Raw genomic sequence first — 144,179 nt, 5'->3', positions numbered from 1 at the left:
ATAGGTGTGTTTGCGTCGAGTCTCTCGTAGCTCGTATGCCTGTTCTGTATGTGATCGAAAGAAGTTGATGAACTGAAAGCAAGGTTTATAGTGTTAAAAATCTGCTGAAATCTGCAACAAAATTGATCGTCATGTTGGGAAAGGTGTGTTTGCGTCGAGTCTCTCCTTTTGCAATTTTGAGTTTCTCATGTCCATGTTCAGACTTGCAGAGGTCGGGGTCTTCCCCCTTTTCAAAAAAAAATGTTTAGACTTGCAGTCCAAGTTGCAATTGGAATTCAACCAAAATTGAAAAAATTCACTTCTTGTTGTTTCTTGATATAAAACTACATATGTACGACATAACCATGATATACATTCAGAAAAAGATGAATCTTCTTTGAGGTTTGCAAGTTGGATTGTGCTCAACAACGATTGCATACAGTAGGTGTTTGTCGGTGTCAAAACCGGCGGATCTCGGGTAGGGGGTCCTGAACTGTGCGTCTAGGCGGATGGTAACAGGAGACGAGGGACACGATGTTTTTACCCAGGCTCGGGCCCTCTTGATGGAGGTAAAACCCTACGTCCTCCTTGATTAATATTGATGATGTGTGTTAGAAGAGTAGATCTACCACGAGATCAAGGAGGCTAAACCCTAGAAGCTAGCCTATGGTATGATTGTTGTTCGTCCTATGGACTAGGGCCATCCGGTTTATATAGACACCGGAGAGGGCTAGGGTTACACAGAGTCGGTTTCAAAGGTAGGAGATCTACATATCCGTATCGCCAAGCTTGCCTTCCACGCCAAGGAAAGTCCCATCCGGACACGGGACGAAGTCTTCAATCTTGTATCTTCATAGTCTTGGAGTCCGGCCAATGATGATAGTTCGGCTATCCGGACACCCCCTAGTCCGGAACTCCCTCAATAGCCCATGAACCAGGCTTCAATGACGACGAGTCCGGCGCGCATATTGTCTTCGGCATTGCAAGGCGGGTTCCTCCTCCGAATAATTTATAGAAGATTGTGAACACCAGGATAGTGTCCGGCTCTGCAAAAATAAATTCCACATACCATCGTAGAGAGAATAATATTACACAAGATCAATCTGCTGACGTATTCTGTGGCGTGACGTCACACCACTTCCAAGCCTTTACTCGAATTGTTTTTATTGTTCCACCTCAACGCGTTTAGCGAGGCGGTTTCCTTGGCACGTCTTGTCGAAGCAGAGATCGTGTTCCCCTTATTCCGGGATTCCCATTAATACGGACGTGGGTAACCCAACCGCGCCCATTGCCACGCCCCCTCCATCGAAGGCGGGTTCCAAACGGTCACGGGGACGGCTCTTGGTATTCTTCCTCTTTATAATGAGACCAAGGCCCGTTCTTTTTGTTCAATCCTCTATCGAATCCGCCCCTCTCCCTGAGTTCCAACACCCAGGTCTCCGAATTTAGGTACCTTCGATCTTCGACAATGTCCGGTCCTGATCTACGAGGCCGGTGGATGCCCTCCTCCGTCATGGAGGAGGACGTGCTAAAGCTGAGAGATGCCAGGTATTGAACCTACGAGATTTCGCATAGGCTGCCTGCCCGAGGGCAAGTTATCCCAACTCCCGAGCCTGGCGAGATTGTCGTGTTTGTGTCTCACTTCCGTCGGGGTTTAGGCTTCCCGACGGATCCCTTCATGAGGGGGCTCATGTTTTACTATGGGCTGGAATTCCATGACCTGGCTCCGGAGTCCATCCTCCATATCTCATCATTCATTGTCGTCTGTGAAGCCTTCCTCCGCACTACCCCTCACTTTGGCTTATGGCTCAAAACCTTCAACGTGGAGCCGAAGATGATTGAGGGGCGTCAGGCAGAGTGCGGCGGGGCGGTTATAAGCAAGAGGGCCGAAGCTCCATGGCCCAAGGGCTCTTTCCAAGAGGAGCTCGGCTTGTGGCAACAGGAGTGGTTTTATATCACCGCTCCCCAGGGCAGCAGGCAGAAGCCGCCGCCCGTCTTTCGCTCGGGCCCTCCACAGCAGCTGACGTCATGGGTCAACAAGGGGTGTGACTGGGGGCCGCCCAAAGCCGTCCCCCTGCTGCAGGACCGGATTTGAGGCCTCCAAGAAAGGGAGATCAATCTGGTCGCAGTGGTGCAGGTCATGTTGATCCGGCGCCTACTGCCCTACAAACGTCGCCCCCTCCGCCTGTGGGAATTTAATCCAGAGGGGCCACGAGCTCTTCAACACTTCATGGGTTTGTCTCCCATGGAGATGTATAAACTGTTCTTTGGATCGCAAGAGATGCATCCGGAATTGACCGAGGACGCTGGCCTAAGCTGCAATCGCCTGGATACTCAAGTAAGTAGCCCTGTGTCCGGACACACCGTCCATTTATTTTTCGTGAGCTTGCATTTTAACCAGCTATCCCTGGACAGGAGTGGATAGCGCAAGCAAAACTGATACGGTGTTCGGCCCCCCTCCCTGAGACCACGCAGGATCCGTGTTAATCAAAATGTTGGAGGTTGCACCTTCGAATGAGGGCGAAGGGGGGCACGGGGAAACTGTCACCTCTGCCAAGGAGGCATTTAGTAAGGGAGGAATCGAGAGTCCCTCCTTCCAGGGGGAGAAGAGGAACGCTTCCGAAGACCCGGAGGCCAAGGCCTCAAAACGGGGAAAGAAATCTGTACCGGAAGGTCCTGCGCCAGAAAGCGCCCCGGCCGTATTGTCTCCTCGGAGGAATCAGCCCTCAAACGAGCCGTAAGTGAAAAGGGGGATTTTATAATTATCAGTCACCCCTGCTTAATGTCTAAAGGTAACGAAGTTTTTACCTTGTAGTTCGTATCTCAGCCCATCTCAGCACAGCTCGTCTTCGGGAGACCTTCGTCTGGAGATGATGGAAAGCGAAACGCCTTCATCTACCGCCCCATCATGCGGGGCGGACGACCCTGAGGTGTCGTCGCCGAGGGTCTCCCCGAGTCCGACGGGACTGGAGAGTTTGACGCCCATTGGAGTACGGCCGGTGGAGCTGCAGGATTTGCTTAAGAGGGCGTCCATCTCAGAAGATCACCGCACATTAATGGGTTATGTGATTGAGAGGATTTCGTCCGCCGAAACCGGGTTGTATGAGGCCGTCAGAATTTTACTGACGGGATTTGAGGTACGCAAAAAATGACATACCTGTTGACAGTTTTGCACATGAAGTGCGCCCTGTATAGATAGTAGCCCCTGAGACTTGGTATGCTGTCGAAAGCGATAGCGTGCCAAGGATCATAATCTCAGTTATAGAATGCCTCCTTTCCTATGCAGGTGGCGGATTGTCCGGTGGCCAGCCGGACTGATGGATTTGCCGAGCTGAGAAGGCAACTCGACGTTGCAGATGCGGACATCTCGCTGGTCAATAAACGACTGGATGAGTCACAAGGTACGTGGTTGCTCCGTGGTCGCCTAGTAAGGAGGCTGACGCCCGTGCCTTACAATTTGTATGCTTGATGCAGATGGCGCTGCCACTATGGAAGGCCTTCGAGCCGAACTTGCTCGGGCCAAGGAGCAAGCCAGAAAAAGCGAGGCGGCTGCCTCGAAGGCAGCGGAAGAGCTAGAAGCCGAGAAGGCCGCGCACTGCCGAAGCAGGGAGGAGATGGCCGGAATGGCCGCGAAATTAAAAGTTGCTACCGACCGCCAGGAGGTTCTTGAAAGAGAACGTTGAGCGGAACAAGAGGACCTGAAGAAGGCCGACGCCGAAGCCAAAGATGCCCGTAGTGCGATGAGGGCTATGAAGGAGGAACTACGTCAAATCCGAGACATTGTGGCTGGAAAGCCATTTATGCTGCGCAGGAAGTTCACGGATCCGAAGTATGCTCAGCTCGGCCGATTGTATGGTGCGGAGGATCCTTATCTGGACTTGGCAGCGAGTGCGGCGGACGCAGTCATGCACTTCCGAAGCCAGAAGGGTCACGAAATGGAAGAGCTTTTCTGGTCTCAATTCCATAGTCCGGAGCGTCAACTGCCGCTGAGTGATCGGCTGGTTGAGTGGGCTGAGCTAAATAGATTGTCCGGACTTGCCATGACGGATGTGGTCACTCATCTGTGGCCGGGAAGATCCAAGCCGAAGAGTTATTTTGGCTTGTTGCAGCAATTCCTTGGGCAGTGCCGCATATTAAGGCGATGAAGCGGTCGACATGCATAGAAGGTGCACGGATGGCTCTCGCCCGTGGTAAAACATACTGGGCGGAGATGGATGCCACCGCTGTTGCATCCCGGGGTTCGGACAAAAGCCGATTCCCCACCGAGCATTACTTTGAGGAAGTCCTGCAGGGCGCTCGTATAATAGAGTCGCAGTGCTCGAAAGATGTTATGTTTGAATGACATGTATGATTTCTAAGATCATGTTTATAATGCAATGACTTTTTATACTTGTGTGTTCAAGTATTGAACTATCTCCTGTGCGGCCGTATATGTATGTATAATCTGAAAGATGGAAGTCTTTGGCTTCAGCCCCCACACACATGGTGTGAGGGTGTTTGCAAAAAGAAAAACGCTTTTTCACACTTAATCCAACGTCTTGGTTCTTTTAAGGAGGTGATAGCATAGCAAACTAGGCAACCGGACTATAATGCTTTATCACTTTCACTTAGCCATAGGAGCTCGAATGTGGGGCTACTATATAGCCCCTGATGGCACCGCGCTTCTCCGAACTCGGGGCGCGTATGTGCCTGACCGGGAAGCGGTCCTTCGTCAAAGCGGAGGAATTCTAAACATTCCCAATGGTCGATCGAGTGGTTGACCAGTCTCTCGCTATATCATGACAGTCAGTTTTTGGCTTTCTCTACTGAGGTGCTCTCCCGGCCGAACCGGGGCACAATCGCAGTAGTTCTCCTGGTGCCGCGTTAGCCGATGATACGGAATGTAACACAGCAAAACACAGGAGCCGGGCAAACCCAACATTTAACCAAAGACATGATTCGGAGCCGATGCATATAAGGCCTAACTCGAGACGCCGAACACTCCCTGAGGTGTTCGGTCTTTATGATATCGGGCAGAATAAAGCCCTAAGCCCCTAGTGTCCAAGTACAGGCGGGAACTTCTGACGCGGCCAATGCCAAAACGCCAGCCTCCTCCTCGGCTCTGGTAGGAAACCGGGGGATGTGTATCAACAAGAGACAGTGAGAAAGGTTTACGCAGGGTCTTAATCTGAAAAGAATCCTTGCAACGGGTCCCTACTGCACATCTGCGCCTGTGTCTCCGTTGTGCTGTATCCTGGACGGGTGTAGCATGTGCTTCATCTGTAAAAGAGAAGGACTTAGTTTCTAAGAAATATCGTGCAAAAAGTGTATCAAAATAAAGTATAATTTGGAAGATGAAGAAAGTTAAGCTTTATTGGCTTTCATCATTTATGCGCGCAGCCCCCTAAAAAAGGGTATGCGGCTGGGAAGCCCCTTGCTAAGTTACGCCAGACTCGTCTAACCATGTCCGAGGCCTAAATGACATGTTTTTAGGGGCTTTGACCTGCAAGGTCGGAATAATGTGTGGCTGTCAAGGCAGCCGCACATTCTCCATGGTCGAGAGACACCTAGAGTTTTAAGAATATTCCACGTGGACCGGGCATTTTTAAGCGTAAGAGATGCGTAATGTGGTATTGCATTAAAGCGGGCAAAAGCTGCACGCCCCAGTAGTGCTTAAGGGCTACTGCTAAATGGGGTGATGGAGGGTGAGCTTTTTCGCGACGGAGGTTGTCGGATGAACCGAACATGACCTCTAGTGGTACAGAGCCTGTAAAATTGGCTAAAAAACGCATGGCGTCACTCCTTTGAAGGAAGTGCTGCTATAGCGAATTTTGGTGGGTTCTATCCCCAGTATGCGGACGGTGTCCTGGTATAGCAGGGGCCGCGCTGCGTGTTATCACGTGAAGTGAGTTCACTGTTTTGACTTCTAATGGGAAAGTCTTTTGGTTTCCGGAGTGCTGCTTTTGGGTTTCGTCACTTTCACTTGGTGTGTCGAGCCCTTTGTGTTCGGCGTTAAGTCGGCCGGACTGCTTGAAGACCCAACAATCTCTATGGGTATGGTTTGCAGGCTTCCCGGAGGTACCGTGTATTTGACACAGTCTATCCAGAATCTTGTTTAGGTTGGATAGCTCATCACTGGTATCCTTTAGGGGCAGTGTTTTGTTGTTCGGCCGAGAGCTTTTGAATCCGGCGTTGACCGCCGTACTATTTGGGCCATTTTCCTTATTCCGGCGCTGATCTTTTTTGCGTCGTGATTTCCCATTTCCATCCCTGATTTCGGATGTACTCGGGTCGCTGGTGCTGCATCTAGCCAACTAGCTGTCTTCCCCCGCGCAAAAGCGGGTCATGAGACTTGTTAGTGCGGCCATTGTTCTTGGTTTTTCCTGGCCGAGGTGTCTGGCGAGCCATTCGTCTCGGACGTTGTGTTTAAAGGCTGCTAAGGCTTCAGCGTCCGGACAGTCGACTATTTGGTTCTTTTTAGTGAGGAACCTGTTCCAGAATTTGCGTGCTGATTCTCCGGGCTATTGAGTTATGTGACTTAAATCATCTGCATCCGGAGGCCGGACATAAGTCCCCTGAAAATTCGCTCGAAACGCATCCTCAAGCTCTTCCCAACTTCCAATCGTATTTTCTGGGAGGCTTTTAAGCCAATGCCGGGCCGTCCGTTTGAGCTTGAGGGGTAGGTATTTTATGGCATGGAGATCGTCTCCTCTTGCCATGTGTATGTGTAGGATATAATCCTCAATCCAGACTCCGGGGTCTGTTGTTCCATCGTATGCCTCTATGTTTATGGGTTTAAATCCCGCTAGAAATTCATGATCCAGTACCTCGTCGGTGAAACATAGTGGGTGTGCGGCGCCCCTGTATTTGGGTGTGCCGTTGTTTTCAAATGCTCGGCTGGTTGTGTTACTTCCTGGAGTCTTCTTTTTTGGCCCATAGATAGACCTGGCCGGGTTATCCTTTTTCTGAGGATCTTTATGCTGATCATGTGCCAGCTTGTGTGTGGCGCCCTGTGTTGCTCTTGGCCTGTCATCTGGTCGTCTATCCGGCCAGGCGGCCCCTTTCTTTTTTGACTGCGGGGGCTCGAAGGCCTCCTCGTCAAATTCGGGCAGCAGCTTGCGCTTCGGGTAGCTCTTTGTCTGGTGACTAGTGCCATATTTATCTGCGGTGTTGAGTACTTTGCTCCATCTCATTCTGAGTGCGTCTTCCGCTGTTTTGAGCTTCCGCTTTTGCTTCTTCAGACTTCTTGCAGTGGCGATGAGCCTTTTATGAAGATTCATATGCTTTGGTGATGTGAGATCATTTTCGCCAGGGATGAGTTGCTTGTCCGGTTCATGTCCGGATGGATGCTTGTTGACGTGTGCGTTGTCCACTGCTTCGCCCTGCTCTAGGGCCGGGTCCATATGGGTGTTGTTTTTGTCGATGCCGGTCTTCGGGCGGCGCTTGCGTCGCCGCTTTGTTTGTTTGTTGGGGGAGTTGTCCTTCGCCACGTCCCATTTTTCCTCATTGTCGCTTCCTTTTGGTGTGTCCACCATGTATATGTTGTGGGCTGGGGTGGCTTTCCTGCGCTCGTTAGGCGCTGGTTCTTAGTCGTCTCCGACATCGTCGTCCATACCATCGATGTCCTAGGAGTCGTAGTCTAGCATGTCGGTTAAATCATCGACATCGGCTACCAAGTGGGTGGTGGGTGGGCTTTGAATTTCTTCGTCGTCCTCGTCCCAACCGTCCTGACCGCAGTCCGGCTAGGGCTCTCCTGATAACGAGAGATATTTTAGCGAACTCAAGATGTCGCCGAAAGGTGAGTGTTTAAAGACGTCCACTGCGGTGAACTCCATGATCGGCACCCAATCGGATTCGATCAGGACGGGCGCGGGAGGTTCGGAGTCCGGCGAGGAGTCCGGCACCTTGGAGTCACGAGCTTTATGAGGGACAAAGTCAGTGTTCGGCTCTATCGCCATAGAGGTTGCAGCCCTCGAGGCGGTGTCTAGGCATCCATCCTCGATCTGCGCGGCCGGCTCCGAATTGAGGATCGGAGCGGGCTCGAGTGCGGCCTCCAGGGTACTGTCCGGCGGCAGAGCTAAATCATGCCCGACATGAAAGTGCGGCATGCTCGGCTGTGGCTCGAATCCATCGAAGATCAAGTCCCCGCGGATGTCAGCCGTGAAGTTCAAACTTCCAAATCTGACCTGACGGCCAGGGGCGTAGCTTTAGATCTGCTCCAGTTGGCCAAGCGAATTGGCCCGCAGTGCAAAGCCGCCGAATATGAAGATCTGTCCGGGGAGGAAGGTCTCCCCCTGGATTGTGTCGTTGATGATGATCGAAGAAGCCATCGCGCCTATCGGTGACGACACAGAGGAACTCTCAATGAAAGCACCAATGTCGGTGTCAAAACCGGCGGATCTCGGGTAGGGGGTCCCGAACTGTGCGTCTAGGCGGATGGTAACAGGAGATGAGGGACACGATGTTTTTACCCAGGTTCAGGCCCTCTTGATGGAGGTAAAACCCTACGTCCTACTTGATTAATATTGATGATGTGTGTTACAAGAGTAGATCTACCACGAGATCAAGGAGGCTAAACCCTAGAAGCTAGCCTATGGTATGATTGTTGTTCGTCCTATGGACTAGGGCCATCCGGTTTATATAGACACCGGAGAGGGCTAGGGTTACACAGAGTCGGTTTCAAAGGTAGGAGATCTACATATCCGTATCTCCAAGCTTGCCTTCCACGCCAAGGAAAGTCCCATCCGGACACGGGACGAAGTCTTCAATCTTGTATCTTCATAGTCTTGGAGTCTGGCCGATGATGATAGTTCGGCTATCTGGACACCCCCTAGTCCGGAACTCCCTCAGTGTTCTTGGACTCTTTTGCAATATAATTCTTGATAATTTTCAGTGTCATTTACTTTGTCAACACAGTGTGTAGGCTCTGAATGTTTTTATGCTATTAGGTGCACACATTCTTTTGTATTTTTCTGCATGCTTTCACTAATATTGAGTCTGAAGTGTAATTTTCAGCTACCTCAGGATTATAGTGTAGGTTCTATGATTTTTTGCCACTGTATTTCTTCATTCTAGACTTCAAAGTTTCTGTAATTTCAAGAGTATCCTGTTTGTTTCTAATTTAATATACTAATATTTCCCCAGATTTTATTACTATATAGTAAGTAGAAGTGTTTCTGACCTGGTGATCTTCCTGGGATTTCCCTCAATGTTTGGCTGTTTGGTGGGTCGCCATGGTCCAGGGTATTTGTGGTTCAGGTTTAGTTGAAACCGGGTGACAGTCTAGCCCGACCCATTTTTTAGAAATAGAAAGCATATAGTCGCCGGGGTGGGTTTCTTTGGACATACAAGTGTCCTCTATTTATTTGTCAGGAAATGTGAATGTTACCGAATTGGAAAACAATCAAGTACTAAATAGACACTCCCTAATTTTAAGAGGATTTTTAACCTAGCTTTTTCTGTTTAGTGCTGGTTTGGCTTGCCTTAGCTTTTATATTTGAACAATCAGGTTCACAAATAGATACCAACCTAGACACGAGCTGGATAAACCCTATCTGATTTTGTTTTCTCCACTTGAGATTTGCAGGGGAGGTTGCATTGCCTGGAGGAAAGGCAAAGGAGGGTGATGCTAATGATGTAGCAACATCATTAAGGGAGGCAAGAGGAGATTGGGCTTAATCCAGCCTTGGTCACTGTCGTTTCCTCGCTTGAGCACTTCTTGCCCAAGGTAAGATGTCTATGGGTTCTCGCTTATACCCCTACTGAAAAAAATCACGTTGTACAGCGGACAGACTATTTAAGTGCACACTGAAAGGCATGTTAGTTTTTTCTTCTTCTTAACTTCGAAAAAACACATGCATGCAACCAAGATTTAGGATATGCTTATAGATGTTTTGAGGATCATGTAGCAGGCTTTTCTTTACAGTCCACTTTTGCCGGATAGAATTTATCTTTGTCCGTTTGACACCACGACACCCAGACACGACACCCCCGACCCCCGACACCTCTTTGGCTTCCTGTTGACTAAAAAGGTGCTTTTCGGCCTTCTAGAGGCCGACGGGGTAGTAGATGTCCGGTGCTCAACTTTTGAAGTTGTGTATCCGCATGTGCCCGCGTAGCATGTTTCAGTGTTGCGGCCAGGCGAACACATAAAAATTGTAAACTATGGCAAGCAGTTTGTAATATATGCTTATTTGGATGAACAAACCGGTGTGTCCACGACACACAGACACGACACCCCCAACACCCGACACCTCTTCGGCCTCCTGTTGACCGAAAAGGTGCTCTTCGACCTTCCAGAGGCCGACGGGGTCATATATTTGTGAATTATGAGTTAGGTCATATATTTTCCAATTTTGTTATGAAAAACATCATATATATTTGCGTTGATCAGGTGGATTTAAATGTGCAGTTGTTTCATCGCTGTGAGGGTCTGGTGTTCAATGACCTCCCCGTGCGTTCGACGAGCTCCGCCCCTGCGTTCATGGGTGAGCACAAATGACATCTCCTCCTCTCCCCCTTCATTTGCTCTGTTCCGGTCTTCGTGCCGATGAAACTTGCTAGCTATAGGTGTATTCAATCATCAGTATGCGTGACCACTATGCGTCTCCCGTTCAAAAGGGTTACATCTATAAATATGCATTCATTTGCATATTTATAACTATAATTCTTTCGAATTGTCCAACGTTATCCATGGACAGCCCGAGTATGTGTAGATTGGGTTCGTTTTCCCATATGCTCTGCTCCGGATCCGATGCAGAATTTCGTCAGTGCCTCTCTGTTGTTCTCTGGGTACATATCCTCTTTGCTTATTATCGAGACGTGTATCAGGAGAACAGCGGGGAGGTGCTGCCGAAATTTTGTGTCGGATCCGGAGCAGAGCATGGGAAAACGAACCCAATCTACACATACTCGGGGTGGGATTAGGACCTATCTTTACCGATTAGCGTCTAGGTTGCATGGACGTAATAAAACTGAGAAACTCTATTAACTGATGAATATGGTTTGTTGAGTTATGTATGTATTTGTTTTGTGTCCAGTAGCTAGGCAAGATGAGTGATCGTGCGTGGATGTACACCGGCCACCCTAGTCAGAAAGACATGACCCCTGAATGGATGACAAAACCAAGGGGTTTATCAGAGCCGCATTTGCAAATGGACAGAAAAGAACCTGGTGCCCCTGTGTCGAGTGCGACAACTATTGTAAGATGTCAGAGTTTGAAATGATCAAACACCTGCAGAAGTGGGGTTTTACGCCTAGTTATACGACGTGGAAATTTCATGGTGAGTCTGCCCAACATTCCAGAGCTAAGGAGGGCCGTCGTCGCACCGACGAGCATGGTACTGGGATGGAAGACATGGTGCAAGACTTTGATGATGCTCGGGATTCGGACGATGAGATGGAGGAATCTGCAAAGGCCTTCAATGATATGTTGGAGTCTTCGAAGCGTCTCTCCATGAGCACACCGAGCTTTGTCAGCTGGATGCCATTGCACAAGTAATGGCTCTGAAGGCTCAATTCAACTTGGGCAGAGAATGCTATGACGCGATAGTGACACTATTTGGACGCTTTCTACCCAAAGGCCATATAATGCCTGCAAACCTGTACCAGTCGGACAAAATCCTCTGCGTACTTAAGATGCCCTATGAGAAGATAGATGCCTGTGAGAATGGATGTGCCTTATTTAGGCTCCAGTATGCGGACTTGAACTATTGTCCCATTTGCAAGTCTTCCAGGTATGTTGAGGTAGACAACGATATGGGTGAGAAGAGTCAGACCAAAATCCCCATTAACGTTCTTCGGTATATGCCAATCATACCAAGACTTCAACGTCTATTCATGGTCGAAGAGACGGCCAGACAGATGACATGGCACAAATTGGGCAAAAGAACCGAACGGGATGCAGATGGGAATCTGATGATGGTACACACATCGGATGGTGCTGCATGGAAAGACTTTGATGCATTGCATGATGAAAAAGCGGAAGATCCAAGGAATCCTCGAGTAGCCATCGGCACGGATGGGTTCAATGTGTTTGGTATGATGGCAGCCCAATACAGTTGTTGGCCTGTATTTGTCATTCCACTCAATCTCCCCCCCGGACAGATTATGCAAAGAAAGAACATTTTCCTGACGTTGATAATTCTGGGGCCCAACTATCCGGGGAAGAATATGAATGTGTACATGCAGCAACTTAAGGATGAACTGCAAGAAGCTTGGGATAATGGGATCAAGACATACGACGCCGCTACAAAAAAACTTCCTAATGCGTGTGTGGTACATGTACTCGATGCATGACTTGCCGGCCTATGCGCTATTCGTTGGCTGGTGTGTGCATGGAAGGTTCCCGTGCCCCACATGCAAGGCATCTCTTGAGTTTCGTCGGCTGCGGGCGGGTGGCAAGTTTTCTTGCTTCGACATGCATAGACAGTTCCTGGATCCTCACCATAAGTTCAGAAAAGACAAGAAGAACTTCTTCAAAGGTAGAGATGTCAAAAAATCTGCACCACCTGCATTGACAGGCCAATAGACCCTGAATGAGTTAAACGCTCTTGAGCCGGATCCAGAGCGTCCAGGGTATTTCAAGGGGTATAATACGGAACACGCCTGGACCTACAAGATATGCTTGTGGGTCTGCCATACTTCAAAGACCTTCTTTGCCCACACAACATCGATGTGATGCACACTGAAAAGAATTTCGGCGAGGCCCTCTTTGGTACGTTGTTCGGCATAGAGGGGAAAATGAAGGATAATCCTAAGGCCAGAGTCGATCAGGAGGCTCTATGTGATAGACCGCTACAAAACATGAAACAACCAAAAGGAAAGAAGAACTGGGCGAAGCCAAAGGCATGGTTCAATCTTGGAAGGCCGGTTATGAGGGAAATACTCCTGTGGGTGAAAAAGGAGTTGATGTTCCCTGATGGGTATGCATCAAATCTAAAGAGGGGAGCGAGCCTTGAAAAATTGAAAATATTTGGTCTCAAGAGTCATGATTGGCACATATGGCTTGAGCGGGTAATGTCGGTGATGTTGCGTGGCTTTATCCCTAAGGATGAATGGCTAGTACTGGCAGAGCTGAGCTATTTCTTCCGTGTTCTATGTGTGAAAGAATTATCGCCTGGCTTGCTAGAAGAAATGGAAGAGTTGGCGCCGGAGTTGATATGCAAGTTGGAGATGATCTTTCCACCTGGCTTCTTTAATCCGATGCATCATTTGATTTTGCATCTCCCGACCGAGGCACGATTGGGGGGGCCCGTGCAGAATCGTTGGTGCTACACAACTGAGAGGATGCAGAAGACGCTTCGAGCAAAATGTAAAAATAAACGTCGAATTGAAGCATCGATGGCCGATGCATTCATTACTGAGGAGGCGACAAACTTCATGACAGCACACTACAAAGCCAAAAATCGTCATTTGCATAATCCGAAGCCTCGGTACAATGTTGGCGACCCTAAAAAGGGTGGATCCAACCTCAGCCTATTCAAAGGGAAGCTCGCACCAGCCGGTGCTTATACTCCCTTATTGTTGGATAACGACGAATGGCGGACCATTACGTTGTATATCTTGAACAATCTAACATAAGTGCGGACGTACATCGAGTAAGTTCTCGGTACATTGTTTCGCAACCTCTACTTCATTTGAACTGCTCTTATTCCTGGATATTTGATACAGTCGATACGTCGCCAAATTCTCGTATGGAGCGGTTATCCAAAAGGATTCCGTCGAAGAGTATGAGCTTCTGGCAATGCATGGAGGCGGCTATCCCGGTTTCATCTCTTGGTTCAAACAAACGGTAATTTCCATTAGACCATTTCATTTCTTCTTCTAATTTGTGGCTAATGCAACAATCCTTTCATATTAAACTTGTAGGCTAGTTCAGAGTCTATGGACGCCGAATTGAGACAAGTCGCTAATGGTTTTGACTATAAGGTCCATTCATTGGACAAATACGACATCAACGGGTATCGCTTTCGTACCTATGGCAAAGAGCTATCTATGGCTGACCAAAAGTCTACAAATTGTTGTGTCTCTGCTATCGGCGAAGGAGATACCAAGTATTATGGAAGAGTTGAAGCAATTTATGAACTTCTATTCTATGGTGCAAACCCACAGAACGTCGTAGTCTTCAAATGTCATTGGTTCCAGCCGAAAGAGACTAGAAGGACTCATGAACATCTAGGGATAGTCGAAATCAAACAAAGCACCCATTTGGATGTTCCCGATGTCTATATTACGGCTCAACAGGCAACCCAAGTTTTCTATCTACCATGGGCCTGCCAAAGTGATCCAAATCTCGAAGGTTGGGATGTCGTTTATGAAGTGCCGCCACGTGTTAGACCACCTCCCCCCAATGAAGAGGATTATGAACCTCACGTTAATGCAGACACATATGAAGGAGAATTGTTCCAAGAAACACGTCTTTCCAAAAAACGTTTCAAGAACGGCTCACCTCATAACATTCAAGTAGATAGCGGCAGTGAATCCGAGCCTGAGCCGGAACAAGAAGAGGTTACTGCTGCGGATGACCTGTCAATGCTTGACCGATTACATGCAGGAGGCCTTCCAGATGTTGATGAATTTATTGATGATGATGATGATGAGCACGCCATTACTGATAGTGATGAGGATGATGCATTTATTGACCCCGAAGCATATATAGACGATGATGATGCATTTATTAATGATGACGATGAAGATTAATATTATAGTTCATGTCAGATATTCCATTATTATTATATACATATATATTATTAATTAGTCCAAGTTTTAACCTAGCTAGCTCTAAAATGAGCTATACTTAGCATTTATTCCTCCAAAATGAATTTGTATGCTTAGCTAGCTCAAAAATGACATACCAACCTTAATTAGCTCAAAATGACGTTAACCTAGGATAGCTCTAAAATGAGCTATACTTAGCATTTATTCCTCTAAAATGAATTTATATACATATTATTATTCATGTCAGGTATTCATTTTTTTATGTTGTACTAATTTAGTTTACTCTTTGTCATTCCAGGTGTTGACAGATGGTGGGTGCGGGTCGAGAGCGCTCCGGGGCTCCTACCTCGGCGCGTGGTGGGAGGGGTAGTTCCATTCCCCCCCATAGCCTCCGGAGAGCGCTAGATCTCAGTTTGCAGAGTCCAGCGATGGTCGCTTCTTCTTCGACCGGGAGAGGTCGGGGGGGGGGGGTAAGAAGAAGGAGAAGGCTGCTAGAGGTGGATGTGGCGTCGGGAGAGGTAGGAAGGCTGCTACGCCTTCCTCGCCGCCACCCGCAGCTGAGTCACCCGACCACAGGGCTGCTCCGTCTGAGATCGAGCCATCTGAGGTGGACCCGTCTCGGACTCCACACCACGAGCCTCGGGCCGACGACGAGCCTCGGGCCGCCGAGTCTTCGCCTCACGAGACTCCGGAGCTCAGACGGGGTCAGGCTGAGGACTGGACGGAGTCGAGTGCACATGGTTGTGTTCAGGGTGGAGACTATAGTCCTGATAGCTATAACAAGGGTGAGTGGGTTGAGGGGCGCAAAGTCTACCGGCGTGGTCATACAAAGCTCCCGCCCACCCCGGCGACCCCCGAACAGAGGTGGTTGATTGCGCCTAACGGGGAGAAGTAAGTGCATTTACTCTCTTTTTTAACCTTTTGCCTTGACGTTTCTTCGAATATCTAATGCGTTGGCCTTGTCATACTGCAGTTTTTGGACACACGAAGATGGTGTCCGCAGGCCCAACATTGTCCTTGGTGTGATTTGTCGCCAGTGCTTCCTGGGGTGGGTCATGTTGCCCGGTGAGGGCCGTGTTCTAGAGCTAGGAATGACCTGGGAGCACTACTTGGCTACCCCGGCCCCGCCGGAGCATAGGGTCGACGATGTCGAGTGCGACACGGTGGCCGACATTGTGATCGCCATGTTTTGGGTAATTTCTCCTTTGCCATTTACGTTGTGTTTTCTTCTTTGATTGCATACCTTCTACATGTGTTTTCTTGTTTGATTGTAGACATTCTAATCCGTGTTTTCTTGTTTCATTGCAGACCTTCTACAGGTGTGCCGAGGGACAGGAGGAGGCCGCGGCTCGGGTTATCGACGCCGAGTGCAGGCGCCTACTTGGAAACATTCGGCACGAGGCTCAGACGCAGGCTGTTCGAGACTACTTAGGACAGACTGGTATTAGGAGGAGAAAAGAGAAGTGCCGGGACAAGTATCTAAGTAAGGATAAGTACATGAAGGTATTACCTATTCTTAAGGCCTTGTACTTAGTTTCCTTGATTTGATTCGTAGGCGTAGCGCTCAAATTTCTCTTGCTTAACTTAGGTGCCCCCGAGATGGTGTGCGGACAAGATGGACTGCTGGGAGGTGTTGGTGGATGAGTGGTGCTCTCCCCAATGGCGCGTCGCCCACAACATTGCAAATGATAAGCATTTCAAAATGAAAGGTGTGCCACACCATCTAGGCAGCGTCAACCTACATGGGTACGGGAAAAACTGGGTATGTGTGGTTTGCTTCATGATTCATGCAAATTCATTCTTTGTGCTAGCTTGAGTCCTTAACTAATACTCTGTTCCTCTCTTTTAGTCAAAACACAACAAGGCTCCAGTGCCAGAGCTGTTCGACCTCTATGGCATGTCCAATATTGCACCATACAAGAAGGCCAAGGCATTCTCTGAGTCTGACCTCGAAAATGCAAAGAACTTCAGCAACAAGGCCTCCCACCACAAGATGGTGCAGTACGTTAAGCAGGGGAAGGCGAGGAAAGGGCCGGACTTTAACCCGAGCCGGCCTCTTGATCCTGAGCTGGTGATGATATCTCATGGCGGAAGGTCCCATGTCTCGTTAGCCATTGGTAATGGACTGATACGTTGTAGTAGCACTCTCCCGCAGATCAAGAAGCGCCAGACCAGCTCTGATCCTGAGATACTGCCTCATTTACGACCAGTGGAAATCGAATTCCAGGTTTGTTATACGGACTCAGTAGCCTTTCCTCCATTACATTGTGTTTGCGGCCGTCGATGATTACAATGCTAACGAGTGGTGTTGCAGGCTGCTATTGAGGCAGAGAGAGCGAAGACCCAGGCTGCTTTTGAGGAGAGGGACCGACAGTTGGCGGAGAGGGACCGGCAGGCGGCGAAGAGGGACAGGGAGAATGAGGAGAGGATGGCTAGGCTGTTGGAGGAGGAGAGGAACCAGAACGACTCGGCTAACCGGGCCATGTACGATCTCTTCGTGGTAAGTTTCTTCTGCATATTAGCTAAATCATGCATGCAATGTTCCTTTCATTAGTAACTAATATGACTGACTCGTCAAAACCAAATGTGCAGTCCATGTGTGAGAAGAACGGCCAGACCCCTCCGCCGATGCCAGTCATTGCTCGGCGGGCACGGTGAGTTTCATTTGAACGGTCATTAGTTACTAGTCTTCACATTTGAGTTGCATCATGCTAACGATACATTGGAAATAATCTTTGGTGCAGTGTAACTCCCGACAAGCATCGACCGATCCTTCTCCGTCTGCCACTGGCGCGACCGGTCCTACACCTACACCTACACCTACACCTCCGTGATGACGGTAAGTTTCCCAAGTGTTTTGCTTAATAGAGTTTTGTTGTGATGCCATGTTGTATCTACACATATCGTGCATAATGTGTGTATGTTTGAAATGCATTGTATGTGTGGGATTCGACACCTAGTCGTGTGCCTTTGGTAGCCTTCCATACAGGGAAATGCCTCCTAGTGCTTCCACTGAGCCATGGTAGTTCGCTACTGCTCCGGAACACATGGATTGACCGGCATGTGTCCTTCTTTGCTCCTGTGTCTGTCCCTACGGGGAAATGTCACGCGGTGTATCACCGAAGTCCTTGTAGCTTGCTACGACTTGGTTGCACTCGCTGATGACCGACACGTGCATTGCTGGGTCATGTATGCCTGTCCCTGTACGTTTGTGCCACCTTGGTTCTATGACTAGTCATGTCGGCCCGGGTTCTCTGCCATATGGATACTAGCGACATAATCATATACTTAGCATTTTTTCCTCCAAAATGACTCAATATGCTTAGCTAGCTCAAAAATGACATAATAAGCTTAATTAGCTCCAAAATGACATATTTAACCTAGGATAGCTCTAAAATGACCTATACTTAGCATTTTTCCTCCAAAATGACTTAATATGCTTAGCTAGCTTAAAAATGACATATTTAACCTAGGATAGCTCTAAAATGACCTATACTTAGCATCTTTTCCTCCAAAATGACTTAATATGCTTAGCTAGCTCTAAAATGATATAATATGCTTAAGAAATGACATATTTTAGGTCCTAAATGACTTCATATGCTTAGCTAGCTCCAAAATGACATAATAACCTTACTTAGCTCCAAAATGACCTATTTAACCTAGGCTAGCTCTAAAATGACCTATACTTAGCATTTTTTCCTCCAAAATGACTTAATATGCTTAGCTAGCTCAAAAATTACATAATAAGCTTAATTAGCTCCAAAATGACCTATTTAACCTAGGATAGCTCTAAAATGACCTATACTTAGCATTTTTTCCTCCAAAATGACTTAATATGCTTAGCTAGCTTCAAAATGACCTATTTAACCTAGGATAGCTCTAAAATGACCTATACTTAGCATCTTTTCCTCCAAAATTACTTAATATGCTTAACTAGCTCTAAAATGACATAATATGCTTAAGAAATGACATAGTTTAGCTCCTAAATGACTTCACATGCTTAGCTAGCTCCAAAATGACATAATAACCTTACTTAGCTCTAAAATGACCTATTTAACCTAGGATAGCTCTAAAATGACCTATACTTAGCATTTTTTCCTCCAAAATGACTCAATATGCTTAGCTAGCTCAAAAATTACATAATAAGCTTAATTAGCTCCAAAATGACCTATTTAACCTAGGATAGCTCTAAAATGACCTATACTTAGAATTGTTTCCTCCAAAATGACTTAATATGCTTAGCTAGCTTAAAAATGACCTATTTAACCTAGGATAGCTCTAAAATGACCTATACTTAGCATCTTTTCCTACAAAATGACTTAATATGCTTAGCTAACTCTAAAATGACATAATATGCTTAAGAAATGACATATTTTAGGTCCTAAATGACTTCATATGCTTAGCTAGCTCCAAAATGACATAATAACCTTACTTAGCTCCAAAATGACCTATTTAACCTAGGCTAGCTCTAAAATGACCTATACTTAGCATTTTTCCTCCTAAATGACTCAATATGCTTAGCTAGCTCAAAAATGACATAATAAGCTTAATTAGCTCCATAATGACCTATTTAACCTAGGATAGCTCTAAAATGACCTATACTTAGCATTTTTCCTCCAAAATGACTTAATATGCTTAGCTAGCTTAAAAATGACCTATTTAACCTAGGATAGCTCTAAAATGACCTATACTTAGCATCTTTTCCTCCAAAATGACTTAATATGCTTAACTAGCTGTAAAATGACATAATATGCTTAAGAAATGACATATTTTAGCTCCTAAATGACTTCATATGCTTAGCTAGCTCCAAAATGACATAATAACCTTACTTAGCTCCAAAATGACCTATTTAACCCAGGAATGCTCTAAAATGGCCTATACTTACCATTTTTCCACCAAAATGACTCAATATGCTTAGCTAGCTCAAAAATTACATAATAAGCTTAATTAGCTCCAAAATGACCTATTTAACCTAGGATAGCTCTAAAATGACCTACACTTAGCATTTTTTCCTCCAAAATGACTTAATATGCTTAGCTAGCTTAAAAATGACCTATTTAACCTAGGATAGCTCTAAAATGACCTATACTTAGCATCTTTTCCTCCAAAATGACTTAATATGCTTAGCTAACTCTAAAATGACATAATATGCTTAAGAAATGACATATTTTAGCTCCTAAATGACTTCACATGCTTAGCTAGCTCCAAAATGACATAATAACCTTACTTAGCTCTAGAATGACCTTAGCATGTTTTACACCAAAATTACTTAGTATGCTTAGCTAGCTCAAAAATGACATAATAACCATACTTAGCTCCAAAATGACATGTTTTACAGATATAAGTTGCATCATAATAATCTTCACATTTTAGTTGCATCATAATAATCTTCTTTCTTTCTAACTTTCTTCTTTCCCATTTTACAGATTTGCTTAAGATCACGGAAGCTTGGGTTGATGGAGTGCTTGTATTTAGTTTTTGTTTTGACCTTGTGAAACTTGCTACCTATGGATGAAACTGTGTAATATTGATGAAACTATGTATATGTATGGATGAAACTTGCTACTATTGGTAACATGTGTTGGATACATATGTGTTCATGATTATTGGTAATATGTGTTGAATATTCTATATTGGTCATATAAATATATTTGTGTTTGATTTCTGTGAAAATGAATTGATATAAGAAAAAACAAAATTAAATGGGGCAATATAGTCACTTTGCCATCTGCTGGCAGATGGCAAAGAGCTTTGCCATCAGCTGGCAGATGGCAAAGAGGCCACGTGTCATCTACATGTAAAATTTGGGCTGGCCTATTTGGGCTCTTTGCCATCTACCAGCAGATGGCAAAGCTCTTTGCCATCTGCTGGCAGACGGCAAAGCATGCAGCCTTTGCCATCTGCAGGCAGACGGCAAATAGCCTGCAGCCTTTGCCATCTGCTAGCAGACGGCAAACAGCCTGCAGCCTTTGCCATCTGCTGGCAGACGGCAAAGATCCTGCAGCCTTTGCCATCTGCTAGCAGATGGCAAAGTATGCTGTTAGCCTTCTAACGGGGCTAACCCTGTTAAGAGGCTTTGCCATCTGCCAGCTGATGGCAAAGCCACAGGCTCTTTGCCATCAGCCAGCAGACGACAAAGAAGCCTTGACCGGTAGGGTTTCAGAAAAATTGTTTGCCATCTGCTGGCAGATGGCAAAGCCTTTGCCATCCGCCGACCATGCCTTTGCCATCTGCCATGGCAGATGGCAAAGTGCCATATTAGTCGGGCCATTACCGATGCAAAGAGAAACTGCGCAAGTGAAAAGGAGAGGCTGAAGTTGCAGGGCACGTTAGAGGATCACAAGAACTTATTATACCCAATTTGTGAAGCTGACAAGAAAAAGCTGGGCACCACACTAGAATTGCTGCAATCGAAGGCAGAGAATGTTCTATCTGACAAGGGATTTTAAAAGTTGATGATAATATTAAAGAAGATACTTGCAAAGGACAACAAATTGTCTGACAATTTGTACGAAGAAAAGAAGGTTGTCTGTCCTTTGGATTAGAGGTGTAGAAGATACATGCATGCCCTAATGACTGCATCCTCTATCGCGGTGAGTACGAGGATTTGAATGCATTCCCGGTATGCGGTGCATTGCGTTATAAGATCATCTGCGATGACCTTGGTGATGTTGAGGGCGAGGGCCCCAGGAAGAAGATTTCTGCCAAGGTGATGTGGTATGCTACTATAATACCACGGTTGAAACATTTGTTCCAAAACAAATAGCATGCCGAGTTGATGCGATGGCACAAAGAAGACCGTAAGAAAGACAGGAAGTTGAGAGTACCCATTGATGGGTCGCAGTGGAGAAAAATCGAGAGAAAGTTGCGGGACTTTGCAGATGACGCAATGAATGCATGGTTTGGTCTAAGTGGAGATGGCATTAATCCTTTTGGGGAGCAGAGCAACAATCATAGCACCTGGCTTGTGACTCTATGTATGTATAACCTTCCTCCTTGGTTGTGCATGAAGCGGAAGTTCATTATGATGCCAGTGCTCATCCAAGGCCCTAAGCAACCCGACAACAACATTGATGTGTACCTAAGGCCATTAGTTGAAGAACTCTTACAGCTGTGGAATGAAAAAGGTGTACGTGCATGGGATGAGCACAATCAGGAGGAATTTGACCTACATGCGTTGCTGTTTGTGACCATAAATGATTGGCCTGCTCTCAATAACCTTTAAGGATAGACAAACAAGGGATACCACGCATGCACACACTGTTTACATGATACCGACAGTATATATTTGGATAATTGTAAGAAGAATGTGTACCTGGGACATCATCGATTTCTTCCGAGCAGACATCCTGTAAGAAAGTAAGGCAAGCATTTCAAAGGTGACGTAGATCACCGGAAGAAGCCTCGCCACCGTACTGGTGATGATGTACTTGATATGGTCAAGGATTTAAACTAATCTTTGGAAAGGGTCCTAGCAGACAATCTATTCTGAATGACAAGGACGGTCGCGCACCCATGTGGAAGAAGATCTATATTTTGGGACCTACCCTATTGGAAAGACCTAGAGTTCAGCTCTACAATCGACGTGATGCACGTGATGAAGAATCTTTGTGTGAACCTGCTAGGCTTCTTGGGCGTGTATGGGAAGACAAAAGATACACCGGAGGCACGGGAGGACCAGCAATGTATGCACGGAAAAGATAGCATATATGCATCATGGTCGTGCCAGCTACACTCTTACCAAAGAAGAGAAGGAGGTCTTCTTTGAATGCCTCCTCAGTATGAAGGTCCCGTGTGGCTTCTCGTCGAATATAAAGGGAATAATAAATATGGCAACGAAAAAATTACAGAACCTAAAGTCTCATGATTTCCACATGATTATGACGCATCTGCTTTCAGTTGCATTGAGGGGGCTTCTACCGGATAACGTTCGATTAGCCATTGTGGAGCTTTGTGCATTCCTCAATGCAATCTCTCAAAAGGTAATCGATCCATAAATCATACCAAGGTTAGAGAATGATTTGGTGCAATGTCTTGTCAGTTTCGAGTTGGTGTTCCCACCATCCTTCTTCAATATCATGACGCATGTCCGAGTTCACCTAGTCAAAGATATTGCCATTCTGGGTCTTGTATTTCTACACAATGTGTTCCCCTTTGAGAGGTTCATGGGAGTCTTAAAGAAATATGTTCATAACCGTGCTAGGCCAGAAGGAAGCATCTCCAAGGGCCGTGAAAATGAGGAGGGTCATTGAGTTTTGTGTTGACTTTATTCCTGACCTTAAGCCGATTGGTGTTCCTGAATCGTGGCATGAGGGCAAACTGGATGGAAAAGGCACGCTAGGACCGAAAGCAATAATATGTATGGATGGGCATTCTCTCACTAAAGCACACTACACAGTTCTACAAAATTCATCCTTGGTGGCTCCGTATATCGAGGAACACAAGAATATTCTACGCTCCAAACACCCAGAGCAGTCTAACGACTGGATTACACATGAACAAATGGGGACTTTCGCCGGTTGGTTCCAAACACATCTCATGCATGATGGCGATGTTGAAGATGAGTTGTTCTTGCTGTCCAAGTTACCATCTTCGAATATATTGACTTTCAAAGGGTACGAAATAAATGGGAATACATTTTACACGACTGCCCAAGATAAAAGGAGCATCAACCAAAGCAGTGGTGTCCTCTTTGATGCATCAACCAAGAGGGGAAAGGACACATATTATGGTTACATAGTGGACATATGGGAACTTGGCTATGGACTTGATTTGAAGGTCCCTTTGTTCAGTGCAAGTGGGTCAATCTGACTAGAGGCGGGGTCACGGAAGACCCGCAGTACGGAATGACAACAGTGGATCTCAACAATCTTGCGTACATTGACGAACCATTTGTCCTAGCCAATGATGTGGCGCAGGTTTTCTATGTGAAGGACATGTCTACCAAGCCGAGAAAAAGAAAAGATAAGAAAGCGAATACATCATACAATGAGCCAAAACTCCACATAGTTCTTTCAGGAGAAACAAACATCTTGGGAGTGGAGGACAAGACAGACATATTAGAAGATTGTGAAAAGTTTCATGAAATTGCTCCCTTCACAGTGAATATTGACCCGAGCATCCAATTAAATGATGAAGATTTTCCATGGTTACGACGCAAAGGGACACACGCGAAAGAAAAAGTTTTACACCCAAAGATCCCACTCTGGGATGTCACCGGCTTCACTGTCATCACTTTCTTCTCTAGTGAGTTTCCGGACTTATATATCTCGAAAGTCCCACTTATTTTAACTCTAGACTTTTTGTGCATTTAGTATGCACCATTCAAAGCCATGTCATCAATTTTCAACCCTTTTTGACATCATTTTCTATTTTCCATGCATTTACTGAATTTTTGAGCTAAATGACCCTGAAATTGAAATGCACTGCAAATGAACTCTGAAAAGGTTGAAAGTTGGCATGGTATCATCATTTCACCCACATAGAATGTGCAAAAAAGTTGAGAGGCTTACGACAAAAACAGGAGGCACTTCATGTGCAAAATGGACAATCTCTTTTGAAGTATTAGTATTTTGGGGCTAAAACTCATCTGTTACAAAGACATTTCCTTTTTTCAATCTTATTTCAACTCCAGACTTTTATGCATGAAGTATGCACCATTCAAAGCCACGTCATCAATTTTCAACCCTTTCTGACATCATTTGCTATTTTTCATGCATTTACTGACTTTTTGAGCTAAATGACCCTGAAATTGAAAAGGACTACAAATGAACTCTGAAATGGTTGAAACTTGGCATGGTATCATCATTTCACCCACATAGCATGTGCAAAAAAGTTGAGAGGGTTACGGCAAAAACTGGATGCATTTCGTGTAAAAAATGGACAATCTTTTTCGAAGTATCAAGGTTTCGGATGAAAACTCCTCTGTTACAAAGGAATTTCATTTTTGTAAATAACCTAAGAATTACCAAATTGAATATAATGATAAAACACACTAATATTAAACAGCAAAACAAAGAATCACTGAAAAATCTATTTTTAAAGTAAAGTTATTCACAAACTAGTGATTCACACAAATTTCAATTAATTCAAATTTAAACTATTCAAATTTGAAAACTACTGGCACTAACAGAAAGTTTATAATTTTTTTACCTAAAGCAAAAAAGATTCACAAAGAAACTCTAAATAAAGCAAAAAACAACTCAGAAACAAAAAATAAAGCAGAAAACAAAAAAAATGAAAAATAAATAAATTAAAACAAAGCCCGCCTACCAGGCCACCAAGGCCTGCATAGGACTAGAAACCCAACCTCTAGTTGGGCCAGGATGCAGGACCGCAAGGCCTAGTAAGCCCCACAGGGCAGCGTAGGTGCGGTAGGCCCAGAAGGCCTGCTTTAGAGAGGAGTTCGAAGGAGCAGCCGTGGCGGGGCTTATAAACCAGTGCGGCTGCCCTTCGTTGGGCGAGGTGGGACTAAACTTCCTGCACCGCGACTATGGCAGCACGAGACCTTTAGTCGCGGTTGGTGGCTCCAACCACGACTAAAGACCCCCCCACCCACTACAAAAAAAAGACACATCCGTGACATTTTGGGCCGAACATATTTTTTCTGTCATACTTATGACACTTCTATGACGATAATTGTGACAAAACCCGGTATCATCATAGATGTGGTGGGCTCCTACTTCTATGACAAAAATTCATGACAGAAAATGGGCTTTTTGTCCTGGGCGGGCCGGAGACGCAGCTGCATGACATTCTTTGGGCCGTCCATGACGGAAAAAACCGTGGTAGAAGCGAGGGCGAGGAAAATTTTGGGGAGTTCTCGGTTACGGTGGCCGGTGGGTGGTCGGGGGCTGAGCGAAGCGCGTTTCTCTCATACCGTACGTGCATGGGTGCGAGGCGTTGGGCTCTAACTGAACCCGAGCGAGGCATCGCCTAACTGAACCCGAGCGATTGCACTGCAGGCTACGCGTTACTCAACCCGAGCGATCGATCGATGGCTGTTAACTAAATCCGATCGAGCGATTCCTTCGCTACTGCTGCTAACTGAAGCCGATCGATGCTGCCTCTGGATGAACAGTGATTGTTGCTGGGGGGTTTGGATGAACAGTTCCCGGTGGGGTTGGATGAACAGGACCCCGTGGTGTTGCCTCCGGATGAGCAGGACCCCGATAGATCAAGACGGGGTTGGGGCTGGATGAATAGGACCCCGTGGGGGTCTGGATGAACAAGACGACCTCGTGGAGGGCTGGATGAACAGTAGATGGTGGAGGGGTGGATGAACAGTAGCCCGTGGAGGGGTGGTTGAACAGGAGCTCGTGGAGTGGGGTGGTTGAACAATAGACGGTGGAGTAGCGCGCGATGGAGGCTGGATGAACAGGAGCCCGTGGATGAACAGTCGCAGGTGGAGGCTGGAGGAGGTCGGCGGTGGATGAACAGTAGCCCGTGGAGGCTGGAGGAGGTCGACGGTGGAGATGAACAGTATCCCGTGGAGTCCCGTTTTGCGGTACGCCACACCCCTCCCGATGAATAGGACCCCCGTTTCAACCGTAGCGCTCCAACACAAGTCCCTTTCCTCTGTTTTGCGGTACACCACACCCCTCTTGATCAACAGGACCTCGTTTCGACCGTAGGAGGTCCAACACAAGTCTGATGCCTTTGTTTTACGGTATGCCAGACCCCTCCCGATGAACAGGATCCCGTTTCGAACGTGGCCGGTCGAACACAAGGCCGTTTCCTCCGTTCCGTGGTACGCCAGGCCTCATTTCCATCGGCTGTTTCGTCCAAGCCGGTTGGCTCCCACGCATTTCGTTGCCTCCCGATGAAAACGACGCATTCCGTTGCCTCCCCATGAACACGACGACACATTTTCTCTGTTCTGACCCAGCCATTTACACGAGCCATGGCCGTACATATGCACGAGTAGGCGTTCGAGACCCCGCCCGTATGTACGTACGTAGCCGTATTTTCTTTCTTGCACACTGGCCGTTGTACGTACGTGTACATGCTACGTGCGCGCCTCTACTATGACACGTGCGCGCCTCTACATCGACCAATATGTACGTACACATTCGCGACCGGAATGACAATGCTATGTACGCTTCGACTACGTGGGTCCCGACTGTCAGGCACTTCCTTGCGTGCGAAGATGTAGCTGGTGGGTCCCAGCAGTCAGGGGCGAATCATTTTTTTGCCCGGACGCACTTCCTTGCATGCGAAGATGTAGCTGGTGAGTCCCAACAGTCAAGGGGGAAACGTTTTTTTCATGAAATACGGCGGCCCGTTCAGTGGGTCCCTGCTGTCAGGTGGAGGAATAATTATTTTGCGCATAATAAGGAGGCACTTCCTTGTGGCTGCTGTGGACCCAGCTGTCAGCCTCTCCACGTACAACACTCTTCCGATGGAAGTCGTTCCTCGACCATGTTGACCACGCCGTGGCGAGAGCACCAGGGCGGTGGACGACGGCGAGGCCCAGGAAGGGGACGACGCGAAGCCAGGGAAGACGCGAGAGTGGAAGCCCGCGTGGAGAGGAGTACGAGGGTACATTGGTTCGGCTGCGGTGTGAGGCTGCCATCGCCGTAGGGCCTGGCCAGCGGTGGGAGTTGTAGGGGGCGGTGAGGCCTCTGCGGCAGCACAGCCAGCCACGAGAGGCAGGAGCAAGCGGCACGACCGGCACTGCTTTGGGCGGCTGGAGCAAGAAGACCAGAGGTTGAAGAAGCACTACGGCTGTTGGATGAACATCGTACGGTAACTAGAGCTAGAATCATTCATATTGACTAAGTTGACAAAGCCCTCCGTCCCCGTCAACTTAGTAGGACCACAAGTCAACATCCCACTATGTCGGGTCCCAGCTAGCAGGGGGAGTATTCACTTTTTTGAGCGTAATAACGAGGCACTTCCTTGCGTGTGAAGATATAGCTAGTGGGTCCGACCTGTTAGCGGGGGGGGGGGGCATTTTTTCGCGAAATACAAAAGGCCCTTCCGGTGGGTCCCAGATGTCAGCTAGAGGAATCATTATTTTGCGCGTAATAAGGAGGCATTTCCTTGTGTGCGGCCGTGGACCCAACTATCAGCCTCTCCACGTACAATCCACGTCCGATGAAAGTCGTTCCATGACCTCATTGACCACGCCACGCCAAGAGCACCAGGGTGGTGGACGACGGCGAGGCCTAGGAAGGGGACAACGTGGAGCCGGGGAAGACGCGGTAGTGGATGCCCATGCGGAGAGGAGTACGAGGGTTCACTGGTTCGGCTGCGGTGTGAGGCTGCCGTCGCCGCAGGGCCTGGCTAGCGGTGGGAGTAGTACGAGGCGGTGAGGCCTCAACGGCGGCACATCCGGCCACTGGAGGCAGTTGCAGGCGGTCTCGCCGGTGCTGGTTTGGGCAGCTAGTGCAAGAAGAGCAGCGATTGAAGAAGCAGCAGGACCGTTTGATTCAAATCCAACGGTTACTGCTGCTAGAATCGTTTGTTGACTAAGTTGACAAGCCCTGCGTACGCGTCAACTTAGTAGGCCCACAGTTCAGCCTCCCAACCGGTGCGCCCCAGATGTCAGTGGGAGGAATCATTTTTTTCGCGTAATCAGGAGGCAGTTTTTTTGAGAAAATAATGAGGCAGTTGATTGCGTGCGGCCAGGCCAGCGGAGAGAGTAGGGTGGGCCGGGGAAGCCTGCGTGGCATCACAAGGGCCACAAGAGGAGGGAGCAGGCAGTCCCACCGGCGCTAGTTTAGGCGGCTGGAGCAGGAAGATCAAAGATTGAAGAAGCACGTCAGCCATTGGATGGACATCCAACAGTCACTGCTGCTAGAATCGTGTGTTGACTGACAATGCTTTGCGTAAACAAGTCAATCTCGAAATCTGTGGCGTGTACAACCCATTTGCTATTATTTTTTTAAATTTTACTCATTTTCTAATTCATATGGAATTTGTTGCAACCCGTTTTCCATTTTTAGAATTGCTGCCCATTTAGTACCAGGGTTAAAAAATTAACTAAATATGTGCGAAATTTTGAAAATTTGCAAAGTTTTGCTAGGGAACAAAATATTCTTAATCCAAAAATTAGTAGCCATACTAAAAGAAATTTAAAAAAATTAGTACTATGTCATGTTAAATCCAATGAAATACAATATAAAATATCAGTGAAGAACAAAAACAAAAAAAAGAAACTAATATCCCGTTTGCTCTATGTTTTTGGTATTTTCAACCCCTTTGATATTACTTTTAACAGACACTGACCATACTCATTGGCCAGGCCAGAATGCATCCCTCCTCGTCTTGAAAGATTTGCAGCCCAGTAAGTCGGAGAAAACTAATAGGCCTAGCTTGGGTATTCTTCAAAAAGAAATACTTGGCTACCTATTTTCCCAAAGAAAAAACTGCTGGGTTGGTCATGTTGTTAGACGGGCCACAGAGACCGCACAACCCAGTTTATAGCCTGCTCCTCCGAATTACTACGCAAAAAAACATTTGTGCAATTCTGTATTTAAATGACTATACGTTGAAAATGATGTGGGTCCCAGATATCAGCAGGGTGGATTAGATTAAAATAACGAGGGGTGCATCTGAGTAGTAAAAGAGGCACTTGCTTGTGTTCAGGAGTGGACCTGGTGGGTCCGTACTGTCATACTCATAACTACAGTTCTCTCCCGATTCACTATGTTGACAGGGAGTGTTTTGCAGAAAAACTATGTTGACAGGGCTGGACGGCGGCGCCGCGGCGAGCGCACCAAGGCGGAGGATAAAGTGTTGTCGCCAATGTGCTGGGCTGGGTTGGACATTCTTATTGAAAAATAAAAATGGACTGGAACTATTTACGACGTTGACTACGATTTGCATGGGTCCGCTGGTTGCAAGAAGAAAATGCCGGGAGAAAGAAGACTAGTCGCTAGCTTTGCCTAAGAATAATATCGACTGAATGTAACGACAATATCATAGGAAATAATATCCTCCTGTTAAATCGTGAATTTAAATAACTAGTGCATGAGCATTTAGCTTTATTTATTTATTTACTTATTTATGTTTAGGGGACCATGAGCATGTACCTAGGCCGGATTCATGTGAGAGCCTCCCTTCCAGTTAATTATGGGCTCCTCTATTGGGCCTTCATCAGTGGGATGCATGTTATCAACAAGTGGAAAATGTGTTCCGTATGAAAAATAGTATGCGCTACGTACGGTACGGGGCACTAAGAATCGAACCGTGCAACGACTTCCAAAACATTGTGTTTGTCATTCTAACAACACATTTATTCAACCAACAGACGAAATATACTACTGATAGTACATTGAAAACAACAGTAGCAGCAACCAAGGCTGGGGGTGCAACAGAAGCAGTAAGCAGGCCAGAAGAGTGAAGACGCAACTCTCTCTTCCAAACCAAACATCAACCATTATTACAAAAGGGCTACCAAAAAATAACAAGTGTATGCATCAAACTAAATAAAGATCTTACTACACCGAGTGTACGCATCCAACTAACTGGCTCAGTTAGACGTTACTATTTATTAAGCTGTGGAGATTGGCTGGCGTCTTGAACCAGACGGGTGCCTGACGGGGGAAACTCCAGCCAGCAGGTCGAAGTTTGATACTTGTGACCCTCTCTCCTACTTTGGGCTGGAGAGCGTGGCGACACATATCAGGGTATGGTGCATGCAGAGATGCATGGTACGCTGTGTACACACAGTTTTGTCTGATGAACAAAACCGCGCTGCCATCATGATCCTTGCCATTGGTTATCTCTTGGTTAATCGGATAATTCAGTCTGACAAACAGAGAGCGTGTACTAAGGCTACTTACCAGCCTCCAGTCAAAATACCTGAAGGCTCAGAGAAGCTAGGATCTTGCTCAAAGACCTTGCAGTGACTGTGATTGTATTCCACGAAACAACACGTCCGGTACATGCGAACGATCATCAATCATTCACCGTCGTCTGATTGAGCCAGGAACCACCTACAACTGCCATGGCGCTTTTCTTTGAAAGGTTCTGAGATTAGGAAGGGTAGGGACACCAGGCGGCCTACAACATCATATCAAGTTGGAGTCAAATAAAAAAGGGCTCTTGATGTAGTCAATCTTAAGAACATCATGTTATGAGCATGAATATTTTTTCAGTAAATGTTGACAGTAATATAAGCAAGCCATCATGATATCATAGGAAAGTAACATACTGCTGTAACAACCGTTTGTAGCCATGACTGGAGTAGGCCAACAATACGTCCAACCATAGAAGGAGTCGACAGCGTAAATGAAGCCCTTGTGTTCAATGGCATCAGAGAACCATGGAGGATGTATGATCCTGTGATGGATGTGTAGATTTATCCACTTACGCAGTGACCTGTCAGATAAGCGAGACCACGGTTGAAGAACGCAATTAGCCCGAAGTCTTTATAATTGACAGATCTTGTGGTCACTTGGCAGATTACAACCTTGAGAAAATCAAACTTGGTATCATGTTGGCTACTGTAAGGTTCCGAGTATTATGGGTCGCGGTGCCAAAGCAGTGCAGTGTTAATCGAAGGAAGGGGGATCAATCGCCAGGTGTAGACCTCCACGAGCATCCTGCTGCCGCGACCGTCGACGAGCACCATCCAAGACGTGTTCATGCCAACCCAATACATACTGTTAATGTAGTTGAGGGTGACGGGGATCGGATCGCAGTCAAGGGGGTGATGCTTGCTACCTCTTGAGCATGCGTTGTTTTTTCCCTTGAAGAGGAAAGGGTGATGCAGCAAAGTAGTGTAAGTATTTCCCTCAGTTTTGAGAACCAAGGTATCAATCCAGTAGGAGGCTCCTCAAAAGTCCCACGCACCGACACAAACAAATAAGAACCTCGCAACCAACGCGATAAAGGGGTTGTCAATCCCTTCACGGAAACTTGCGAAAGTGAGATCTGATAGAGATAATATGATAAGAGAAATATTTTTGGTATTTTATCATATAGATTGGAAAGTAAAAGATGCAAATAAAAGTAAATGGAAAACTTATAGGATAAAAGATAGACCCGGGGGCCATAGGTTTCACTAGTGGCTTCTCTCATGATAGCATAAGTATTACGGTGGGTGAACAAATTACTGTCGAGCAATTGATAGAAAAGTGCATAGTTAGGAGAATATCTAGGCATGATCATGTATATAGGCATCACGTCCACAACAAGTAGATCGAAACAATTCTGCATCTACTACTATTACTCCACACATCGACCGACTCCTGCTTGCATCTAGAGTATTAAGTTCATAAGAACATAGTAAGGCATTAAGCAAGATGACATGATGTAGAGGGATAAACTCATGCAATATGATATAAGCCCCATCTTTTTATCCTCGATGGCAACAATACTATACGTGCCTTGCTGCCCTGCTGTCACTGGGAAAGGACACCGCAAGATTGAACCCAAAGCTAAGCACTTCTCCCATGGCAAGGAAGATCAATCTAGTAGGCCAAACCAAACTGATAATCCGAAGAGACTTGCAAAGATAACCAATCATACAGAAAATAATTCAGAGGAGATTCAAATATTTCTCATAGATAAACTTGATCACAAACCCACAATTCATCGGATCTCGACAAACACACCGCAAAAAGAGTTACATCGAATAGATCTCCAGGAAGAGGAAGGAGAACTTTGTGTTGAGATTCAAAGAGAGAGAATAAGCCATCTAGCTAATAACTATGGACCCGAAGGTCTATGGTAAACTACTCACAACTCATCGGAGAGGCCTTGGTGGTGATGGAGAGGCCCTCCATGGTCGATTCCCCCTCCGGAGGAGCACCGGCGATGGCTCCAAGATGGGATCTCGTGGATACAAAAGGTTGCGGCGGTGGAAATAGTTTTTCGTGGTGCTCCTGGATGTTTTCAGGGTATGTGGATATATATAGGCGAAGGAAGTCGGTCAGGGGAGCCACGAGGGGCCCACGAGGCAGGGGCACGCCCACCCTTATTGGGCGCACCGGCCACCCTCGTGTCCGCCTCGACTGCTTCTTGACGTCCACTCCAAGTCTCCTGGATTGGGTTTGTTCCAAAAAGATCGCTCCCAAAGGTTTCATTCTGTTTGGACTCCGTTTGATATTCCTTTCCCTCGATATATTGAAATAGGCAAGAAACAGCAATTCGGGCTGGGCCTCCGGTTAGTAGGTTAGTCCCAAAAATGATATAAAAGTGTAGAGTAAAGCCCATAAACATCCAAAATAGGTAATATAATAGCATGGAATAATAAAAAATTATAGATACTTTGGAAACGTATCAAGCATCCCCAAGCTTAATTCCTGCTCGTCCTCAAGTAGGTAAATGATAAAAATAGAATTCTTTGATGTGGAATGCTACCTAGCATAATTCTCAATGTAATTCTCTTTATTGTGGCATGATTGTTCAGATCCAAATGATTGAAGATAAAAGCTTATAAAACATAAAAATAGTAATACTTTGAAGCATACTAGCAAATAATCATGTCCTATCAAAATAGCATAGCCAAAGAAAGCTCATCCCTACAAAATCATATAGTTAGGCCATGCTTCTTCTTTATCACACGAAATACTCCCCTTATGCATAACCCCGATGACGAGCTGAGCAATTGGTTCATACTTTTTAACGCGCTTCAGCTTTTTCAGCTCTTACGCAATACTTGAGCGCAAGCCATGGACATAGCACTATAGGTGGTATATGGTGGTGGTTATGAAGACAAAGAGGGAGAAGATAGTCTCACATCAACTAGGCGTATCAACAGGCTATGGAGATGCCCATTAATAGATATCAATGTCAGTGAGTAGGGATTGCCATGCAACGGATGCACTAGAGCTATAAATATATGAAAGCTCAACAAAAGAAACTAAGTGGGTGTGCATCCAACTTGCTTGCTCATGAAGACCGAGGGCATTTTGAGGAAGCCCATCATTGGAATATACAAGCCAAGTTCTATAATGAAAAATTCCCACTAGTATATTAAAATGACAACATAGGAGACTCTCTATCATGAAGATCATGGTGCTACTTTGAAGCACAAGTGTGGTAAAAGGATAGTAGCATTGTGCCTTCTCTCTTTTTTCTCATTTTTTTATTTGGCCTTTTTTATATGGCCTTTCTCTTTTTTTATGAAGTCCAAAGTCTCATCCCGACTTGTGGGGGAATCATAGTCTCCATCATTCTTTCCTCACTTAGGGCAATGCTCTAATAATGAAGATCATCACACTTTTATTTACTTACAATTCAAGATTACAACTCAATACTTAGAACAAAACATGACTCTATGTGAATGCCTCCGGTGGTGTACCGGGATATGCAATGAATCAAGAGTGACATGTATGAAAAATTATGAAGGTGGTCTTGCCACAAATACGATGCGAACTACATGATCATGCAAAAAGCAATATGACAATGATGGAGCGTGTCATAATAAACGGAATGGTGGAAAGTTGCATGGCAATATATCTCGGAATGGCTATGGAATGCCATAATAGGTAGGTATGGTGGCTGTTTTGAGGAAGGTAAATAATGGGTTCATAATATCGGCAAAAATTGCGCGGCATAATAGAGGCTAGCAAAGTGGAAGGGTAAGTCTGCGTATATCCATGGACTCACATTAGTCATAAAGAACTCATATACTTATTGCAAAAATTTATTAGCCCTCGAAGCAAAGTACTACTACGCATGCCCCTAGAGGGATAGATTGGTAGTAAAATACCATTCTCTTCCCCGACTGCCACTCATAAGGAAAGCACTCAAAGAGCACCCCATGCAACAAATTTGTCACAAAACTTTTACCATATGTGCATGCTACGGGACTTGCCAACTTCAACACAAGTATTTCTCAATTTAATAATTACCCAACTAGCATGACTCTAACATTACTACCTTTATATCTCAAAACAATTAGCAAGCATCAAATTGATCATAGTTTTTAATGCACTTTCTATGATAGTTTTTATTATACCCAACTTGGATGCTCATCATTCTAGGACCAAATTTATAACCATAGCAAATACCATGCTATTCTAAAAGACTCTCAAAATAATATAAGTGAAGCATGATAGATCAACAATTTCTTCAAAATAAATCCACCGCCGTGCTCTAGAAAATATAAGTGAAGCACATAGAGCAAAACTATCTAGCTCAAAAGATATAAGTGAAGCACATAGAGTATTCTAATAATTTCTAAATCATGTAGGTCTCTCCCAAAAGGTGTGTACAGCTAGGATTATTGTGGTAAACTAACAAGAAAAGACTCATATCATACAATATGCTCCAAGTAAAACACATATCATGTGGTAAATAAAAATATAGCTCCAAGTAAATTTACCGATAGACGAAGACGAAATAGGGGGTGCCTTCCGGGGCATCCCCAAGCTTAGGCTTTTGGTTGTCCTTGAATATCTTGGGGTGCCATGGGCATCCCCAAGCTTAGGCTTTTGCCACTCCTTATTCCATAGTCCATCAAATCTTTACCCAAAACTTGAAAACTTCACAACACAAAACTCAACAGGAAATCTCATAAGCTCCGTTAGTGCAAGAAAGAAAAACCACCACATAAGGTACTGTAATGAACTCATTCTTTATTTATATTGGTGTTAAACCTACTTCATTTCAACTTTTCTATGGTTCATACCCCCCGATACTAGCCATAGATGCATCAAAATAAGCAAACAACACACGAAAAACAGAATCTGTCAAAAACTGAACAGTCTGTAGCAATCTATAACTTTCGAATACTTCTGTAACTCCAAAAATCCTACAAAAATAGGACGTCCTAGTAAATTTTTCTATTGATCTACAGCAACACTAATCAACGTAAAAGCACGTTTCTGTGATTTATTGAATTGTTTCTGGTGCACACAAAGTTTCTGTTTTTCAGCAGAATCAAATTAACTTTCACCCAAGGTTATCCTATAGGTTCTACTTGGTACAAACACTAATTAAAACATAAAAACACATCTAACCAGAGGCTAGATTGATTATATATTTAATAAAAGCAAGGGAAAAAAATTGGGTTGACTCCCAACAAGAGCTTTTCTTTAAAGACTTTTTAGCTAGGCATTGAGATTTCAATGATGCTCACACGAAAGACAAGAATTGAAGCATAAAAAGAGAGCATCATAAAACACGTGACAAACACACTTAAGTCTAACATACTTCCTATGCATATGATTTTTTATAAGTAAACAAATTATCAAGGCAAGCAAAAACTAGCATATGCAAGGAAGGAGACAATAGCAATCTCAACATGAAGAGAGGTAATTTAGTAACATGAAAATTTCTACAACCATATTTTCCTCTCTCATAATAACTACATGTAGGATCATAAGAAAATTCAACAAAATATCTATCACATAAAATATTTTCAACACGATCCACATGCATGCGAAGTTGACACTCTTCCAAAATAGTGGGATTAACATTAACAAAAGTCATGACCTCTTCAAGCCCACTTTTATCAAAAATTTCATGAGATTGATCAAAATCCAAATATGTGGGATCTAAAGTTGACACTCTTCCAAACCCACTTTCAATAATGTTGCAAACACTATTATCAATCTCATCTTCATCATGGGGGTTAAATAAATTTTCAAGAGCATAAGAAGTATCACCCCAATCATGATCATTGCAACACATAGCAAAACTAGCATCCCCAAGCTTAGGGTTTTCCATATTATTAGCACAATTGACATCAAGAGAATTTATAGTAAAATCATTGCAATCATGCTTTTTATTCAAGGAGTTATCGTGAATCACTTCATAAATATCTTCATCACAATTTTCAGATTCACGAATTTCAAGCAAAGCTTCATAAAGATAATCTAGTGCACAAAACTCACTAGCAATTGGTTCATCATAATTGGATCTCTTAAAAAGATTAGCAAGCGGATGAGGATCCATAGATCTTAGGTTCTCTGTTTAGCCATAAATAAACAACTATTCCAACTAAATGAGCAAATGATCCAGGTAAGACATCAAAGCAAATGAAAAGATGAACAGAAGAAGGGCGAATAAAACAGCAAGGGTGAAGTGGGGGAGAGGAAAACGAGAGGCAAATGGCAAATAATGTAATGCGAGGGAGATGAGTTTGTGATGGGTACTTGGTGTGTCTTGACTTGAGCGAAGACCTCCCCGGAAATGGCTCCAGAAATCCTTCTTGCTACCTCTTGAGCATGCGTTGGTTTTTCCCTTGAAGAGGAAAGGGTGATGCAGCAAAGTAGCGTAAGTATTTCCCTCAGTTTTGAGAACCAAGGTATCAATCCAGTAGGAGGCTCCTCAAAAGTCCCATGCACCTACACAAACAAACAAGAACCTTGCAACCAACGCGATAAAGGGGTTGTCAATCCCTTCACGAAAACTTACGAAACTGAGATCTGATAGAGATAATATGATAAGATAAATATTTTTGGTATTTTATGATATAGATTGGAAAGTATAAGATGCAAATAAAAGTAAATGGAAAACTTATATGACAAAAGATAGACCCGGGGGCCATAGGTTTCACTAGTGGCTTCTCTCATGATAGCATAAGTATTACGGTGGGTGAACAAATTACTATCGAGCAATTGATAGAAAAGTGCATATTATGAGAATATCTAGGCATGATCATGTATATAGGCATCACGTCCGCAACAAGTAGACTGACTCCTGCCTGCATCTACTACTATTACTCCACACATCAACCGACTTCTGCCTGCATCTAGAATATTAAGTTCATAAGAACATAGTAACGCATTAAGCAAGATGACATGATGTAGAGGGATAAAATCATGCAATATGATATAAACCCCATCTTTTTATCCTCGATGGCAACAATACAATACATGCCTTGCTGCCCCTGCTGTCACTAGGAAAGGACATCGCAAGATTGAACCCAAAGCTAAGCACTTCTCCCATGGCAAGAAAGATCAATCTGGTAGGTCAAACCAAACTGATAATTCGAAGAGACTTGCAAAGATAACCAATCATGCATAAAAGAATTCAGAGGAGATTCAAATATTTCTCATAGATAAACTTGATCATAAACCCACAATTCATCGGATCTTGACAAACACACCGCAAAAAGAGTTACACCGAATAGATCTCCAAGAATAGGAAGGAGAACTTTGTATTGAGATTCAAAGAGAGAGAAGAAGCCATCTAGCTAATAACTATGGACCCGAATGTCTATGGTAAACTACTGACAACTCATCAGAGAGGCCTTGGTGGTGATGGAGCGGCCCTCCATGGTCGATTCCCCCTCCGGCAAAGTGCCGGCGAAGGCTCCAAGATGGGATCCCGCGGATACAGAAGGTTGCGGTGATGGAAATAGTTTTTCGTGGTGCTTCTGGATGTTTTTGGGGTATGTGGATATATATAGGCAAAGGAAGTCGGTCAGGGGAGCCACGGGGGGCCCATGAGGCAGGGGCGCGCCCACCTTTACTGGGCGCGCCGGCCACCCTTGTTGCTGCCTCGGCTGCTTCTTGACTTCCACTCCAAGTCTCCTTGATTGCGTTTGTTCCAAAAAGATCACTCCCGAAGGTTTCATTCCGTTTGGGCTCCGTTTGATATTCCTTTCCTTCGATATACTTAAATAGGCAAAAAATTAGCAATTCGGGCTGGGCCTCCGGTTAGTAGGTTAGTCCCAAAAATGATATAAAAGTGTAGAGTAAAGCCCATAAACATCCAAAATAGGTAGTATAATAGCATGGAACAATCAAAAATTATAGATACGTTGGAGATGTATCAAGGCTCGCCACCCTATGATCGTTATGTTGCGTGACACGCCGTTTCTTAAGATCAGGCGCCATCATCAAGCAAGGAGTTGGCTTAAAAAGATCCTGCCTGAGGGCTTTGAGTAAACGGTACAGCCCCGACGAGCATGCGGCGAGTGGCATGGTGCTGAGATTGTCCACACGCGAAACAATGAGCTTGATTACCTTTGTGGGGAGCGAATTCCAGCCACTCTTTTGGCGAACGCTACTCGGTTCTGCCATTGTTAGTGCTTGGGTTTCAGGCGAGGGGGGAGGTGGCTTAGCAGGGATGGAAGATTGGACGAGATTATGTGCGGTAAAAGATGGAGAAGCGAATATGTGCTGCGGGAAGTGGACAGGTGACGATGACTACATCATGCCACTTGACTTACGAGACACATACTAGTAGCATAGGGTCATATCGATGCCAGACAACTTGCTTGAGTGATCACAGTACTGGTACTCCCTAGTCCCTACAGTTCCTACTACTATGCCCTAACTTGCTTGAGTAGAGTAGTAGTGCAGTAGGACTCTGCTCTACCACTAGCACCAGAGGAGTAGTATATTCTAATCCAAAATAGTTACAAACTTCAATGCTCGAGCGTGGAACGACTACGAACCGCCATCGGTGCTAACTTCAATCCCCAGCAAACGTTCGCTGGGACACATGGCAGTTACAAACTCCCGCGACGTAGTTACAGTACGTGTGTAAGGGTGGCGGTTTTGTAAAATACTATGGCTTAAAAACAGGCCACTGTCGGATGCAAATCAGACGATTACGTGGGATTCACCAGGATTGAGCTCGTGCCGAACAATAGCCAGATATCATTACTAAAAAAAAGGTTAAAACACCCGGGGCTATAACTGAAGGAAATATGCCCTAGAGGAAATAATAAAGTTATAATTTATTTCCTTATATCATGATAAATGTTTATTATTCATGCTAGAATTGTATTAACCGGAAATATGATATGTGTGTGAATACATAGACAAACTGAGTGTCACTAGTATGCCTCTACTTGACTAGCTCGTTAATCAAAGATGGTTATGTTTCCTAGCCATGGACAAAGAGTTGTCATTTGATTAACAAGATCACATCATTAGGAGAATGATGTGATTGACTTGACCCATTCCATTAGCTTAGCAATTGATCGTTTAGTATGTTGCTATTGCTTTCTTCATGACTTATACATGTTCCTATGACTATGAGATTATGCAACTCCCGTTTACCGGAGGAACACTTTGTGTGCTACCAAACGTCACAACATAACTAGGTGATTATAAAGGTGCTCTACAGGTGTCTCCAAAGGTACTTGTTGGGTTGGCGTATTTTGAGATTAGGATTTGCCACTCCGATTGTCGGAGAGGTATCTCTGGGCCCACTCGGTAATGCACATCAATATAGTCCTTGCAAGCATTGCAACTAATGAGTTAGTTGCGGGATGATGTATTACGGAACGAGTAAAGAGACTTGCCGGTAACGAGATTGAACTAGGTATTGAGATACCAACTATCGAAACTCGAGCAAGTAACATACCGATGACAAAGGGAACAACGTATGTTGTTATGCGGTTTGACCGATAAAGATCTTCGTAGAATATGTGGGAGCTAATATGAGCATCCATGTTCCGCTATTGGTTATTGACCAGAAACGTGTCTCGGTCATGTCTACATAGTTCTCGAACCCGTAGGGTCCGCACGCTTAAAGTTTGATGACGGTTATATTATGAGTTTATGTGTTTTGTTGTACCAAAGGTAGTTCGGAGTCCCGTATGTGATCACGGACATGACGAGGAGTCTTGAAATGGTCGAGACGTAAAGATTGATATATTGGACGACTATATTCGGACACCGGAATGGTTCCGAGTGAGATCGGGATAATACCGGAGCACCGGGAGGTTATCGGAACCCCTCGGGAGGTATATGGGCCTTAATGGGCTTTAGTGGAAAGGAGGGGAAAGGAGCAAGGGAGAGGGCGCGCCCCCCCAAGCCCAATCCGAATTGGGAGGGGGGCTGCTCCCCCTTTCCTTCCTCCCTCCTTCCTCTTCCTTCCCTCCCCCTCTCCAAGTAGGAAAAGGAGGAGTCCTACTCCCGATGGGAGTAGGACTCCCCCCTTGGGCGCGCCTCCTCCTCCTGGCCGGACCCCTCCTCCCCTCCTTTATATACGGAGGAGGGGGCACCCCATAGACACAACAATTGATCCCTTGGATCTCTTAGCCGTGTGCGGTGCCCCCCTCCACCATATTCCACCTTGATAATATCGTAGCGGTGCTTAGGCGAAGCCCTGCATCGGTAGAACATCATCGTCTTCCCCACACCATCATGCTGACGGAACTCTCCCTCAAAGCTTGGCTGGATCGGAGTTCGAGGGACGTCATTGATACGTCCATTTTGCATCATGCTTTTATATCAATATTTATTGCATTATGGGCTGTTATTTCACGTTATGTCACAATACTTATGACTATTCTCTCTTGTTTTACAGGGTTTGCATGAAGAGGGAGAATGCCGGGAGCTGGAATTCTGGGCTGGAAAAGGAGCAAATATTGGAGGCCTATTCTGTGTAGCTCCAAAAGTCCTGAAACTCCACGGAATATCTTAAAATAAATAAAGAAAAATCGTCGCCAAAGGTGAAGGCCAGGGGTGCCCACACCCTGCTCACGAGGGTGGGGGGCGCCCTCCTGGGGCGCGCCCCCTACCTCATGGGCCCCCTGGTGGCTCTCCAATGCCCATCTTCTCCTATATGAAGTCTTTCGATGAGAAAAAAACAGAGGCAACCTTTCGGGACGAGACTCCGCCGCCACGAGGCGGAACCTTGGCAGAACCAATCTAGGGCTCCCGCAGAGCTATTCTGCCGGGGACACTTCCCTCCGGGAGGGGGAAATCATCACCATCATCATCACCAATGCTCCTCTCATCGGGAGAGAGCAATCTCCATCAACATCTTCACCAGCACCATCTCATCTCCAAACCCTAGTTCATCTCTTGTATCCAATTCTTGTCTCTAAGTCTGGGATTGGTGCTAGTAGGTTGCTAGTAGTGTTGATTACTCCTTGTAGTTGATGCTAGTTGGTTTATTTGGTGGAAGATCATATGTTCAGATCCTTTATGAACATTATTACCCCTCTGATTATGAACATGAATATGCTTTGTGAGTAGTTACGTTTGTTCCTGAGGACAAGGGAGAAGTCTTGCTATTAGTAGTCATGTGAATTTGGTATTCGTTTGATATTTTGATGAGATGTATGTTGTCTAGTCTCTAGTGGTGTTATGTGAACGTCGACTACATAACACTTCACCATTATTTGGGCCTAGAGGAAGGCATTGGGAAGTAATAAGTAGATGATGGGTTGCTGAGTGACAGAAGCTTAAACCCTAGTTTATGCGTTGCTTCGTAAGGGGCTGATTTGGATCCATATGTTTCATGCTATGGTTAGGTTTACCTTAATACTTTTGTTGTAGTTGCGGATGCTTGCAATAGAGGTTAATCATAAGTGGGATGCTTGTCCAAGTAAGGGCAGTACCCAAGCACCGGTCCACCCACATATCAAATTATCAAAGTACCGAATGCGAATCATATGAGCGTGATGAAAACTAGCTTGACAATATTCCCATGTGTCCTCGGGAGTGCTTTTCCTATTATATGAGTTTGTCCAGGCTTGTCCTTTGCTACAAAAAGGATTGGGCCACCTTGCTGCACTTTATTTACTTTTGTTACTTATTGCTCGTTGCAATTTATCTTATCACAAAACTATCTGTTACCACTTATTTCAGTACTTGCAGAGAATACCTTGTTGAAAACCGCTTATCATTTTCTTCTGCTCCTCGTTGGGTTCGACACTCTTACTTATCGAAAGGACTACGATAGATCCCCTATACTTGTGGGTCATCAGTCATCGAGTTGAACGTGTGTTGAACTCGGAAGTGTCGTGCATTCGGTACTTGATCGGTCGGATCGTGAAGACGTACGACTACATCAACCGCGTTGTGCTAACGCTTCCGATTTCAGTCTACGAGGGTACGTGGACAACACTCTCCCCTCTCGTTGCTATGTATCACCATGATCTTGCTTGTGCGTAGGAATTTTTTTGAAATTACTACGTTCCCCAACAGTGGTATCAGATCCAGGTTTTATGCGTTGATGTTATATGCACAAGTAGAACACAAGTGAGTTGTGGGCGATACAAGTTATACTGCTTACCAGCATGTCATACTTTTGTTCGGTGGTATTGTTGGATGAAGCGTTCCGGACCGACATTACGTGTACGCTTACGCGAGACTGGTTCTAGCGACGTGCTTTGCACATAGGTGGCTGGCGGGTGTCAGTTTCTCCAACTTTAGTTGAACCGAGTGTGGCTACGCCCAGTCCTTGAGAAGGTTAAAACATCACTAACTTGACAAACTATCGTTGTGGTTTTGATGCGTAGGTAAGAATGGTTCTTGCTCAGCCTGTAGCAGCCACGTAAAACTTGCAACAACAAAGTAGAGGAAGTTAACTTGTTTTTGCAGGGCATATTGTGATGTGATATGGTCAAGACGTGATGCTATATTTTATTGTATGAGATGATCATGTTTTGTAACCAAGTTATCGGCAACTGGCAGGAGCCATATGGTTTTCGCTTTATGTATGCAATGCAAATGCCCTGTAATTGCTTTACTTTATCACTAAGCGGTAGCGATAGTCGTAGAAGCAATAGTTGGCGAGACGGCAACGATGCTACGATGGAGATCAAGGTGTCGCGCCGGTGACGATGCTGATCATGACGGTGCTTCGGCGATGGAGATCACAAGCACGAGATGATGATGGCCATATCATATCACTTATATTGATTGCATGTGATGTTTATCCTTTATGCATCTTATCTTGCTTTGATTGACGGTAGCATTATAAGATGATCTCTCACTAAATTTCAAGATAAAAGTGTTCTCCCTGAGTATGCACCATTGCCAAAGTTCGTCGTGCCCAGACACCACGTGATGATCGGGTATGATAAGCTCTACGTCCATCTACAATGGGTGCAAGCCAGTTTTGCACACGCAGAATACTCAGGTTAAACTAGACGAGCCTAGCATATGCAGATATGGCCTCGGAACACTGAGACCGAAAGGTCGAGCGTGAATCATATAGTAGATATGATCAACATAGTGATGTTCACCATTGAAAACTACTCCATTTCACGTGATGATCGGTTATAGTTTAGTTGATTTGGATCACGTGATCACTTAGATGATTAGAGGGATGTCTATCTAAGTGGGAGTTCTTAAGTAATATGATTAATTGAACTTAAATTTATCATGAACTTAGTACCTGATAGTATTTTTCATGTTTATGTTGTTGTAGATAGATGGCTCGCGTTGTTGTTCCGTTGAATTTTAATGCGTTCCTTGAGAAAGAAAAGTTGAAAGATGATGGTAGCAATTACACGGATTGGGTCCGTAACTTGAGGATTATCCTCATTGCTGCACAAAAGAATTACGTCCTGGAAGCACCGCTGGGTGATAGGCCTGCTGCAGATGCAACTGCAAACATTGTGAACATTTGGCAGAGCAAAGATGATGACTACTCGATAGTTCAGTGTGCCATGCTTTACGGCTTAGAACTGGGACTTCAACGATGTTTTGAACGTCATGGAGCATATGACATGTTCCAGGAGTTGAAGTTAATATTTCAAGCAAATGCCCGGATTGAGAGATATGAAGTCTCCAATAAGTTCTACAGCTGCAAGATGGAGGACAATAGTTCTGTCAGTGAGCATATACTCAGAATGTCTAGGTATAACAATCACTTGATTCAACTGGGAGTTAATCTTCCGGATGATTGCGTCATTGACAGAATTATCCAATCACTGCCACCAAGCTACAAGAGCTTCGTGATGAACTATAACATGCAAGGGATGGATAAGACAATTCCCGAGCTCTTCGCAATGCTAAAGGCTGCAGAGGTAGAAATCAAAAAGGAGCATCAAGTGTTGATGGTAAATAAGACCACCAGCTTCAAGAAAAAGGGCAAAGGGAAGAAGAAGGGGAACTTCAAAAAGAACGGCAAACAAGTTGCTGCTCAAGAGAAGAAACCCAAGTCTGGACCTAAGCCTGAGACTGAGTGCTTCTACTGCAATCAGACTGGTCACTGGAAGTGGAACTGCCCCAAATATTTGGCGGATAAGAAGGATAGCAAGTTGAACAAAGGTATATGTGATATACATGTTATTGATGTGTACCTTACCAGAGCTCGCAGTAGCACCTGGGTATTTGATACTGGTTCTGTAGCTAATATTTGCAACTCGAAACAGGGACTACAGATTAAGCGGACACTGGCTAAGGACAAGGTGACGATGCATGTGGGAAACGGTTCCAAAGTTGATGTGATCACTGTCGGCACGCTACCTCTACATCTACCTTCGGGTTTAGTATTAGACCTAAATAATTGTTATTTGGTGCCAGCGTTGAGCATGAACATTATATTTGGATCTTGTTTAATGCGAGATGATTATTCATTTAAATCAGAGAATAATGGTTGTTCTATTTATATGAGTAATATCTTTTATGGTCATGCACCCTTAAAGAGTGGTCTATTTTTGATGAATCTCGATAGTAGTGATACACATATTCATAATGTTGAAGCCAAAAGATGCAGAGTTGATAATGATAGTGCAACTTATTTGTGGCACTGCTGTTTAGGTCATATTGGTCTAAAGCGCATGAAGAAACTCCATACTGATGGACTTTTGGAATCACTTGATTATGAATCACTTGGTACTTGCGAACCATGCCTCATGGGCAAGATGACTAAAACGCCGTTCTCCGGAACTATGGAGCGAGCAACTGATTTATTGGAGATCATACATACTGATGTATGTGGACCAATGAATGTTGAGGCTCACGACGGGTATCATTATTTTCTCACCTTCACATATGATTTAAGCAGATATGGGTATATCTGCTTAATGAAACATAAGTCTGAAACATTTGAAAAGTTCAAAGAATTTCAGAGTGAAGTTGAAAATCATCGTAACAAGAAAATAAAGTTTCTACGATCTGATCGTGGAGGATAATATTTGAGTTACAAGTTTGGTCTACATTTTAAACAATGCGGAATAGTTTCGCAACTCACGCCACCCGGAACACCATAGTGTAATGGTGTGTCTGAACGTTGTAATCGTACTTTACTAGATATGCTGCGATCTATGATGTCTCTTACTGATTTACCACTATCATTTTGGGGTTATGCTTTAGAGACGACCGCATTCACGTTAAATAGGGCACCATCAAAATCCGTTGAGACGACGCCTTATGAACTGTGGTTTGGCAAGAAACCAAAGTTGTCGTTTCTTAAAGTTTGGGGCTGCGATGCTTATGTGAAAAAGCTTCAACCTGTTAAGCTCGAACCCAAATCGGAGAAATGTGTCTTCATAGGATACCCAAAGGAGACTGTTGGGTACACCTTCTATCACAGATCTGAAGGCAAGACATACGTTGCCAAGAATGGATCCTTTCTAGAGAAAGAGTTTCTCTCGAAAGAAGTGAGTGGGAGGAAAGTAGAACTTGATGAGGTAACTGTACCTGCTCCCTTATTGGAAAGTAGTTCATCACAACAATCGGTTCATGTGACGTCTATACCAATTAGTGAGGAAGTTAATGATGATGATCATGAAACTTCAGATCAAGTTGTTACTGAACCTCGTAGGTCAACCAGAATAAGATCCGCACAAGAGTGGTACGGTAATCCTGTTCTAGAGGTCATGTTACTAGACCATGACGAACCTACGAACTATGAAGAAGCGATGGTGAGCCCAGATTCCGCAAAATGGCTTGAGGCCATGAAATCTCAGATGGGATCCATGTATGAGAACAAAGTGTGGACTTTGGTTAACCTGCCCGATGATCGGCAGGCCATTGAAAATAAATGGATCTTCAAGAAGAAGACCGACGCTGATGGTAATGTTACTGTCTATAAAGCTCGGCTTGTTGCAAAAGGTTTTCGATGAGTTCAAGGGGTTGACTACGATGAGACTTTCTCACCCGTAGCGATGCTTAAGTCTGTCTGAATCATGTTAGCAATTGCCACATTTTATGATTATGAAATTTGGCAAATGGATGTCAAAACTGCATTGCTGAATGGATTTTGGAAGAAGAGTTGTATATGATGCAACCAGAAGGTTTTGTCGATCCAAAGGGAGCTAACAAAGTGTCCAAGCTCCAGCGATCCATTTATGGACTGGTGCAAGCCTCTCGGTGTTGGAATAAATGTTTTGATAATGTGATCAAAGCATATGGTTTTATACAGACTTTTGGAGAAGCCTGTATTTACAAGAAAGTGAGTGGGAGCTCTGTAGCATTTTTGATATTATATGTGGATGACATATTGTTGATTGGAAATGATATAGAATTTCTGGATAGCATAAAGCGATATTTGAATAAGAATTTTTGAATGAAAGACCTCGATGAAGCTGCTTATATATTGGGCATTAAGATCTATAGAGATAGATCAAGACGCTTAATTGGACTTTCACAAAGCACATACCTTGACAAAGTTTTGAAGAAGTTCAAAATGGATCAAGCAAAGAAAGGGTTCTAGCCTGTGTTACAAGGTGTGAAGTTGAGTAAGACTCAATGCCCGACCACTACAGAAGATAGAGAGAAAATTAAAGATGTTCCCTATGCTTCGGCCATAGGCTCTATCATGTATGCAATGTTGTGTACTAGACCTGATGTGTGCCTTGCTATTAGTTTAGCAGGGAGGTACCAAAGTAATCCAGGAGTGGATCACTGGAAAACGGTCAAGAACATCCTGAAATACTTGAGAAGGACTAAGGATATGTTTCACGTTTATGGAGGTGACAAAGAGCTCGTCGTAAATGGTTACGTCGATGCAAGCTTCGACACTGATCCGGACGATTCTAAATCGCAAACTGGATACGTGTTTATGTTGAACGGTGGAGCTGTCAGTTGGTGCAGTTCTAAACAAAGCGTCGTAGCGGGATCTACATGTGAAGTGGAGTACATAGCTGCTTCGGAAGCAGCAAATGAAGGAGTCTGGATGAAGGAGTTCATATCCGATCTAGGTGTCATACCTAGTGCATCGGGTCCAACGAAAATCTTTTGTGACAATACTGGTGCAATTGCTTTGGCAAAGGAATCCAGATTTCACAAGAGAACCAAGCACATCAAGAGATGCTTCAGTTCCATCCAGGATCAAGTCCAGGTGGGAGACATAGAGATTTGCAAAATACATACGGATATGAATGTTGCAGACCCATTGACTAAGCCTCTTCCACGAGCAAAACATGATCAGCACCAAGGCTCCATGGGTGTTAGAATCATTGCTGTGTAATCTAGATTATTGACTCTAGTGCAAGTGGGAGACTGAAGGAAATATGCCCTAGAGGCAATAATAAAGTTATTATTTATTTCCTTATATCATGATAAATGTTTATTATTCATGCTAGAATTGTATTAACCGGAAACATGATACATGTGTGAATACATAGACAAACTGAGTGTTACTAGTATGCCTCTACTTGACTAGCTCGTTAATCAAATATGGTTATGTTTCCTAGCCATGGACAAAGAGTTGTCATTTGATTTACGGGATCACATCATTAGGAGAATGATGTGATTGACTTGACCCATTCCGTTAGCTTAGCACTTGATCGTTTAGTATGTTGTTATTGCTTTCTTCATGACTTATACATGTTCCTATGACTATGAGATTATGCAACTCCCGTTTACCGGAGGAACACTTTGTGTGCTACCAAACGTCACAACGTAACTGGGTGATTATAAAGGTGCTCTACAGGTGTCTCCAAAGGTACTTGTTGGGTTGGCGTATTTCAAGATTAGGATTTGTCACTCCGATTGTCCGAGAGGTATCTTTGGGCCCACTCGATAATGCACATCAATATAAGCATTGCAACTAATGAGTTAGTTGTGGGATGATGTATTACGGAACGAGTAAAGAGACTTGCCGGTAACAAGATTGAACTAGGTATTGAGATACTGACGACCAAATCTCGGGCAAGTAACATACCGATGACAAAGGGAACAACGTATGTTGTTATGCGGTTTGACCGATAAAGATCTTCATAGAATATGGCGGAGCCAATATGAGCATCCATGTTCCGCTATTGGTTATTGACCGGAAACATGTCTCGGTCATGTCTACATAGTTCTCGAACCCATAGGGTCCGCACGCTTAAAGTTTGATGACGGTTATATTATGAGTTTATGTGTTTTGATGTATCGAAGGTAGTTCGGAGTCCCGGATGTGATCACGGACATGACGAGGAGTCTCGAAATGGTCGAGACGTAAAGACTGATATATTGGACGACTATATTTGGACACCGGAATGGTTCCGGGTGAGATCGGGATAATACCGGAGCACCGAGAGGTTATCGGAACTCCCCGAGAGATATATGGGCCTTAATGGGCTTTAGTGGAAAGGAGGGGAAAGGATCAAGGGAGAGGGCGCGCCCCCCCAAGCCCAATCCGAATTGGGAGGGGGACGCCCACCCCCTTTTCCTTCCTCCCTCCTTCCTCTTCCTTCCCTCTCCCTCTCCAAGTAGGAAAATGAGGAGTCCTACTCCTAGTGGGAGTAGGACTCCCCCCTTGGGCGCGCCTCCTCCTGGCCGGTCCCCTCCTCCCCTCCTTTATATACGGAGGAGGGGGGCACCCCATAGACACAACAATTGATCCCTTGGATCTCTTAGCCGTGTGCGGTGCCCCCCTCCACCATAGTCCACCTCGATAATATCGTAGAGGTGCTTAGGGGAAGCCCTGTGTCGGTAGAACATCATCATCGTCACCACGCCGTCATGCTGACGGAACTCTCCCTCAAAGCTCGGCTGGATCGGAGTTCGAGGGACGTCATTGAGTTGAACGTGTGCTGAACTTGGAGGTGTCGTGCGTTCGGTACTTGATCGGTCGGATCGTGAAGACGTACGACTACATCAACCGCGTTGTGCTAACGCTTCCTCTTTCGGTCTACGAGGGTACGTGGACAACACTCTCCCATCTCGTTGCTATGCATCACCATGATCTTGCGCGTGCGTAGGAATTTTTTTGAAATTACTACGTTCCCCAACAATAACTTGCACCTGCAGACCACTAACAATGATACTAACATAGTTGTAAAATGGTCAAAGACCGTGTCTACGTGGTGTTTGCAATTATATGCAAAAAAGCAAGATGCCCTTGCATTGCACGGCAAACCATCATCACGAACTCGGTTTTTTCTCTACTCCTACTCCTATAAAGGACTCAGTTGGTGATGATGGAGGCCAGGAGGCATGTTCAGCCGGGCATGCAGCAAACGGCGCAATACTATTCGATTTGTTATAATAAACAAAGAATAGTAGTAGATATAGAGATAAGAGTAGAGATAGAGACTTAGGGAGGAGCGCCATCTACTGCTCCTGCGCTCCATTCAACGGCCACAACGTCCCCTACAACCACTCCCTCCTACGCTCCATTCGGTGGGCGCTGTTGAAATTTGGGGAGCGCACTCTCGCGACTGCTTTCACCGATGACGACTTGTTCCCCGACCTCGGCAACCTCTTCCTCAACGACATGGGCGACAACCTCAACACCAACGGTGCTGCTCCCGTTGCACCGTATGTGTTTCTGTCCTTCCTGTTCAAAATCATGGTATAATTCATGTTTCTACTATGTATCCTACTAGATTCTATCTTTTCATCTACTATGCTAGTCCACATGATTAGTTTAATCTCTGTTATAGTCGTCATGATTTATTTTGTGCTTATTCAGATTAAATCGCGTAGTAACTTGCTCATATATTCAACTGGCGCAACGTCCCCTACACCCACTCCCATTTCATGGACCGCCTGGTCGATGCCTCTAAGGAGCCCTTCGTCTAATGCTATGAGTGCCCGATGCCGTTTTGGGGCTCACTGGCGGACATCGTGTGAGGGAGTCCTGGATTAGGGGTGTCCGGATGGCTGGACTATAACCTTTGGCCGGACTCCCGGATTATGAAGATACAAGATTGAAGACTTCGTCCCGTGTCCGAATAGGACTTTCCTTGGCGTGGAAGGCAAGCTTGGCGATACGATATGTAGATCTCCTTCCATTGTAACCGACTCTGTGTAACCCTAGCCCTATCCGGTGTCTATATAAACCGGAGAGCTCTAGTCCATAGGACAAACAACAATCATACCATAGGCTAGCTTCTAGGGTTTAGCCTCTCTGATCTCGTGGTAGATGAACTCTTGTACTACACATATCATCAATATTAATCAAGCAGGAGTAGGGTTTTACCTCCATCGAGAGGGCCCGAACCTGGGTAAAAACATCGTGTCCCTTGTCTCCTGTTACCATCCGCCTAGATGCACAGTTTGGGACCCCCTACCCGAGATCCGCTGGTTTTGACACCGACATTGGTGCTTTCATTGAGAGTTCCTCTGTGTCGTCACCATCAGGAAGGATGCCGCACCCCGTCTTTAAAGACGGCGCTGTCGCTAAAGGAGCTTTGGCTATCGGCCAAACTCTCTGGCTAGGCGGTTTTCTAATGATCGCCTGTTCGGCCACCGCACCGATGATGACTTCTCGGGTCATCGAAAGCAATCTCCACGTCAACTCGGAACTCGCCGAGCAGTTGGATCCGATGGAGCTCTCTTCCTTAAATGAGCTCTTGGATCGCATCACCGCCCTGGGAGTCGCTACAGACTACAATCAGATTGGGCTTAAACCCGACCCAAGAGAGATTGAGTCTACCCAGGTCACCCACCACATCGAAGTGGTGGAGGAACAATGCGGCGAATCTTCACCCATCCTAAGGACCAGATGTGTCCGGATTCCTGATCCCTCCAAGCCGGATACCCGCGGAGGGGAGGACGTCACTCAAGCCCTGAACCTAAAGTCAGGCAGCGGGCCTGACTCATTGGACAACGTCCAAGAACCCAAGCTTCTGAGTTCGGAAATTTCTTGGCCCCTGAGTCTCAGATCGGGCAAGGTTCCGGATTTAAATCCACCTGCCCACCCAAATATAAGGGATCTATCCCAAATTCGGCAAGAGCCCAGAGAAATAGTACACCATTACTGGGCCGGATTCCTCTTGGTCGTGAACAGGATAGAGGACTGCCGCGAGGAGGATGCAATTGCATCCTTCTGCAATAACTGCACGGACATCAGAATCCTCAATGCCATAAGTCGCGTGAAATTACACGCCTCGCTGACTTGGCATCCATAGTACGAAAGTACTGTGTGACAAAAAGCATTCGGAAAACCAAAACAAAATTCTGGGACAATCTGGCCCTGAATACAATCCCGGTCCAAAATAAAAGGGCGCATTACCGCCAGGAACCTGGGCCAAACAACGAAAAACAAAAACCCTCCATAGGGTATGGAACCATGCTGGAGGGCTGGCTCAACGGACCCTGTAAAATTCATAGTACAGAGGGCGCCACACCAACTCATAGCCTTAGAGCATGTTGGATACTCCGGCAGGTGGCCAGAAGTGGCGAGGAGCTTCTAACTCCAGAATCCGCAGAAAACCACCCCAGGAATACCAGTACGGTATCAATAGTCTTCGAGACTTTCGCATCAAATAATGTGCGGAAACAAACGCTCCGCAGCCTTACCGAAGTCTACCAGGTAGCAACAATAAACCCATGGAGTGACACGTCTATTATCTTTAATGCCAGTGACGAACCTAAATTCCGGACTGCCCGAGCACCAGCCGCACTGGTCCATAGTCCGATAGTGGGCGGCTTTCGGCTTACCAAGGTACTCATGGACGGTGGTAGCGGATTGAACCTCATTTATGAGGAAACCCTCCGAAAAATGGAAATAGACTGGAGCCGCATTGAGCAAAGCAACACAACCTTTAGAGGAATAATCCCTAGTCGAGAAGCGTGCTGTACAAGAAAAATCACACTAGATGTGGTTTTCAGCACGCCGGATAATTATAAATCCGAGGAGGTCACATTTCAAGTGGCCCCGTTCATCAGTGGATACCACACTCTGTTAGGACGGGAGGCATTCACAATTTTTAAAGCTATACCCCATTACGGGTACATGAAGCTCAAAATGCCCGGACCCAATGGAATCATCACTCTTGCTAGTGATCCGGACATAGCGCTCCGCGCCGAAAACAAGACAGCCGCACTGGCCCTCGAGGCATTATCCGAAGCCCTAGCGGCCGAAGAACTAACTGCGCTGCGCTCCACATTGGAAAGGGACGACGTGATACTCGACCAAAGACCCAAGTCCACCTCCTTTAAACCGGCAGACAAAATAGTCAAGTTCCAAGTCCATCCAACGGACCCTACAAAAACGGCCTCCATCGGGGCACAATTACACGTTGATGTAGACGCCGCGCTAAGAGAATTCCTACACGAAAATTGGGATATTTTCGCCTGGCACCCTTCGGACATGCCAGGAATCCCACGCAGACTGGCCGAGCACAGCCTGAACATCCTAACAGGATTCAAGCCCGTTAAGCAGGCTCTTCGACGTTTCTCCGAACCTAAGAGACAAGCCATGGGAGAGGAGCTAGCTAAACTACTGGAAGCTGGATTCATCAGAGATATAAAACATCCGGACTGGCTAGCAAACCTGGTGATGGTACCAAAGAAGGACAAATCCTGGCGCCTATGCATCAATTTCAAAGACCTCAACAAGGCCTGCCCAAAGGATCCCTTCCCCCTCCCCCGCATCGATCAAATCATCGACGCCACCGCAGGACATGATTCATTGTGCTTCGTCGACGCATACTCCGGCTACCACCAAATTAACATGGCAGAGTCAGACCAAGCCGCAATAGCATTCATCACCCCATACGGCCCATTCTGCTTCAACACAATGCCCTTCGGGCTCAAAAACGCTGGCACAACATATCAGCGCATGATTCAGACATGTTTGGCCAACCAGATCGGCAAAACAGTTGAAGCATGCGTGGATGACGTGGTCGTCAAAAAAAAAGCATGTCGAAACTCTAATAGACGACTTGAGGCTCACATTTGATAACCTCCAAACATATGACATTAGGCTTAACCCGGAAAAATGCGTTTTCGGCGTACCAGCCGGAAAGCTCTTGGGCTTCATCGTATCCGTTAGAGGAATTGAAGCAAACCCAGCCAAGATCCGAGCTCTGTCACAATTGGATATTCCAAAACATCTCAAACAAATACAAAAATTGACTGGATGCATGGCGGCTCTAAGCCACTTCATCTCCCGCTTGGGGGAAAGGCATTACCCCTTTACCGCCTCCTCCGGTGCACCGAACACTTCGAGTGGACGGATGCCGCCACGGCCGGACTCGAAGAAATAAAAGCCATATTGGCAACAAACCCGGTCCTGGCCACGCCTAACATCGGAGAACCAATGTTGTTATACATCGCGGCAACTCACCAAGTTGTAAGAGCAGTCCTCGTCGTCGAACGAGAAACAGACGGACACAAATTCCCTGTCCAGAAACCAGTCTACTACGTGTCTACTGTCCTCACTCCATGCAAGTCCCGGTACCCGCATTACCAAGAGATAGCATACACAGTGTTCATGGAATCCCGGAAGCTACGGCACTACTTTCAAGAGTGTTCAATAACGGTAGCCTCCGAAGTACCTCTTAATGATATCATAAACAACCGCGACACAACGGGCCGGATTGCCAAATGGGCCATCGAGCTCCTCCCGTTTGACATAAACTATAAGCCATGGCGAGCCATCAAGTCACAAGTCTTGGCCGACTTTGTCGCTAAATGGACTGAAGCTGAACTCCCTAAAGAGTACGCCACATATTCCAACTGGATCATGCACTTCAACGGCTCCAAAATGCTGGCAGGTCTGGGGGCTGGCGTCGTTCTGACATCCCCAACCGGAGATACAATCTAATATGTACTCTAGATAATGTATACGGACTCCAACAATGCAGCCGAATACGAGGCCCTTCTACATGGCCTCCGGATGGCAGTCTCCATGGGCATTCAACGCCTAGAGGTGTGGGGGATTCGAACCTCGCGATATCCCAAATAAATGGAGACTTTGATGCCAAAGATCCAAAAATGGAAGCTTATCGCAATGTCGTCATAAATATGTCAGCTCGGTTCGAAGGGCTCGAATTTCACCATATAGTCCGAGAAAACAATCAGGCAGCAGACGTCTTGGCACGCATCGGCGCAAAGCGCAATGCAGTCCCTCCCAACATTTTCCTGGAAAGGCTATTCAAGCCATCCGTACAGTGGGAAGGGGAATCCGGAAATAACAATCCGGACCTAGCCGCACCACCTGACACCGAACATTCTGACACAATGGAAGACTCCGTCAACGAAGTCACACCCTCAGCCCACGTAATAATGGCAGTAATTGCCCCGTGGACAGAACCATTATTAGCCTACTTAACTAGGCAGGAACTTCTCGAGGACCAAAATGAAGCACGCTGCATAGTGCGGCGATTTAAAACCTATAAAGTCCATGAAGGAGAGCTTTATAAGAAAAGCTCCACCGGAGTCCTTCAAAGGTGTATCTCCGAAGAAGAAGGGCGGAACCTTCTGGCTGAAATTCACGCCAGACTCGGCGGACACCACGCTGCAGCCCGGGCCCTTGTAAGCAAGGCCTTCCGTACTGGATTTTATTGGCCGACGGCCCGGGCAGATGCCCAGGACTTAGTCCAGCGATGCATCGGTTACCAATTATTTTCTAATCAAAGCCACATGCCACCTACCGCCCTCCAAACTATACCCATTACCTGGCCTTTTGCAGTTTGGGGGCTTGACATGGTCGGACCCCTCAAAGGAGGAACCCACAAGCACAAATACCTACTATTCATGGTGGACAAATTCACCAAATGGATAGAGGCCAAGCCTGTCAAGACGGCCGAATCCGGACCAGTGATAGACTTCATATCAGGGGTCGTACACCGTTACGGCGTCCCCCACAACATCATTACTGACAACGGCACAAACTTTACGGCCGACGAGGTTAAACTCTGGTGTAAAATGGGCATTAAGCCCGATTACGCTTCAGTCTATCACCCACAAACTAACGGTCAAGTCGAGCGAGACAATGGTCTAATCCTGAGCGGCATCAAACCCAGATTAGTGCGATCCCTCAAGGAATCTAACACGCACTGGGTAGAGGAGCTCGACTCCGTACTCTGGGGGTTGCGGACCATGCCGAATCGCACTACCGGATTCACACCATTTTTTATGGTATACGGCGCAGAGGCAGTCCTACCCTGCGACATAATTCATGACTCACCTCATGTGCGCATGTACGAAGAAAGAGAAGCCGAGCTCGATCGACAGTGTTGGGGATATAACTATTTGTGTAAGCCGCCCAGGAGGGGCTTGGTTACGCAAAGAAGACTTACCAGAGAGAAGCCCAAGACCAAAGGAGAAGATGGCGGTTCATAGAGGGCTTAAGGCCCGCAGGCGGCTTAAGGCCTGTTGTAATAAACCGCCATAGTAATAAGACTTGTATCATAAGGTAGACTTAACTAGTCACCGAGCCGGACACTGTTTATAAGCCGGCCGGGACTCTGTAAGCCGCAGGGCGTCAAGCCGTGTATATAAGGGGATGACCCGCTGGCGGCTTAGGGTAAGAAACAACTCATCGAGAACCGAGCATAGCATATCTCGCTCCCTGGTCATCGAAACATCAATACCAACCCAACTAGACGTAGTCCTTACCTTCACCGTAAGGGGTCGAACTAGTATAAACCCTCTTGTGTCCTTTGTCCCGATTAACCCCTTCAAGCTTCCTAGTTGCGATGGCTCCACAACTAAGTCCTTTCACGAGGACATCTGACGTGACAATTCCACGACAGTTGGCGCCCACCGTGGGGCCAGCGCACGGTGGATTTGAGTTCTTGAAGGGCAACTTCGAAGCGCTCAAGGGATACGTAGTGGGCCGGATGACCAAGAGTCGTCGCGGCAAGATCTACATCAACGACGAAGGCTGGGGCCCCGACACCGGCTCAATTGAGTACGGGTACCGAGTCCCCTTCGGAGGGATCCACGTCTTCATCGGCCGGATTGGCGAGCCGGGGCCTGAGCCGGACAACAGCGCCGACCTCGTCGAAATGGCTTAGCGTGCGAAACCCGCCTGAGGTCAACCCGGCATGAAGCGTGTCTTTGTGGGGTGCGTCCACGGAGAAGAGCTTTCTGAAGAACCTGAAGATGGTGGTGAGACAGCCGTCCACTCTAACGGTGATTCGTCCGCCGGTTCAATAGATTCGTTGTATCAGGTACAAGTGGCGTGCTCGGGGGCTGTTCCGATGGCTTCAGTATTCCGGACCCCTATGAGTCGCCGAATTGGGCAGGAGTCTTCATGGCTGGGACTCAACCCGGCCAAAACTCTACGGCCGCTGCTGCAGTTACGTCCGGGATAGGAGCGGCCGGGACAGGAGGCCCTATGCGCCCGCCGACTCAAGTGCTGATAGATCTCATGGATAAACTTACAGCCCTGTTAACCCCCACGGTTATCCCTGCGAATAAAGATGAGCATGACACGGAGGTGGCACGGGTGCGTGAGGAGATAGCTCAGGCCAAGGAGGCCTTGGCAGCTGAGGATACTAGACTAGCTACAGAGCGGGCGGCTCTCGACGCCCGGGCACAACGATTGCAGTCAGAAGCTTACCAGCTCACGATGAGCTTAAACACATCCAATGAGGTTATGAGGAGAAGGCACCAGAAAACTCATTCCCGTTTTCCTCCGAATTATGACCCTCGGGTTCTGTTTGCTACACCCGGAGCCGGCCCAAGTAACCCGCCCGATGCAAATCAGTTTATGACAGCCGGAACGGGGGGACCGGCTCAGCCTTTGGAGATGGTACCTCCTCATGGAAACATGGCGCCGCCACATTATGTGCCGATACCACCGGGTCACTTTTCCAACCCCATGGAGAACTTAATCGCAACATCAGCGCGTCTGGTGGCCCTCCCAGTGGACGGTGATGATCCAACAGCGGTGGAGACCTGGAGAATCAGGGAACTTGTCCAGACGGCCCTGGCTCAGCAAGAGACCTATTCTTATAGCCGGGATAGGATTAATTCAACTCCTCTGCCTTGGTTAGCACCGCCTCGTCAGAACCGGAGTCCGAGTTACAGCAGGCACATGGAATCTAAAGCTTTGTCAAGCAATGCCCAACACCGTGACCAGCATGGTGGCTATAACCCGGTGCAGGACCAAGTATGTCAGGAGAACGAGCGGGCGGCTCACCTGGCGGCTCAACAGGCGGCACATCAGAATATTCTAGAGTATCCAATGACTTCTATTGAGATGGGAGTAGCCACCAGGACCGGTGGTGTTCCTTGTTTGATACCGGCTTTGCGCAACATGCGCCTGCCCAAGGACTTCAAGGGACCTCGAAAGGTGCTGAATTACACGGCCGACTTACAACCTGGAGCATGGATTGAGAGTTATGAGATGGTCATGGAGCTGTTGGAAGTCAGTGACACGACAATGGCTAAATATTTCACCATGATGTTAGATGGAACGACCCGGTCTTGGTTAAAAAGTTTACCGCCCAATTCCATTGGTTCGTGGGAGGAGTTAAAAGCCCGTTTTATCCAGAACTTCAAGGACACCTGTAAGCAATCTATGTCAATCGTGGACTTGACGAATTGTATGAAGGGGGAGGGCGAATCCACCACCCATTGGGTACGCCGGGTCAAGGAGATAATTCATTCATCTGATAAGATGGATGCCGGCTCTGCAGTCCTCATGTTGGAGAAAAAAAGCAGCTTTGAGCCGCTGAGGCAGAAACTGGGGCGCCTTAAGCGTGACTGCAGGGATATTGTCGTGGTATTCTCACGGGGGGGGGGGCTTGCGAGTCGACAGATGCCACAAGGGCTTAATGTGATGGTAAGACTGCTGCTGATAGGCCCGGGAGCGGGTATGCGAATAGCACACAGTGGTTTACCCAGCTTCGGAGCTCTCCGGAGAGATAATACTCCTACTGCTGCATGTCTGAGTGTATCTGGTATATCTAGTACAGAGTGCTCCTGGAGCTGTATCTGAGATCAGTGCCAAGTGCATCTGATCTCGTATATGTCTCATATGTGCACAAGTGTGTGCTTGGCCGCATGTGCCTGAGCATGCATGCGTGAGTGTGTGTGAGTGTGAGTCCATCCCCTGGATGGATGGATGTGTGCCTTTATATATGCATGGCTAGCTTAGTATGTAAGCTAGCTAGTGGTACGGGCAAGGTAAGGTGGGTGTCATGCTTGTCCCCTGGGTCACTTCATAAATAGTGCCAGGGACAAGTGACACTATACATGATGGCATCGAGGTACAACCGTCTCGTCCGCGGTATGGCCGCCACGTCGGGGTCTTGTCGGTGTCGGGTCGGGCTACAGTCGGCAGCCGGTTGGTTGGCACAGTCGGCAGCCGGCTGGTTAGCACAGTCGGCAGCCGGTAGCCGGCCGGGAAGAGGTCGGACGGGGAGCTAGCAGGAGTGGCCGGGCAGTCGGACTGAGGGGCTTTGTTAGCCCCGATGTCTTGAAATATCGTCTCACCGTCTTCGGGGTATCCGTGTCCAATTACTCCGACAGTAGCCCCCAAGCCTCCGGGAAACTTGGGAAAGTTGGGCGGAGGTTTTTTGACGAGTGTTCATGGAAATGATCATGAAAAAAGACAAAGTTAGTCCATGCAGATATATCAAATGTTTGCTTTTAGCATTGCAAGTTTTATGCGGAGGGTGCCGACTCGGTTTCGTCCGAGCCCCCTTCTATCTTTTTCATGTCCCCTCCGCTCTTTGGCTTGTGCTCTCGCTAGCCGGACAGCCACTCTACGGTCTGTGGCTGAGAGTGGGCCGCAGAGTGGAGCGTACAATACTCAGACTCTGGGAGGGAATTTAACTAAGTAGATACTCATAAAGGAATCAGTCGGGTCGCCCGAAGCATTTTTCTTCCCGGACGTTTTTCGCGTGGGTGGCCTCCGGCGTTCACTCTTGCCAGTCGGACAGCCGCTCTGTGGTCTGTGACTAAGAGTGGGCCTTTGGTACCTGTAAGACAATAGGCTTTGGGGGGAACCGGCACAACCCTTTAGGGGTGGCCTATCACATATATATATAATGAGGTGGTATACAACGTTACAATATACACATGTAAATACAGTCTAACACCCTCCCTCAATCTTAGCCACTTTCTAATGAATCTAGAAGGGTAAGATTGTCCCTGCAAGTCTCAAACTGTGGCAAAGGCAATGGCTTGGTGAAGATGTCAGCAAGTTGATCCTTGGAAGAAATAAACTTGATCTGTAGTTGCTTCTGAGAGACACGTTCACGCACAAAGTGATAGTCAACTTCAATGTGTTTCGTTCGGGCATGGAATACCGGATTTTTAGAAAGGTATGTAGCACCGATGTTATCACACCAAAGAACAGGAGGCTGTGATTGGGGTATACTTAACTCCTGAAGCAAGGACTGTACCCAGATGATCTCTGATGTGGCATTGGCCACAGCCTTATACTCAGCCTCAGTACTGCTACGCGAGACAGTAGCCTGTTTCCGAGCACTCCAGGCAATCAGGTTAGAGCCAAAGAAGACAGCATAACCCCCCGTGGATCGCCTGTCATCTGGATTGCCAGCCCAGTCTGCATCAGAATATGCTGAAAGACAACCAGAGTCAGACGGCCGAATATGCAAACCATGAGCCACCGTGAAACGAATATAGCGCAAAATCCGCTTAACAGCAGACCAATGAGTGTCACGGGGTGACTGCAGATACTGGCAGACTCGGTTAACAGCATAGGAAATGTCTGGTCGCGTGATCGTCAAGTACTGGAGCCCACCAACAATACTCCTGTACTCTGTCGCATCAGAAGAAGAAAGAAGCACACCATCAACAGCATTGAGCTTATCAGTGGTAGACATGGGTGTAGTCGTCGGTTTGCACTTAAGCATCCCAGCTCGCTGCAACAAATCCAGAGAGTACTTCTTCTGCGTCATAACAAGGCCAGCATCACGAGAAGTAACCTCCACACCAAGAAAGTAATGAAGCTTCCCAAGGTCCTTGACCGCAAAATCAGCACCAAGTGAGCGAACAAGCGCAGTAGCAGCCGACTGAGAGGAGCTGACCAAAATGATATCATCTACATAGACCAACAAGTACATAGTAACCTCGGGCCTTTGAAGAAGAAACAATGAGGAGTCAGCAGTTGATGATGCAAAACCATGAGCACGAAGAGCCATTGCAAGACGAGCATGCCAAGCACGAGGAGCCTTCTTCAGACCATAAATTGCCTTGGACAGACGACAGAGATGATCAGGGCGATCCGGATCAGAGAAACCCGGAGGCTGGCGCATGTAAACCTCCTCCGCCAAGACACCATGAAGAAAAGCATTTTGAACATCAAGCTGACGAAGAAACCAACCTCGAGTAACAGCCAGAGAGAGAAGAAGTCTGATGGTAGTAGGCTTGACCACTGGACTGAAGGTGTCTTCATAGTCAAGTCCAAAACGCTTTCGAAAACCACGAGCAACCAGACGAGCCTTATAGCGCTCAATGGACCCATCAGAATGCCTCTTCACTTTGAAAACCCATTTGGAATCAATGACATTTACCCGTGATTGTGGAGGAACAAGAGTCCATGTCTGATTGCGAAGAAGCGCTTGATACTCCTGCTCCATGGCCTCTCTCCAATGAGGAATGCGCATAGCAGCTTGATACGTGCGTGGCTCAGAGGATGGATCTGCGAGAGCAGCAGACATGCACGCCGCTAACCAAGCAACTGTGCCATCGTGACGTTGCTTAGGCTGAAAAATGCCACTCCGACTGCGCGTATGTGGACGTAGAGCAGCAGCAGGAGCCGGCGGAGGCGAAGGTGACGGAGACGTGACGGTCGCCGGAGATGCAGGAATCACCTCAGGCGAGCTCGGGACAGACGACTCCGGGCTGCATGGCGAAGAATGGCCCGACGACAGGGGCTCAGAGGCCATGGGCGAACCGAGAGTGGGCGAGGCCAGCTCCGGTGACACCGGCCCAGACGGCCTTGGCGAGGCGAGAGCAGGCGAGGCCGGCCCTGGTGAGAAGGGCCCAGACACCCTGGGCGAGGCAGGGGCGGGCGAGGCCAGGCCTGGTGATGACTGCCCCGACACCCTGGGCGAGACGGGGACCGAGGAGGCCGGCCCAGTCGGCGAGGTTGCAGGGCGCGACGATGGCGAAGGCAGCCCAGAAGCCAGAGGCGACCGGGCCAGGGCGTCGATCGGCCGTGCATGAGCACGGAAACCGAGGCCATGCAGGGGCGCCATGTGCTCCTCATGCACAACAGAAGGTGCCGAGGATGAAGGCGATGGCGACGAAGAGGAAGATGGCACTTCCAGAATCTCCAAACGAGCCCCACGACCAGTGCCTGCACCATGGTTAGGCAACAATAGAGGAGAATATGCAACATCATCAAATTGGTCAGAAGCAACAGAGGATGAATGCATGATAGGTGGCTCGGTAGTGGACATAGGGAGTTTGGCAAAGGGAAAACCATGCTCATCAAACACAACATCCCGAGAGATGTAGACACGATTAGTGGGCACATGAAGACATTTGTATCCTTTATGAAGAGAGCTATAACCAAGAAAAACACACTTCTTGGAACGAAACTCGAGCTTACGCTTGTTATATGGACGGAGATGGGGCCAGCAAGCACACCCAAACACCTTGAGAAAGGTGTAGTCCGGTTGTTCATTAAGGAGAACTTCAATGGGAGTCTTCATATTCAAAACACGAGTGGGAGTACGATTGATGAGAAAACATGCAGTGGTGAAAGCATCACTCCAAAAACGAAACGAAACAGATGCATGGGCCAAAAGAGTCAGACCAGCTTCAACAATGTGACGATGCTTACGTTCTACTGAACCATTCTGCTGATGTGTATGTGGACATGCTAAACAGTGAGTGATCCCAAGCGACTGAAAGAAGGAGTTGAGGTTGCGATACTCGCCACCCCAGTCCGACTGAACATGAACAATTTTGTGCTTGAGAAGGCGTTCAACATGTTTTTGGAACTGAACAAAAATGTCAAACACATCAGATTTACGTTTGATAAGATAAAGCCAGGTAAAGCGGCTGTAAGCATCAAAAAAACTGATATAGTAATTATGACCACTAACAGAAGTCTGAGCAGGACCCCATACATCTGAAAACACAAGTTCTAAAGGATGTTTCACCTCACGACTGGACTCCGAAAAGGGAAGTTGATGACTCTTCCCCTGCTGACAAGCATCACACACTGCTACATCTTTATTACTAGACACACTAGGAAGCTCAGGACGACGCAAAACATGTCGGACAATAGGTGTGGCCGGGTGACCAAGACGAGCATGCCACTGTGATGGAGATACCCGAACCCCACTGAAGACGCGAGCGACGCCAGGATGCTCCAGACGATAGAGACCTTGGCAGAGCCGCCCACTAAGAAGAATGTCCCTCGTGCCCCGATCCTTAATAAAAAGATCAAAAGGATGAAATTCACAAAGCACATTATTATCACGAGTGAGTTTAGGAACTGAAAGAAGATTATGTGTCACAGATGGAACTCGAAGAACATTGCGAAGTTGAAGACTCCTATTGGCATGTCTAGTGAGAAGTGATGCTTGACCAATATGAGAGATGTGCATACCTGCTCCATTGGCGGTGTGGATCTTGTCGGAGCCATGGTAGGGTTCACGAGTGTGAAGCTTCCCCATCTCACTGGTCAGGTGCTCTGTCGCCCCAGAGTCCATGTACCAGTGGGGATCAATGGAGTAGGACTGAATGTGTCCCTGTGGCTTCTGCGGCGGCGGACGATCAGCCATGGCGACCTGACGAGCAAAGTTGCGTGTATCCTTCCCGTCATTGCCGAGACCAAGAAAACCCCGCTGGAAGCGCTTGTGACACTTCGAGGCCCAGTGCCCATCGCGACCACAAAGCTGGCACACACGTGGACCGCCAGCCCCTGGTAGCGTCGCAGTAGGAGGAGGGGCCGAGGCGGGTGGTGGTGACTGCCCCGAAGGAGCCCTGGATGAAGCAGAGGAGCGACCACCCTTGGTGGCGGCGTTTGCCGAGAGGGCGCCGTTGCCCCTGGATCGGCGCGTCTCGACTCGTTGCTCAGTAAGCAGGAGGCGTGAAAAGACCTCGTGTGCTGGCATGGGCGTGGAGCTGCCCCTCTCATTGATGATCTCGACTAGGGCGTCATACTCCTCATCAAGACCATTGACAATAAAGGAGTTGAACTCGGAGTCGGTGAGGGGCTGTCCAATGGAGGCCAGAGTGTCGGCGAGACTCTTGACTTTGTTGTAGAACTCAGTGGCGGTGGAGTCAAGCTTCTGACACTCCCCAAGTTGGCGACGGAGCCCAGATACACGAGCCTGCGACTGTGCCGCAAACGAGCGCTCAAGAATAGTCCATGCCTCGTGGGACGTCTTGGCGAAGACAACAAGCCCAGCAACGGCCGGAGAGAGCGACCCCTGGATGGAGGAGAGGTTCGCCTGATCCTGCCCTGTCCAGACACGGTGAGCCGGATTATAGACCGGACCGTGCACGCTGTCAACCAGCGCAGGAGGGCAAGGGAGAGAGCCGTCGACATAGCCAAGCAGATAGTGACTCCCAAGAAGCGGAAGAACCTGCGCGCGCCAGAAGATGTAATTGTCCGACGACAACTTGATGGTGATGAGATGGCCGAAGTGAAACGGCGGCGGCGGCTGCGATCCCATCGAGGAGACTGGCTGAGGTGAGACCACCGTGGAGACAGTCAGAGGGGCAGCCGGCGCGGTGACAGAGGGCGCGATGGCCGCGGTTGACGCCGCGAAGCCTGCCAGCGCGACGTCCTCTGCCACCAGCGGCGCAGTGGCCGAGGGCGCGACAACCGCGGTTGACGGGGCGGCGGCGGTGTGGGCCACAAGCGCCTGCCCGGGCGAAGTAGCAGCCGGCGGGAGCGTGAAGAGGGAGCCGACGCTCCGTGTCCCGATCGGCGCCTGAAGGGAGGCGGCATCCAGCGGCCTCGAGAGAAGTGCCGCGAGGGAGGCCGGTAGAAAACCGGTGGCGGTGGAGCCGGACGCAGCGGCGGACGTCATAGCAGTCGGGCGACGGCGACGGCGGGCGCGGCGGCGGCGGCGGTGGCGGCGGCGGCGGCGGCGGTTTAGGGTTTTTAGGCGGAAGTGGACGTAACCTAGCGTGATACCATGTAAGACAATAGGCTTTGGGGGGAACCGGCACAACCCTTTAGGGGTGGCCTATCACATATATATATATATATATAATGAGGTGGTATACAACGTTACAATATACACATGTAAATACAGTCTAACAGTACCGCACACGCTACTAAGCCGTCTGCGGGAACTAACGTCTCAGGCCAAGTGGCCAGCCCCCGGGCCAACTCTGGCTAGCGCCGGGGCGAACAGTGATGCAACTATAATAAAATGTGGAGATAGCCCCCGAGCATCGCTCGAGGTTATCCGTGCTCTCACGGTGAAAAAATATGCGGGTGAGGAGCTCACATTGATTTTCATGTAGTCGCGGCAGAGGTCATCAAAGACAGCCGGCGCGGAACGGCACGCGCGGAGCGCGCCGGCGCACTCGCTGGGTGTGGCCTTCCAGCCCCCGGGTGCTCGAAGGGGTCCCGGCCGGTCAGGCTCGACCGGCCAGGCGGCGAGGTAACTTGCAGCGCCCACTTCTTCTTTCTTCTCTTCTGCCGGCTGCTGGCAGCCGGACAAAGCTCTTCTTGTTTTTGCTTCTCGTAATCTTCTGTGGGGGCGCGCCAGCGCACCCACTGGGTGTAGCCCCCGAGATTCGGGCCGACTGCTGAGCAGTCGGGCCGGATCTTCTGGTGACTACTTCGTCTTTTCTCTTGCGGGGGTGCGTCAGTGCACCCGCTAGGTGTAGCCCCCGAGATTCGGGCCGACTGCTGAGCAGTCGGGCCGGATCTCCCGGCGACTACTTTGTCTTCTTCCTCGCGGGGGCGCATCAGCACACCCGCTGGGTGTAGCCCCCGAGATTTGAGCCGACTGCTGAGCAGTCGGGCCGGATCTCCCGGCGACTACTTTGTCTTCTTCTCTTTTTCTCGTCAGTCGGCTATGCTCAGACGGACTGACTCGTCGGTCAGCCAGGCGGCGAAGCGGGCTGACGAACCAGCCGGCCCAGCCAATGCGGGCTGTTGACCGGAGCAATCGGCTGGACTATAGTCTGCAAAGTCGGACCCTCCTTTTTCTTTTTTTCTTTTTTTTTCTTTTTTTCTTTTTTTCTTTTTTTTCTTCTCTAGCCGGCTGGACACACAACCTTCATTTTTTTTTGCCAGTCGGCCGTGGGCGCCCGACCTTTTCTTCACTCGGCTCTGGGCAACCAGATGCACACACACACATCTTTTTTTAAGCCGGCTTGACTTTTCTTTTTTCAGCCGGCCTCCCACTTCTTTTTCTCTTTTCCTCGTATGGGGTATAGCTGGCCAAACGGGCCGGGCCGGCCCGGCACGGCACGGCCCATCCTAATCGTGCCTGGCACGGCCCGGCCTGCCTAGGCACGATTATTATACGGGCCGTGCCGTCCCAGCCCGCGTGCTGCAGCCTGCAGCCCAGGCACGACCCGTATGCTAATCGGGCTGGCCCACCGGCACGCCAGGCCCACTAATCTACCTCCTATTTTGCGCACTCGGCGTTTTTTAGCCTATTTTTACCTGTTGGCCCATATTAGGATACATAAAAAAATATAAAAAAGTTAATCGAGCCGTGCCGTGCCGGCCCGCGTGCTCGCCCTTCAGGCCCAGGCACGGCCCATGGCGTGCCGCGTGCCGGGCCCGGCCCGTTTAGCACGTGTCGTGCCGTGCCAGGCCCGTGCCGTGCCGGCCGTGCTACCAGGCCGGCCCAACTATCCCGGCCCGTTTGGCCAGCTATAGTATGGGCAGTCGGCCTCTTCTTTTTCTTCTCGACAGCACGCGGCTGCAATGGGGTCCGGCGGGAGCGCGCGAGGCGCAGCAAGCCGGCCGGCGGGAAGCCGGGCGGGTGCGGCACCAGTCGGATGGAGAAGCCGGCAGGCGGGCCCTGCATCGGCCGGCTGGAGAAGCCGGCAGGCGGGCGCGGGAGGTTGGCGGCGACCCGGAGCGGGCCCGTAATAGGTGCGCGGAGATGGCGCAAGGCGGAGCGGCCGGCTAGGCCGCGAGCCGGCCACGGAGCGAGCGGGAGCCGGTCGGGCCCGCCGCAGTCGGCGTGGGAGTCGGCGTGCATGCGGCAGTCGGAGCAGGGAGCCACCGGGGCGCCAAGCGGCGGGGAGGAGCCGGATGCTCAGGGCCGGCTGGGCAAGAAGGCGGAGCCGGCGCGGGGCCAGTGCGGTGAGGCGGCCGGACACTCGGGGGTGCGGAGACGGGGAGCCGCGGGCGCAGGGCCGGACCCCGGGCAGGCCGAGCGGTGGGAGCCGGTCAGCGGCCAGGTGGCGGAGGAGGGCGGCCGGCCGGCCAGGCCATGCGGGGGAGACTCGGAGCCGGTGCTGGGCAGCCGGCGACGGAGGCAAGCCGGCGCGGGGCGATGCAGCCGTCAACCGAGACGGCGGTGGAGGCGCTCGGGCGCGGAGACGCGGTGCTACGGGGGCACGCACGGAGCAGCAGTCGCCCAGGACGACGGTGGAGGCGCTCGGGGCGGAGACCGCGGGCGCTCCGCGGGTGGGTGAGTTCGGGGACCCGCGGGATGCGTGACGACGGTGCGGTGCGGCAGTGCAGGGAGACCCGCAGCAACGCAGCTCGGCTAGAAGAGTTGCTGGGGCCAGCGCAGCTCAGGGGAGCTCGGGCAGGAGTGGTGGCAAGCAAGGCGGAGCCTGTCTTATGCGCGGACTTGGCAAAGACGGAGGGCAGAGCCAGCGAGCTGGGGCGAAGCAGGCCGGCGGCTAAGAAACTGAGGCGAGCCAGCACGGCCGCACGCGCGTAGGGAGAGAAGAGCGGACTCGGGATGTTTTTGCCAACTATTTTCTGTCTCGTGTATGAGGAATATCTGACTATTATCCAAGGCATGTAACGATGCATGCATAGTTTGCATCTGGCAAGCGTATGGGCAGTGTTTGGCTAATGGTTTGACCATGGTTTGACTTGTATCTAGCTTGCTTGCATAGATGAGATATGGAGTGGCAAATGCGCGTTTGGGCGGAGCAAGGCACAACACGGAGGGGAGCAGACGCGAGCGACGCGGCATGGCGCGCGCACGAGGCACCGCACGTGCGGCGCATGCGCGGACGGACGGCCTGCGTCGCAACGGTGATGATGACGAAGGCGGCGAGGCCGATGACGAGGACGCGCCGTCCCGCGCGGCCGCTCCGGGGGCGGGTCAAAGTTGAGCCCCCGAGCGCTACCGGAGAGATGATGCGACGCCGCGGTGGTGATGGCGAAGATGGTCCCGCCGGGACTGCAAAACCAGCAGCAGCGTGGTAGCATAGTAGTAGTACCACAGCATGGTGGGCGTCAACTGTCGTGATATTCTCACGGGGGGGCTTGCGAGTCGACAGATGCCACAAGGGCTTAGTGTGAGGGTAAGACTGCTGCTGATAGGCCCAGGAGCGGGTATGCGAATAGCACGCGGTGGTTTGCCCAGCTTCGAAGCTCTCCGGAGAGATAATACTCCTACTGCTGCATGTCTGAGTGTATCTGGTATATCTAGTAAAGAGTGCTCCTGAAGCTGTATCTGTGATCAGTGCCAAGTGCATCTGATCTGGTATATGTCTGATATGTGCACAAGTGTGTGTGTGGCCGCATGTGCCTGAGCATGCATGGGTGAGTGTGTATGAGTGTGAGTCCATCCCCTGGATGGATGGATGTGTGCCTTTATATAGGCATGGCTAGCTTAGTATGTAAGCTAGCTAGTGGTATGGGCAAGGTAAGGTGGGTGTCATGCTTGTCCCCTGGGTCACTTTATAAATAGTGCCAGGGACAAGTGACACTATACATGATGGCATCGAGGTACAGCCATCTCGTCCGCGGTATGGCCGCCATGTCGGGGTTTTGTCGGTGTCGGGTCGGGCTGCAGTCGGCAGCCGGCTGGTTGGCACAGTCGGCAGCCGACAGCTGGCCGGACAGAGCAGTCGGACGGGGAGCCGGCAGGAGTGGCCGGGCAGTCGGACTGAGGGGCTTTGCTAGCCCCGATGTCTTGAAATATCGTCTCATCGTCTTCAGGGTATCCGTGTCCAATTACTCCGACAGATATGGGCACGCTAATGGCGGCTTTAGTCAAATATGCCGATTCTGATAATACCAAGGATCCCGCGTCTGACGATGAGAAGACAGGGAAGGGAAAAAGGAACGACAATGAAAAGGGTCAACAACACAACCCGGGGAGTCAAAGCAGCAATAAGCGTAAGGCAGATGGCAACCCGGAGCTTGTAGCCAACGCTAATACACAGGGTAACAATCAGAGACGTAAGGGTAAGTGGCCTCGATCCGGCGGGTCAGGCCCATCTCTTGAGCAACTACTCAATGAGCCCTGCCCGAAACACGGCACCCGGGAGCACCCCGCTACACACCTGTGGAAAGATTGCGCGATCATGAAGGTCTTTAAAAATTCCAATACCTTTGATGGTAATCACGGATCTGGCGGCAGTTCAGGGGCTGGCGGCTTTCATGGCCCGGGCGCGGTTCAAATTCCGGTTTTCAGGGACAGCCGGGTGGAAATAATCAGCAGCAATCTGGTCAGGGAGGACAACAGTAGCAGCAGTCGGGTTATCAGAGCCATCCGAAACAGTTGAGTGGTGGGCAGTACCATGTGTTTACCACTAGCTTATGCAAACGTGACCAGAAGGTTCTTAAGAGGGCCGTAAATTCGGTTGAGCCGGCAATTCCTCGTTATTTGAGATGGTCAGAGCAACCCATCATATGGAGCAGAGAGGATGACCCTCCACGAGTCGATAATCCGGGTCAGTTAGCCTTGGTGGTAGCACCCCAGGTTGGTGGATATAAATTCACTAAGGTACTCATGAACGGAGGTAGCAGCATCAATATCCTCTATTATGATACTTTCCAACGCATGGGGCTGATTGAGAAGAATCTGAGAACATCCAACACTGTTTTCCATGGGGTGGTTCCAGGCAAGTCGGCTTACCCAGTTGGCAAGATTGAATTGGAGGTGGCCTTTGGAGATGAGTATGATTCCAGGGCTGAGAAATTGACGTTTGAAGTGGTCAAAATCAGGAGTCCATATCACGCTTTGTTTGGGCAACCGGCTTATGCTAAGTTCATGGCACGGTCGTGTTACATTTATTTACAGCTCAAGATGCCGGGTTACAAGGGCACCATCACTGTGCATGGGAGTCGAAAGGTGGCCTTGGAATGTGAAGAAGGCGATGCGGCTTACGCTGAGACTGCCTGTGCCGCGGAGGAGCTTAAATTTTATCAAGACAATGTTGACCCGGCGGATATGACCTCCCTCAAGAAACCAACTACTGAGCATGACCTGGCGTTGAAGTTTAAATCATCCGCTGAGACAAAGCTTGTTGACTTTACCCCAGGAGACGCCTCTAAGCAGTTTAGTATCAGCGCCAATTTGGATCCTAAATAGGAAAGCGCGCTCATCGAGTTCATCTGTGAGAACCGGGACATCTTTGCATGGAAACCTTCTGACATGCCGGGTGTACCGAGGGAACTCGCTGAGCACACTCTCAATATTGATCCAAAGTATAAGCCAGTCAGGTAGTTTCTCCGCCGGTTCAACGAAGAGAGACGAAAAGCTATTGGGGAAGAGGTCGCCCGGCTCTTAGCGGTCGGGTTTATTGTTGAAGTTTTTCACGCGGAGTGGTTGGCTAACCCGGTGTTAGTGCTCAAGAAGAACGACACTTGGCGGATGTGTGTGGATTACACAGACTTAAACAAAGCTTGTCCGGCTGATCCCTTTGCTCTCCCCCGTATTGATCAAATCATTGATGCTGCGGCGGGTTGTGAATGTTTCAGCTTCTTGGATGCTTACTCTGGTTATCATCAGATCAAGATGGCAGTTAAGGACCAGGAGAAGACAGCTTTCATCACTCCGTTTAGGGCCTTCTGTTATGTATCTATGCCGTTCGTACTCAAGAGTGCCCAGGCGACTTATCAGCGATGTGTACAGAACTGTTTGCACGATCAAATTGGGCGTAATGTTCATGCTTATGTGGATGACATCATGGTGAAATCCAGAGAAAAGGTAACCTTGATATCTGACTTGAGAGAGACCTTTGACAATCTCCGGGTTTACAAGATGATGCTTAACCCGGCCAAGTGTGTGTTTGGTGTGCCTGCGGGCAAGCTCTTGGGTTTTCTGGTATCAAACAGAGGCATTGAAGCTAATACGGAGAAAATCACGGCGATTACCTCTCTGGCTAAGCCAGCGTGTATCAATGATGTTCAGCGCCTAGCGGGTCGTGTTGCCGCTTTAAGCCGGTTCATAAGCCGGTTAGGGGAGAGGGCCTTACCGCTATATCAGACGATGAAGAAAACAGACACCTTCGTCTGGAGTGATGCTGCTAACACTGCCTTTGAAGATTTGAAGAGACAGTTGTCCGAACCACCGGTTCTTGCGGCTCCCATTGATAAAGAGCCGCTGTTGTTATATGTGGCTGCTAACTCGTGGGCCGTCAGTGTTGCCATTGTGGTGGAATGTAAGGAGGCAGGCAAGGAGCACCTGGTTCAACGGCTGGTTTACTACGTCAGCGAGGTGCTCATTGAGTCTAAACAAAGATATCCGCATTGGAAGAAACTTGTTTATGGTGTGTTCATGGCAAACCGGAAGCTGGAGCAGTACTTCCAAAGCCATCCTATAACGGTGGTAAGTTCAGCCCCTCTGGGAGACATCATTCAAAACAGGGAGGCCACAGGGTGGATCGCTAAGTGGGCTATTGAGCTTGGGCCCTATGGTTTGAAGTATATGCCCCGTACTGCTATCAAATCTCAAGCCTTGGTCGATTTTATCAATGATTGGACAGAGTTGCAAGTACCTGAGGAGAAGCCGGATAATACGTATTGGACTATTCACTTTGATGGGTCTAGGCAGTTAGAAGGCTCAGGGGCTGGCGTTGTATTAACTTCCCCTCGAGGTGACAAATTTCGCTATGTGCTCCGGCTCATGTTTCCTTGTACTAACAATGCAGCTGAATACGAGGCCTTGCTCCATGGTCTCCGGATGGCCAAGGAGATGAATTTGAGTCGGGTAAGGTGTTTGGGCGACTCAGATCTCGTAGCTCAACAGGTCTTAGGCAAGTGGTATTCTAAAGATCCCCTTATGGCGGCTTACCATCGGGAAGTAGATGCTGTGGCTGGACATTTCAAAGGTTATCAGGTGGAGCACATTGATTGAAGGAAGAATGAGGCGGTTGATGCTTTAAGCCGGCTGGGATCTCAACGTAAGCCGGTGCCACCTAACACCTTTCTTGATGTTTTGCATAACCCTTCTGTCAAGGTGCCTACCGAGGAAGAACTAGCGTTGCCAGACCCGGAGGCACAGCTGGTGGCGGCTCTTCATGTTATCCCGGATTGGACCATGCCATATTTGGCCTATATGACCCGGGGAGAGTTACCAAAGGATGAAACTTTGGCAAGACAAATTGTCAGACGATCCAAATCCATGACGATTGTTAATGGTGAGTTGCATCATTGCAGTGTGACAGGGGCGTTTCAACACTGTGTATCACCTGGAGAGGGACAGGAGATACTTCGTGAGATTCATGAAGGAGATTGTGGTCATCATGCCGGCTCAAAATCTCTTGTGGCCAAGGCTTTCCGTCATGGTTTCTACTAGCTCACGGCTCATGCTGATGCGGAGGATCTGGTCAGTAAATGTGACGGTTGTCAGAAGTTCTCACGGCGTACTCATGTGCTGGCTCAGGAATTGAGGATGATCCCGATTACCTGGCCGTTCACAGTCTGGGGGCTTGACATGGTTGGACCTTTCAAAAGGTCTAAGTATAAATAGACACATCTCCTAGTGGCAGTGGATAAGTTTACAAAGTGGGTTGAGGTGGAGCCAGTCAGTAAGTGTGACGCGGCCACAACGGTTCAGTTCATGAAAAAGGTGATCTTTCGCTTTGGTTTTCCACACAGCATTATAACTGATAATGGTACTAACCTTTCCAAGGGAGCCATGGAAGAGTTCTGTCAGCGAGAACATATCCGGCTTGATGTTTCGGCCATTGCTCATCCTCAATCCAATGGTCAAGCAAAAAGAGCTAATCAAGAGATACTGAAGGGTATTAAACCCCAGCTCTTAGTCCCCTTAAAACGTACACCGGATTGCTGGCTGGAGGAGTTACCCTCTGTACTATGGAGCATCAACACTACGCCCAACAGATCTACGGGTTATACACCTTTTTTCATGGTCTATGGAGCAGAGGCAGTTCTACCAAGTGACATCCGACACGACTCACCCCGTGTGGTGGCTTATGTTGAGGCGGACAACGAAAAGGCTCGTCAGGAGGCACTGGACTTGTTGGCTGAGGAGCGAGACTTGGCAATGGTCCGCTCGGTGATTTACCAGCAAGACCTGCGCCGTTATCACAGCCGCCGGGTCAAGAGCAGAACCATTTAGGAAGGTGATTTGGTGCTCCAGCTCATCTAGGATCAATCTGACATGCACAAGCTATCTCCACCTTGGGAAGGACCCTGTGTGGTCAGCAAGAATCTGAATAACGGGTCATATTACCTCATTGATATTCGAGAGCACAAAGACTCACGTAAGTCGGAGGAAGAGACCCGCCGGCCGTGGAACATAGCCCACCTTCGTCCTTACTATACTTAAGCCACCGGCTCTTAGGATGTATATACTTTTGACGATGTATATATTATATAAAGCAATAAAGCAGGACCTCTATCCTTTTTCCCATAAATAATGTTTTTATGCCTTCTTTATCAGGTGGTGGACACGACCAACTGGGAGGCGATCATATCTGAATCTGGCTTTTCCTTTGGACCGGCTTATGATCATATCTGAATCTAGCCATGATCACTTGGGAACTTCCTGTTCAAACATAGGTCATATCCGAACCAAAGAGAACATAGCTATCGATACCCACTTGATCGGCATACTGCCAAACCCACTTGGGGGCTTCTTGATCATATTTGAATCATAGCTTAACCCCTTTGGATCTGATGTGGATCGTATACGAATCAGCGTCATTAAACAAATCTTATGGTCACTTGGGGGCTTCCTGTTCAAACATAGGTTGTATTCGAACCAAAGAGAACATAGCTGTCGATACCCGTTTGATCGGCATCGCCAAGCCACTGGGGGCTATATGATCGTATCTGAATCTTAGCTTAACCCCTTTGGAACGGTTTACTGATCGTATTCGAATCAGAAGCCTGTAAATTATTTTGACTATCTTGAGACCTTGTGAAAACATTATGAGATATTTTTTGTCTTTCCGGTTTAATATTGGTCACACCAGGTTGTTAAGTACCAGGTGAGCATCAAGTCAGCAGGAAAGATTATAAAAGGATCGCAGGTATGCTATTATGCTTATGCTTAGCAAAGAATAGTCATAAACCAGACTATTTATGATATTTTTTGGTTTGTGTTCCGGGTTATCAATACTTTTTGTGACCCCGGACACGATAAACTGCCAAGGGAATTTTTCTTGTTTTATGTGCAGAATAAGGCAAGAAAAATTAACATGCCAAGGAAATAAAAGTTAGAAATATATAGCAGTGGCGGCTTACGAAAGTGTTAAGTACTAGGAACATGCGCAAAGGCATGACAAACATTGGAAGGTTTTTTCTACCCTATTACAAGACTCCCCGAGTCTGAATAAATGAAGCATTGTTTTTTGCAAAACACCTGGCGATTCACTCCATCGGCGGGCTTGAAGTCTCCGGGTTATCCTTGTCCGCTTCTCCGTCGGCTGTTTTGTCCTGGAAAGTTGACGAGGCCCAGTCAATGCCGCTCAAAGCTTCAAATTCAGTTTGATCATCTATTAAACCGGCTGGGTCCACTTCAGGGGCAAAAGTATGCTTACGAGTAGGAGGGATCAGGCTGACGTCATCATATGGAATGTTTGGGATTCTCTGGTTCTCACTGTCATAGCCCGGAGAGTACTTAGTAAGATCAGTATCATTCCCAATGAGGGTCGCCACAGGACGTATGACTTTGACACAGGCGATAAAGTCATGATCATCAAATACAGTGCCGTCCTCCTTCCGACTGGGGTATCCAAGAGCAAGGTCGGCCGGGTCTAGCTCTGGAAGCCATGCTTTTGCCCAGCTCAATGCGGCTACGGCTCCGGCTCTTGCAGATGACAGCCTTAAATCCTGAATTTGCTGAGGTAGCACAGCAAGATGCTTCAACACGTCCTGTAAGAGGTGGGGAGGGGTGTTTGATAAGGCTACAATGGCTAAGGCACGTTGTGACCCGGAGTATAGCTGTTCCACTAAGGTGTAAACTGCTTTAAGCTTGATCGGCATGTTTTGCTTAAGGTTGGTGCTCCTGGAGCCTGTGTGTGCACAAGCATAACAGTCAGCCGGAAAGTAACTATCACAATAGTCATTGTAAGGTTACAATGTTTGAGGTTTTGCACAGTAACTTACCGAAGATGGCTGAGACCATTTGAGATATCTGCCGTTTTAAGACGGACAGCTCGGTTGTTGCCTCTGCAAGAGATGCTTCCGCTGTCTCGGCCCGAGTCACCAGTGAAGCCTTCTCATCAGCCCAAACTTTCTTTTCTGACTCAAATTTTTTCTTCAACTTCTCATTTTAAGAGACACTGAATTCAAATTTAGAGTTGGCTTTCTAAGTTTCATGTTCTTGAGTTTTCAGACGACTTTTCAGGACAGCAAGCTCCGATTCAAATTGACTTATGGTGGCCTGCATTGACGCCAGGCTATGGTAGGAATCACAGTAAGGTAACATTCAAGTCCCAAGCACTTTACAAGTAGAGATACTTGGCACTTGGGGGCAAATGTATGCTGAAGAATTTTAAACTTATCATACCGGGTCACACATATTAAGTCTCAAGCACTTTACAAGTAAAGATACTTGACACTTGGGGGCTAATGTATATTGCAAATTTAAAACTATCATGTTTTAACCGGGTTAAATATATTCTCTTTGAACTGGATAAACTAACAACTAAAGAAGATTTCTAAGTCTACAGCATATTTATTCATAAGCAATAGACTTGGGGGCTGGTACAGTATGTAAGATTCAGGTAAAAAGTATAAGTTATACCTCAGATTTGTGCTGTATTTGTTTTACCATATCAATTTCTAGGTCACGGCTATTATGCACTTGATTCAGATAGCCCGAGACTATATCACAAATGCTTAAGTGAGTATAATCAGTAATGTCCTGCTTGGCTATTCGGTGTTCGGCAAGTTCTTCCTTGGCAGAACATTTGGCAAGGACAGTAGGCCTCCCTGGTTCAACAAACTGAGACCTCACAATCTCAACTTCCGGTTCATTTGTCTTGACCGGGCTAGGAGTCTCCGGGTCATTTGTGTTAAGAGTATCTTCGGCGGATGGATCAGAAGTTGGCACTGGAATATCAGAAGCCGGATCAGGCGGCGGCTGATGGGTAGAGCTATTTGGAGGAGACGCATTAATCACCGGTTCAGTTACAATTGGGTCTTGGGACGGCTTATTCTTCTTCGCCCTCTTGCTGGGTTTCACTTGCATGCTGTTAACAAAGGTAGAAGGATGAATATGCAAGCATGGGTAAAGTAAAGTTCAAGGTACATAAGGTTACATTACCCGAGAGTAGTTTTGAAAGCCGGCATGTTTGACTGCATGGATTCACTGGAAGAAGGAGAGGTATCCTGATAATTGGAGTCAGACGAATTGAGAGGATGGCAAATTAAGCCTGCTAAAGGTAAAATAGAACGTAAATCAGAGATAACCTCAGTCCGACGCTTCCTGGTTACTTCAGGTAAGCCGGAGGAGAGTTCCGCATCCTTGTTGTTCCGGGTTTGTCTCCGGTTCTCAAGCTGTTGTTGCTTCAAAAGAAATTGAGGATCTTGATAAGCAAGAGCATGTGAAAATCTTACTTTCCGGGTCACCCTTCGGATCTTTTGCTTTGGCAAAGGCTTTGAGTCGGAGGAGATTATAGTCACCTCTTCATTGGCTGCTTGACTGTTCCCCGTGTCCTCCTGAAGGGATAGAATGTCACACAGGTAATAACAAGGGAATTAAGAAAATTTAAAGATTACCTCTTCATCATCCGAAGAACTATCATCCAATTTGAGTAAGTCGGAGGCGCTGGGTTTCTTCTTCTTTGAGGTTCCCGTCTTGGCGGCTTTCCTTTCGGCTTTCTTGGTTGTCCTGGCTTGTTTTGCAGCCTCATGGTCATATTTGACCTTCCAGAAGTTATCATCGGCCTGTGGAAAAGGATAAGGAATTATGAGTACCAAAAAAGGTATAATATACCAAGGAGTATTTATTAAGATTGATAACTTACTGCAGGGGCTGGGTTCTTCTTGCAAAAGGGAAGTAAGCCGAAGGTGTTACTTGTCACAGTGCCCTCCTTCAGCAGTGACTGGGTTGTAGCCTCCACCACATCATCTGGTAAGTCGTCAGGACTATGGCGTAACGGGTCATCCTTTTCGCCTGCATAGGTACACATTAAGCCAGAACGGCGGCTTAATGGAAGTACTCGCCAGGTGACCCAGACTCGGACCAGATCGATGCCGTTTAAACCGATTCCCAAGAGAGCTTTGATCTTCTTGATGGTGGTATTGAGAGGCAGACGTTCAACGGATGTCAGTTTGTCTGGTAGCAGATGGTTGGACTCAAGGCGCAGGGCGCGAGAGCAGGGCAGAGGCTTCTCATCAGCCGGAGAAGTGTCCTGACAGTAGAACCACATTTGGTTCCAAGATTTTGGGTGACTCGGCAGTTCAACATAAGGAAAAAGGCAGTCTCTCCTTCGCTGGATTGAGATGCCGCCAAGCTCAAGACTGGGCCCGTTGGCACGTTCATTTTGCCGGTTCATGTAGAAAAGTTCCCTGAACAATAGCAGACTTGGCTCCTCTCCCAGGTACACCTCGCAGAAGACTTGGAAATTGCAAATATTTGACACGGAATTGGGTCCGATGTCTTGAGGTCTAAGGTCAAAGAAATTCAAAACCTCCCTGAAGAATTTTGAGCCGGGAGGAGCAAATCCCCGGCTCATATGATCTGTAAAAATGATTACCTCCCCTTCTTTGGGTTAGGCCTCTCTTCAGACGGGTCAGGGACATGATAAGACATGACCTCCTTTTTTGGCAGGTGGCCAGATTTCACGAACTCAGCCAGTTTACTCTTGGTAACTATGGATGGGACCCAATTGCAGGTCACAGGGGCCTTGGCAGCCTTAGGAGCCATGAAAACAATTGGCCTATGACAAAATAAGAACATCCGGTTCAACTTTAACCCGGAAGAAATATCTTAATTATTCAAGGTGGCAGCTTAATAAGGGGCCTAATGATATAAGGATAGCTGTGCAAGAATATTTAAGCCGCTACAAGTATCAAGAGCAGTTCAAAATTCTTCAGGTCATGAGGAGCAACTAAGGTTCTGTGTCATTTATTTAAGCCGGACACCTGGACAGTTGTGTTTAAAGGAATTTAACAGAAGGGGTTTTCCGGGTGATAAATACAGGTTTCATAATCTTCGTCTGATATTTAAGATCAAAGGTCTGTTCTGATAAGAAAATTTTCTAGACCTAAAAACTGACGCAGACGTGTTCATAGGCTCGAATGAGGCTTTTATACAGAGAAAGGGATCTAATTTTTATCCAAACAAGTGCGAAAACTACTACCGCGGCCATATTATATCATTCTCAGATCAGACGAGGAGTCTAAGAGGAAAACTAGCATGGGTTTGGCTCTAATGGTGATGAACTCTGACGAACTCGAAGAAGCCCTAATGCGGATCTAAGCAACGAATGGAAGGGAACTTACGGATTTGGATGGGCTGCGGAGGTTCGACACGTTTCTCTGGTCCAACTAGGTCGATGCAGCGGCCTGAGATGGTGAAGACAGGAAGCTCGACAGCGGCGGCGGCGGAGCTCGAGAGGAGGCAAGAGGAAGAAGACGACTGAAAGAGGGAAGAATGGAAGACCAGGGTCACGCCTATTTATAAGAGAAGGATAACTGAGGCGGCGCAAGAAACAAGGAGATAAAATTTATTATCCAGCGGCCCTGACGCCTCGATTCTCGGGATGGTCAGTAAAGGCAAAGATCCGTTGGAAGATATGACGGAGTAAAAATAAGTTTTTATTGAAGATGATGTCATGGTGATTTAACCCGGATCCAGATGATGACGTCATGGCGGGTTAAAATCTTCGCGCAAAAAAAAAGACGGAAGGACAGTTCCATAAGGTATTTTAAGATTGACATGAACAGGTTCAAATCAATCTGGGGCATAATGTTGGGGATATAACTATTTGTGTAAGCCGCCCAGGAGGGGCCGGATTACGCAAAGAAGACTTACCAGAGAGAATCCCAAGACCAAAGGAGAAGATGGCGGTTGAGGGAGTCCTGGATTAGGGGTTGTCCGGATGGCCGGACTAAGAACTTTGGCCGGACTCCCGGACTACGAAGATACAAGATTGAAGACTCCGTCCGGTGTCCGGATGGGACTTTCCTTGGCGTGGAAGGCAAGCTTGGCGATACGATATGAAGATCTCCTCCCATTGTAACCGACTCTGTGTAACCCTAGCCCTCTCCTGTGTCTATATAAACCGGAGAGTTTTCAGTCCGTAGGACGAACAACAATCATACCATAGGCTAGCTTCTAAGGTTTAGCCACTCCGATCTCGTGGTAGATCTACTCTTGTACTACCCATATCATCAATATTAATCAAGTAGGAGTAGGGTTTTACCTCCATCGAGAGGGCCCGAACCTGGGTAAAAACATCGTGTCCCTTGTCTCCTGTTACCATCCGCCTAGACGCACAGTTCGGGACCCCCTACCCGAGATCCGCCGGTTTTGACACCGACATTGGTGCTTTCATTGAGAGTTCCTCTGTGTCGTCGCCTTTAGGCTCGATGGCTTCTTCGCTCGTCAATCACGATGTGGTCCGGGATGAGACCTTTCTCCCCGGACAGATCTTCGTATTCGGCGGCTTCGCACTGCGGGCCGACTCGTTTGGCCATCTGGAGCAGATCGAAAGCTACGCCCCTGGCCATCAGGTCAGGCTTGAAAGCTTAAACTACACGGCCGACATCCGCTGGAACTTGATCTTCGATGGATTCGGGCCACGACCGGACGCGCCACACTGTCTCGATGGGCATGATCTAGCTCTGCCGCCGGGCAGCGACCAGAGCGCCGCTCGGGTGTTCACTCCGACCATTAGTTTGGAGCCGACTGTGCTAGCCAGGGACGGACGGTTGGACGCCGCCCCAGGAGCCGCAATCTCTGCGGCGATAGAGCCAAATACCAGCCAAGTCCTTTGCAAGGCCGGTAACTCCAAGGTGCCGGACTCCGTTCTGGACTCTGAATATTCCACACCCCTTTCGATCGAGCCCGATCGGGCTCCGATCATGGAGTCCACCGCCGCGGACGTCTTTCAGCATCGCCCTTTGGTGATATCCTATATTCACTAAAATATCTCTCTTTGTTGAAAGAACCCCGGCCGGACTACGGTCGGGGTGGTTGGGATGCGGACGACGAAGTTCCAAACCCACCCACCACCCACTTGATAGCCACTGTCGATGATCTAACCGACATGCTCGATTTCGACTCCAAAGATATCGATGGTATGCACACCGATAAAGGAGACGATCAAGAACCAACACCTATAGGGCGCCAGAAAGCCACCTCATCATATGATGTATGCATGGTGGACACATACAACAGAAACGACAACGAGGACCAAAAGGATGCGGCCAGGGATCGCTCCCCCGAAAAACAATCAAAGCAGCAGCGTAAGCGCAAGGCCAAGCCCCACCTCGACAAAGACCCAGCCATAAAGCAGGGTGACTCAACGGACGATGAACATGCCGTCGAGCATCCGTCCAAACAGGGCGGACAATCCGAACAACCAATCCCCGGGAAAGATTATAGCCCGGACGACCTCACACCAGACAAATTTCTGGAACATCAGAACCTCCACCAAAGGCTCATCGCCACTGCACGTAGCCTGAGAAAGCAGAAGCGGAGGCTCAAGACAGCGGAAGATGCACTCAGGATCAGATGGGGCAAAGTACTCAATACCGCACACAAGTACGGCAGTAGTCCCCACACAAAGAGCTATCCGAAGCGGAAACTACTACCAGAATTTGACGAAGAGGCCATAAAGCCCCCACAGTCAAAAAATAAGGAAGCCACAAGGTCGGATAGACGACCCTATGATCAATCTCACGCATCACAGGATGCCGCACTCAATATGGCGTGCGATCCGTCCAAGAATTCGCACCAGAAAACTGGCCCAACCAGATCCATCTATAGGCCAAGAAAGCAAGCTCCAGTGAGTGATGCAATGCAGAAAATACCCGAACATCGCGGCACGCCTAAATACAGGGGCGCCGCACACCCCCTATGTTTTACCGATGAGGTGCTGGATCATGAATTCCCAGCCGGATTCAAACCAGTGAACATAGAAGCATACGACGGAACAACAGACCCTGGAGTCTGGATAGAGGACTACATCCTCCACATACACATGGGTAGAGGAGATGACCTCCACGCCATAAAATACTTACCCCTTAAGCTCAAAGGGCCAGCCCGGCATTGGCTCAAAAGCCTTCCCGAAAACACCATAGGAAGTTGGGAAGTGCTTGAGGATGCTTTCCGGGCAAATTTTCAAGGGACCTATGTCCGACCCCCGGATGCAGATGATCTGAGTCATATAACTCAGCAGCCCGGAGAGTCAGCCTGGAAACTCTGGAACAGATTCCTTATAAAAAAGAATCAGATAGTCGACTGTCCGGACGCAGAGGCCCTAGCAGCTTTCAAGCATAGCATCCGAGATGAATGGCTCGCCAGACACCTCGGCCAAAAAAAGCCGTGAACAATGGCAGCGTTAACAAGCCTCATGACCCGCTTTTGCGCAGGAGAGGATAGCTAGTTGGCGAGAAGCAGCACCAGCGACCCAAATACGTCCGAATCCAGAGATGGGAACGGGAAGCCGCGCCGTAACAAAGAACCGCGCCGGATAAAGGACAACAGCCCGATGAGCACGGCAGTAAACGCCGGATTCACAAGCTCTCGGCAAAATCTGAAAAAGACGCCCCTCTAAGATGATAGGGACGAGCTATCCAACCTCAACAAAATTTTGGACAAAATATGTCAAATCCACAGCACTCCGGGGAGACCTGCAAACCATACCCACAGAGATTGTTGGGTCTTTAAGCAGTCCGGCAAGCTCAACGCCGAGCACAAGGGGCTCAACACAACAATCGAAGATGACGATGCAGCCCACAAGCAGAACACCGGAGAACAAAAGAAGTTCCCACAAGAAGTCAAGATAGTAAATCTACTTCACGTGACAAAAGGGAAGAGCAGAACGGCACCCACGAAGACACGCGCCGTACAGCCAGCCTCGGAGGAGCAACCCCACTGGTTGTTACAACCAATCACCTTCGATCAGCAGGATTACTCCAGAGGAGACCAGAACGCAGGCTGGACTGCCTTGGTTGTAAATCCAATTATTAACGGACTCCAATTTACAAACGCCCTTATGGACGGCGGCAACAACTTGAACCTGCTATATCAGGACACAGTCCGCAAACTCGGGGTAAACCCAGGTATAATCCACCTCGGCAACACTTCCTTTCAAGGAGTAACGCCAGGACCGGATACCCCAAGTATGGGTTCCCTTACGCTAGAAGTCACGTTGGGATCACCCGACAACTTCTGCAACGAAAAGCTAACATTCCACATCGCCCCATTCGTAAGTCGCTATCAAGCCCTACTGGGACGTGAAGCTTTCGCTCGCTTTAACGCAATACCGCATTATGCATCCCTTACACTCAAAATGCCCAGCCCAAAGGGCATCATTTCATTACAGGGGAACATAAATTGACCCCCAAAGGACGGGCAAGGGTGCTGCTGCCTAGACAGCCACCCACAAATCCAGCCCTACTATCCCGGACACGGCTAGACGAGTCCGACGTCAACATGTTTAATAGCCGCATACCCCCCTGCAAGGGGCTCCGTCTGCTCACGCCCGGAGACAATACGGCCCACCTCCTGCTCCAACTAATATTTTATTTATTTATATATAGATTTCCCGCACGCTTATTTTTTTACTAAGTTCCTCTCTTTCGCATATGAACATCGTGCTACGCCCGTCCAGGATACGGCACAACGGAGACACAGGCGCAGACGTGCAACAGGGACCCGTTTCAAGGATTCTTTTCAGATTAAGACCCTGAGTAAACCTTTTTTACTGTCTCTTGTTGATAACATCCCCCGGTTTTCTCTATAGCCGAGGAGGAGGCTGGCGTCTTGGCATGTGGCCACGCCAGAATTTTTGCACATACCTGGACACTAGGGGCTTTTTTTACCAAGGGCTCTATTTTGGCCCGTCTTCATAAAGACCGAATACCTTAGGGAGTGTTCGGCGTCGCGAGTTTGGCCCTATATGCATCAGCTCCGGATCATGTCTTTGGTCAAATGTTGGGTTTGCCCGGCTCCTGTGTTTTGCTGCCTTACGTTCCGTTATATCGGCTAACGCGGCACCAGGAGAAATACTGCGATTGTGCCCCGGTTCGGCCGGGTGAGCACCTCAGTAGAGAAAGCTGAAAACTAACTATCGTGATATAGCGGGAGACTGGTTAACCACTCGATGACTTTCGGAATCTTTAGGATTCCCCCGCATTAACGAAGGGCCGCTTCCCGGTCAGGCACACTCGCGCCCCGAATTCGGGCGAGCACGGTGCCCCTAGGGGCTATTCAGTAGCCCCACTGTCAAACTCCTATGGCTAACTGAAAGTGATAAAGCATTATAGTCCGGTTGCCTAGTTCGCCGCGCCACCACCTCCTTTGTAGGACCAAGACGTTGGATTAAGTGTGAAAAGGCGCCTTTTTGCAAACACCCCCGCATTCTATGCGTGGGGGCTGAAGCCAACGACTGCCATCTTTCAGGTTATATACAAATATATACATTAAACGGCCGCACAGGAGGCATCATGATTCTTGCAAGCACAAGTATAAAAAAGCTTTTTTCATAAAAACACAATTCGTCTTACAAATAGTATAAGCTATTCGAACACAACATCCTTCGAGCACTACGACTCTATTATATGAGCGCCAGGAAGAACTTACTCAAAATAGTGCTTGGCGGGTACCCGGCTTTCGTCCGAATCCTGGGAAGCAACAATACTGGCCTTCATATCTACCCAATATGTTTTGACACGGGCAAGAGCCATCTGTGCGCCCTCTATGCACGCCGACCTCTTCATTGCATCAGCATGCGGGACGAACCAAGGAACTGCTGCACCAAGCCAAAATAACTCTTCCGGCTCCGGCTTCTCCGGCCACAGACGACTCGCAACATACTTCATGGCGAGTCCGTATAATCTGTTCAGCTCCGCCCAGACGGCTAAACGGTCAGATACTGACAGTGGATGTTCTGGATTGTGGTACTGCGACCAAAAAAGCTCTTCCAATTCATGATCACCTCGGCTGCGGAAGTGTTCGGTCGCGTCCGCCGCACTTGCGGCCAAATCCAGATAAGCATTTTCCGAACTCCACTGTCGGTCTAATGGAGCATACTTGGGGTCTCCAAACTTCATCCGCAGCATATAAGGCTTTCCAGTCGTGATATCTCCGGCCTAACGCAGCTCCTCCTTCATCACTCTCATGGCAGAGCGAGTATCCTTGGCTTTGGCAGTGATCTTTTCAAGATCCTTCTGAGCCGCCATATCTTCTTGTTTAATACATCTACAGCGGTTGGTAGCATCCTTTAGTTTTATGGCCATCTCGGCCATTTCCTTCTTGCTCTGGCAGTGAGCAGCCTATTCGGCTTTTAGCTCTTCAGCCGCTTTAACGGCAGCCGCATCACTCTTCCTTGCTTGCTCCTTTGCTCGGGCAAGTTCCGCCCGAAGGTTCTCCACAGCAGCAGCACCATCTACATAAAACATATATAAGGCCTGAGCATCAAGCTCTATTACTGGGTGTCTTTTGAACATACCTTGAGACTCGTCTAGCCGCTTATGTACAAGCGCGATGCCGGCATCTGCTACGTCAAGTTGCCGCTTTAGTTCGGCAGATTCATCAGTCCGGCTAGCCACCGAACGCCTCGCCACCTTCATGGAATAGGAGGCACATTATACCTGGGGTTATGATCCTCTGCGCGCCGTCACTCGTGACGACACATAGAGTCTCAGGGGCTACTATTCATATAGGGCACATTTAATATGCGGCTCTACCAAAAGGTACACCTTTTTACATACCTCAAAGCCTGTTAGTAAACTCCTGGCAGCTTCGTACAATCCGCTTTCCGCGGATGAAATCTTTCCAATCATTGTATCCATCAACATACGGTGTTCTTCTGAGATGGACGCCCTACTAAGCCGATCCTTCAGCCCCTCCGCCGGCGCACAAGAGGGTGCCGGACTAGTCTGACGACCTTTCCCAGGGTCCGGACTTGAAAAAACCCTCCAGGACGATACCTCGGGGTCGCCAGCCTCGTGAGACGGTGGAACAAGGGGGGGCATTTTGCTCTCTATCATCTCTGGACGAAGATCCCCTGAAGATGAGCTCTGCTAAGAAGGGTTGAGATCTGAACTGCAAGATAATATTTCGGTTATTTTCCTCAGGAATACAACATGAATGTGATTCATTATGGAACCCCTCCCTTCACTTACGCCTCGGGGGAGAGCGGGTCCCCTTCAGGGGGCGATTCGGCTGGGGCGTTCTCCGGTGCCGAACCCTCTGACGAAGATTTCTTTCCCCATTTTGAGGTTATCACCTCTGGGTCTTCAGAGGCAGTCCTTTTCTTTCCCTGGTCGGGAGAATTTTCGATTCTTCCCTTCCTAACGGCCTCCTTTGTGGAGGCAGTAGCTCCTTGGTTCCCCCCTTCGCCTTCCGCCAACGGTGCGGCCTCCAGCATCCTGGTTAGCATGGGATTCGGTACGGTCTCGGGCAGGGGGGCTAGACACCTGATAAGCTTTGCCTTCGCTATCCACTCCTGTTCAAAGGGCAACTGTGCTAAAGGGTAGATTTGATAAAAATATGGATGGTGTGTTCAAATACGGGGCTACTTACTTTAGCATCCGGGTGGTTGCAGCTCAGACCTGCATCCTCGGACAAATCCGGACACCTTGCTTCTGATCCGAAGAACAATTTGTACATCTCCATGGGTGTCATTCCCATGAAATGTTGTAGGACTCGTGGTCCGTCCGGATTGAACTCCCACAGGCGGAGAGGTCGACGTTTGCAGGGCAGTGTGCGGCGAATCACCATGACTTGCGCCACTATGGTCAGATTGATATCTCTTTCTAGAAGATCTTGAATACGGCCCTGCAGCAAGGGCACGTCTTTTGGCGGCCCCCAGATAAGTCCTTCATTAACCCATGACGCTAGCCGTGGTGGGGGACCCGAGCGAAAAGTAGGCGGTGCCACCCATGTGGTGCCCCTAGGGGCTGTGATGTAAAACCAGTCCCGTTGCCATAAGCTGAGCTCCTCTTGAAAAGAGCCTTCGGGCCATGGAGCGCCGTCCATCTTGCTTATTATAGCCCCTCCGCACTCAGCGTGCTGCCCCTCGATCATTTTCGGTTCCACTTTGAAAGTTTTTAGCCACAATCCGAAGTGAGGGGTGATATGGAGGAAGGCCTCGCACACGACAATGAATGATGAGATCTGGAGGATGGACTCCATAGCTAGGTCGTGGAACTCCAGCCCGTAGTAAAACATAAGCCCCCTCACAAAGGGATCGATCGGGAAGCCTAGTCCCCGAAGGAAGTGAGATGCGAACACCACGCTTTCACCAGGCTGGGGAGTGGGAACAGCTTGCCCTTGAGTAGGCAGTCTATGCGAGATTTTGCCGGTTAGATACCTAGCATCTCTTAGCTTTCGCACATCTTCTTCCGTAATGGAGGAAGGCATCCACCGGCCTTGAGGGTCAGAGCCGGACATCTTTGAAGGTCCGAAGCGCCTAAAACTAGAGCTTTGGGTGTTGGAACTCAAAGCGAGGGGCGGATCTGATTGGTTTAAGAACAAGGGAGCCGGGCCTTGGTTCCTTTATAAAGGAGGTGAATACCAAGAGCCCTTCCCATAACCGTTTGAGACTCGCTTTCAATTAGGGAGTCATACCTAAGTCACGGTTGGGTTACCCACGCCCGTATTGATAAGAATCCCGGAATAAGGGGACACGATCTCTGGTTTGACAAGACGTGCCAAGAAAACCGCCTCGCTAAACGCACCAAGGTGGAACGGTAAAATGAATAAAAGCCTGGTCGTGGCATGATATCACGCTGCGGAATACGTCAGCAGGTTCGATTGATGCAAATATTATTCTCTCTACGGTGGAACGTGGAACTTATTTTGCAGAGCCGGACACTACCCTAGTGTTCAACATCTTCTACGGAATATTCGGAGGAGGAACCCGCCTTGCAATGCCGAAGACAACTTGCGCGCTGGACTTGTCGTCATTGAAGCCTGGTTCAGGGGCTACTGAGGGAGTCCTGGATTAGGGGGTGTCCGGATGGCCGGACTAAGACCTTTGGCCGGACTCCCGGACTACGAAGATACAAGATTGAAGACTCCGTCCCATGTACGGATGGGACTTTCCTTAGCGTGGAAGGCAAGCTTGGCCGGACTCCCGGACTACGAAGATACAAGATCTCCTCCCATTGTAACCGGCTCTGTGTAACCCTAGCCCTCTCTGGTGTCTATATAAACCGGAGAGTTTTTAGTCCGTAGGACGAACAACAATCATACCATAGGCTAGCTTCTAGGGTTTAGCCACTCCGTTCTCGTGGTAGATCTACTCTTGTACTACCCATATCATCAATATTAATCAAGCAGGAGTAGGGTTTTACCTCCATCGAGAGGGCCCGAACCTGGGTAAAAACATCGTGTCCCTTGTCTCCTGTTACCATCCGCCTAGACGCACGGTTCGGGACCCCCTACCGGAGATCCGTCGGTTTTGACACCGGCAGCGGTTCACAGAGGGCTTAAGGCCCGCAGGCGGGTTAAGGCCCGTTGTAATAAACCGCCATAGTAATATGACTTGTAAGGTAGACTTAACTAGTCACCGAGCTAGACACTGTTTATAAGCCGGCCGGGACTCTCTAAGCCGCAGGGCGTCAACCCATGTATATAAGGGGATGACCCGCTGGCGGCTTAGGGTAAGAAACAACTCATCGAGAACTGGGCATAGCATATCTCGCTCCCTGGTCATCGAAACATCAATACCAACCCAACTAGACATAGGCCATACCTTCATCGTAAGGGGCCGAACTAGTATAAACCCTCTTGTGTCCTTTGTCCCGATTAACCCCTTCAAGCTTCCTAGTTGTGATGGCTCCACAACTAAGTCCTTTCACGAGGACATCTGACGTGACAATTCCACGACAGGCAGGACATCTTGGACGCATTGGATGAGGAGCGCGACGTGGCAAAAGCCCGTTCCGCATTCTATCAACAGCAGGCTCAAAGATATCAAAGCAGAGAAGTATGGGCCAAAACTTACAATGTTGGCAAACTAGTTCTACGCATGCCGGACAAGAAAAAGGACAAACTCAAGCCCAAATGGGAGGGTCCCTTCATAATTGACCAAGTCCTGACTGGTGGAGCGTACCGTCTGCGAAATGCATCGGATAACCGACTCGAGCCGAACCCATGGAACGCAGCACGCCTACGAAGATTCTACGCCTAGCGCCGGACTCTGTGTTTGTCTCCTTCCTCTGTCCCTTTTTTTTACAAATTAGCTGCCTTATATTTCTCTCATTCTCCCTCCCTTTTTCTTACAAGCCTTTAAGGGCTCGCTTGCGCATTGTTCGCACATAATTGACGCGCCACCCGCGCTCACTATACCTGGGGGCTTCTTTATCAGAAGCTTATATACACGGGCCTCATGCCCAACACATGTGTGACACTTCCGCATGAACCTTTTATTCACCATTATATGCATCGATATGACTTAAGTTTTGGCCAAGCTGGGTTGCCTGGCTCCTGTGCTTACCCCTACGTTCCCGATTGTTCGGCTAGGTGGTAAAGGGAGCACCTCTGCGATTGTTACTGCCGGGTCAGTCGGATGTGTACCTCAGACTGGGTGAAGCCGAAAGCTAGCGTTCTTAAGGGAATATTCGGTCGGTGAACTAAAAGATGATTTTTCACTTGTTTATTTATCTGCCCCCAGATGCTTTTTTGCTCTTTTCTTCGCAATCCGGACATGCACTTTAGGGCATGCCTCCCAGGGAAAGGAACCCCTAATGGAACTATTCTCCCTGGAAGATGTTTCTTACTAACCATGTAATATAACATAACTAGTTGGGCACTTGTATGCTAAAGCACTTATGACCCCTACGCCTGGTGTCCATGCATGCCCCAGTTCTTACATAACCGAGAGGGTATTCGGACACACTTCGGACTATCGGGTCCAGAGGTTGAAGCTAAAAGGTCTGCAATGACAAATGATCTACAATCCGGCTAGAAGGCATTTTACATGTCATTTTAAATTACATAGTCAATTTTACTAGGTATATTCTTCTTCAATACCATCCAACAGGCTGTCTAATTTACAGTCCTGTTGGGAATACTTGGCGGCCAGCTCTACCTGGCCGTAAACTAAACTGACAGGAATCTCCTTCCCGTTGGGCCCCACAGGTCTGACCTCGGCCATGTGGTTTGGGTCAGCCTTCGTGTACCGCGTCTTCACCATGGCCTAGGCCTCCCTGGCGCCTTGACGGCAGGCCGAAATCTTCCATAATCAGAAGCGCCGCCGCGCTCCCTTTAGCTTCTCTGCAAGCTCTCCAAGGCCTTCGGGCATGGATAGGGATGGCCACAAGGACTGGGCGACGCCTCGCATCGCCTGCCGAACTCGTTCGTGCAGTTGCGATAGCTCGGGAAGAAGGTCACCCATAGAACTGGGCATTTTCTCCGCAGGCCGACCTGTCAGCATACGTACAGACATAACTCTGTCAATCGACTTCCTCGCTGAACTCTTTTTCAAAGATTCTCTCAAGCACTTACTAAAAATGTCGCGTCGAAGTCGCCGATTCTCCTTCACGGAATCCGACAGCTGAGCACGAACATCCTTTAGTTCCTCGCCCAGCTGGGTATTGGCATCTTGAAGCTTGTTCTTCTCTTGCCTCACCCGCACAAGCACGCTCTCGCCGGCCTTTAACTGGCGTAAGAGTTGTTGCTTGTCTGGATCCACTCTGGCCCCATCTGTGATGTTATTGTTAAAATTGCACACATGCCGCACTTCACAGCACGCTTATCTTTCGAAGCATATATTACCTAAGGGGGTCCCCTTGGCATTTTCTGTGGCGGTTAGTGCAGCCTTAAGTTGGGCTTTGCACTCTTCCAGCCCCTGGGACAGTTGCGTATTCTTTTTTGTAAGATCCTGCATATCAAATGATCCTTAAATCAGTTATTTTAATTGTTTCAAGTCTCGGGGGCTACTGACATATATAACCATCAGATTTACTCACCCGTATGTCTTTTACATACTGCTCTGTGGCTCTGGCTAGACCATTTTGAGCGGCACGGAGGTACGCATCTCCCGTATTAAAGGCGTCCAATGCCTCTTGGGAAAAAATGCGTCGCGAAGAACAGTCCGGTGACGCCTGTGTTTCATGGCACTCTCCACCTCTGAATTGGTGGCAGATAGCCCGTCCATGTCCTCTGTCGGAGGAGCGTCCAATGCGCGCCCCATGTTCGCCTCCGCTCCCGGACCCAGCCTTGAAGCCTAGCCGGTGGATATAGTCTGGCGTGCGCTCTTCTTCCTGAAGAGAACATGAGCATTAGTATGCCTTTAAGGCATGCACCCTGGGCATTAAAGTCGTACGCCGTACCGTTGCGCCAACGTCTCGATCGGATCCGCAGTTCTTTTCAGCCGTTGGGCCTCGATGGCCCTTGCTGGCAAGCAGCCGTGGGCTCGGCCCTTCGCCTCAAGGATTTCCCCTGCAAAAAATGCCATTGGTATACGGCGATAAAAAATAAGCACGGATGGATCCTCTTGAGGGTACTAAGACTTCGGTTTCGATTACCTGTGAGGCGGGAAGTAGACCGGGATAATCGGCCGTAATGCCCACTAAGGTGTTGTCCTTACTCATTTGATGAAACACCCCATCAATCAGCTCCACGCATAAGTCCGGGTCCTCTTGGAGGTCCTGGTCCAGGGATTGTTCCGGGTCCTCGGGTTGAGGGGGAGGACTGTTTATCTCCTTTACAGTCTGGCGTAGCTCCTGTGTTAACATTGCTAGACTAAGTACTTAACTATGGGAATTTGAAAACAGACAGACAAGTAAAAGTGTTCGCTTACCCAGCTTGGATGATTGTACATAGAGAATCCGCCCCGTGGGTTGACACGGAGGAATTCCTCCTCTTCTCCCTTGTATAAAGCGGATAAGATCTTCGTTACAGTGGCAGCCGAATCCGGCCCCTTGTGGTCGCACCGGGTGGCGTCGTCCTCCCCGTTGAAATCCCACAAGGGGTGGCCTCCGTACTGAAGCGGCTGCACCCCCCGCGTAGTGCATGTGGCCATGACTTCGATCATGGTCAGTCCGGAAAGAGCTAACAACCTTATCCGGATCATTAGGTAAAGGACGTCCCTGTCAGTTTCCCTCTGGGGGCTCCATGGACGCCAGCTCAAGCATTTCTTTAAGGGGGCATTATTGAACTCAGGGAGGCCGATCCGTACAGGGTCCGGCAGAGGGACGTTGTCTATATAAAACCATTCTGAAGGCCAGTCCTCGGACGCCTTCTTTGGGGTTCCGGATAGATATCTGGTCCCGGTGACGCGCCATAATTTGGCTCCGCCCACTTGATAAATCGACCCCTCCTGAGAGCGGGGCACGAGGCAGAACAACCTCTTCCACAGCGTGAAATGGGCCTCGATGCCCAAAAACAGCTCGCAAAGGGCCACGAAGCCCGCAATATGTAGTATGGAGGCAGGCGTGAGGTGGTGTAACTGGAGACCTTAAAACTCCAGTAAACCCCGGAGAAACGGATGAATTGGAAATCCGATCCCTCTTATGAAATAAGGGACAAGGCATACCCGCTCTCCTTTGGAGGGATTGGGGACGCTCTCCGCCTGTTCTCCGCCACTATAGGTTGCAAGCCCGGCTCGAACTGGGACCATGTACGCTGGGGGGAGGAGCCCCTTGGTTTGGAGCGCTACTAGCTCGCTGTGCGGGACGGAACACCTCTCCCAATCTCCGGGCCAAAGGCTGGAAGGGCGAGAGGAGGAGCTGCGTTGACCGGCCATGGTAGAATGGATCTTTGTGGAATGCGCTCCGATGGATGCTCGCGGAGGGAAGATGATGTGATTTTGGATCTGAAAGTGCTAGTTATCGACTAGAGGGGGTGAATAGGCGATTTTTATCAAAGTCTTCAAAACGTGGAAGTTTCGAAGACAAACAATAGAAATGACCTAATTGATATGCAGCGGAAGTAAAACTACAACAAGCAAGCCATAGTCAAGTATGCAATAATGTGAAAGTACAAAGACTAATAGCAGCTTGGTAGTAAGGATCAGGATGGAAGATAGTATGAAGCTAATCAACAATAACAGTCAAGCAATGAAGTCAAACAGATATGACAAACAGGCAATGACTTCACGAAGACAAACTTAAGGTAAAGGGAGTTAGAGGATAGAACCAGTCACTTGTTGAAGACACATGATTTGTTGGACCAGTTCCAGTTGCTGTGACAACTGTACATCTGGTTAGGGAGGCTGAGATTCAACTCAGAAGAACGCGTCTTCACCTTATTCCCCTTGAGCTAAGGACACACAGTCCTCGCCCAATCACTCTGGTAAGTCTTCAAGGTGGACTTCCGAACCTTCACAGACTTCGTTCACCGGCGATCCACAATGACTCTTGGATGCTCAGAATGCGACGCCTAACCGGCTGGAGGATACACAGTCCTCAAGTGTAATAAGTCTTTAGGTCACACAGACAGAAAGACTTCAGTGATGCCTAACACTCTTTGGCTCTGGGTGTTTGGGCTTTGTCCTCGCAAGGATTTCTCTCTCTCTCTCTCAAAGGCTTCGAGGTGGGTTGCTCTCAAACGACAAAAGCCATAAACTAACTCTGACTAGCCACCAATTTATGGTGTAGGGGGTGGGCTATTTATAGCCACAAGGCAACCCGACCTGATATGTACGAAATGACCCTGGGTCACTAAGGAACTGACGCGTGTTCCAACGGTTAGATTTCAAACACACACGTCAACTTTACTTGGGCTACAAGCAAAGCTGACTCATCCAGCTCTGGATAAGATTTGCTCGCATTGTCTTCGCTCGAAGACATAGGATTTGGGTTGAGAATCACTTCAGTCAATCTGACTTTGTTCACTTGGACCCCACTTAACAGTACGGTGGTTCCTATGACTCAACAAAGAAGAAAAGGAAACAACAAAACAACACAGTCTTCGCACTCCATAGTCTTCACTCATTGTCTTCTCATGTCATAATCTTCAATGTGAATATCTTCACATACCACCATTGTCGTCAATGTCTTCATACATTTTTAGGGGTCGTCTCCGGTAGGTAAACCGAATCAATGAGGGACACTACCTGCGTTATCCTGCAATTCTCACAAACGCATTAGTCCCTCAACCATCTTTGTCGTCAATACTCCAAAACCAACTAGGGGTGGCACTAGATGCACTTACAATCTCCCCCTTTTTGGTGATTGATGACAAACTAGTTGAAGTTTTCAACGGGAATGAAGTATGTGAAATTGTAAAGGATAGGGTATTGTCTTCATAAGTGGTAAAGGATAGGATAGATGCACTTACAATCTCCCCCTTTTTGGTGATTGATGACAAACTAGTTGAAGTTTTCAACGGGAATGAAGTATGTGAAATTGTAAAGGATAGGGTATTGTCTTCATAAGTGGTAAAGGATAGGATAGATGCACTTACAATCTCCCCCTTTTTGATAATTCATCATGCATGAAATGATATAACTAAAAGAATGAGATGCATAATGGAAAATGGACGTCTGCAGAATGATCTAAGTGCGGAATGATCTAAGCGCGGAAGTTATCATCGCACATGAAAGAGCAAATAAGTAGCAGACGACCATCGAGTTTAAGTGTTACAACTCAACGACCGAAATGTATCAAAAGCAAGAGTTGTAACCACTAGGCAAAATATAAAGCAGCCGCCCATATGAACCCGCTTGAAGACTATCAAACTCATGTGCTTCTCCCCCTTTTGTCAGTAATGACCAAAAAGGTTTGAAGACATAGAGCATCTACTCGTCCTCATGAGGAGTAGGTGAAGCAGCAGTGTTGTCATTGTTGGTTGGCGGTGCAGACGAACTTGGTGCAGTGTCGATGCGTGCAGAAGTAGGGGGTGGTGAAGTAGCATCGTCTTCATCATCGATCACGTTGGCATTCATAGTTGCCACGGAGGAAGAATAGTCAGAGTCTTCAAGGGATGGAGTTCGACGTAGGACAGCATTCCGTGGAGGAGTGGAGTCAAGCTTGAATCTTTCAGTGAAGCCATCGTCTTGAAGATCTGCTTCAACACTGAGCAATGTCAAACTCTTCCATGATCGCCGACAGGTTTCGTGAGTGACAAATGCATTCTTGGTGGCAAGATTTTGAATGCGATTTACATACACCAAGAGGCTTTGCATCTGTCGCTTGAGCCAAAAGTGATGATTGTCTTGTTTCTGATGTAGTGCCACAAGAAGTTCTCAGTCATTTAGGACCCGAGAGTGCTTCTTTGGCCTTTGAGCAATTGTGCTCTCAGTAGCTTCAGTTGGTGCATGATGATGCAGACGAGTGTTTCCAGCCATCGGATAGACATGAGTTACAGCTTGGAATCCTTCCATAGGCTGAGTGAAGCTTTGGTGGTCAGCATTTTGAAGACAAAGAGGCTTCTTCGCAGGCTCAGGGTATATGGCTTCAACTGACATATCAACCTCTGGTAGAAAGATCACATGATTGCGAGCAGAGGGCTAATAGTTGATAGCAGAGTGTAGCTTGATGAGGCGCATGACCCATGGAGCATAGAATTTTAGACCAAAAAGGTCAGATCCAGATGCGGCCAGTTACCGGAGGAAGAAATCTTGTGCATTGAAGCTGATGCCATTGAGGATGTAAAAGACCAATGTCTTCATGGCTCCTTCAAGTTTTGCAGCTGATGAATGCCCTTTGATTGGCCATAGAGTCCGCTTGATGATGTGATATATTGTGCACGGCAGATACTGAAGGTCATCAACAAAGAACTCCTTTGGGTATTCAATGTCATGTGGCAATGGCTTCATCATGCTCAACATCTGGCTCATGTTCGTACAGCTCTACGGGAGTGCATTGCGGTGGTTTTGACAACCAGGTTCGTACAGCTCTACGGGAGTGGATAACCCTGTAAGCTCAATGATGTCAAGAGCTTTGGCTTCATGATGAACATTTCCTGTCATCCACTCGAGAACTGATGTTTTTGTATCCCTGTTGTAGCCGCGAATGTGGAGGGTAGCATAGAATTGAAGCAGAAGTTCCTCATTCCAATGTTCTTTGTCTGTCACAAAGCTGAGCAGACCAGCATCACGAAAGCAGTCAAGTGCTTCTTCTAAGCATGGCAGTCCAGCAATGGCTTTAGTGTCGAGGCGCATATGAGGGAAAATGCGCCCTTGATCATACAGAACGCAAGAGTAATAGCTTCGTTGCTGATGACTCCAGAAACGATCAGATGATATTCTTGGCCTTGAGTAGGGGTTCTTTGAGCTGTCAAAGAAGGTGTCGTGGCTTTTGAAGCCATTTGCATTGAAGGACCCTGTAGAAGTAGCAGTACCTGGAAACCTTGGCAGTCTTGGCTTTGGTTTCTGGACCTGAGGCCTATGCTCAATGTGATAATCAAACTGAGGACCAGAGACATTAGGCGGAGGGATCAGAACGGGCCATCTTTCTTGATTAGCTCGCCATGGTTGTATGCTTGCTCAATTGTATAGGGCCTTGGTGGCAGAACAGGAGCAGTGGCAACAACAGTGGCTTCAGGCTGCACAACAGAAGCTTCAGGAGCAGTTGTAGCATTGACTTCTGGCATGTTGCTTGGGGCAGGCTCCACATTAGCTTCAGCCATGACTACGTCATAGGCTTCATTTGTGTTGGTGGTGGCAGCCTCAACGTTTTCAACCTCCACTTGTTGAGCTGGAGGGTCTGGCACAGACACGTTCACTTCAGGAATAGCTTCTTCAGTGATGAGGGGAGTAGGGACACATTCTTCTTGATGTTCATCATCGGCTGATGCAGCTGGATTGTCTTCAGCAGCTTGGGCTTCAGACACGGAGACATTCACAATTGGAGTGGCTTCTGAAAACACTTGACGTGCAACAGATTGGTGGTGCACATCTCCTTCTGGAACGCTCGGAAGAGGGACTTGGGGCCTTGGTCCTTTGCGAAGCCTTTGTAATACAGGCGACGCCTTTGGAGATGGAGTTGGCTGGGCCTCATCCTCTTCAACTTGCACAGATGGTGTGACTTGTTGTTGTTGGGGAGTACTGGGGGATTCTTGTTGTTGCGGGCGATCAGCCCATGATGCATCCTGCGCAATTGGCGTCAGAGGACGACCAATGCTGATGATTTTGCTGTTCGTGAGAACAGGCGATGATACCACGTTGTGTTCAATCTGAGGAAGAACTTCATCATCTTCAACATTGTCATGGTGACCAATGTCTTCAGCAGCGATAGGATCAACTGCTGGAATCTCTTCAGCTTCATAAGCCTCTGTGGAAGCAGGCTCATGAACAATCATTCGTCGTTCTTGGTGTTCAGATGCAGGGCGAACCAGTGAGATAGGTTCAACAACTAAGGGCTCTGTAGGAGCAGCCCGATTCTTCTTGATCTTGCGCTTCTTCTTGGAGGGAGCAGCATCAGAGGCTTCTGAGGTTTTCCTTTTTCTGGCTTCAGCCTCTGCAGCCCTCGTCTTCTTCTGTTCTGAAGCGGTTGACATGGCCTTTGGCTTCGAGCCAGTCATGCTGCTTGGGAAGACTATGCGAGGTTCATCCTGCCTCGAAGGTGCAGGTTGGACAGTTGATAGCTTCTTCTTCTTTGCAGCCATTCTAGGGTCAATGCCAGGACGACCAAGAGCCTTGCGCTTCCCAGCCTCATTGTAGGCTAGCACACACTTGTCAGCCAGATTCTTCATGCGCTCTCGAGAGCCTCGAGCTTCTTCACGCTTCTTGTGAAAGGCTTCTTTGAGCTCGTGCAGCATGATTTTGAAGTTTTTGACATCTTGCACGCTGAGCGTGGCCACATGCTTCTTGAACTGAGCCTTTTCATAGTCAATCTTGTGCTTCAGTTCGACGATGCGCTGAGCAATAGCTAGCTCAGAAGCAATAGCGCCATTGAAAGAGACGCTGATGCCGATGGGAAGTTGCAAATCATCAAAGCTGAGATTTGGTGTGTCAAACCACTCATCAATGAAGTTATGGATGATTGCCATGTCAAAGAGAGGCAAATTATTGAAGATCTCTGCTTCTTCCTTGCTCTTGATCAGTTGCTCAAGAGCATCATCTGCAAGATCGTCATCGCTGGACAGATCAATGTGTTCTTCACGCAGAATGGCAGCAGGAGTCAATGTCTGATCAGTATTCTTGACGATTTTCTTTTTCTTCTCCGTCTTCTTGGAGATGCGTGAAAGATCTTCAGACTACACACTGTCTTCAGGAGGTGCAGTGGCCAGTGGCTTCACACATGAAGCTTTTGAAGGTGCAGCTGATTGTGAAGCCTTAATCTTCTTTAGCTTCTGCGGCTTTGGAGGTGGAGCTGGGCCTTCATCAGTGTCAGCATCATTTTCAGAATGATCCACTTTGGCACCTTGTACCAAGATGTATGAGATGAGGCCATCGAGGTTTGAAAAGGGGCTGATTTCATTGGGTTCCGCATCATGTGAGCCGTCATCACGGGGAGCAGAGGGACCAAGATTGAAATCTAATCCCCATGACTTCTTGTTTTCCTTTGCCGATGCCTTTGCATGCTGGAAGTTGCGCTTGAAGATATTATCGTCACGACACCAGAGCAATGATGATGGATCGGCATTTTCAGGTTGTGGTCCATGGACCATACAAGGATAGAATTCTTGTGCAATAGCTTCAGTTCTGTTCTGGGGGGGAAGGCCTCGATAGAGAATATCACCCCAAGGACTTTTGATAGCATTCTTCTCAGCGTACTCCTGGGTCACGAACTTGTACTTGAACCATTGTTCAGCCCAATATCGTCGAATCCATTGGATTCGGGTCTTGCGCTGATTATAATCCTCTTTAGGATCTGTCTTGTAGATTTCTGCGAGGTCATCAGGAAAATCTTTTGATGTTCCCCCTTGACGCTGTCTGCCACCCTTCCTCACTAACTTCTCTGCAGCATGAACTTCAAACTGAATGGCTTCAATATGTTCAAAGGCTTCAAGGGCTTTCGCTTGCTGGTCAAATAGGAACTAGCTTCAGGAGAGTTAATGTGTTGCTGTAGGAATTCTGCAAACGAATGCAGACTATGAGAACCAAGGGATTCTCCCACGGACATGTACCTGTGAGAGCATTAGAGATGCGAGGGAAGGGGAAGAGGTCATATGCATTCTCAGAAGATCTTGAAGATAAATCAGTTTGAAGACATTGACCTCATGTTGCGAAGACATTCAATTATATGTTGAGAGTTGGTTCCAGATTTGTACAAATCCGTGAATAAGTACAAGTGAGGAATCTAACTGGATATGAAGCTTAAGTGAATATACTAGGCAGTATGAGATGCAGACAGAATAGATCTAACATCGTATAGGCAGAAACCAATTTTGGTAAATAGGATGAATCATTGAGGATCAAAAAGATGGTAAAAATAGAGTTATATTTACCACACGAAGAACTGCTAGATGGGATGAATAGGAGACGAGCAGTTCAATCCACCGTGCCCTAACTTGGTGATGGAGGACACCTACGGGGGCGGCGGAGAGGACGATGTCCGCGGCCGGCGTGAGGACGGCTTCGGAGAAGTCGCGGCAGCTAAGCGCTTCGTCGCCGACATCGTCGAGAGCTAGCGGTGGCGCTAGGGTTTTGACGAGGTGGAGAGGTGGAAGAAGGTTTTCTTGACCGTAGGGGAAATGTATTTATAAGAAGGTGTGTGGCATAGCGCAATTACGCAGGTGCCCCTGTCTGTTCACATCCGAGGGACACGTGGCTCGCATGCAACATACTCAGAGTTGTCCCACGTTCCCACGCCCACCAAGTTTGTCAGATGGTTGTTCTGACTTCTCCGGATTTCAACAATAATGATGAATCATTTAAAAAGACTTGATGTTTGTCTCTGTGTCTTCTGCTGACAAGGATGCGGAGAAGACATTCGACAGTTTCAATAGAATGCATATGATTTGGACAGATAGATTTTGAGATAGTAAGCATAGAGAGATTACGGTCCAATCACATTCACTTAGTTCAAAAGATTCAACAAGGAAGACATAGCTATAAGTGAATGTTGTAGAGGACAGAATACTAGTATATATATATATGAGAAAGAAATCAAATCGACACAGTGAAGTAAATCATGAAGATATGTTGAAAGTTGAAGACAAATCAAGTGCGAAGATATTCAACAATAACGCCATGAGTGGAACACTTCAAACCAAGAAATTTGGTGGTGGCGTTACCCACCGTATAGGAAGTATTAGACACAGACATGGCGCACAATTATCGTGGCGCTCCGAAGTCAAATTCCACGTTAATGTATTCACACTCAGGATGTAAGTCTTCATTGATTGAAGATATACTTTACTTCGTGTGTTGCACATCTAAGTCATCAACATGCATAAGTGTTAGGATGTGTGCCTGATCACAGGACATTTGAGGATTCCAAGATATTTAGCTCACACCGTAACTTGCAAAACCTTTTCTCATCCAAGGGCTTTGTGAAGATATCTGCCAGTTGCTCTTCAGTGTTGACGTGAATGATGTCAATATCTTTCTTCATGACATGATCTGTGAGAAAGTGATGACGAATTTCAATGTGCTTTGTCTTCGAGTGCTGGACTAGATTGTTGGCAATCTTGATAGCGCTTTCATTGTCGCAGAAGAGAGGTACTTGTTTCAGATTGATGCCATAGTCCTTGAGAGTTTGCTTCATCCACAGAAGCTGAGCACAGCAAGATCCAGCAGCAATGTATTCAGATTCAGCAGTTGCGAGTGATACACAGTTTTGCTTCTTTGAAGACCAACAGACAAGTGATCATCCCAGAAAGTGACATGTGCCTGATGTAGACTTGCGATCAACCTTGTCTCCAGCATAATCAGCATCCGAGAATCCAACCAGATCAAATCTTGAGCCCTTTGGATACCATAATCCGAGTGTTGGGGTGTAAGCCAAATATCTAAGAATTCGCTTCACAGCTAAGTGATGTGATTCCTTTGGTGCCGCTTGGAATCGAGCACACATGCAAACACTAAGCATGATATCTAGCCTAGATGCACATAGGTAAAGTAAATAACCAATCATGGAGCAGTATACCTTTTGATCGAACTCTTTACCATTGTCGTCGGGACCAAGATTGTGTTTGGCTGGCATTGGCGTCATGTAACCTTTGCAATCTTGCATTCCAAACTTCTTCAGACAGTTTTTGAGATATTTTTCTTGAGATATGAAGATGCCATTCCTTTGCTGACGAATTTGAAGACCAAGGAAGAACTTTAGCTCACCCATCATGGACATCTGATATTGCTCTTGCATCATGTATCCAAACTCATCGCTATACTTCTAGTTGGTGCAGCCGAAGATAATGCCATCCACATATATTTGGCACACAAACAGTTCACCATCATATGTCTTCGTGAAGAGTGTGGGATCGAGGGATCCAGGTTTGAAGCCTTTGCTCTTCAGGAAGTCTTTGATCGTATCATACGAAGCGCGAGGAGCTTGTTTGAGGCCATACGGTGCTTTGTTTCTGACAACTTGATTGATTCGCTGGACGGAGCTTCATCAAGTGTACTTGGCAGGAGCTCTCTATGTGAACCATTGGTTTCATCAAATCGCACATCCACAGTTTCAACGATTTTGTAGTGATAGAGGTTGAATACTCTGTAAGAGTGCGAGTCCTTTCCATAACCGAGCAAGAAGCCTTCGTGAGCTTTAGGTGCAAATTTTGACTTGTGATGGGGATCCTTGATCCAGCACCTAGCACCAAAGACTCTGAAGTAGCTGACATTTGGCTTCTTGCCAGTAAGGAGCTCATAGGATGTTTTGCTCAGAAGCTTGTGGATGTAAACACGGTTGATGATGTGACATGCTGTATCAATAGCTTCAGGCCAGAACTTTCTTGGTGTCTTGTACTCATCGAGCATTGTTCGAGCCATCTCAATGAGGGTTCTGTTTTTGCGCTCAACAATGCCATTTTGCTGAGGTGTGTATGGAGCAGAAAACTCATGAGTGATTCCCATTGTATCTAGATAGAGATCAAGCCCGGTGTTCTTGAATTCAGTGCCGTTATCACTTCTGATATGCTTGATCTTGACGCCATAATTGTTCATGGCTCGATTGGTGAAGCGTCTGAAGACATCTTGTACTTCAGTCTTGTAGAGAATTATGTGCACCCATGTATATCTTGAGTAGTCATCAACAATGATGAAGCCATAGAGACAAGCTGTTGTTGTGAGGGTAGAGTAGTGAGTAGGGCCAAATAAGTCCATGTGTAACAGCTCGAAGGGCTGAGATGTCGTCATGATTGTCTTCGAGGGGTGCTTTGCCCTAGTCATCTTTCCAGCTTCGCAGGCACCACACAAATGATCTTTCTTGAACTTGACACCCTCGATGCCTATGACATGCTTCTTCTTGACGAGTGTGTGTAAGTTCCTCATGCCAGCATGCCCCAGCCTCCGATGCCAGAGCCAACATTCTGAAGCTTTCGCAAGAAGACATACGGCAAGCTGTGGACTTACTGAGAAATCTACCATGTATAGATCATCTTTCTGATACCCTTCAAAGACTAGAGACTTGTCAGATTCCATTAGTACAAGGCAACGATATTTTCCGAATAGCACAATCATGTTCAAGTCACAAAGCATTGAGGCAGACATTAAGTTGAACCCAAGGGACTCAACAAGCATCACTTTATCCATGTGTTGATCCTTTGAGATTGCAACTCTACCTAGGCCCAATACCTTGCTTTTACCAGTGTCAACAAATGTGATGTGACTCTTGTCGGATGGACGTAAGGTTGAGTCCATGAGAAGACTTCAATCACCAGTCATATGATTAGTGCATCCGCTGTCCATAATCCATTCTGAAGCACGAGGTGTCATTCCCTACAGTGCAGTTAGGAGGATAGGCTTCACAAGGTATGTTGTGAAGCATAAGCATTTGACGCACACAAGGATTATCACAGCTTAGATCAAGGTTAGAACACACAGTATGACAGGTAAGCAATTCATATGTGAACTACATAGTAAGTCATTTTATCATGCGTCCCTTAATGTGTTTCAGGTCCCCAGCAATAGTATCGGACGCCTTTGATTGCTGGCTGGAGACCATATTCTGCAAAAGAGAGTTAATTCTTCTTCACCACCCACATCTTCAGGGGTGGCTTAGAAGAAATGAGTCTAAGTGCAGCATCTGAGAATTTCGGCTTTGAAGCCCTAGCAAATAGCCTTGCAGGAGATGAATGATACTCATATGAATAAGCAGAAAAGTTCTTAGTCCTATGAACATAGTGGTTTGAAGACACACGTTCATATTCATAAGTTTGAGTACGATTTCCCTGCAAAACATTGGCGTTAGGATGACTCAGGTGAGTCGTGTATCTGTGTGAAGCTGTTGGACCATATGACGCCTTAGGTCTCGGGTTTGTCTTCTTGCCTGGTGGTGTCATGATGACATTCACTGGAAGATTCTCAAGACAGCTTTTGGGAACCCAGATCTTCTTCATAGGTGGTCCATTCCTGCAGTTAGTATCAATATACCTGGCAAACACTTCACCATTCTGATTTTTGAACAGTTTATAGTTTGCATCAAAGGATTCATCAATGATAATAGGATTAGCACAGGTAAAGCCAGATAAAGTGGATGGATCCACTGAAGGTTCCTTTGCAGCAACCCATGTGCTTTTGGGATACTGCTCAGGCTTCTAGTAGGAACCATCAGCATTCATTTTCCTCTCGAACACAACACCCTCTTTCCTAGGGTTTCGGTTCAGAATCTGCTTTTTGAGGACATCACAAAGTGTCTAATGTCCTTTCAGACTTTTATACATTCCTGTTTCAAGCAATGTCTTCAACCTAGCATTTTCATCAGCAATAGTAGTGATATCCTCAATAGAGGGGTTAGCTACCACATCAGTAGTTGAAGACAGAGCAGCAGGAGCAGAAGTGGAACATTCAGCAACAGAGGTAGCATTATCACGCTCAATGCATTTTAGACATGGTGGTTCAAATCCATCCTGTGTAACGCTGATTTGTTGAGCAAGTAATGAATCACGCTCCTTCTGAAGATCTCCATAGTCCACTCTTATCTTTTAAGGATCTTGCTTTCTTTGAAGACATTCAGAAGAAAGCTTCTCGTGACCAGACAAGAGAGCATTATGTTGATCTTGAAGGGCATCAAACTTGGAATGAAGTCTCTGAAGACTCTCAGCCAATGCTTTTGACTGATCCATTTCTTCACCCAACATATCATCGCTCTTACTAAGCATGTTTTGAACCTTTTCCAAGGCTCTTTGTTGTTTAGTGGCAAGGGAAGCAAGTTTGACATAGCTGGGGCCAAATTCGTCACCTGATTCATCATCACTAGTTTCAGAGAGGTAGCATTCAGTTACCTTAGCACCCCCTGCCATGAGGCATGGTGAAGATGAAGATGATTCAGGTGGAAAGGTCATCTCTTTAAGAGACTCCTTGTAGTCATCAAGCCAAGGATCATGACGATTAAGATGACCTTCATAGACCTCAGAAAGCCGGTCCCAGATTAGCTTCGCATGATTGAGGTGCATGACGTTCCTGAACTGATTTTGGGACAGACAGGAGCAGATGACATCATTCACTGTGAGGTTTAGTAGAGTGTACTTGCGAATGTCATCGGCCTCTGCCATCTTGCATAGATCGGTAAGACCAATTTCAGTGATGGTCCACAGTTCGCTATCCATAGCCATCAGTCGCTTCTTCATCATGGCTTTCCACCGAGGATACTCATGACCGTCAAAGGTGGGGCAAGATACAATCCTCAATCCTGCAGTCGACATAGCTAAACTCCAGGTGGTTAAACCGAATCACATAGAACAAGGGAGTACCTTGCTCTGATACCAATTGAAAGTGCTAGTTATCGACTAGAGGGGGGTGAATAGGCGATTTTTATCAAAGTCTTCAAAACATGGAAGTTTGGAAGACAAACAATATAAATGACCTAATTGATATGCAGCGGAAGATAAACTACAACAAGCAAGCCATAGTCAAGTATGCAATAATGTGAAAGTACAAAGACTAATAGCAGCTTGGTAGTAAGGATCAGGATGGAAGATAGTATGAAGCCAATCAACAATAACAGTCAAGCAATGAAGTCAAACAGATATGACAAATAGGCAATGACTTCACGAAGACAAACTTAAGGTAAAGGGAGTTAGAGGATAGAACCAGTCACTTGTTGAAGACACAGGATTTGTTGGACCAGTTCCAGTTGCTGTGACAACTGTACATCTAGTTAGGGAGGCTGAGATTCAACTCAGAAGACCGCGTCTTCACCTTATTCCCCTTGATCTAAGGACACACAGTCCTTGCCCAATCACTCTGGTAAGTCTTCAAGGTAGACTTTCGAACCTTCACAGACTTCGTTCATCGGCGATCCACAAGGACTCTTGGATGCTCAGAACGCGACGCCTAACCGGCTGGAGGATACACAGTCCTCAAGTGTAATAAGTCTTCAGGTCACACAGATAGAAAGACTTCAGTGATGCCTAACACTCTTTGGCTCTGGGTATTTGGGCTTTGTCCTCGCAAGGATTTCTCTCTCTCAAAGGCTTCGAGGTGGGTTGCTCTCAAACGACAAAAGCCGTAAACTAACTCTGAGCAGCCACCAATTTATGGTGTAGGGGGTGGGCTATTTATAGCCACAAGGCAAACCGACCTGATATGTCCGAAATGACCCTGGGTCACTAAGGAACTGGCGCGTGTTCCAACGGTCAGATTTCAAACACACACGGCAACTTTACTTGGGCTACAAGCAAAGCTGACTCATCCAGCTCTGGATAAGATTTGCTCTCATTGTCTTCGCTCGAAGACATAGGATTTGGGTTGAGCATCACTTCAGTCAATCTGACTTTGTTCACTTGGACCCCACTTAACAGTACGGTGGTTCCTATGACTCAACAAAGAAGAAAAGGAAACAACGAAACAACACAGTCTTCGCGCTCCATAGTCTTCACTCATTGTCTTCTCATGTCATAGTCTTCAATGTGAATATCTTCACATACCACCATTGTCGTCAATGTCTTCATACATTTTTAGGGGTCATCTCTGGTAGGTAAACCGAATCAATGAGGGACACTACCTGTGTTATCCTGCAATTCTCACAAACGCATTAGTCCCTTAACCAACTTTGTCGTCAATACTCCAAAACCAACTAGGGGTGGTGTCGGGGATATACCCCGCGGTATGGCCCAACCGGAGTCGTAAACCGGCCGGGACTTGGTAAACCGGCGGAGGGCAAACCGGCAGACAGTTAAGACAGATGTCTAAGACAGACGGTAAACCGACAAGTGTTAAAATGGCAGAGTTAAGACAGATGGTAGCACCGGTAGATGTTGTTAAACCGGCAGACAATGTTAAACCGGCACACAATGTTAAACCGGCAGGTGTTGTTAAACCGGCAGACAATGTTAAACTGGCAGACAATGTTAAACTGGCAGACAATGTTAAACCAGCGGACAATGTTAAACCGGCAGACGTTGAGAAACCCAGGAAAGGAAGTCAAAATAGTTTAAGTTAAAGTCCGAGTTGGACTCCACATGTAACCCGCCCCTTCAACATATATAAGGAGGGGCAGGGCTCCCCAAAGAGAGGGAAGCAAGAAACAATCTCTAGGGCTAGACACAACTAGAGGAGAGCCGGTTTACGGCGACTCCCTCGTGATGATAATGAGATCTAGCCTCAAACATCATGTAGGGTTGTTACCGGATGATGTTTCCTGGGGCCCGAAGCTGTCTAAACCCTTGTCTTGTGTTGCGTCTCTCGATTCCGCTCAACCCCTCTCAAGCTACCACAAAGATGCGTTGGCCTCACGACTAAGTCCTCACACTAAGGACATCTGACGTGTTAATTCCACAACATGTGGCACTAGATGCACTTACAGGATCTAAAATCCCCGTCTCTTTTATAGGTGGCCCCTTTGCGTAGCTAAGGGGGTAAATGAAAAAAGAACACCTGTCTATTCACATTCTTTTGACATGTGGGAAATGTCCATTATTGGGCACGGAAGCCGAGGAGCGTGACATTCATCAGAAGCCGGACACTATTCTACAGGTATATGGGATTTGGAGAAGAACCCGCCTTGCAATGCCGAAGACAAATCTGCGCGCCGGACTCATCGTCATTGAAGCCTGGTTCGGGGGCTACTGAGGGAGTCCTAGATTAGGGGGTGTCTGGATGGCCGGACTATGACCTTTGGCCGGACTCCCGGATTATGAAGATACAAGATTGAAGACTTCGTCCCGTGTCCGAATAGGACTTTCCTTGGCGTGGAAGGCAAGCTTGGCGATACGATATGTAGACCTCCTCCCATTGTAACCGACTCTGTGTAACCCTAGCCCTCTCCGGTGTCTATATAAACCGGAGAGCGTTACTCCATAGGACGAACAACAATCATACCATAGGCTAGCTTCTAAGGTTTAGCCTCTCTGATCTCGTGGTAGATCAACTCTTGTACTACCCATATCATCAATATTAATCAAGCAGGAGTAGGGTTTTACCTCCATCGAGAGGGCCCGAACCTGGGTAAAAACATCGTGTCCCTTGTCTCCTGATACCATCCGCCTAGACGCACAGTTCGGGACCCCCTACCCGAGATCCGCCGATTTTGACACCGACATCGTGCATCACCTCATGGATGCTTGCATCGGTCACTACTGGCCCTTGGCAGAGAACATCAAGTACGAGACGTGCTACTCATTCACCATGCCGGAGTCACTGGAGGATCACCGCCGCCTGCTAGTCTCGGAGGTGGACGGCAGCGTCTTCCTCTTGATCGTGGGCACCGGCGCGGCCCGCGCAGGCCACCGCCCCATCTCTATAGTGTGCGTCAGGGGCGGCGCCGCTGATGCTGATACTGACATGAGGCCGATGTATGGGTGTGTGCTCACTGTTACTACCCCTCTGATGTACGTGGGCGGCGACACCGGCTCCATCATGCTGACTAGGACTATGCAGAGCTAGGACCTTCCTGCCGATGTGGATATGGAAGACGCATGGTATGATTTACCCCCCAATGCAGTGCACAGGGACTCCAAGGAGGTTCACCTGGACATACACATTATCAAGTTAAATGTTGATCATTAGTCTTCGCTCAGTGTAATCCGCTGTCTAAGCATGTGGAGACTTCCATGCATGATCTTGCTCTATTGGAGTATCACGCATGAATAAAAGTGTATCCATTTATAGTTTAGTCTAGAATCTTCCTTGTATGAATTTTTACTATAGCACTGGTGAAAAACTTACTATGAACCATTTCTTACATCTCCTCTGCCCCTTCCAAGTCATCCTGATTTAATCCCTCCATCTAGGTGTATAAGGGCATGGTTAATACTTAATAGTATAGCCAACTATTGACTGTAAGAAAGTGCAATGTCATCTGTAGCCAACATGTATAACAATTGATACTCAAAAACTAATTCTTAAAGATCGTTTCTTGCAAAGCACAATAAGTGTTATTTCTTCACAAGTTTTGGATGCAGGTTGGACAGTTGAACGCTTTTGTTTGCAAAAGATACCTTTTTATCTATTTCACCCGAATGTTTGTGAGCTCTAGAGATGAAATAATATCCGAAGAAACCTATCGATACCCGTTACACATGAGATGACCCCACATCCTTTGTCAAAATAAACAACTCCCCGATCAATGCATTTCACTCTTCCGTGAAACGCACATGCACCTTACCACTGCAGATTAGTACGACCAAAAATTGAACTAACATTATATATAGTACGATAAATGATGATGCATGTCACCTAAAGTTATATCATTGAAAACTATGTTCAAATATGAATCCAATGATATAGTTTTTGTTGACGTGCACTAACATTTTGTCAGTTAAATCTTCAGTCAAATTCAATGGGGGACTAATAAACCACGACCGATGTAGTACAAGTGTAGAGGGTGGGGCTGCACGGGAGTCTCACCTCTCACCCCGCTCGTGGCGCGGCAGTAAAGCCATCATATCACAAAACCCAACCACTGCCAGTAATAAGTGGCCTGGTAAAATAAACGGACAAGCAACCATCACATCCCTCCGTATTTTTGCATTTCATCTCTCTGCATTTACTTTCTCCAGTTCATCTCGCACACTCCTAGTATCCCTAGCTACTACTCCTAGTATCCCTAGCTACTACTCCTAGGGCCAGTTCTTTTGGTGGCTTAAAAAATAAGTCGTCTCTTCTCCAGCTTTTCCCATAAGACTAGTCATAGTGCAGAGTAACATTAAGGCGCCTCACTCATTTATTTGGGCTTCTAAACTACTACTAGTACCTCCGTCCTGTTTTATTCGTCACCAATGTAATTTGTGGTAAATTTTGACCAAAGATTTAACTGGTAAAATGTTAGTGCATGTGACATGCATAAACATTTCATTAGTTAAATTTATGATCAAAATTTGACACATATTACAATGGGGACCAATAAACCAGGACTGAGCTAGTAGTAATGCAATTACTACTAATCTAGAAGCCTAAACGAACTGGCCCTTGGTACTCCTACTAGTAGTACTAGTACTCAAGTTGGAATTCCAATTGCACGACACAACTTGTTAGGCAAAAAATTTGATACAGGGTGTAGGAAGCGGTTTGGGAATTTGCATGCCTTTCAGACTAGTGAGATACTCCGTACAAAGTACGACAGAGAAATAACCACAGAGAAGGAAGCTAAAAGTAAACAATCAAATGAGCATTTTTGCATTTGTTTTGCATTAAATCGTTTCACAAGCTTGACTAGTGCTGTTTTTCTACTTTTACAAAAACCGCATCGTAATGTTAAAACGTGCATTTGCACGTACATAAGTAATAGTAGTACTCCCTCCGTCCAGTTGTATAAAGTCTTCCCTCCTTCTTGGTCACGGTGCACAACCAAAGATGACTTATTCACCTAAACGGAGGGAGTAGCACAGTCTGCAAGCATATATATAGAGAGACGTGTAGTGAAATAGTATATAGTAAAGTTTGTACTATATGCACCTACTTAAAAAATGTGTACGGATACACAAGGTTTCCAAACTTCCCCTCTTACATACTTAATTAAGGACGCTAATAATTCCCGAACGTTCGGGATTTATCATTTGCGTCCCAAAACTAATGAGATCACCTTACGAAACTAAATTATACTCCTACTAAAAGCCACGATGCTCGCAGGAGCGCTTGCGGCGCGCCACGAGTGCCCTGGTGCACGGCCGTTTCCCAGCGCCGACACAACGCCTCTTCCTCAGCCTCGCAACTCGCGAGGTGCTGATTGGCGGCTTGCCGACGAGCGAGCGTGATCTCACTGGTGTGGTGATACGGCGCCAACAGGTACTCCTCCTTGCTGGAAGCGTGCACCCAGTCCACGTACCGCCAAGCGTAGATGAGGCGCTTGGGCCCGACTGCACTCAGGGCTTTGGCACGGGCGTACTCCGCCACCCTCACGACCCTTGCATGAGCCTTCCGCCAAAGAGCCAATTGCGTGACTCTCTCGGACGCGACATAGACCTGCCAGGCAGCTTGCCCCGCGGTGCGCTTCTCTTCCTCGGCCTTCTTCTCCGCCTCTATTTTGGCGTGCTCTGCCGGCAACAAAGCCTCCCACATGGCGACATCCATTTCTTTCCAAAGCTCCTCAAGGCTGGGGGGGCTCGGCGGGCGGCGCGCTGTTCTCGTAGCGGGGAGCTGACGCATCCTCCGACGCACATTCTGGCGAGATTGGGAACGCCAATGCGTCCACCTCGACGTGTCACAGCGAGGAGTGGAACGCTGACGCGTCCTCCTCGACTAGTGGCGGCGAGGAACGGAATGGCGACGCGTGACCATTCGGGCGGTGCAGCGAGGGACGCCTAGGGCTTGGGAGGGGCGATGCCATGGTGGTCGACGTTAGAGGGAGGGGGAGGAGATAGCGATGAACGTGAGCTTTCTTCCGAATGCCATGGGAGGCGCAGTATTTATAGCGAGCAATGGCACACCTATGTAAGATATGGACTGAGCTGCACTGACTTAACTGCTGGTCCAGTTGTGTCACTGACATGTGGGCCAGACCCCTATTGGGCCCACATGTCAGTGACCCAATGCACCTGCAGTTAAGTAATTGAAGCAGCGTCCCGGAAGATATGTTGCGTGATTAACATAATAGCTATGTGGGCATATTTGTTGGAGTAAATTACAGGGGAGGGAAGGGGTGGAAATATTGCTGGTCACAACGGATTGGACGAGCACGGGGGAGGAGAGTCATGCATGCAGATTTTTTTCCAGACGGGGTGGAGTGGTGGGACCGCCGGAGGGAGAAGGAGAGTCTGGCAAGCATATTGTTTCCACACATGGAGAGGAAAAGATTTGGAGACGAACGGGCTTCCTGCAGGTATGGGGAACGGTGCATAATAAGTCATCTTGCATGTCGGGCTAGGTATAGTCTCAAGTCATTAAAAACATACGCGCCCCACACATGTTCATATTTCAAGGTGCACTAAATTATTGCATGCGATGATTAAGGCTTGCCAAAATGGTGGTATCTTAGCTGGTATCATGCACACGGGAATAGCAAACATGCTGATGTGGCAAAGAATTAAAGTAGAGAGGGGGTTAGAGTAACTAGTGTTCATGCATGCATTGGTAAACACATTTTTTGTGAAGAACGACAACATTAGTTGAGTACTTTTGCAGACTATAAAAACTATTCCACCGCCTCTATTTTGCTAAGAGTAGGTGAAAATTTTGAATCGAGCCCTTTAAACTACTAGAAGGGGGTAGTACTCCCTTCTTTCAGTTTATAGGGCTCATCTCAAAAAGTTTGTTTTTCCATTTTATAAGTCTCAATTCTACTACTTACCATAACATGTTCAGATTTCAAGGTGTATTAAATCACTACATGCAAGGATGAAGAAAAAACTCACCGATGCATGTAGAAGTTCTTGGTGAGTAAGTGGTCATGCATGCATGTGGTGTAATTAATGCATCAGTTTACATAAATTTTTGAGAAAAACGAGAGTACTAATTAAGCACTTTTGCAAACTACGGAATTAATTCCACCATTCATCATCTATCTTGGTTGAAGAGGTTTTCAAATTAAGCCCTATAAATCGGAAAGGAGGGAGTAGTACTCTAAATAGCTAACCTTGTTAAAAAAATGAGACCAACCCAAGGGCTAATCCTTGTTGGCATTTTTTATAGGAGAAACTCCGCAAGCACCACGCGTCCAAGACGGGACTTGAACTCGGGTGGGCTGGCAGCAACCTCAGCTGCCCAGCCAACGGGTCGACGCCCCATTCTCAAATAGCTAACCTTGTTGGGATGACAAGATATGATATGGCACGCACCTGGACGGAGGAACTAGTCTGCATTGTGCATTTAAGTTTTTTCTGAAGTCAATGTACCTCTCCTTTGACCAAACTTATAGAAAAATGTATCAACATTCACAATGTCAAATCAATATTTTTATACTCATTATAAAATGTAGTTCTTATACTCATTATAATCAGTATTGTAGATATTGATATTTTTAGTATAAATTTGGTCAAACGCTTTGCAAATGGTTGGCAGATGTAAAAAGGACCAGAGGGAGTATCATGCATGCAGAGTAGGCAAAAAATTTCTCATTTATAGTCGGTCGAAGTTTCAAAGGGCGCGACCGCGCGAGGGAGGCGAAGGTCCTGGGAGGCGCGACAGTTGATGGAATTAAGCGAAGTTACATCCACGCGCCGGCATGGCGTGCGAACAGGCAGAAGCTATACCGTCAGGCCTAGACATCTAGTGGGTCCCGCATAGTTCTCGAGAACTCTGGGGGCTTGCAGCCGTTTATCCACCAGGCAAGCCAGCAACCCCATGCCGTTCGCACACCCTACTTGTCCCATCTTCTACTAGTACAGTACCTTACAATAGTTTACTCCCAGTCGTCCTGTCCTTTCACATCACACCAGTTCAACTTCTCCTAACCCTCCTCCAAAATCCGTGGCCTCCCAAATCTCCATGGTCTCCGCTGAGTACCAGGTTACAGCCATCACCGGCGATGATTTCATCGTCATCTACACACGTGGATCCGTGACGGTGAAAGCATGCCCTGCTCGCTTCCTACGCATGTTCAACAGTTCAACGGATGAGTGGGTCGCTGGGCTAGATGTTGAGTACATCACAGTCCTGGAAAGAGAGAAGATTCTAAAGGAGGAAGAGAAGAAGAAGCCCGCCGTGATCTAGGTTTGTGTACATAATGTGTGCTTGGTCCACCACATATGTCATGCCGACATTGAGTGCCAGGATTTTAAGAACTTCCTCAAGGACGAAAGAGTGAAATTCGTTACTATAGACTTTAGGAACGACATGATTGTCCTGCATCTGATAGGCCTCATTGTAGGCCAGCCCTTCGATCTCCAGAGGGCAAGCCTGGTGTCCTCCTCTCAGCCTTCAATGCTGACCCTGGCAGCATCCATGATTGATTCTTCATACACTAAACTGAAGAGACCTCACCATGAGTTTCATCATGCATGGGAGTTGAAGACATTAGATGAAGATCACATCCTGTACGCAGCAATGGATGCCTACCTTTGTTTAAATATCTACAAGGGTTGGATGAAGAAGAAGAGCCCAGTGTACAGTTCAAGCAAAGAAGCATCGGCGGAGAGGAAGAGGAAGAGGGACGAGGACGAAGTCGAGGACGTGGACTCGGACTCCGAGTAGGTGGCAGTGCTGTCGCTCATGCTGGTTCCACTGCAGTGTCAAGCGGACTAGTTTCTGTCAGGACCCCGATCCTAAGTCACACCGATCTAGCATGTAACACATCATATCACTTTGCGGCCTCACGCACGGTATTCCCACGGGTGCCACCTTACCAGGCCCGAGACCATTTGCGCCTTTTGGCTCACGTATATGATAGTGTCGCTAGCATCCATATGACAAAGAACCCGGGCTGACATGGCTAGTCGTGAACCCAAAGTGGCACTAACTTACAGGGACAGGCATACATGACCCAGCAACGAACGTGTCGGTCATCAGCGAGTGAATCCAGGCTGTAGCACTGGGCTAGCAGGACTCCGGTGAACCAGGCTGTAGTGGGCTAACAGGACTCCGGTATTCATCGCGTGACATTTCCCCAAAGGGACAGACACAGGAACGAAGAAGGACACATGCCGGCCAGCCTAGGTGTTCCGGAGCAGTAGCAAGCTACCATGGCTCAGTGGAAACACTAGGAGACATTTCCCGGTAAGAGAGGCTACTAAGGATAAACAACTAGATAGTCAGATCCCACACATACCAAGCATTTCAATAACATACACACAATATGCTCGATATGTGCAAATACAACATGGCATCACAACATGACTCTACAACTCAAGTATTTATTCAATAGGCTCCGAGGAGCGAGATATTACAAACATGGGTCTCATGACCCAACAATCAGAGCATACAAGTCAAACACAAGCGGAAGCTTAACATGTCTGAGTACAGACAACTATAAATGAAAAAGGCTGAGAAGCCTGACTATCTACCAGATCCTGCCGAGGGCACAAGATCGTAGCTGAGGTAACAAGCTAAACGTCGAAGTCCACGTGGAACTACTAGTGAGACTGAAGTCTCTCTGCAAAAACATAAATTAAGCAACGTGAGTACAAATGTACCCAGCAAGACTTACATCAGAACTAACTACATATGCATCATTATCAACCAAGGGGATGGTGGGGTTTAACTGCAGCAAGCCAGCTTTGACTCGGTGGCTATCCTGAACTACGACTGCAAGTAACTCTTTTGAGGTGGCGCACACGAGTCCACATATTCACCATATCAATACACCACTATGGATCCGCTCCCGTCTCCCTACGAGAACGCCATCCATAGCACTCACGCTTATCTTGCGTATTTTAGAGTATCCACTTTCACTTGTCTATGAACTATGCAAGGGGTCCAAGTTTCCATATCCGAGGAATCCGGCTATTCGAATAGATAATGATAACCCTGCAGGGGTGTACTTCTTCACACACGCTCCCGCCACTTATCGCCCTGTACACGTCATGTACCTCGGCAACCTTCAAGCGGAAGCCGGGCGAGGGAGTCGGCCACGACCTGACTAACCAAGCAAGTCTCTCGTCCAGGTTTATCGCCTATTCGGGTTCCATCCGCAAGGAGATCCGGCCGGGGTGTCGCTCACGGCCCCAAACGATGTGAGCAGGGTTCCCAAGCCCACCATCCGGGTGCCACTTGGTACACCGTGCCACTGTGCCTAGTCTGTCCCAAGCCCACCTGTACCGGGTGCCACTTGGTAGACTACTAACACTACCTACAAACACCAGAAACTAGTTGCAACTCCTGGACAGAGATCAAGTTGATTAATAAGTCGAGAGGGGCACTTAAGCATTCCAATGTGTGGTAGTAGCTGGTCATGGATCACAAACACAGAACTCAGTTCCTGAGGACGGCTGCAATGAGACAACCCACCATGTACTCCTACATGGCCTCTCACCGCTACCTTTACCAAATCGTGTTCACACACTTAGCTCTCAACGGTAGGACATGTTCACACACCTCTGGTTCATCCCCGATGAATCAGACCTGACTCAACTCTAAGCAGTAGCAGGCATGACAAACAAGCAAGAATGAGTAGGCACAACAGGGCTCAAACAACTCCTACTCATGCTAGTGGGTTTCATCTATTTACTGTGGCAATGACAGGTCATGCAGAGGATAAAGGGGTTCAACTACCGCAGCAAGTAACAGATGAATCGTTGTTGTCCTAATGCAGTAAAAGAGAGCAGGAGCGAGAGAGTGGGATTTTATCGGAATGAACAAGGGGGTTTTGCTTGCCTGGCACTTCTGAAGATAATATAGTTCTTCATCGGTGTCATCGATCACATCGCCGGTACACGTCTATCGAGAGGGGACAATTACCGGCAAACAAGGAAGAACACAATCAATGCAATGCGACAATATGATGCATGTGTGACATGGCAATATGATGTGATTTGAGCTAATGCAACTAGCAGCAAGTTAAATGGAGTTGGTTTGAACCCTAGGTTCAAATTCAAACTCCACATGTGATTATTTAAATGCCATTTAATTGAATTGTCCTAAACAGCAGCTATAAGTTGTTCTAACATGCATGAAAATGGTACAGATGGATAGATTGGATTTTTCTGATAATTTTTCATATATAAATTATTTCATTCTGAGCTACGGTTGAATTTCTATGAATTTTTGAAGTTTAAATCATTTTCTGGAATTTCCTGAATTAAAATAAATCCAGAAAATGATTTATTGCGTCAGCACTAGGTCATGCTGATGTCAGCAGGTCAACTAGGCGGGTCCAGGTCAAACCTGACCAGTGGGGTCCACTGGTCAGTGACTGGGGCTGGATAGTGCCAATGACAGGTGGGGCCGGGTCAACAGACACGTCAGCACGGTCAAAGCTGACGTGTGGGCCCACGGTGGTTAGGTTAAAACTTAACAGAAAATAATAAAGATTAAATAAGGGCGTGGGGCCCATACGTCAGTGGCTCTGGGGAGGGTTAGCTGGCCGTGATTAGCGCTAATCACGCGGCCACGTCGGCTAGTGACGCCGGCGACCACGGCGACGGCGAGACCTCGCCGGAGTTGCTCGGGACGGCGCTACAGCCCGCGGCTGGTCGCGCTGAGGGCACCAAGAGGGAGCCCGTGCTCCCGCGCATCTAGGGGCGCACGCAGCTGGGCACGGGGAGGCCGGGGTCGACGGCGGCGACCACTTAGGCGGCGGCCGGAGCTCGGGGGTTCGCGGGACCGGCGCTGCGGTGCACGGGAGGACGAGTGGTTAGGTGCTTTGGGTTCCTGGGAGCACGCTGAGGACGACAGCGTGCTCGGACGCGACACATGTGGGTTCTAGCCGCGACAGAGACATGGACGGCGGCAAGCAAGCTCCGGCTCCGGTGGGATCGAGGCTACAGGGCGCAATCGAGGCGGGGAAGAGAGAGGGGAGGCGTAGGAGCTCACAGTGAGTTCGAAGAGCAGGTCGGCGTGCTCGGGGAGACGGCGGAGAGGATGAATCGGACGGCGGCATCCGGCGGCCGTGGTCGGGGAAGAAGCGCCGCGGCATCGTCTTGGGGCATCCGGGCTTCGGTGGGTCGACGTAGAGGGGCTTGGGGTCCGGGCTGAGCTCGGGTACGCAGAGAGGGAGCGAGGAAGTGGCTGTGGCCGCGGTGGTTGCGAGCGACGGCGATGAGCGCGCTCGGGCGCGAGAGGGGGAGAGCAGAGAAGGGAGAAGGGGGTCGGGAGAGAGTGAGAGAGAGGAGCGAGGGGGCTGCGTGGCGTCTCCCGAAGAGGCCAGGGCGAAGCGGCAAGCAGGAGGTGGCCGGGGCGGCGTCGGCGCTCGCCACCGAGCAGCTTCGGGGCGAGGGGGAGGAAGACGACAGAGAGGAGGAGGTGGGCTGGGCCGGCCAGCTCAGATGGGCCGCCAGGTGGGCTAGAATACCAGGTAAGTTACAGGTGAGTGCTCTGTTTTATTTTCTGTTTGTTTTATTTTTTTTAAATTTGTTTTGCCACTGTTTTGAATTTAAAATAATTCAAACAATGCCAAAAACTCCTCTGAATATTTTTGTTTTGCTAGATGGACTTTTCCAAAAGCTCATAAAATATTTCAGGGGTATTTGAAATTATATTCTAATTATATGAATATAATTCAAATTCAAATAACTAATGATTTAAATTCAAAGTCCCAAAAATAAATCCTTCTAAAATGTTCATTATTTTGGTTGGGACCAGAACCCTTTCCAAAAATTATCAAACATTTAAGAAGAGCATTTTGGAACAAAGAATGAGATTTTAGGGTTTTTGCCCTTCTTTTATTTAGGGTTTTGAGGCTTCCAAATTTCCCCAGTTCAAGTTTCAGAAATTTAAACATGATGCAAACGCTAGGCAGCACCAGAAGCTAGGGATGTGACAACCCGCCCCCACTAAACAAGAATCTCGTCCCGAGATTCAAGCGTAGGGTAGGATGAAGGGGAACGCAACTAACGCAATCTTCACGATCCAACTTGCACTTCATAGGAACGTTGATTTGATCACCATCTTTGTCTCGACGTCTTGCTCTGAGAACTCTAGCTAACATGACAACGAGAGGGAAAGTAAGATTCTGGAAGGATCGATCTTCTCAAAGGTCGAACAACTCACGGAATGAGACATAGAACCATCTCTCGGGTTGAGACACGAGATACACATCAAGAGGGGTGGAAAGAAACGGATGACGAAGGTTCACTAGGTGGACAACAATTCCACACTTAAGAAGGTGGTAAACGATTGTCAACGTAGCGAGGAGTTGAGTTGCCACGATACCATAACGGGGCACCTTAGGGAAGGTGACTTGTGGAAATATCCCCTTAAGTGGCAAAAGAATTACCTTTGATTCAGAGATCATTGAAACTCTTTAAACCAGCCTAAGGCAATTCTCGAGCGATCGTTTGGAGGGGGTCGGTAGAATGGCATACTCGGACTTGGATGATGTGGATTACCTTGTTGAAGACAACGTAATGGATGATTTTGCTTACCACCGGAAATGGAAGAGACCCATGGTAGAATGGCACAATGGCGGTGCAAGCTGGGAACAGAATGCAAATGCTGGGAATGATTCTGGTAACTGGGGAAGAACCCAACAATAGAGAGTGAATTCACTGTTTGAAAGGTCATAGCATTGCCGAGGAAACTGAGAGGAATCCCAGTTAGAGCCGATGATAACACGTAGCGCTTGTGCGTGCTCTCAAGAACTTAAGCATTTCCATAATCATCAAGGTTTTACCAACATCCGTGTCAAGGATCCTGGCAACACAACTTGCTACCATGATGAATGATGATGGATGATGCAGATGCAAAGGAAGATAACACTTTCTCAGATTTCACCCTAGCAATGCCAAGGAAAGAAAATCTGGATGATCGACCGAGAGACATTTAGCACTCCGCTTCTAATGTTCTCCTTGATGTGCTAGTGTATCCCATTCATAGATATGGTTTGATAACTAGAACATCAAGTAAAAGGTCAGACTTCGGGAGCAATAGAATCCATAAGGAACAGTTACGGAGGTAAATCCTACGGAATCCTTATGGGGAGGTGGCCAACTTCTTCAATCAAGATACTACAATAATAGGTCTTTCGGCTGGGTGGTGCTGGCCACGACATCCACTTTACCAGTTATCGAGGAACCAATATTATAGTTCTTGGGGAAATGTTCCAACCATCATATCTGCCTGAGATTCAGATCTGGTTGGTGTCAGGATATTCCAGACCCATCGAGTCTAGGAAGAAAAATGAAAGTTTGCAACACAAATCGACGAGATGACGTTGCGGGATTCTCGGGAGATGAACTACGATAGCAAGCTCCAAAACATGAGCTGGTTCTGCTACACACATGTGAACATGTTGTCTCAGACAAACATGATCACATGGTAGTCTTACAATAAAACACTACCGAGTTCAGGTTGGGAACCATCATCGAGGATGTCGAAGTCTTGTGCATGACCTAGGATTAGCACATCAACTCCTTTTCCTGAACAAATCAGTCAGTGGCTTGGGGTGCTACAGAATACATATGGAGTGGAGGTAATTAATCTACGAAACCAGAGTATACTTGGCACATGCATGACTGACTTGGGACGATTCCAGAGGAAACAAAACAAACCTTTCTCAACCCACGGCGGCAACTTGCACCAAATGCACATGAACTAGAGGAAGTCACTTCTTCCATCCAAGCATAGGCTTCATGAACGGAGCACGAAGGCATTGCTTACAAAGTTTCCAACACTAACTTAATGTTCAACAAAATCATGGAGGAGATAAGGATGTTGTCAATGGGCTCAACAACAATTCATCCAGGTTTCCTTTTAAAAGGAATTCCATAGTTAAGTGAACACGGTGATAGCATTGGTCAGACCAAAAAGACATAATGGTGTATGCTCGAGGAAAATCCATGAGTAAGACAACATTACGAACATCGTTGGTTCTGATTTGATTTGAGAATAGCCCACACTCAAATCAAAGTTTTGGCAAGACAATAGCTCCAACAACTGGTCTCGAGGATCAATTGATGAGGATATCATCTTTCTTCAACACACACACAAGATATCCCTTAACATGAACTAGCCAGGAAGATTTTATCTCCCAACTCTCCAAGTTGTTGTTTAGCTTGACCAACTAGCTCAGGGGTATCCCACACAGATTCTTGGAGAAGGGGTGGTTTACAAGAAACCAACTTGATCACGAGCTCAACATAACAGTCAGGTGACGACCTGGTGATACTTCCGAGAAGATATTCGGAAAATCACGAACCACCGATATGTTACTAAGCTCAAGAAGAATCTCGCTTTTGAGGGCAAGACGATATGATCAAATGAGTGAGGACTTGACAAGATCCTAACTCATCAATCGAAGGGTGCACCGAAATAAGGACTAGGTAGCACGATCAGTCTTAGAAGGATGATTCAAAAACCAACACGCTAAGAATGAAATTATTGTCCTTTAACTACCAAGCAACGAGGTTGCTAGGAGTATTGATTTCACACATCACAATTCTTCTGTCGGTATTCCGGTTGCATCAACACGAAGACCGAGGAATGACTAATGATGGTGAGAAGTATCACTACGTCAAAATTCATGAGAGTTGGTGCAGTTCTCATGACAATTCTGACATAAAGGGGGTAATACTCCAAGGTAGAACAGAACCAAAAGCTGGATTGGCATTTGATCTGCGGAATACAACTGTTAAGACCCAATCCTGGGTATGGATGAGGTACTGGAGTTTGTTTCTCCTAGTCATTCCGCGATAGAATGGCTTGACGGACCACAAGAGTAATAGGCATCGATAAACGAACGCACGCATACTCTTGACTATCAATTGATAGACGAAGGTCAGTAGACAACTAAAGAGGGACAACTCAAAGGAACATATAACTTTTTGAGTTGTGGATGCGTAGATTAGTATGTCGAACCAGGTTCAACATAATTCTTCCGGATAACCCATGCAGAAAGGTAGAACTGGCAGAGTCACAATATATAATGGAGAACTCATCAAGAGCATTCTGGTTGTGATCGTTCAGTTCAACGAGGAACTTCTGCCATAAGTAGTTCATGGTATTTGGAAGAAGAAGATACCACGGACTTCAAGGACTATCGCAAAGGTTACTAATAACCTAAGGGAGCTAGCAATTACTATCAACATGAAGTAAGTAGGGTGAATCTCGGGTTCAAAACCCAAGGAGTAGAATACCTACTACTAAGTGGCATCACGGGATGCTTTCGAGAATAAAGGCCAGAATCATCACGCTGGGAACACAAAACATGGCTAGACTACTAGATGATCCCCTAAGGCACCTAGGGTCATAATAATAACTCCAACATAAATGTCAAGGCAATAGAATACCTCAACTCAACAATTAGTGTGATTGAGCTGGCATAAAGGAACATCGAAACCAGAGGGAAAGGATTTTGCAAATGCATCAGACTGTTTAGAAACCTGGAATGACTCGGACAGCATAACGGCTGTAAATGCTCAAAAAAGATTTGAGACATTCACAAAAATGGTGGCATAACCACTCAGAAGCACAATATCAAGGTTTCGAGATCAACAATTAACATACAGAAGAGTAGGAACTGAACTCAAGCTTAAATCCAACAATCTTATAAGTCTACGGATTAGTAACACGTGATCCTGATAGAAAGAAGAGATAGCCTAGTTCTTAATCCCCGTAGGAAAGATAAGATGACTCAGATCAGAAGGGCATAAGGTATAAGGAGTAAAAAGAGCCTTACGTTCCATCCCACAATCAATTCCCTTATATAACTAAAGAATTTCTAGACTCAACTTCGACCAGTTTGGCTTGGTAATCCTACAGGCAGTCAAGCTCTGATACCAAAGCTGTCAGGACCCCGATCCTAAGTCACATCGATCTAGCATGTAACACATCATATCACTTTGCGGCCTCACGCACGGTATTCCCACGGGTGCCACCTTACCTGGCCCGGGACCGTTTGCGCCTTTTGGCTCACGTATATGATAGTGTCGCTAGCATCCATATGACAAAGAACCCGGGCTGACATGGCTAGTCGTGAACCCAAAGTGGCACTAACTTACAGGGACAGGCATACATGACCCAGCATCGAACGTGTCGGTCATCAGCGAGTGAATCCAGGCTGTAGCACTGGGCTAGCAGGACTCCGGTGAACCGGGCTGTAGCGGGCTAACAGGACTCCGGTATTCATCGCGTGACATTTCCCCGAAGGGACAGACACAGGAACGAAGAAGGACACATGCCGGCCAGCCTAAGTGTTCCGGAGCAGTAGCAAGCTACCATGGCTCAGTGGAAACACCAGGAGACATTTCCCGGTAAGAGAGGCTACTAAGGATAAACAACTAGATAGTCAGATCCCACACATACCAAGCATTTCAATAACATACACACAATATGCTCGATATGTGCAATACAACATGGCATCACAACATGACTCTACAACTCAAGTATTTATTCAATAGGCTCCGAGGAGCGAGATATTACAAACATGGGTCTCATGACCCAACATCAGAGCATACAAGTCAAAACACAAACGGAAGCTATCATGTCTGAGTACAGACAACTATAAATGAAAAGGCTGAGAAGCCTGACTATCTACCAGATCCTGCCGAGGGCACAAGATCGTAGCTGAGGTAACAAGCTAAACGTCGAAGTCCACGTGGAACTACTAGTGAGACTGAAGTCTCTCTGCAAAAACATAAATTAAGCAACGTGAGTACAAATGTACCCAGCAAGACTTACATCAGAACTAACTACATATGCATCATTATCAACAAGGGGATGGTGGGGTTTAACTGCAGCAAGCCAGCTTTGACTCGGTGGCTATCCTGAACTACGACTGCAAGTAACTCTTTTGAGGTGGCGCACACGAGTCCACATATTCACCATATCAATACACCACTATGGATCCGCTCCCGTCTCCCTACGAGAACGCCATCCATAGCACTCACGCTTATCTTGCGTATTTTAGAGTATCCACTTTCACTTGTCTATGAACTATGCAAGGGGTCCAAGTTTCCATATCCGAGGAATCCGGCTATTCGAATAGATAATGATAACCCTGCAGGGGTGTACTTCTTCACACACGCTCCCGCCACTTATCGCCCTGTACACGTCATGTACCTCGGCAACCTTCAAGCGGAAGCCGGGCGAGGGAGTCGGCCACGACCTGACTAACCAAGCAAGTCTCTCGTCCAGGTTTATCGCCTATTCGGGTTCCATCCGCAAGGAGATCCGGCCGGGGTGTCGCTCACGGCCCCAAACGATGTGAGCAGGGTTCCCAAGCCCACCATCCGGGTGCCACTTGGTACACCGTGCCACTGTGCCTAGTCTGTCCCAAGCCCACCTGTACCGGGTGCCACTTGGTAGACTACTAACACTACCTACAAACACCAGAAACTAGTTGCAACTCCTGGACAGAGATCAAGTTGATTAATAAGTCGAGAGGGGCACTTAAGCATTCCAATGTGTGGTAGTAGCTGGTCATGGATCACAAACACAGAACTCAGTTCCTGAGGACGGCTGCAATGAGACAACCCACCATGTACTCCTACATGGCCTCTCACCGCTACCTTTACCAAATCGTGTTCACACACTTAGCTCTCAACGGTAGGACATGTTCACACACCTCTGGTTCATCCCCGATGAATCAGACCTGACTCAACTCTAAGCAGTAGCAGGCATGACAAACAAGCAAGAATGAGTAGGCACAACAGGGCTCAAACAACTCCTACTCATGCTAGTGGGTTTCATCTATTTACTGTGGCAATGACAGGTCATGCAGAGGATAAAGGGGTTCAACTACCGCAGCAAGTAACAGATGAATCGTTGTTGTCCTAATGCAGTAAAAGAGAGCAGGAGCGAGAGAGTGGGATTTTATCGGAATGAACAAGGGGGTTTTGCTTGCCTGGCACTTCTGAAGATAATATAGTTCTTCATCGGTGTCATCGATCACATCGCCGGTACACGTCTATCGAGAGGGGACAATTACCGGCAAACAAGGAAGAACACAATCAATGCAATGCGACAATATGATGCATGTGTGACATGGCAATATGATGTGATTTGAGCTAATGCAACTAGCAGCAAGTTAAATGGAGTTGGTTTGAACCCTAGGTTCAAATTCAAACTCCACATGTGATTATTTAAATGCCATTTAATTGAATTGTCCTAAACAGCAGCTATAAGTTGTTCTAACATGCATGAAAATGGTACAGATGGATAGATTGGATTTTTCTGATAATTTTTCATATATAAATTATTTCATTCTGAGCTACGGTTGAATTTCTATGAATTTTTGAAGTTTAAATCATTTTCTGGAATTTCCTGAATTAAAATAAATCCAGAAAATGATTTATTGCGTCAGCACTAGGTCATGCTGATGTCAGCAGGTCAACTAGGCGGGTCCAGGTCAAACCTGACCAGTGGGGTCCACTGGTCAGTGACTGGGGCTGGATAGTGCCAATGACAGGTGGGGCCGGGTCAACAGACACGTCAGCACGGTCAAAGCTGACGTGTGGGCCCACGGTGGTTAGGTTAAAACTTAACAGAAAATAATAAAGATTAAATAAGGGCGTGGGGCCCATACGTCAGTGGCTCTGGGGAGGGTTAGCTGGCCGTGATTAGCGCTAATCACGCGGCCACGTCGGCTAGTGACGCCGGCGACCACGGCGACGGCGAGACCTCGCCGGAGTTGCTCGGGACGGCGCTACAGCCCGCGGCTGGTCGCGCTGAGGGCACCAAGAGGGAGCCCGTGCTCCCGCGCATCTAGGGGCGCACGCAGCTGGGCACGGGGAGGCCGGGGTCGACGGCGGCGACCACTTAGGCGGCGGCCGGAGCTCGGGGGTTCGCGGGACCGGCGCTGCGGTGCACGGGAGGACGAGTGGTTAGGTGCTTTGGGTTCCTGGGAGCACGCTGAGGACGACAGCGTGCTCGGACGCGACACATGTGGGTTCTAGCCGCGACAGAGACATGGACGGCGGCAAGCAAGCTCCGGCTCCGGTGGGATCGAGGCTACAGGGCGCAATCGAGGCGGGGAAGAGAGAGGGGAGGCGTAGGAGCTCACAGTGAGTTCGAAGAGCAGGTCGGCGTGCTCGGGGAGACGGCGGAGAGGATGAATCGGACGGCGGCATCCGGCGGCCGTGGTCGGGGAAGAAGCGCCGCGGCATCGTCTTGGGGCATCCGGGCTTCGGTGGGTCGACGTAGAGGGGCTTGGGGTCCGGGCTGAGCTCGGGTACGCAGAGAGGGAGCGAGGAAGTGGCTGTGGCCGCGGTGGTTGCGAGCGACGGCGATGAGCGCGCTCGGGCGCGAGAGGGGGAGAGCAGAGAAGGGAGAAGGGGGTCGGGAGAGAGTGAGAGAGAGGAGCGAGGGGGCTGCGTGGCGTCTCCCGAAGAGGCCAGGGCGAAGCGGCAAGCAGGAGGTGGCCGGGGCGGCGTCGGCGCTCGCCACCGAGCAGCTTCGGGGCGAGGGGGAGGAAGACGACAGAGAGGAGGAGGTGGGCTGGGCCGGCCAGCTCAGATGGGCCGCCAGGTGGGCTAGAATACCAGGTAAGTTACAGGTGAGTGCTCTGTTTTATTTTCTGTTTGTTTTATTTTTTTTAAATTTGTTTTGCCACTGTTTTGAATTTAAAATAATTCAAACAATGCCAAAAACTCCTCTGAATATTTTTGTTTTGCTAGATGGACTTTTCCAAAAGCTGATAAAATATTTCAGGGGTATTTGAAATTATATTCTAATTATATGAATATAATTCAAATTCAAATAACTAATGATTTAAATTCAAAGTCCCAAAAATAAATCCTTCTAAAATGTTCATTATTTTGGTTGGGACCAGAACCCTTTCCAAAAATTATCAAACATTTAAGAAGAGCATTTTGGAACAAAGAATGAGATTTTAGGGTTTTTGCCCTTCTTTTATTTAGGGTTTTGAGGCTTCCAAATTTCCCCAGTTCAAGTTTCAGAAATTTAAACATGATGCAAACGCTAGGCAGCACCAGAAGCTAGGGATGTGACAGTTTCTTAGTTTATTTTCAAGTGTGTGTTGTGCTGAGGCCCTAGCAGAACTATGTTTATGTTCTTTCTCGTTATTTGAACTCTTTAGTACGTACAGTAGTACTAGTACTATGTCTTACTACTGTTCTTCTTGCAGTTGGTACTACTGCTTGTATCTTCGTGTTCCTACTGTACTTAATACGTTTGTACTAGTAGTATAATTTGGGTCAGTCAATTTGTGAAAGAAGTTAGACAGAGCGAAGGAAGAAGACGACAACGAAGCTACCCCAGTATCTATATTAGGGTGGCAGGGTTCCCATGATCTATCTTATGAGTGTTGGGTGTGGAATGCAGTTCATCGGAAAAAAATGGATCGTGCCCGGGGTTAAACGGATGGCGGGGGTGGGGGAGCATGGCGGTTTTAGGCAGTTCAGGGGAGGGCGGGGCGGCGGCGGCAGGAGGTTCAGGGGAGGGCGGGGTAGCGGTGACAGGCGGTTAGGCGTGTGGCGGGGTGAGAAGATGAACCTTGCATCAATTTCGGAGTTTGAAGAAGCCCTTCTAGCCATCCATGTTGCATCAAACGGCTCACAAGAGTCGACTGACCCAAATTGCTCCTTCAGATTTCAGGATCCACGTGGCATTCAAGGTCTCGAAGGTAGATTCCATGTTCACGCCCGGTTTGCAAGCTCGATGCGCGCGCCACCGGCTTCCGCCATGACAGCCACCATGCGCGCCTCCTCCGCGCGGGCGGAGACGACAATGACACACTAGTTCCTACTCATCGGTGTGCTGGAGCACACGCTCGTCCTCCTCTTCGTACACTGCGTGCATAGACGCGGCTCCAGCAGCTGCTCGCGTGCTTGGCAGCGCGTCGGCATCATGAGGAGGGACTGCAGACGATGTGAGCGGGCGACCCTTCGGCTTCATGGCACAGGGATGGCGGCGACACGGCGGTGATGGGCGAGAAATTGTTGGCCAAAGCAGAAGGGCACCGGCATGTGCAACGGTGGCAACGGCATATTGATGAGTGCGCATATGGGAGCTTAATTTAGTTTTATATATAGGGTTGGTCAAACTTAAAAGAAAATTGTACTAGTACATGTAAACATTAGAATTAGGCAGCGCTTTTATTAGTTACCATAGCCACGATACGGAATCCTGTGCAAGCGCGTGAACTGCGGCCGCGCGGTCGATCAAACAGTGCGTCACCGTGTCGCGCTCGAAGGACATCCACTGAACCTTTTTGTGTGTGTGAAAACAATCCCTGAATATTACTCAACTTTTTTTCCTGGAAAAGTTCTTGACGCTACAATATTTCCATATATTTCACTTTAGCTCCAGTTCATGTTTATTTGGATTTGGATGTTTTAGGTGCGCCCTGGTTTTTTTAATACTGATTTTGTGTGTGTGACTGAGAGAGAACGTGTGTATGTGTCCATATGTGTGTTGTGGCGGAAGGGCAATGTGGAGACGATGTGCGTGTGTAGAGACATAGAGAGGTGTGAATGTGCAAATGATCATGCATGAGTGAGACATAGATAGATGCCGATATGTTGTGTATACATGAGAGAACGGTCTTCTATTTTAGTTGTGTGTGTGAGAGAGAGAGAGAGAGGAGCATCCGTAACACAACAACCATCTCTCTCGATTCATCCGTCCCTCGCACGAGCGCATGTAACACATGCATCAACGCGCACATTTTGACACCCTCACCCGGCCCCTGCCCACCTCAAGGCCCGCGCATCGCTCTCTATATCGCATGCACAATCTCTTCGTGAATACCCTGTTTAGCATGTAGCTTTCCGTCACATACACACACATTTCTCTCCTTAGGTTTGTTTTCTCTCAATATCTCTCTCTCACTCTCTCTCTCTCTCACACACACACGCACACGCACACACACACACACCCTCCCCCGAGCACACAATTCATCCCCATCCAAGGTTATATGGCGACCACTCTCGCTTGTGCTTCTCTGCACCCCAGCATGCACAACACCTCAATCTTCAAAGAGGGCATCGAGGAGATCAAAGACGACGACCACACTGCGCTAGAGAATGTGGGGCCATTTGGAAGCAGGATGATGTGACGACGGCTAACTGACTCCTCCCCCACCCTCTCTCTCTCGCACAAAATTACCAATCCCTCTCTCCCCCGCACAAAATTATCAATCCCTCAACCCACGAGATCCTTCCCCTCTCGTCCATGTTTTTTCAGCTCTCTCATCAAATCTGTTGTCTCTTCTCCTTCCACGTGTACAGAATCCGGATGCACACGCATCTCATGTATATTACATGTCTCCATCTTTCTCACAGACCTAACTTATTCCTCTCTCTCTCTTTCTCTCTCTTTCTCTCTCTGTGTCTTGTTAGGTTTGTCTCCTACTCTCTCGTCCACATACATACAATCTTTCCCGCCCTATCCGTTCCATCTTCACAAGCTCTTTCTGCATGTTTCATTCACACATTGGGATATGTTCAAAATGTTGCTTTTATAATGGCTGATGTAGAGTTGTTGGTTTGTTTTGTTGCATCCTACAAAGTAATAACTATGAAATGCATTCAGATTCTCATTTGTTTGGGATTATGTGAGTTTGAGCATGTTATGAAGTACTATAACCTCGTATACATCTTGGAATTCGACAATGATTGTAACTATTGAATTGTATAGACCATTACATTCGAAGTCAGTAGCCTAATATATTTATTTCACAATTTCAACAAATGATTAATTCACTAAAAACAAAGAAAACAAATGTGTACTACCTTCGTTTTTTTAAGTCCGCGTATTAGCATTGGTCAAAGTCAAGTTTTGTAAACTCTTAGGAAGTTTATAACCAAAAATATTAACATATACAATAACAAATAAATACCATTACATTCATTATTGAATGTACTTTCACATCATACATATTTGTTATGGTAAATTTTTATATTTTTCTATAAACTTGGTCAAACTTTAGGAAGTTTGACTTCGGTCAAACCTACTAATATGCAGAGTTTACTAGTACTACTCGCTAGTTGCTTAGCCGAATCACCCAACACGCCACACGGGGAGTTCAGCGTCACAAAATTTTGAGGTCGGCGGGAAAATCTCCCACGACCCTGATTCGAGCAGTGGGAAGTTAGCATCATAGCCTTCGGAATAGGCCTACGGATGACGCTTGGTCGGGGGCTGTTTTCGTAACTTTAGGTTCACCCTACCCAGAGCCAACCCCACCTCGGCACCCAGATTAGTACACCTGAATACTCCCCATTTTCTATCCCCACCGCAAAATAGACTTCTCCAAGGCACCACAGCCGTGCTCCTCCCCTTCTACATCGACACACTCGTCCACCATAGCGCATCTGCCTCATCAACAACCTCATACGACGCACTGGAGCCGGTCCATCGTTGTCGTCATACACGGAGCCTCTTCCCCGACACCGTCTTCCGCAGTCTCGGATCTTCTTCTCGGAAGTCGATGCCAAGCGCAGAAGCACCACTGTCGTGGACAATGAACTGACTCCCGTTGCCAACCATTACTCATAGAGGCCGCCGCGACCATCGCTCTCCTCCTTGATTGGTAATGTGTGTACTGAATCACTTAGCAGTACATGTGCAGTTCCAATTTTGTTCATACCTACCCTTAAAATTTCCTGGGTGCTATTGTTCTCGTAGAAGTAATTGGTTATAGCCTCCATCGTCCAACAGAATGTCAGCTTGTAATTGTGCGTCGCTCCTGTATCGCGATGTGCTTGGGTAGGTTTATCATTTGCAACCAGTAGTGTGGCAAATGATGGAAAGTTTTTTAGAAATAGCAAGATGCCCATGCGTTGCATGCATCAAGATGCATTTATATGAGTAGTTTATCTTTTGGGAGAAAAAGGTGAACGAGGGAAGGACTTATTTGCAATTCTAGAGAGGGGTGTGGGTATCTTTTTGCAAAATTGCCATTGTTTCCTTCCTATCTGTCAGACATAAATTGGACAGCCTGTATTGCAGGATGGCAGGCACACCATCATCACCAACTCTGTTTTTTTATAAGAAAAAGTAGAAAAAAAAGTAGAGAGTAGAGAAGTAGAGATAAATATTAAATATAAAATAAATATAACAGTAGAGAAGAGAGTAGAGATAGCAGAGACGTCGGGAAAGGATTGCGCGCGCGGGGGAAAAAGTGGCCGACGTGTGCTAGTTTTGGTGCACGGCATCCGGTGCACTTTATAAAATCCAATGCCCTCCCACCGCTCTGTGCCTTGCCACCGCTTTCTCCCTGCACTGTGCCTTGCTACTGCTCTTTCCCTTCTCTTTCTCGCCTCGCCGCCACCGCGCCACCATCCCGCCGCGTCGCCAGGAAACTTGGGGATCCCGCGGCGTCCGCGCGCGCCCCACCGGCGGCTTCTCCGCCGAGATCCAGTTCCACGGGATGCGCCTCGGCCTCGGGAGTTACGACACCGCCAACGAGGCCACCCGCGCGTACGACGCAGTGGCGTGGCGCCTCCGGTGGCCTCATAGAACATTGAACTTCCCCAACATGCCGACGCAGGAGCGAGCACAGGAGCTCGCACCTCTGCCGCGGCTTATCACTGATGAGGATCGTCACGACAACCGGAAGCGGGAGAACCATCTCGGCATCGCCGAGATGGACGAGGAAGCCATGGCGCAAGACATCATCAACGAGTGCGAGTTCTACGCGCAAAGGAGGGCAGAGAGGGATAAGAGGAGGGCGGAGCGAGCCGCCTACCGCGAGGACAAGCGTAGGCGAAAAGCGGACGCTCAAATCAACATGAGGCTAGGAGCAGCATTGCCCTAGGAATCCAACGACGATCGGTGTCTTCACACCTATAGTCAGACGTTCGAGGAGGACATCACCGAGGAGTCAGACGATGAGGAGTAGTTGAATTATCTATATTTATTTATCTATCTATGTTGAGAACTATCCTCTACTCGCTATCTCTACTTCTCTATCTCGGCACTATAAACGCTTTTTTAACGCGCCGCGCGTTGCGATTCCGTTGGAGATGCTCTAACATGGCAGATGAGTGCTTTAATGTTGCCCACAAGATGCGCGAGTATTACTAGTAGTATATTTTTCTTGCCATGTTGATATTTTAAAACCACGAGTGCGAACATGCAGAGGAGCAATGAAGACCAAACACGGGATATTTGGGACATCTTCAAGGAGCGTGGAAAGTTAAAGAGGAGCTGCACCGAACCTATAAAACGAGCTTTGGTAAGTAACACACTTTCAATTACTTTCGTTTAGCCTCATGTTCTTCGATGTGTATATGTTGTAGTTTCTGTTTCTGTTTCTCTTAAGCCTCGTGTTTTTTGATGTGTAATAAGAAGAGTCTTAATCGTCCTGATGCTTTCGTTTTTAGCTTGATTTTGGAAGTGGGTGTTCTCACCTTGTAGTCTGTTTTTATATATTTTTTTCCTTTTGAATTCACTTCTCTGAGTTCTGTTTATCTGGCTTCTACTAAATGGATATGGGTTGCTCTGAGTATTGATCTAAAAAAGAAGTAACTTCATGTCAGGATGTGGTTCCTGCAAGGAGGGAAGTATGGTCAACCTCGAGATCATGTTTCCAAAATGAGGCTGGATTACAGACAAGGTGTCAGTTCCCTAATGATGCTGGATTAGACACAAGGTGCAAATTCCCAGATGATGCTAGATTACACACAAGCCAGGTGGAGTCGTCAGCTATTCGTGTCCTCGTGGCTCTAGTAAAGGCTCAAAGAAGGCATGCAGCAGCCCTTGAGAATATAGCTGAGTTCCTGAAGAAGCGAAAAGAGCAATCAGATGCTCTCTTCACCCAAGCCAAAGAAAAGATGGAAGAAGCCAGAAATAAGCTAGCAGAGGCAGAGCAGGCTAGGCATCTCCTGCTATCTAAAACTGTTGTCAATACAAAATTTCCTTCATAATAGCTAGGTTCAAATGTTTATCCAGTCAGCATGCCTGTTGTGATGTCCGTGCATCTACTGATGTGGCACAAAATATTTTTTTGGGGCATGTAATAACAACAATTACTTCCCAAACAATAATAGATGAAGCATTGGACATGGTATAGTTCACGCGCAAGCCCGAAATTCCAAGTTCAACTTCCACATCAAACTCATGTTCACAGATATCTGCATATTCATACATAATGTCCACAACCATGATTCACTTCAAAGCCAAAGAAAATGTGAGGAGATTTATAAATAAAGAAAAACCTCTAGTTCCTGCTACCAGTGCAAGCACAACAAGTCAAGACCATGCGTAATTAATTATATTTTGGTCATTTTTTGTGTTCTAAAATGCCAGTCGGCCCGCGGAAGGACGTGTTGCCAGCACACACGCAGATTCAATGAAGGCAGGCGGTGCAGTCTGAAGCCGGTTCCATGCGGCGAGCAGGCGTGCTCAGCCGGGCCTGCAGCGAGTGGGGCCCTCTTGGCGGGCGCGCTGGTTCAATGCCTGCGCTATGAGAGGTCGCATCCGTGTCAGAGCAATCACTCCCTCCAGTCCTTTTTTGTTTGGCTATAACAAAATCTCGTTTTCCATTCACGTTTTACAAGTAAAATTCGTGGACAAACTTTGACCCAAAATACGACTGGGACTAGTAAACCAAAATGGAGGTAGTAGTTTTTTTAATCAAAGAAGGGTTTCCCCTTTCCGATTTTCATTACTGAAAACCAACATCTAAATCTAAACCATAGTATTTTCCCTAGAACTACAAGGTTCAACATCTCGCAACATAAACCCATACAACCATACGCCAAGGAGGTACGTAGTACTATGAATTCCATTTTCGCTCCATACCAATCGTTCTAAAAACTATTTAGTACTTATAACGTGCCATTGAAAATCGGAACTTTTAACCCCGCTAACAAAGTGATATTTTAAATGTGGCTACTCGATCTGTGGTAACTGGCAAGCCACCACCTCCAAGTCGTTCACCTATGGTCCCGACCATCAACTCCTACGGATCAAATTAACACGCGAGCTGACTATTCCTACAAAGGTGCGTCCACCATGTACCCGGTACCTGCAATGCAGCAATCGTGCACCTAGGGTTTTAGGGTTTATTTGTTAACGTTGCCTTTACGTAACACTCATGTGTATGAGATAGCGAGAGACCGACTGTGTGCGTGCGCCTCTTCTCTTCGTATATGTACTCCACCGTTTGTCTGGTGTCCAAAAATTATAATAACTACTAGCAATGTGCCAATGTGTTCCCACACGATCAAAGTAGATTAATACATATTCACCAATTTGATAGAAAAAAAGTCTAGTTTTGAAATACGTATATCACTAAAAAAATGTTATGTTTCACTCAAAATATATTCCTTTGGCGGTTTTGATGCGATAAGGGAGTAATGTTGTTGGTTTCAAGATTCAAGAAGTGGTATATGTCTAATTTCTACTCTTACTAGCAAGATGCCCATGCGTTGCATGGAACATCAAGATCTTGTGGGAGAAAAGGATGAACGAGGGAAGGCCTTATCTGCAAATGAGGAGAGGGGTGTGGGTAAATTGCCACAGTTTCCTTCCTATCCGTCAGATATAAATCGGACGGCCTATATTGCAGGATGGCAGGCCCACCATCATCACCAACTCTGTTTTTATCACTACGCTTATAAAAAGCATAGTCGGTGATGATCGTGTGCCTGCCATCCTGCAATATAGGTCGTCTGATCTATATCTGACAGATAGGAAGGAAACTTTGGCAATTTTGCAAAAGGATACCCACACCCCTGTCCACATTTGCAAATAAGGCCTTCCCTCATTCATCCTTTTCTCCCACAAGATAAACTACTCATAAAATGCATCTTGATGTTCCATGCAACGCATGGGCATCTTGCTAGTTGTTGCAAAAATCCCATGTGTGAGAGAGAGAGAGGGAGAGAGGAGGAGGACGGAGTGCATGTGTGACAAAGACACAAAGAGTGTGTGTGTGTGTGAGAGGTATCAGCTTAAAATGAGGCGATAGTGTGTGTGTGTGCACGATCGAAAGGACGTGTCTCAAGAAGGGAAGAAAAATCTACATAGATACAAGGAGCGGGAGAGAGACATGTATGTGATAGTGGAAGCACGAGTGTGAGGGTGTATAAACCTATCTAGAGGCTAGTCGATAAATGTTTGTGAGAGAAATACGAGTCGTGGGTGCGAAAGCGAGAGTTTTGTGTGTGTGAGAGAGAGAGATTCGGTAGTCGGGAAGGGGAGTGGAAGCAGGAGTTGTGTGTGTGTGAGAGAGAGAGGGGGGGGTTTGTCTGATCGGTAAACAAATGAATAATGTCAGTCTGGGATGGAGACGAAAAGGAGACCGCAACAAATGTTGTGTCTATAGGAGAGAGAGAGAGAGAGAGTAATTTTAGTGGTATGAGTCATATCTAGAGGCATATAGGATGTGTGAGAGAATCCCATAGAGAGAAAGACAAAGTGAAAGGCGAGTGGAGACTGTGTGTGTGGCGGTGAAAAAGAAAGTTTATAGGTACCTAGTGATACCAGAGAACGGTAGAGACGTGATAGATAATGAAAACCGTGTAATGCATAATGATAGGGAGAGTGTGATACTTGTCAAGGAAGACGTTGAAAGACCATGTTTGCGAGGATAGGAGAAACATGAAGTGAGCGTGTGGGTGAGCTGGAGAAAAGAGAGTGATAGCTACATGAAGGAGCATGCATGCGAGAGAGATGGGCGTGAAAGGAGTGAATGTAAAAGGGATTCAAATATTTGAATTCGAGATGATGATACATGTAATCCATACTCGAACCAAAATTGATCTATCAAACATGCATACTCATATGAATTCACGCGCATCTATGTTATTTAATATGTAGATATTACTGATCCATACATTTTAGTAGAACATAATTTGGTTTAAATTTTTTGAATTCAACCTTATGATTTTGAGATCATTGTATTTGTAAATCATATTATACATATAAAGGAGCAGAATTCTTTGTTGTGCTTTTGAAAGTATATATATATAATGTTGTATATAGAATTTTATTCCAATCGAAAATGGATCTCGCAAGAAAAAAATAGAATGAAAATGGAATTCGAATTGAGTTGGCACGGTAAACGTGCACTCTGCAAAATTTGAACGAAGCAGGGAAAGTCGCAGTAACCGCCCGAAACCAAAATCTGCGAGATGGAAATTACTGCTGCCTATCCCTGCCACGCAAAGCCTATCTACTCGATTTCTATAGGTTTCGATAGGGGTAGGTTCGTAATTTCACTCAAACGTGACATAACCGCCTGTCACCCGGATTCATACACGGTGGGCGCCAAAACACAGTGTGTCCTCAACCGAAATTGATTCCCTCCCCGATTCATACACGGTGGGCGCCAAAAACAAACTCTCGTCGGAAAATATTCGGTGTATGCGAGATTACCGTCCTATCCCCAACCGACTAATATTGCAGTGATGTAGGATATTTGAAACGGGGGCTAAGTTTGTAAATTTCCTCGCATTTTAGACAAGCGCGCCCTGAAGACATGGTTCCCCCCTTCCTCTCTACCTCCATTTCCCCATTCGTACTCCGTGGGCGCCAAAACACCCTCTCCACCCCAGCCTCCTCCATCCGCCACCCCCATCCACCGCCGTCCTCCTCCACCATGCCGGAGCTGATACCCCGACGCTACCGTCCATTACAAGAGATCAACCTCTCTCATCCACGGATTCGGACCGGGATCCTTGCATCCCGTCCTCTTGCTTCATCCCCGTCATCGTCCACCTTGTCGGTGCCGCTCCTATGACTGTCCCGTCCACCGCGCCCCGCCGCCACAGTCTACCCTCCTAGATCAGCTTCCATGCTACCGACAACCATCGCTACCGTAGCACCGTCAAATTCTCAGCAGATGCATACACGGCGCCGCACCAGAGGCGGTACTCTCTCATATCTGCTCAACTTATTTATCACAGCAAGAAAATAGATCGCCACTGCTTTACTCTGATTTCTTGTCCATCACTTACTTGCAAGTTGAAAGCAAACATTGGTTGTGAAGTTGCCTTTGTCCATTTTGCACCTTCAGATCCTCCATGGCACGCTCAACACTATATCCCAATGCTTATGGTTTTCCCCTTTTATATTCCACACTAGTTAAATCATAGTGGACTAAATTTCAAAATTGGGTCAGTCGATTTTACAGAGCTCGCCGGAGTTTGCCGGTGCCAACGAAGGGGCTCGGTGGGGACGGTGGTTGTGGGGGGAGATGGTGGGGCCTCGCCGAACCAAGAAAACTCTACGCGGGTGGGGGCGGGGGTGGGAGTGGGGGTGTGATACGTCTCTGTTGTATCTATAATTTTTGATTGTTCCATGCCAATATTCTTCAACTTTCATATACTTTTGGCAACTTTTTATACTATTTTTGGGACTAACATATTGATCCAGTGCCTAGTGCCAGTTCCTGTTTGTTGCATGTTTTATGTTTTGCAGAAAATCAATATCAAACAGAGTCCAAACGGGATAAAAATGGACGAAGAATTATTTTGGAATATTTTGGATTTTCCGGAGGAAGAATCAACGTGAAACGGTGTCCGAGGTGGCCACGAGACAGGGGGGCACGCCCACACCCCCTGGGCGCGCCTGGCACTCTCGTGGGCCACCTGTAAAGCGGTTGATGCCCTTCTTTTGCCGAAAGAAAGCTAATTTTATGAGAAAAATCTGAGCGAAAGATTAACCCCAATCTGAGTTATGGATCTCCGGATATTAAAGAAATGGGGAAGGGGTAGAATCTGGGAACGCAGAAACAGAGAGATAGATCCAATCTCGGAGGGGCTCTCTCCCCTCCCACGCCATGGGAGCCAAGGACCAGAGGGGAAACCCTTCTCCCATCTAGGGAGGAGGTCATGGAATAAGAAGAAGAAGGGGGGCTCTCTCCCCCTTGCTTCCGGTGGCACCGGAACGCCGTCGGGGGCCATCATCATCACCGCGATCTTCACCAACAACTTCACCACCTTCATCACCAACTCTTCCCCCCTCTATGCAGTGGTGTAACCTCTCTCTTACCCACTGTAATCTCTACTTAAACATGGTGCTCAACGCTATATATTATTTCCCAATGATGTATGGCTATCTTATGATGTTTGAGTAGATCTGTTTTGTCCTATGGGTTAATTGATGATCGTGATTGGTTTGAGTTGCATGTTTTATTATTGGTGCTATCCTATGGTGCTCTCCGTGTCGCACAAGCATGAGGGATTCCCGCTGTAGGTTTTGCAGTATGTTTATGATTTGCTTATGGTGGGTGGCGTGAGTGAACAGAAGCACAGACCCGAGTAAGTAGGTTGTTTGCGTATGGGATAAAGAGGACTTGATACTATAATGCTATGGTTGGGTTTTACCTTAATGAATCTTTAGTAGTTGCGCATGCTTACTAGAGTTCCAATCATAAGTGCATATGATCCAAGAAGAGAAAGTATGTTAGCTTATGCCTCTCCCTCAAATAGAATTGCAATAGCGATTACCGGTCTAGTTATCGATTGCCTAGGGACAAATAACTTTCTCGTAACAAAAAGCTCTCTACTAATACCTACTTTATTGCATCTTTATCTAACAGCCCCTAGTTTATATTTACGTGTTCTTTATTATCTTGGAAACCTATCAAACAACACCTACAAAGTACTTCTAGTTTCATACTTGTTCTAGGTAAAGCAAACATCAAGCGTGCGTAGAGTTGTATCGGTGGTCGATAGAACTTGAGGGAATATTTATTCTACCTTTAGCTCCTCGTTGGGTTCGACACTCTTACTTATCGAAAACTGTTGCGATCCCCTACACTTGTGGGTTATCAAGACCTTTTTCTGGCGCCGTTGCCGGGGAGTTATAGCGTGGGGTGAATATTCTCATGTGTGCTTGTTTGCTTTATCACTAAGTAATTTTTATTTGCTGTTCGAAGTTGTTCCCTATCTTTAGTTATGGATATGGAACACGAAATACCAAAAAAATCAGGTGTACTTGCTACTCATAGAGATGGGGTAACTCCTAAAACCCTCGATTCTCACTTTGTGAAAGATATTATGTACTACTTTGATAATTCTGAGAAAACCCCATTCAACTTTATAAAGGGAGACACGTTGGATCAACGTGAATACTTTAGGGATTATCGCTTGACACAAAAAGGGAAACTATTATGGGATCAATTTATTATGTTGCGTTGGTATGCTCGGGGTCTATGCTTGAGATATGATATTACTTGTTGCTCTAGGATGAAGGCTCCACACCTTCCCTTTTCATGCAAATTTAACGATAATGAAACCTTAGCTTCTTATGCTAATGGTATATATGATTACTATGACATTTAACAAATTGAAGAATTTGTTGCTTTTAAGGCTGCTTATGAAATTTAATCTCTGTTTGAAAAGTATGAAGCTTTAGATGATGATGTTTATAGGCCTGAAAATCTTGCTATACTTAGATATTGCTATGAAAATTATGAATACAATTACTATATTAATGCATTTATTGAGAAAGTCTCCGCTGTCCAAGAAGAGACTAATATTTTGCAGGAAGCTATGGAAGAAGAAATTAATGAAACTGTGAGCTCATTGGATGAAAAAGATGATGAGGAGAGGGAAGAACTAAAGGAGGAAGAGCAGATTGATCACCCGTGCCCACCTTCTAATGAGAGTAACTCTTCAACTCATACATTGTTTGATTCCCCTTCGTGCTTACCGAAGGATGATTGCTATGATGATTGCTATGATCCCTTGAATTTGTTTGAAATATCCCTTTTTGATGATGCTTGCTATGCTTGTGGCCAAGATGCCAATATGAATTATGCTTATGGAGATGAACTTGCTATAGTTCCTTATGTTAAACATGAAATTGTTGCTATTGCACCCACGCATGATATTCCTATTATCTTTTTGAATTCTCCCAACCACACTATATCGGAGAAGTTTGTGCTTATTAAGGATCATATTGATGGGTTGCCTTTTACTACTACACATGATGATTTTGATAGATATAATATGCAGGTGCTTGCTGCTCCTACTTGCAATTATTATGAGAGAGGAACTACATCTCCGCCTCTTTATGTTTCCAATATGATAAAATTGCAAGGATCTGCTTATACTATGCATTGGCCTTTACTATGTGTGCATGAATTGTTCTTTTATGACATGCCGATGCATAGAAAGAGAGTTAGACTTTTTTGTTGCATGATATATGTTACTTTGTGCTCACTAGTAAATTACAAATCATTGTTAATTAAAATTGGCTTTGATATACCTTGGGATCCGGGTGGATTCATTACCTGAGCACTATATGCCTAGCTTAATGGCTTTAAAGAAAGCGCTGCCAGGGAGACAATCCAGAAGTTTTAGAGAGTCATTTATTTCTGTTGAGTTCTTTTATATAGTTTAAAAACACAAAAATAAAGAGGGGAACCTAAATCTTTTCAAAAAGGAAAGTGAAAGTGAGAGAGACAAGCATTGTTGAAGTGGGAGAGCTCCTTGAACTTTGTTCATGCTCACGGAAACTTTGTGAATCTTAATTACAGAAACTTTTCATAAAAAATAATTATCCCCTTGTACAATTCCATTCTATTATAAAAATAATGTGCCAAGGTTTGCCTTTAGGATGTTCACAATGCTTGTTGGTTTGTACGGTGCAGGACAGAAAATTTGGCTGTAGTGCTTGATTTTACATTTTTTGCTGGAACGTCAAATAGTTCTGATTCCTTTTGCACTGTCTTTCTGTACAAATTTTGTATTGTTCCAAAAAAAATTAGAATATTTGGGGTAACAGAAGTGTTGTGAATGTTCAGATTGCTACAGACTGTTCTGTTTTTGACAGATTCTGTTTTTGATGCATATTTTGCTTGTTTTGATGAATCTATCAATTTATATCAGTGGATTAAGCCATGAAAAAGTTATATTACAGTAGACACAATGCAAAAACAAAATATGAATTGGTCTGTTACAGTACTTAGAGTAGAGATTTGCTTTGTTATACTAACGGATCTTACCGAGTTTTCTGTTGAAGTTTTGTGTGGATGAAGTGTCTAATCGAGGAGGTCTAGATATGAGGAAAAGGAAGAGAGCCAAGAGCTCAAGCTTGGGGATGCCCGAGGCACCCCAAGTAAATATTCAAGGAGACTCAAGCGTCTAAGCTTGGGGATGCCCCAGAAGGCATCCCCTCTTTCTTCAACAAGTATCACTATGTTTTCGGATTCGTTTCGTTCATGCATTATGTGCAAGTCTTGGAGCGTCTTTTGCATTTAGTTTTCATTTTTCTTTTATGCACCATGCTGGTATGAGATAGTCCTTGATTGATTTATAGAATGCTCATTTCACTTCACTTAAATCTTTTGAGTATGGCTTTATAGAATGCTTCATGTGCTTCACTTATATCATTTGAAGTTTGGATTGCATGTTTCTCTTCACATAGAAAACCGCCATTTGTAGAATGCTCTGTTGCTTCACTTATATTTGTTAGAGCGTGGGTATGTCTTTTGTAGAAAGAATTAAACTCTCTTGCTTCACTTATATCTATTTAGAGAGATGACAGGAATTGGTCATTCACATGGTTAGTCATAAAATCCTACATAAAACTTGTTGATCACTGAATATGATATGTTTGATTCCTTGCAATAGTTTTGTGATATAAAGGAGGTGATATTAGAGTCTTGCTAGTTGAGTAATTGTGAAATTGAGAAATACGTGTGTTGAGGTTTGCAAGTCCCGTAGCATGCACGTATGGTGAACCATTATGTAACGAAGTTGGAGCATGATGAGTTTTTTGATTGTCTTCCTTATGAGTGGCAGTCGGGGACGAGCGATGGTCTTTTCCTACCAATCTATCCCTCTAGGGGAATGCGTAGTAGTACTTTGCTTCGAGGGCTAAGTAGAATTTTGCAATAAGTATATGAGTTCTTTATTGTCGGCGTTCTGGGAACGGGGGTCCGCAGACTTGCCTGCCTGCGGCCTGCGGCGTGGCTCGTGCAGTGGCCCAGTGCGGCCCATCTTCATCAACTCAAGCTCAAGACCCTCGCGAGGGGCCAAGCCTCGCGGGGCGGACGACGGGAAGCTTCCTCAGGAGCGGCCTCGCCAGGCAGGCTAGCGAGGAGGCGGAGAGATCAAGGCGAGGGTACTTCGCGAGGTGCTCATGATGCAAGCCATGACAATCGAGGCAGGCAGGCGCCAGGCGGGCGTCGGCCTGCGCAGTGTCCTTGTTTCTTCTTTGGTGCAAAGGGAGCAAGCACAGACCAAGGCATCAGGCAAAGGCTACCATTTCGGTGCAACAAGACCAAGACCAGCAGGGCGGCGGGATGGAGGTCACCATGGAGCCCAAGACGGCATCACCGTCAGAGTCTTTGGCAGTCGAAGACCAACTTTAGTCAGGTTAAGTTGTACTAGATGTTCCCCTTCAAAATGGCCGTTCTTGGCGCCCTTCCCGCTCAATATTTGGGAAGCGGACCAGGGCCTATATATATAGGGCTAGCCACCACAGTAGGCGGGACGGCTCATCGGGCATTTGGGATCAAATCCTTCCCAAGCAGAGCCACACCACACATCCACAAGAACATCCCTCGCGAGGATGTTCTTCCTTTGTATTGTTCATCATCATCCCTAGAGGCAATCCACACACACCACACACTGGAGTAGGGTATTGCACCACAATGGTGGCCTGAACCAGTATAAACTCCGTGTCCCTTGTGTTGTTCATCTTCCTAGCCTAGATTCTTAGCGAGGCTTTGGGAAGTGGGTCGGTGGAGGAGGGATCTTCGCGCACACCCCAGAGTCCGAACCTCAAGGGTCTGCCGGAACCCAACATCCGACATTTGGCGTGCCAGGTAGGGGTGTGCCGGAATCTTTTCTTCCATTGTCTTGCGCTCCATCGTCTGTCGTGTCCATGGCTGACGCTCGCCGAGCCCGTGCCGAGCGTCGGGCGGCTCTCGCTACCCATGTCACCCAGACGACTCCCATCGGTGGGCCTCCCCGTTGCTCCCCGTCGACTGCTGCCCATGCTGCCACCGGCCCGGCGGGGAACGAGCAGCAGGCGTCGTTGCTGCACCCCTCGGTGTGGCGGGAAGGATGCGCCGCCACCCCGTCGTTGACTCCAGCAGGCTCGTCCTCGCATGCTTGTCGCGCTCCTGCGGACGTGCACACCGTGTTTCTCCTGGCGCGTGAGCTCCTGCACTACCGCCCCGTCGACGACCTCTACGAAGAGTGGCTCGCTCGCATCACCGAGCTCGTCAGCACCGCAGGGGGCTCCCCTGCGCCGTCCCTTTTGCTGCATTGCCCTCCGTCCTGCGCGGGCAACGCAGCTCCGGAGGCGCCTCCACCGCCTCCTCCCCAAGAAGGCATCCTGGCTCCAAGGCGCGCGGCCCCTGGGCGAGACCCACCGTGCTCAGCGCCCGTGCAGCAAGAAAGGAGCTGCCAAGAAGTCCCTCGCCCTCAAGAAGGCGCTCGCGTGCTCCCTTCACCGGCGCGCCATGATCGCATTCCTGCTCTAGCGCGCCAAGACCCCGCGTTGCACCTGGCGGCAGCGCGTGGAGACCCCCAGGATCAAGCCCTTCGTCAGCAAAGGCCCCCGATGGCCACCGCAGGCTGCCGCGCCTTCACCATCAAGCTGCGCGGCGTGGCCTGGCCAGGCAAGTTCAAGCCGGATCTGCCTCCTCGCTATGACGGCACCGCCGACCCTGCGGAGTTCCTCTAGCTCTACTAGCTGGGCATCGAAGCGGCCAACGGAGACGAAAAAGTCATGGCAAACTGGTTTCCCATGGCGCTCAAGGATGGTGCCCACACCTGGCTCCTGAACCTGCCTCCCAGCACGATCTCCTCTTGGGACGAAACCCGCACCCGCTTCATCGCCAACTTCCAAGGCACTCGCGACCGGCCCACGGCCATGAGTGACTTGCGCCGCATCAAGCAACAACCAGGAGAGACCCTGCAGAAGTACATCCAGTGCTTCAACAACACACAACTCAAGATCCCCAGGGTGACTGAGGAGGCCATCATCTCAGCCTTCTCTAATGGCGTCCGTGACATCAAGATGAAGGAGGAACTGGCGATCCATGAGGATCTGTGCACATCTCTGGAGCTGTTCAACTTGGCGACCAAGTGTGCCAGGGCTGAGGAGGGACACCTCTCCCTCCTCGAGCTTCCAGCCGCTGATCCTGAAGAGAAGAAAGCCAAGGCTAAGGACGTGAAGCGCAAAGGAGCAGTTGTGCTCGCAGCTGAGCTAGACACCAAGCATGGCAGGGATCAGCCAGAGTCGTCCAAGGGCAGTCGGTACTGCGTGTACCACGACATCCACACTCACAATACCAACGAATGCCAAGAGCTCAGGGCCATGCGAGAAGGGCGTGTCAGTCGACGCCCTGAGCACAGTGATTGGGGCTATGGCCGAGGAGGAGGAAGAGGTGGAGGACGATGGGAAGACCGTGGACCTCGCCAAGGGTGGCGTGACCGACCTCGCGAGGACCAATGGCAGGACCAGCCTCGCGAGGGGCTTGGAGGGATCAGCCTCGTGAGGATCGCCCGCAAGGCAACGCAGGCCTCCCTCCTCTGGCACCGCCACCAAGGAGGAATGAAGACTAGCATCAGGACGAGGGGGCTGGGGGCTTCCAGGAGCCACGTGCTATCGCTTGCATCTTGGGCGGAGCTCAAGCCCCAGCCTCTTAACGCATCTTCAAGTAGTTTGCTCGCGAGGTGAATGCAGTCCTCCCAAAGCTCGGGGCCTCGCGCCCTCTCAGGTGGTCCACGTGTGCTATCACGTTCAGCTCAGCGGATTAGCTCAAGTGCACAGCAACAGCTAGGGTCCTCCCGATGCTCTGTTCCCCGGTCATCAGCAATGTGCAGGTCACCAGGACCCTCATCGATTGTGGCACATGGCTCAACGTTCTGTCTGTCGAGACATTCAACAATCACCAAGTACCATATGATCAGCTTCAGCCAACCAAGCCTTTCTCAGGAGTCACTGATGGTTCTACCACCCCGATAGGGCTGGTTCGCCTCCCTGTCACCTTCGAACAGCGCAAGAACTATCGTACGGAGCTCATCGACTTCGACGTTGCCCACATTCGCCTGCCGTACAACACCATCCTCGGGTATCCAGCCCTGGCCAAGTTCATGGCGGTGACTCACCATGGCTACAATGTTCTCAAGATGCCAGGAAGCGGTGGGGTCATTACAGTCCCCTGTGAGGAGAAAGATGCAGTGTGTTCTCTCGAGCGTGCCTTCCAGGCCGCGTCAATCGAAGACCCGGATCGCTAGAGCAAGAGCCTTCCTGAGGCAGTTCCCAAAAAGAAGAAGACATCACCTAGCCCGAGCCCTTAGGAGGCAGGCACCTCCAGTGGCACGGCGTCGGGATCCGCGCCCGTTCAAGGGGCGCCTCCCTCCATCGCATAGGAAGGCGCACCCGGCGCCCTCCTCGAGCAAGGCTTGGGAGCTCTCTCCTGGAGGGCCACTGACTTTGCCAAGGTCATGAGGGAGGCACTCGGGCACCACTTGGAGGCGTGCTTCGCGGCACGTTTCGCTCAGGAAGGTACGAAGCAAGGAAGGTCCAACCCTCAGGAGTTCATCACTAAAATCACCAAGGAGCTACAAGAGTCAAGAGTCATGCGCGGCAGTCGCCGCTTACCCGTCGTAGCTCCCCATCCAGGCAAGGATGGTGGGCTGCCCGTCTGCATCGATGTGCCAGGGCTCAACCGAGCCGCATCTTAGGAGCGCCTCTGGCCTTCGCACGTGGGACGTTGTGAGGGTCCGCCTCACAACTACGTTCGCATGCCTCTCGGCCTGTCGAACGCAGCCGCTGCTCATCAGCACCTGGTGTGGAGCATTCTGGACACTCAGGAGGTCAGGCACTGTGCGGTCCTAGCAGAGATGGAGATGGTCCTCGAGGAGCCGCCTGGGCCCCCGGAGCCTCCCCAGGCTCAGGGCCCTGGGGGCTCCTGAGGGTCGGCTTCCTCACCGTGCGTTGTCCGCTACTCCAACACTCCTTCGTCTCCAATAGTATCAGGTGACATCTTTCAAGTTCCATTTCAGCTGGGAGCGCCCTACAGGGCTGCATCATTCCTAGGTCGTGTGGGTCCGTCCCTGCGGCATGTATCTTTTTTGCTCATGTCTTTAGTTTACCTTGTTGGGGGCGCCCCTCGGGCTGCATTAACCCCAAGCCGCTCGGGCCTGACCAGTGCCATGTATCCCTCTCGCATCTGTCTAAGCTGATTTGCTCTTCCGTGCTTAACCTGCCTGTCGTAATCGTCTGCTCGATTGACACCGACCTTTGGAGTTGCTCACCTTGGCACGATGCTTGTGCATGGGTCCGTCCCTGCAACGTCGACAAACCTGAGTGGTTGAGCTCTGGCCGCGGCAGCCCCGCAAGGCGCCACCTCACCAGGCCCTCAGTGCCCTCATCACCCCCTCAGAGCAACCAGTGGCTGGCCGACAATCGTAATGGCAATCCTTGTTTTCTTTGTGATGATTTTACAGGGTCTCTCTAAGGGATAGTGTCGGGCAAGGCCTTCGCGGCCTCTCTCTCTGTTTC

The sequence above is a fragment of the Triticum aestivum genome, chromosome 2B (genome assembly GCF_018294505.1).
Source record: "Triticum aestivum cultivar Chinese Spring chromosome 2B, IWGSC CS RefSeq v2.1, whole genome shotgun sequence".
Taxonomy (NCBI): domain Eukaryota; kingdom Viridiplantae; phylum Streptophyta; class Magnoliopsida; order Poales; family Poaceae; genus Triticum; species Triticum aestivum.
Note: the sequence above shows the minus strand (reverse complement) of the source record.